Source organism: Mytilus edulis, chromosome 7, assembly GCF_963676685.1.
Source record: "Mytilus edulis chromosome 7, xbMytEdul2.2, whole genome shotgun sequence".
In the NCBI taxonomy this organism is placed as follows: domain Eukaryota; kingdom Metazoa; phylum Mollusca; class Bivalvia; order Mytilida; family Mytilidae; genus Mytilus; species Mytilus edulis.
The window spans coordinates 76,811,668-76,940,345 of NC_092350.1; the positions used below are offsets into that span (position 1 = coordinate 76,811,668).

At 32.8% G+C, this 128,678-nt stretch overlaps 4 protein-coding genes across 12 annotated transcripts in view; 2 read left to right on the top strand and 2 right to left on the bottom strand.

The window, feature by feature from the left end:
* The window catches only part of LOC139482254 (putative transmembrane protein 183BP), a 13,989-nt gene extending 13,325 nt beyond the window's left edge, over positions 1-664 (top strand). For both annotated transcript variants that reach the window (XM_071265989.1, XM_071265990.1), the window contains exon 5: positions 1-664. This exon is cut by the window's left edge and continues 1,821 nt beyond it. The gene's annotated coding sequence lies outside the window, so the exon portion shown is untranslated.
* Positions 665-17,649: 16,985 nt separating this feature from the next.
* Positions 17,650-69,551, bottom strand: LOC139482256 (sulfotransferase 1A1-like). 4 transcript variants are annotated; one of them, XM_071265995.1, is made up of 7 exons: positions 69,351-69,551; positions 42,280-42,307; positions 39,920-40,120; positions 38,311-38,622; positions 34,392-34,495; positions 27,267-27,417; positions 17,650-18,126 (listed from the first exon to the last, which is right to left on the bottom strand). In XM_071265995.1, exons 1-7 carry the CDS (start codon positions 69,420-69,422, stop codon positions 18,014-18,016), a joined length of 981 nt encoding a protein of 326 aa, XP_071122096.1. In that variant the 5' UTR covers positions 69,423-69,551; the 3' UTR covers positions 17,650-18,013. The 4 variants fall into 4 exon arrangements, with proteins under 4 accessions (XP_071122096.1, XP_071122098.1, XP_071122099.1 ...); XM_071265997.1 differs by lacking the exon at positions 69,351-69,551 and adding an exon at positions 46,889-47,000; XM_071265998.1 differs by lacking the exon at positions 69,351-69,551 and adding an exon at positions 46,889-46,990 and having other exon boundaries at positions 39,920-40,109.
* A 1,126-nt stretch (positions 69,552-70,677) lies between these two features.
* Positions 70,678-98,298, bottom strand: LOC139482259 (sulfotransferase 1A1-like). 2 transcript variants are annotated; one of them, XM_071266000.1, is made up of 7 exons: positions 98,204-98,298; positions 95,576-95,616; positions 93,427-93,627; positions 91,547-91,864; positions 89,879-89,988; positions 88,388-88,544; positions 70,678-70,811 (listed from the first exon to the last, which is right to left on the bottom strand). In XM_071266000.1, exons 2-7 carry the CDS (start codon positions 95,601-95,603, stop codon positions 70,693-70,695), a joined length of 933 nt encoding a protein of 310 aa, XP_071122101.1. In that variant the 5' UTR covers positions 95,604-95,616; positions 98,204-98,298; the 3' UTR covers positions 70,678-70,692. The 2 variants fall into 2 exon arrangements, with proteins under 2 accessions (XP_071122101.1, XP_071122100.1); XM_071265999.1 differs by having other exon boundaries at positions 98,200-98,290.
* A 4-nt stretch (positions 98,299-98,302) lies between these two features.
* LOC139482255 (uncharacterized) overlaps positions 98,303-128,678 on the top strand; it is a 51,185-nt gene continuing 20,809 nt past the window's right edge. Inside the window, exons 1-9 of one of the 4 annotated variants that reach the window (XM_071265993.1) lie at positions 98,303-98,408; positions 110,589-110,782; positions 111,058-111,218; positions 114,108-114,262; positions 114,669-114,742; positions 115,180-115,356; positions 115,787-115,904; positions 117,311-117,361; positions 119,568-119,591. In XM_071265993.1, the coding sequence (XP_071122094.1) occupies positions 110,612-110,782; positions 111,058-111,218; positions 114,108-114,262; positions 114,669-114,742; positions 115,180-115,356; positions 115,787-115,904; positions 117,311-117,361; positions 119,568-119,591 (931 nt within the window). In that variant the 5' untranslated portion in view covers positions 98,303-98,408; positions 110,589-110,611. Of the gene's footprint in view, positions 98,409-109,037; positions 109,451-110,588; positions 110,783-111,057; positions 111,219-114,107; positions 114,263-114,668; positions 114,743-115,179; positions 115,357-115,786; positions 115,905-117,310; positions 117,362-119,567; positions 119,592-128,678 lie in introns of those variants that run through there. The other 3 variants (XM_071265991.1, XM_071265994.1, XM_071265992.1) reach the window with 3 other exon arrangements.

Below are 128,678 nucleotides of genomic sequence, written 5' to 3' on the forward strand. Positions count from 1 at the left end.
GTCAAAAACTTGATCACAATCCAAATTCAGACAAAATCAAGCTTGAATATTGTGACCAAATTTGCCCCAACTGTTCAGGGTTCAACCACTGGGGTCGTATATAGCTGCGCCCTGCGTAGCACCTGGTTAATTGTTTATATCAACAGCAAAAGCTCCAAATTATCTCCCTTTGGTGAAAAAAATGCATTTTTTTTTGCATCAAATTTGAAATATCTTTTTAATTTATCAGTGACCTATATTTTTTTATATTTTTTTCATATAAGCTGTACGTAAACTAAACTAGTGTATGATTTAAGTGATTTCTGTAATTTAGTTCTTTTTTATTTCTATATTACTGTTTTCTTCCTACTAGTTCAACAGAAGACAAATACCTAAAAAAAAATTGCATGCTTCTTTTGAAGGGAGATTGTGAGCTTAAATGAACATTGACACCATATTTTTATTTTATTTTTCTATTAGGTATGGAAAAAAGTTTATTTATAGACAAAAGTAGTGAAATTGGATTATTCTATAAAAAATTGATTTATACCCGCGAGCCCCCTTAAGGATACATTAGAATCAGAATTTTAGTGTTCCAATTTATTTTCCTTCCACAGTTAACATGATTAAATGATCTTGTTATTACATGTATTACTTGTTTATTTTAAAGAAATTATCTTTTGTATACAGGTGTTGCATTCATTTATTTCAGTCTCAAGCTGAAGTAGTCTCATGATAAAAAATTGCAAGCACGCTTTTGAAGGATAAATGATGACAGAATATTTCTTATCATTTGAATATCTTATTCTTAAAGTCATATGAAACCTCAAATTAAAAAAAATGATGCATATGTATTTTTATAACAAAATGGATAGTTTTCATTATTTAACTTATGTACAAAACAAATCAAAACAAAAATAAGTCTCTGGTGAAGGTTTCCCTGGAATAAAAAATCTGTGACTAGAAAGAATACTCCTTCAAAAGTACTGGTGTTATAGACCTGAAAGACTTTTTTCTGAAGAAAATTCTTTAATATGTCCAATTTTAGAAGAAGTCTACGTTTTTTTTAATTGCATGCTTCCAGGAAGCAATTCACCAATATATTTTCTGTATGCAAAGTGACCTAAGCGTGAACCTTCTCGTAAAAATCTGGTGATCACAATACGCATGGATCTGTCACTAAAATAAACTATTATCTGATTGTACGTGCTCAATATCCATGCTTTATGTTGATTGTTTACTATAAGGTGACAATCGGTAAACTTCAGAGTCAAAACAAGGCATTTAATGAGCTACCATATTTGTTAAATCATAACAAACAGAGAGGAAAAAAAATTTGACGATTATACGATATATATTTGCGTAAAAAATGATAAAATCATGCACAGAAGACTAAGTTTATGATATATACATGCATTGGTTCAAGAAATGGATAAACATTATTTTTCACCAGTCACTCATTTCATATGACTTAAACAGGGGCAGATCCAGCCATTTTTAAAAGGGGTGTTCCCAACTAAGGATAAAGGGGGAATGGGGGTTCAAACCACATGTACCCATTCAAATGCATTGTTTTGTCCAAATTTTCCCAAGAAAATGAGGGTTCCGACCCCCAAAACTCTCCTGGATCATCCACTGCTTAAAGTGATTATGAGACATGTTTCTTAAGAAATGAGGTTGGATTGAATTTGCAGTGATTTTATTGCTAAGGAATATTTCAAATACTTTTGTGAACTAACTAAAAGCATGTTTGGTGTCGTATATTGGTATGACGTTGGTGTCGTCGTCGTTGTCCGAAAACACATTGGTTTTCGCACAATAACTTTAGTATAAGTAAATAGAAATCAATGAAATTTAAACACAAGGTTTATGACCACAAAAGGAAGGTTGGGATTGATTTTTGGAGTTTTGGTCCTAACAGTTTATGAATTAGTGGCCAAAAAGGGGCCCTTATAAGCATTATTCTTGGTTTTTGCACCATAACTTTAGTATAAGTAAATAGAAATCTATGAAATTTAAACACAAGGTTTATGACCATAAAAGGAAGGTTGGGTTTGATTTTGGGAGTTTTGGTCCCAACAGTTTAGGAATAAGGGGCCCAAAGGGTCCAAAATTGAACTTTGTGTGATTTCATCAAAATTTGAATAATTGGGGTTCTTTGATATGCAAATTCTAACTATGTATGTAGATTCCTAATTTTTGGTCCCGTTTTCAAATTGGTCTACATTAAGGTCCAAAGGGTCCAAAATTAAACTTAGTTTGATTTTAACAAAAATTGAATCCTTGGGGTTCTTTGATATGCTGAATTTAAAAATGTACTTAGATTTTTGATTATGGGCCCAGTTTTCAAGTTGGTCCAAATCAGGATTCCATATCAAGTATTGTGCAATAGCAAGAAATTTTCAATTGCACAGTATTGCACAATAGCAAGAAATATCTAATTGCACAATATTGTGCAATAACAATTAATTTTCAATTGGAGTAATCTTTCTTTGTATAAAATAGTAGTTGATAATATATGTTGGAAATTTGCCAGACATGACTATGATGTCATTTTCTATTTTTATTTGCCAATAACTTTATGTAAATAACTTCATTGGAAATTTGCCAATATAAAATGTTGCTGATGAAGCTTTTTTTCCTTATCTTATCTAAAATGTTTTTAGATAATGTATGTTGGACATTTGCCAGACATGACTATGATGTCATTTTCTATTTTTATTTGCCAATAACTTTATGTAAATAACTTCATTGGAAATTTGCCAATATAAAATGTTGCTGATGAAGTTTTTTTTATTGTTTTATACAATAAACAATGTATATTCACTTTTACTACCAACCAATCTTTACCATTCAGTGATAACAAGCACTTTATTTTACATTTTAATATTTTATGATGTATTTAAAAGAGTAGTTATTGTTGCAAACTCCATTAGAAATTTGAATTGATATCAGTTTTGGAAAAAGGGAAACGGGGATGTGAAAAAAAGGGGGGGGGGTTAAATTTTTCTCATTTCAGGTTTCATAAATAAAAAGAAAATTTCTTCAAACATTTTTTTGAGAGGATTAATATTCAAAAGCATAGTGAATTGCTCAAAGGCAAAAAAAAACTTTAAGTTCATTAGACCACATTCATTCTGTGTCAGAAACCTATGCTGTGTCAACTATTTAATTTTAGATTTAAAAAGTTTGAAGAAGAAATCTTTAATTGATTTGTAAAATCTTGACATTTGTTTTGTGTAAAAAAAAACCATGTAATGTCAAAAATTTGATCACAATCCAAATTCAGAGCTGTATCACGCTTGAATGTTTTGTCCATACTTGCCCCAACTGTTCAGGGTTCCACCTCTGCGGTCGTATAAAGCTGCGCCCTGCGGAGCACCTGGTTAATTATTGGCCTAGTTTTCAAGTTGGTCCAAAATTAAACTTTGTTTGATTTCATCAAAAATTGAATAAATGGGTTCTTTGATATGCCAAAATTAAACTAAGTTTGATTTTAACAAAAATTAAATTCTTGGGCTTATTTGATATGCTTTATCTAAACATGTACTTTGATTTTTGATTATGGGTCCAGTTTTCAAGTTGGTCCAAATCAGGATTCCATATCAAGTATTGTGCAATAGCAAGAAATTTTCAATTGCACAGTATTGCACAATAGCAAGAAATATCTAATTGCACAATATTGTGCAATAGCAATTAATTTTCAATTGGAGTTATCTTTCTTTGTATAGAATAGTAGTTGATAATATATGTTGGAAATTTGCCAGACATGACTATGATGTCATTTTCTATTTTTATTTGCCAATAACTTTATGTAAATAACTTCATTGGAAATTTGCCAATATAAAATGTTGCTGATGAAGCTTTTTTTCCTTTATATCTTATCTAAAATGTTTTTAGATAATATATGTCGGAAATTTGCCAGACATGACTATGATGTCATTTTCTATTTTTATTTGCCATTAACTTTATGAAAATAACTTCATTGGAAATTTGCCAATATAAAATGTTGCTGATGAAGCTTTTTTTCCTTATCTTTTCTAAAATGTTTTTAGATAATGTATGTTGGAAATTTGCCAGACATGACTATCATGTCATTTTCTTTTTTTATAATTTTCTGATGTATTTAAATGAGTGTTTATGGTTGCAAAGTCCATTTAAAATTTGAATTGAGATGATGATGATGATGGAGTGGCTTGACATTTGTTTTGTGTAAAAAACCCAAGAATGTCAAAAATTTGATCACAATCCAAATTCAGAGCTGTATCACGCTTAAATGTTTTGTCCATACCTGCCCCAACTGTTCAGGGATCGACCTCTGCAGTCGTATAAAGCTGTGCCCTGCGGAGCACCTGGTTTTGATTTCATAAAAAAATGAATTATTGGGTTTCTTTGATATGCCAAATCTAACTGTGTATGTAGATTCTTAATTTTTGGTTCGGTTTTCAAATAATGACAAATTGGTCTACATTAAGGTCCAAAAGGTCTAGAAAAGTTTGATTTTAACAAAAATTGAATTCTTGGGGTTCTTTGATATGCTGAATCTAAACATGTACTTAGATTTTTATATGACTGCAACAATTGAAAAAAAATTTGGTTGTATATTGCTATCACATAAAGGCGGTGGTGGCGGCGTCTGAAGACTTTTGGTTTTCGCACTATAACTTTAGTATAAGTGAATAGAAATCTATGAAATTTAAACACAAGGTTTATGACCATAACAGGAAGGTTGGGATTGATTTTGGGAGTTTTGATCCCAACAGTTTAGGAATAAGGGGCCCAAAGGGTCCAAAATTAAACTTTGTTTGAATTCATAAAAAAATGAATAATTGGGGTTCTTTGATTTGCTGAATCTAACTGTGTATGTAGATTCTTAATTCTTGGTCCCATTTTCATATTGGTCTACATTAAGGTCCAAAGGGTCCAATATTAAACTTTGTTTGATATCAACAAAAGTTGACCTCTTTGATATGCTGAATCTAAACCTGTATTTAGATTTTTGCTTAATTATAGGCCCAGTTTTCAAGTTGGTCCAAATTGCGGTCCAATATTAAACTTTGTTTGATTTCAACAAAAATTGTATATATGGGGTTCTTTGATATATGCTTAATCTAACCATGTATTTAGATTTTTGATGTTTGGGTCTGGTTATCAAATTGGTCCACATTGAGGTCTAAAGGGTCTAAAATTGAACTTTATTTGATTTCAACAAAAATTGAATTCTTGGGTTTCTATGATATGCTGAATCTAACCATGTATTTAGATTTTGAATATTGGACCATAGTTGGTAATGTCCAATTTAAAATTTAAAGTTTTTAAGTTTAAGTTCTTAGCCCACATTCATTCTGTGTCAGAAACCTATGTTGTGTCAACTATTTAATCACAATCCAAATTCAGAGCTGTATCAAGCTTGAATGTTGTGTCCATACTTGCCCCAACTGTTCAGGGTTCAAACTCTGCGTCGTATAAAGCTGTGCCCTGCTGATCAGCTGGTTGTCTTTCTTGAAGAAGTGACTAGGTGCTATTTCTGTGGGATTGTCAACAATGCATTAGTTTGTGATCAGGTCATTTTATGTGGAAACACTAGTGTTAGGTCAATGATATTTGATAAACGGTTCAATTGGAACTTCTCATTTCCTGGAAGATTAGTTGGCTATGCTACCTCAGTCATGGTCTGTTGACTTTTAAACCTTTACTTAGTTTTAATGGTTTAGTTTATGAAAAAGTCATTTTCAGGGCATATAATACAGTTTTGATCCCATTGACTTTTTGTTGAAAGTTGGCTTACATAGATATAGGAAGATGTGGTATGAGTGCCAATGAGACAACTCTTCATCCAACAATAACAATTTATAAAAGTAAACCATTATAGGTGACCCAGGGCGGATCTAGTCATTTTAAAAAGGAGGGTTCCCAATCCAGGACAAAGGGGGGTTCCAACTATATGTCCCAATTTACCTGCATTGATTTGCCAAAAATGGGGGGTTCCAACCCCGGAACCCCCTCCCCTCCTGGATCCGCCTATGAGTCGATGTACGGTCTTTCACACGGAGCCTTGGCTCACGCCGAACAACAAGATATAAAGGGCCCCAAAATTACTAGTGTAAAACCATTCAAACGGGAAAACCAACGGTCTAATCTATATAAAAAACAGAGAAAAAAGAAACACATATAAATTACATAAACAAACGACAACTACTGTACATCAGATTCCTGACTTAGGACAGGTGCAAACATTAAGCTGTTTTTATACGAATTTTTGTTTGTCTTTTATTGGTATCATATCGTCATCAGCGTTGTCCAAAGACGGATAATTTCTGGATAAAAACTTGAGTATAAGTAAATAGAAATCATTTTTTTTAACACAAGGTCTATAAGCACTTAATGAAGGTGGGAGGTTTTGGTACCAACAATTTAAGAATTAGGGGCCAAAAGGGTCAAAATTAAACTTTGTTAAATTTTTTCTTAAAAATTTAATTATTGGAGTTCTTTGATATGCCGAATCTAACAATGTATTGAGCCGGATTCTTAATTTTTATACGACCGCAAAAATTTTAATTTTTCGTCGTATATTGCTATCACGTTGGCGTCGTCGTCGTCGTCGTCGTCGTCCGAATACTTTTAGTTTTCGCACTCTAACTTTAGTAAAAGTGAATAGAAATCTATGAAATTTTAACACAAGGTTTATGACCACAAAAGGAAGGTTGGGATTGATTTTGGAAGTTTTGGTCCCAACAATTTAGGAATTAGGGGCCAAAAAGGGCCCAAATAAGCATTTTCTTGGTTTTCGCACTATAATTTAGTTTAAGTGAATAGAAATCTATGAAATTTTGACACAAGGTTTATAACCACAAAAGGACGGTTGGCATTGTCTTTGGGAGTTTTGGTCCCAACAGGTTAGGAATAAGGGGCCCAAAGGGTACAAAATTGAACTTTGTGTGATTTCATCAAAAATTGAATAATTGGGGTTCTTTGATATGCAAATTCTAACTATGTATGTAGATTCTTAATTTTTGGTCCCGTTTTCAAATTGGTCTACATTAAGGTCCAAAGGGTCCAAAATTAAAGTTAGTTTGATTTTATGAAAAATTGAATCCTTGGGGTTCTTTGATATGCTGAATTTAAAAATGTACTTAGATTTTTAATTATTGGCCTAGTTTTCAAGTTGGTCCAAAATTAAACTTTGTTTGATTTCATCAAAAATTGAATAAATGGGTTCTTTGATATGCCAAATCTAACTGTGTATGTAGATTCTTAATTTTTGGTCCAGTTTTCAAATTGGTCTACATTAAGGTCCAAAGGGTCCAAAATTAAACTAAGTTTGATTTTAACAAAAATTAAATTCTTGGGCTTATTTGATATGCTTTATCTAAACATGTACTTTGATTTTTGATTATGGGTCCAGTTGTCACGTTGGTCCAAATCAGGATTCCATATCAAGTATGTGCAATAGCAAGAAATTTTCAATTGCACAGTATTGCACAATAGCAAGAAATATCTAATTGCACAATATTGTGCAAAAGCAATTAATTTTCAATTGGAGTTATCTTTCTTTGTATAGAATAGTAGTTGATAATATATGTTGGAAAATTTGCCAGACATGACTTTGATGTCATTTTCTAATTTTATTTGCCAATAACTTTATGTAAATAACTTCATTGGAAATTTGCCAATATAAAATGTTGCTGATGAAGCTTTTTTTCCTTTATATCTTATCTAAAATGTTTTTAGATAATGTATGTTGGACATTTGCCAGACATGACTATGATCTCATTTTCTATTTTTATTTGCAATAACTTTATGTAAATGACTTCATTGGAAATTTGCCAATATAAAATATTGCTGATGAAGTTTTTTTTTCCTTATCTTATCTAAAATATTTTTAGATAATATATGTTGGAAATTTGCCAGACATGACTATGATGTCATTTTCTATTTTTATTTGCCAATAACTTTATGTAAATAACTTCATTGGAAATTTGCCAATATAAAATGTTGCTGATGAAGCTTTTTTCCTTATCTTTTCTAAAATGTTTTTAGATAATGTATGTTGGAAATTTGCCAGACATGACTATCATGTCATTTTCTATTTTTATAATTTTCTGATGTATTTAAATGAGTGTTTATGGTTGCAAAGTCCATTTAAAATTTGAATTGAGATGATGATGATGATGGAGTGGCTTGACATTTGTTTTGTGTAAAAAACCCATATAATGTCAAAAATTTGATCACAATCCAAATTCAGAGCTGTATCACGCTTAAATGTTTTGTCCATACCTGCCCCAACTGTTCAGGGATCGACCTCTGCGGTCGTATAAAGCTGCGCCCTGCGGAGCACCTGTTTTTGATTTCATAAAAAATTGAATTATTGGGTTTCTTTGATATGCCAAATCTAACTGTGTATGTAGATTCTTAATTTTTGGTTCGGTTTTCAAATAATGACAAATTGGTCTACATTAAGGTCCAAAGGGTCCAAAATTTAACTTAGTTTGATTTTAACAAAAATTGAATTCTTGGGGTTCTTTGATCTGCTGAATCTAAACATGCACTTAGATTTTTATATGACCGCAAAAATTGAAAAAAATTTGGTTGTATATTGCTATCACATAGAGGCGGTGGCGGCGGCGTCTGAAGACTTTTGGTTTTCGCACTATAACTTAAGTATAAGTGAATAGAAATCTATGAAATTTAAACACAAGGTTTATGACCATAACAGGAAGGTTGGGATTGATTTTGGGAGTTTTGATCCCAACAGTTTAGGAATAAGGGGCCCAAAGGGTCCAAAATTAAACTTTGTTTGAATTCATAAAAAATTGAATAATTGGGGTTCTTTGATTTGCTGAATCTAACTGTGTATGTAGATTCTTAATTCTTGGTCCCATTTTCATATTGGTCTACATTAAGGTCCAAAGGGTCCAATATTAAACTTTGTTTGATATCAACAAAAGTTGACCTCTTTGATATGCTGAATCTAAACCTGTATTTAGATTTTTGCTTAATTATAGGCCCAGTTTTCAAGTTGGTCCAAATTGCGGTCCAAAATTAAACTTTGTTTGATTTCAACAAAAATTGTATATATGGGGTTCTTTGATATATGCTTAATCTAACCATGTATTTAGATATTTGATGTTTGGGTCTGGTTATCAAATTGGTCCACATTGAGGTCTAAAGGGTCTAAAATTGAACTTTATTTGATTTCAACAAAAATTGAATTCTTGGGTTTCTATGATATGCTGAATCTAACCATGTATTTAGATTTTGAATATTGGACCATAGTTGGTAATGTCCAATTTAAAATTTAAAGTTTTTAAGGTTAAGTTCTTAGACCACATTCATTCTGTGTCAGAAACCTATGTTGTGTCAACTATTTAATCACAATCAAAATTCAGAGCTGTATCAAGCTTGAATGTTGTGTCCATACTTGCCCCAACTGTTCAGGGTTCAAACTCTGCGGTCGTATAAAGCTGTGCCCTGCTGATCAGCTGGTTGTCTTTCTTGAAGAAGTGAATAGGTGCTATTTCTGTGGGATTGTCAACAATGCATTAGTTTGTGATCAGGTCATTTTATGTGGAAACACTAGTGTTAGGTCAATGATATTTGATAAACGGTTCCATTGGAACTTCTCATTTCCTGGAAGATTAGTTGGCTATGCTACCTCAGTCATGGTCTGTTGACTTTTAAACCTTTACTTAGTTTAAATGGTTTAATTTATGAAAAAGTCATTTTCAGGGCATATAATACAGTTTTGATCCCAGTGACTTTTTGTTGAAAGTTGGCTTACATAGATATAGGAAGATGTGGTATGAGTGCCAATGAGACAACTCTCCATCCAACAATAAAAATTTATAAAAGTAAACCATTATAGGTGACCCAGGGCGGATCTAGTCATTTTAAAAACGGGGTTCCCAATCCAGGACAAAGGGGGGTTCCAACTATATGTCCCAATTCACCTGCATTGATTTGCCAAAAATGGGGGGTTCCAACCCCCGGAACCCCCTCCCCTCCTGGATCCGCCAATGAGGTCGATGTACGGTCTTCAACACGGAGCCTTGGCTCACGCCGAACAACAAGATATAAAGGGCCCCAAAATTACTAGTGTGAAACCGTTCAAACGGGAAAACCAACGGTCTAATCTATATAAAAAACAGAGAAAAAAGAAACACATGTAAATTACATAAACAAACGACAACTACTGTACATCAGATTCCTGACTTAGGACAGGTGCAAACATTAAGCTGTTTTTTTACGAATTTTTGTTTGTCTTTTATTGGTATCATATCGTCATCAGCGTTGTCAAAAGACGGATAATTTCTGGATAAAAACTTGAGTATAAGTAAATAGAAATCATTTTTTTTAACACAAGGTCTATAAGCACTTAATGAAGGTGGGAGGTTTTGGTACCAACAATTTAAGAATTAGGGGCCAAAAGGGTCAAAATTAAACTTTGTTAAATTTTTTCTTAAAAATTGAATTATTGGAGATCTTTGATATGCCGAATCGAACAATGTATTGAGCCGGATTCTTAATTTTTATACGACCGCAAAAATTTTAATTTTTCGTCGTATATTGCTATCACGTTGTCGTCGTCGTCATCGTCGTCGTCGTCGTCCGAATACTTTTAGTTTTAGCACTCTAACTTTAGTAAAAGTGAATAGAAATCTATGAAATTTTAAGACAAGGTTTATGACCACAAAAGGAAGGTTGGCATTGATTTTGGGAGTTTTGGTCCTAACATTTTAGGAATTAGGGGCCAAAAAGGGCACAAATAAGCATTTTCTTGGTTTTCGCACTATAACTTAAGTTTAAGTAAATAGAAATCTATGAAATTTTGACACAAGGTTTATGACCACAAAAGGACAGTTGGGATTGATTTTTGGAGTTTTGGTTTCAACAGTTTAGGAATTAAGGGCCAAAAAAGGGCCCAAATAAGCATTATTCTTGGTTTTCGCACACTAACTTTAGTACAAGTAAATAGAAATCAATGAAATTTAAACACAAGGTTTATGACCATAAAAGGAAGGTTGGGTTTGATTTTGGGAGTTTTGGTCCCAACAGTTTAGGAATAAGGGGCCCAAAGGGTCCAAAATTGAACTTTGTGTGATTTCATCAAAAATTGAATAAATGGGGTTCTTTGATATGCCGAATCTAACTATGTATGTAGATTCTGAATTTTTGGTCCCGTTTTCAAATTGATCTACATTAAGGTCCAAAAGGTCCAAAATTAAACTTAGTTTGATTTTAACAAAAATTGAATCCTTGGGGTTCTTTGATATGCTGAATTTTGAAATGGACTTAGATTTTTTATTATTGGCCTAGTTTTCAAGTTGGTCCGAATGGGGGTCCAAAATTAAACTTTGTTTGATTTCATCAAAAATTTAATAAACGGGTTCTTTGATATGCCAAATCTAACTGTGCATGTAGATTCTTAATATTTAGTCCAGTTTTCAAATTGGTCTACATTTAGGTCCAAAGGGTCCAAAATTAAACTAAGTTTGATTTTAACAAAAATTAAATGCTTGGGCTTATTTGATATGCTTTATCTAAACATGTACTTTGATTTTTGATTATGGGCCCAGTTTTCAAGTTGGTCCAAATCAGGATTCCATATCAAGTATTGTGCGATAGCAAGATATTTTCAATTGCACAGTATTGCACAATAGCAAGAAATATCTAATTGCACAATATTGTGCAATAGCAATTAATTTTCAATTGGAGTTATCTTTCTTTGTATAGAATAGTAGTTGATAATATATGTTGGAAATTTGCCAGACATGACTATGATGTCATTTTCTATTTTTATTTGCCAATAACTTTATGTAAATAACTTCATTGGAAATTTGCCAATATAAAATGTTGCCGATGAAGCTTTTTTCCTTATCTTATCTAAAATGTTTTTAGATAATGTATGTTGGACATTTGCCAGACATGACTATGATGTCATTTTCTTTTTTTATTTGCCAATAATTTTATGTAAATAACTTCATTGGAAATTTGCCAATATAAAATGTTGCTGATGAAGTTTTTTTTATTGTTTTATACAATAAACAATGTATATTCACTTTTACTACCAACCAATCTTTACCATTCAGTGATAACAAGCACTTTATTTTACATTTTTATATTTTATGATGTATTTAAAAGAGTAGTTATTGTTGCAAACTCCATTAGAAATTTGAATTGATATCAGTTTTGGAAAAAGGGAAACGGGGATGTGAAAAAAATGGGGGCCCCCGGGGGGTTAACTTTTTTCTCATTTTAGATTTCATAAATAAAAAGAAAATTTCTTCAAACATTTTTTTGAGAGGATTAATATTCAACAGCATAGTGAATTGCTCAAAGGCAAAAAAATTTTTTTTTAAGTTCATTAGACCACATTCATTCTGTGTCAGAAACCTATGCTGTGTCAACTATTTAATTTTAGATTTAAATAAGTTTGAAGAAGAAATCTTTAATTGATTTGTAAAATCTTGACACTTGTTTTGTGTAAAAAAAACATGTAATGTCAAAAATTTGATCACAATCCAAATTCAGAGCTGTATCACGCTTGAATGTTTTGTCCATACTTGCCCCAACTGTTCAGGGTTCGACCTCTGCGGTCGTATAAAGCTGCGCCCTGTGGAGCACCTGGTTGGTACTGTTTTCAAATTAGTCTACATTAAGTTCCAAAGGGTCCAAAATAAACTTAGTTTGATTTTTAACAATATTGAATTCTCGGAGTTCTTTTATATGCCGAATCTGAACATGTACTTAGATTTTGATTATATGCCCAGTTTTGAAGTTGGTCCAAATTATGGTCCAAATTAAACTTTGTTTGATTCAACAAAAATTGAATACATGTATATTGGGTTCTTTGATATGCTGAATCTTACCACGTATTTACTTTAGATTTTTGATATTTTGGCCCCGTTATCAAGTTGGTCCTCATTGAGGTCTAAACGGTCAAAAATTGAACTTTATTTGTTTTCATCAAAAATTGAATTCTTGGGATTCTTTGATATGCTTAATCTTAGATTTTGGTTATTGGAACATGCAAGGTAAATGTCCATTTCAATTTTTTTTTAAGTTCTTAGACCACATTCATTCTGTGCCAGAAACCTATGCTGTGTCAACTATTTAATCACAATCCAAATTCAGAGCTGTATCAAGCTTTAATGTTGTGTCCATACTTGCCCCAACAATTGCATAGTGTTGCGCAATAGCACCGTATTGCACAAAAACAAGAAATCTTCAATCGAATGGCCTTGATAACATGACTTCAACAACTGGTTCAATTTGTTTGCGGGGCACTATCAATTATGACTATTCGGTAAAAAAATCCGAAGTTTACCGAATAAACCACCACCATCACATACATCAATCATCACCATCACTGATCATCACCTTCATCATCAAAAAACGTATTATGTTGTGACCACTTCAAATAATGTTGTGACCACTGCATATAATGTCCCGACAATTCCATATAATGCTGGGACCACTGCGTATATTATATGTTGTGAGCACTTCATATAATGTTGGGAGCACTGCATATAATGTTGTGAGCACTGCATATATAATGTTGGGAGCACTGCATATAATGGTGTGACAACTGCATATAATGGTGTGAGCACTGCATATAATTTTGTGACCACTGCATATAAAGCTGATCATCAACATAAGGCAGTCATCTCCTTGAAATTAATAAATAAATGCCCAGCGAAAGTCATATTACTCATAGTGTAACGTGTAACCGGGCGGGGACGTTTAGATATTTTTATCCTCGGGTTCGTACCAGTTTCCTGGGATTTGAAAAGCAATTCAAAAGTTCTAAAATCAATAAAAAGTATACACTATCACTATCAAATATAAAACAAATAATGTACTACATAAAACGAATTTCAACACCTACCAACCTAACCCGAACCTGTTAAATTAAAACTGTTTAAAACCCTTTCAGTCCGATACTATTTTAACCAACTGTAGTCTGAAACCTAAATGTATGGAACTGGTTTGAAACCTAAATGTATGAAACTGGTCTTAAACCTTATGGAACGGGTCTGAAACATAAATGTATGAAACTGGTCTGACGGTTTGTAACTATTGTCTGACACCTAAATGTATGAAACAGACCTGAAACCTAAATGTATGGAACGGGTCTGAAATCTAAATGTATAAATCGGGGATAAACCTTAATGTATCAAACGGGCTGAAACCTAAATGTATAAAACGGACTGAACCTGAATGTATCAAACTAGGCTGAAACCTAAAAGGTATAAAACTAGTCTGAAACCTTATGTATGCAACCGGGCTGAAACCTATCAAAACGAATGTATGGAAACTAATCCAACTGTTGTAAACTTTCGACGTATGAAACTTTATTAGAATATATTTATAAAACTGTTGGAACAGGGTAGCACTAAGGTATGGTTTAACAGCAAACACTCACTGCAATAGTGAGAGACGTGGAACGCAAAACCTTAACACTAACCCTGTTTATACATCTTATACGGAACCAAAACTTTCTATATCTTCTCAGCAGGTTTCAAACACTCCAGTTTGTTTGACTAATCCTGCTACTCGTCTTTAAATATCAACGGTTCAACCTTTCTATACTTCTTCTTTCAACGTCTCCGATACAAATGACATATTTAACAAAAAATGGAAGTTTTTAACGACCTTGACTGGCTATACAGCCCTTGCACGGTCGGCTTTAACTGAATAGCTTCCCACTATTTATACTTCGAACGCGGACATCTAAGAGAGCACCCTTGCAACAACTGTACAGGTAAAGCGTCTAATAGCAACCAAGGATACAGGGATTATTTCGATGGGATTATCAACGACGTGTCAGCTCTGATGCTTGATTTCAAAACTGACAACATGGCTTCTAATGGTTATGAACCTCTGGAGCCACATATACAAAATCAGATATTTTAAATATTGAAAAATCTCTAGCAAAGAAATTGAATGCTGCAAAACGCAATCAAATATCATACAAATGCACAGGTGGGGGTTTTACAGCCGAACTAGATGCTGTCACGTTTGAGCTTTTTCTCAATGCTTGTGAGATATACTACTCTCAATCAACACAAACCTTCAGTGATGTTAAAAAAGATGTATCTGTTGATAAATTTGGAAATATAGTGCAAAAAACATACAAAATTCGTGAAAATGGGAATATATGCTTTACAATGCAATATTTATTTTACCAAATGCTCAATACTTGTCAATGGTATGAATGCTTGCAATTTCATAAATAGAGACCTTATCAAACTGCACGAAATCATAAGCCAGACCACTGTCAATGAAGAGGCTATTGATATCAACGAGACTAATAAAATACTAGCTTGTAGGTTAAGTGAAGTTCTTCAAAATTCCAAAGGCACCAAAAACAACTCTACTGTACACAACGACAGTGCAAATCTACAAATGCAAAAGAATCTGTAGAAGCAGAGCCGTTTGTTGTAAAAATAAACATTGAGTACACTTCAAATGCGAGAGACTTTCTGAATCTGAAATTGAACATCTTGAAAAACAAAGACGAAAATGCTGTATATGAATGTCAACAATGGGTTAATGATTTAAATGATGGGAAAGACAACTTATCAAAAATAGTAAACGCCCTGCTATTTTAAATGATACCAATACTTTAACTTCTAGATTTGATAACTCAATCCCTTCTACAGACAGCAAACAACCAACTTATTGTTATTATTAGAAAAATTATTAGATGAAACTATTGAGATATGTCCAGCTTATTCGGAAGTATATGCAGAGCTGAATGCACCTCCACTAAATGGAAAATCGCAGAAAAATAATTAGGAATTAAATGCATTAAAAAGCAACAGTTGGTTTATTGCTATCAAAGCTGTATTTTTGAAATATGAAATTGGTGATCCGTACATGAACCTATTTGATACGACTATGTTCAAAATCTAATGGAAGATTTGATGAAACAGAAAGTCAATATTTATTGGTCAAATCGACTTAAACAAGAAATTATATTGTTTACATCTATAAAACATCTTTGAGAAATTTTTACTATTGACAGTTATCAAAGGTACGGGATTATATTTTAGTACGCCAGACGCGCGTTTCGTCTACATAATTAAGACTCATCAGTGACGCTCATATCGAAATATTTATAAAGCCAAACAAGTACAAAGTTGAAGAGCATTGAGGATCCAAAATTTCAAAAAGTTGTGCCAAATACGGCTAAGGTAATCTATGCCTGGAATAAGGAAATCCTTAATTTTTCGAAAGAAATCAGTTTTGTAAACAGAAAATTTATAAAAATGACCACATTATTGATATTCATGTTAACACCGAAATGTTGAATACTGGGCTGGTGATACCCTCGGGGACGAAGCGTCCACCAGCAGTGGCATCGACCCAGTGGTTTAAATAGATATCAAAGGTACCAGGATTATAATTTAGTACACCAGACACGCGTTTCGTCTACATAAGACACATCAGTGACGCTCATATCGAAATGTTTATAAAGCCAAACAAGTACAAAGTTGAAGAGCATTGAGGATCCAAAATTCCAAAAAAATTGCGCCAAATATGGCTAAGGTATATGCCTGCAATAAGAAAATCCTTAGTTTTTCGATAAATCACAGTTTTGTAAACTGAAAATTTATAAAATTGACCACATTATTGATATTCATGTCAACACCGACATGTTGACTACTGGGCTGGTGACACCCTCGGGGACGAAGCGTCCATGTCACCCAATAGCAAGAACTATATCAGTTAATATAAGAGAAATATCTAGAATACCAGTCCGACATAAAATCTTAACTGGAACCTACATTCTTCAGAAAAAAAGGGCTGTGTTCAATAAAGCTATACCAGATGGTACCTGCATGATGTGCAAAAAGAACGAAGAAACTATGAATCATTTCCTGTTGATTTGTGAAGAACTAGAATGCATACGAAAACCACTTATGTTAGAAATAATAAACATTAGTAGTATGCTATTTGCCAAACATAAAGTAGATGCTGCAATTCATATTACAACAATAATAGTCAACCGATATTTTTATTGCACACGGATGAAATCTCAAGCTCTTATATCAGACATTGATGCTGAACTAAAACCATCATGCAGAAGCGTGTGCTATAAATTACATGCTAGTAGATATCAGTTACTGGACATTAGAAAGAAGTCAAAAACTGTTAAATAATTTTCCTTGTTGAGGACTGATAACATCTTGGTACTTCCCAGTTTCCCTTATTTTTTATACATAAATTATCTCATCTAGTTTTTTTTTAAATAAGTATAAATATCTTAACTTTTTTAAAATCCCCGCGATTCTCAGTTTATGTAAGAGACAGTCTGCTTATATGACATTTAGACTTTATAGCAGATGAAAACTCTTGGTTTTTTTGTGTGTAAATAAACCTTGAAAATTTGTTTTTTTTATATATCGGTGGATAGTTAACTTTTTACTTCTAACCAAGTTGTGGAGGTGTGCCTAGATTGGCAGAAGATATACAATACAGATACAGATGCTGTGTTCAATGATAAAAAGATCAAATTGGAAATTCATAGAGGTTTCGGAAAATATATAACTGTAGAAATATTATAACCTTCTTAAACTGTAAATTCGTAACAATAGCTATTCATTGTGATTGTCATGAGAAATTGTAGTGGAAAGTTCTTAAAAAAGGCAAGAAAGTTTCTGATTAATGGCAAATTTTTTATTTTAAATTTTAACCTTATGAATAATGACATTTTAATAACACTGTGGTTGTAACGTTCACTATCCTGTCTGATCGACTTTATAGATAGTGTTGGCTGTTTTAGTCCCTTTGTCAACATTTAAAGTATAGTCCAGCATATTACCCCCATTTCATTCTAAGTGGATGATATTTTATACTTATTTAAATAAATGCGTTTTACTCACTATTGAAGGCCGTACGTTGACCTTTCACAGCTTACTTTTAAGTAATTTGGTTCTTAAATGATAGTTCTCATTATATTTTTTTACTTTAGTACCTGAAATTCCTAACGTAAAAAGTGTAATTGTACTTGTTATAAACATTAAAATTATATACAGAATGTAAATTTCACAAAAGGATTCGGTATTTTTTCTTTCAAATAATTGTCAAATCTTTCGTTGTCTGTAACAGTAAACCAGTTCTTCCAGTCACCAACAGCTCCTGAAATACACAATTAAATCTTTTATATGTGCTGTGTTATCTACAACACATTGTACAGGGTCTGTCCAACGACTAAGCTCCATATCTTATCTACTACAATTTATGAAGTATTATTTAGTAAGGTAAATATAACAATATGCTGTAAATTGGCACAAAGGATTCCTCGGAAAAATAGTATTTGGCACAAATGGTAGATCTTGAAAAAAGTTCCTTTTCAATTCATCAGTTTGACCAGTTTGATGACAATTTGAAAAAATTCTGAAAATGAAATATTTGCTTTCTGTTCAAACTGACAAACTGAGAGGAAGTATTGAAAAAATACACTCATAATAATTGTTGCTGATTACATTTTTATAAATTTGTGAATTCTGGAGTTGACTGTATAACGGCGTGTTATAAAATTATTATCTAAAATTGAAGACATCGGAACATTAAGAAGCACTTCTTCATTTAATTGGACCATTTTTAGTGGTGCTCAAACGATCATAGCTGCTATAATTTGTAATGAGAACAAATCATCATCCATCATATCGCCCATATGTCTCTGAATGCATACAGAAGGGTCAATGATGAAGTAGCGACTGCTTACAGAAAATCGAAATCGTGTTGTAATACGGGATACCCAAGCTATTTCAAAGCAACAGTTGTAAAGTGGTCACGTTGTGGCGACAGTATTAAAAATTGGATCATTTTACTAACCTGGCAAAGAACAGGTAGAAAAAAGTTTTTCTAAAAACACGACAAATTAATATATTCAAACATAACCACGCCTGGTAAACCATCTAATCTCAACCAAATGTTGAGACGGAAAAAAGTATTCTGGCACTTCCTGTTGAGCCTTACTGGTTCAAAATATTCAAAATAAACACAGAGTAGGTCGACTTTTCGTAAATTTACTGAAAATCAATGATTTTTAGGTAAAATAGGAGAATGTCATACCATATATAATTGAATTGGGGTTTATCTCGTGTATAACACGGACCAATGTGATTTAAAATGACATCGGAATGACTTTTCTCCAGCAGGTAAATGTCGCCAGTACAGTCAGTTATTGACAAAATGACAGTGATATCATTGATAAACTAACGTATATATCAGTAAATTAGTATTTTTCTAAACCTTACAAACATAAAATTACAGTTTGTTCTTTTTCTTTACTTATATAATTTCATTAAGCTAAATATGTTACAAAGTATGTCATGTTGAGATTTTCTGGTATCGGTTGAGATATTCTGGAACAATGTTGAGATCTTCTGGTGAAAGAAATTTTCAACTTCTAGCTTAGTATATCAATTACATAAAACGGTCAAAATTCATAAACTTGTCGTATTTTGTAACTTTGACATTCGTTTTAATCTTGTCTGTAGTTATGACAGCATCTTCTAAAGAGACATTTGGTTCATAGTCTTATTAGTAAATAGCTGTGTTTTTTTTAAGTATTAAAGTTCTAGCGCTGGAGATAAATAGTCTAGAGCGTTTGAGATGCAGTTTTGCACAGAAGCTACAAAGTCAATAATGTTGTAAATAAACTCATCATAGATACCAGGACCAAGTTTAGTATACGTACTTGACATCTCAAGTGCTAGAATTTTTTCCTACATCGCTTAAATTGACATCTCAATAGCTAGCTTTTCGATATCTAAATTGCTATATACTTTACATTTGCAGTGCTGGTGTCAACACGTTTTCTAAAAATCGTTAGCACAGGACAATTTGCATCCCCTAGCTGTGCTATATTTCTATATTTCCATAATCAGTGCTTAACTTTGAATCTTCAACACTAGACCTTTATTCTGACAGCCCCATATCGTGGTAGGGGCTTCCTTCTTGATGAAGAATACGTAGACGTGCCGCAGGAATGGGTTGAGTCTTATAATAATAATAATAAATTCTTTATTTAAAGAGGGTAACTCAATTAGAAATAGTCTAATTTTCATTGAGGCCCTCAAACAAAATACATGCATGCAGTTAACATTCATACATTCATACTATAAATTACAATATATATTACTAGTATATACAAAATTCAATCATTGAAATATACAAAGGGTAATAAATGACAATATTTGATATAGTTTTGTTAGAGGAAAACAAATTAGTTGACTTGCATATAATTTTCAAGAAAATGATTATAACTATGTTTCTTGAATAATTCCACATTAGGACATTTCTTTATTTCGAGTGGTAAATTATTCCATACTTTGGTTGCAGAATAATGAAAAGATTTTTTATAAAAATTTGTATTTGGTCTTGGAACAAAAAGATCATTATTAGAGACAGATCGTAAGTTGTGGCGTTGCACATCATCAATATTTAGTATTGCTAAGTAATCAGGTGTTAGCCCATTTACAATTTTATACATTAGAATTGATTGTTGGTATTTTATTCTTTTGGTAAAAGATAGCCATTTTAAAGAAGAAAACATGAAATTAGATGGAATAGAAATATCGCATTCCAGTATAATTCTTGCTACTCTTTTTTGAAGTTTTATGATTCTATCTGAATCTTTTTGTAATAAATTTCCCCAAACTGAACTACAATAGTCTATATATGGTAGAATATATGCATTATAAAATAGTTGCCTTGTGTGTATTGGCAAATATACTTTAATTTTATATAAAAGTGATACTTTAGATGAGATAATTTTACATATACGATCAACATGATCTTCCCAGCTTAAATTTTCATCAATGTCTATTCCAAGTAATTTGAAAGAATGGACATTCTCAATACATGTTTCGTTGACGGTAATACATAATTCTGATAGTTGTTTAACTTTTTGTTTTGAACCCAATTTCATACACTTAGTTTTTTGTGCATTGATTTTCATACTGTTATTGTTACACCAAGATTGTATAGCATTTAAATCATTTTGCAATATGCTGTTTATTTTTTCAATGTTTTTATCATGAAAATGCAATGTTGAATCATCAGCATATAAATCAATATTGGATTGTTTAACATGAAGTGGTAAATCATTTATATATATTAAAAATAACAGCGGACCTAAAATAGAACCTTGAGGCACTCCATACTTTACAAACGATTTATCAGATTTAATGTTAGCGTATTGGACTTCTTGTTGTCTGTCAGACAGATATGATTTTATTATATGTTTTCCGATATGATAAAATTTTAACTTTTCTAGAAGTATGGCATGGTTAATAAGGTCAAAAGCCTTACTGAAATCTAAAAACACTGTACCAACTATTTCTCCATTATCTAAATATTTTAACCATTCGTCAATTAGTTTAGTTAGCGCTGTTTGGCAGGAATGACCTTGTCTGAAACCTGACTGGGCGATATGTAACAATTTTTTATTGTTAAGGAATTCATATAACTGTGTACATACATGTCTTTCGAAAATTTTAGATATGGTAGACGAAACGCGCGTATGGCGTATAAAATTATAATCCTGGTACTTTTGATAACTATTTACACCGCTGGGTCGATGCCAATGCTGGTGGACGTTTCGTCCCCGAGGGTATCACCAGCCCAGTAGTCAGCACTTCGATGTTGACATGAATATCAATTATATGGTCATTTTAATAAATTTTCTGTTTACAAAACTTTGAATTTTTCGATAAACTAAGGATTTTCTTACCCCAGGAGTAGATTACCTTAGCCGTATTTGGCACAACTTTTTGGAATTTTGGGTCCTCAATGCTCTTCAACTTTGTATTTGTTTGGCTTTTTAACTATTTTAATCTGAGCGTCACTGATGAGTCTTATGTAGACGAAACGCGCGTATGGCGTATAAAATTATAATCCTGGTACTTTTGATAACTATTTACACCACTGGGTCGATGCCACTGCTGGTGGACGTTTCGTCCCCGAGGGTATCACCAGCCCAGTAGTCAGCACTTCGGTGTTGACATGAATATCAATTATATGGTCATTTTAATAAATTTTCTGTTTACAAAACTTTGAATTTTTCGATAAACTAAGGATTTTCTTACCCCAGGAGTAGATTGCCTTAGCCGTATTTGGCACAACTTTTTGGAATTTTGGGTCCTCAATGCTCTTCAACTTTGTATTTGTTTGGCTTTTTAACTATTTTGATCTGAGCGTCACTGATGAGTCTTATGTAGACGAAAAGCGCGTATGGCGTATAAAATTATAATCCTGGTACTTTTGATAACTATTTACACCGCTGGGTCGATGCCACTGCTAGTGGACGTTTCGTCCCCGAGGGTATCACCAGCCCAGTAGTCAGCACTTCGATGTTGACATGAATATCAATTATATGGTCATTTTAATAAATTTTCTGTTTACAAAACTTTGAATTTTTCGATAAACTAAGGATTTTCTTACCCCAGGAGTAGATTACCTTAGCCGTATTTGGCACAACTTTTTGGAATTTTGGGTCCTCAATGCTCTTCAACTTTGTATTTGTTTGGCTTTTTAACTATTTTGATCTGAGCGTCACTGATGAGTCTTATGTAGACGAAACGCGCGTATGGCGTATAAAATTATAATCCTGGTACTTTTGATAACTAATTTCATAGTCAAATTATGTATCAACGGGTAGCAATTTCAACAAAGTAAATGTCAGTGGGTCAGTTATTTTTCTATTACGTTTTTTTTCTATGTTTATAGAGTAAAACTGCACAGATTGTACTATTGATGCGTCATTAACGTCCATTGTCTAACTAAATGCATATTCAGGACGAGTACATGCAAATGTTACATAAATATAAACGCTCCTTTGTATTATAGATTGGCACGCCATGTTGTTTTGGAAAAATTGAAATTGATATATACGTCCACTTGTATCTTTTTCCAACAGATGAGTTAATAGATATAGGAAGATGTGGTGTGAGTGCCAATGAGACAACTCTCCATCCAAATAACAATTTAAAAATTAAACCATTATAGGTTAAAGTACGGCCTTCAACACGGAGCCTTGGCTCACACCGAACAACAAGCTATAAAGGGCCCCAAAATTACTAGCGTAAAACCATTCAAACGGGAAAACTAACGGTCTAATCTATATAAACAAAACGAGAAACGAGAAACACGTATATATAACATAAACAAACGACAACTACTGTACATCAGATTCCTGACTTAGGACAGGTGCAAACATTTGCCTTTTTCAACTGATTTTTATAGTTTGTTCGTATGTTGTACTGTTATACCACTGTCCCAGGTTAGGGGGAGCTAGGGTTTGGATCTCGCTTACATGTTTAAACCCGGCACATTGTGTATGTATGTGCTTGTCTCAAGTTAAGACCCTGTAATTCAGTGTTTGTCGTTGGTTAATGTGTTACATATTTGTTTTTCGTTCACTTTTTATATAAATAAGGCCGCTAGTTTTCTCGTTACATTTTTTTTATATTGTCATTTCGGGTCTTTTTATAGCTGACTATGCAGTATAGGTTTGCTCATTGTTGAAGGCCGTACGTTGACCTATAGTTGTTTATTTCTTTGTCATTTTTGGTCTCTTTTGGAGAGTTGTCTCATTGGCAACCACATCTTCTTTATATATATGTTTATAGTACACACAAGGTATTATCCCGCAGTTAAGATTTGTGACTTTTAAGAACACATTATTCTTTATCTAAGCCTATAGAAGTGTTTAATCTTACACTTAACCTGCGATTACACCTTACCGGATAGCACGAACAGACGGCTAACGGCTACGATAAAAGAAAAAGGTTTCCGTTCACAAAATTGTTATCCGTTGGGAGTCCGTTGATGTACTGACCAAACTGAAACGGACCTCAAAAGGATGAATAATTGACAAGATACGGATTGAAAACGGAAACAGAACGGAAAAGTATCATAAAAAACGGACGTCTGACGGATGTGCAACGGACACTTCATCCGTTGAACGTTCGGTAATTCAAAGTTTTGAACATGCTCAAATTTTCCAACGGACAGAAAGGACATTGATGGATAAAACGGATGCTGAACGGACATGAAATAAAATTTATCGCAAGTCTAATGGACATAAACAGATTGAAAAAAACTCCGGTCACACCTTACCGGATAGCGCGAACGGATAACTTTTTTCACTCTATTCTTGTCCGTTAGACGCGTGTTTTATCCGTTAGACGTCCGTCCAAATCTGTTTCATTTCGTTTGAAGTGTCTGTATTATCAGTTGACGTCCGTTTGGTCCGGTGGAAAAATTGGAGCATGCTCAAAACTTTGAATGGACGTTCAACGGATGAAGTGTAGTGTCCGGTAGGCGTCCGTTTTGTACAGTACTTAGTTTCGTCCGTTATGTGTCTGTTTTGTATCCGTTACTTGTCCGTTATACATCCATTAGAGGTCCGGTAGACAGGTTCACTAACGGACTATACCGGATGTAAAACGAATAAAACGGATGTGAAACGGACATGAATTGAAGGATACCAGAAAGATAATTGATAATACAACGGACATATACCAATTGAAAAAAATCGCGTAAAAAAAACAATTATTGGTATGTTAGGTTTTTTTTAGTATCATGACCAAAACTCAAACTCAAGTTTGGCTCAACTTCTAAATCATGATCAGGCAAAGTTATTGGTTTTTTATTTTAACATTTTATTTCTTGTTCCTTTTCCACCCCTACCATTTCTCAGCATATACAACCTTTTTTTTAAATTTGGAATGACTTGTCCAGAGTTCAAACTCACCATCTCCCGCACTTCAGTTACGTCGGTACCAATTTTTAATTTAAAAAAAAAATTCGTACCGACGTAACTGAAGTGCGCATTTTCGGCATTAAATATTAAATGTCTGTTAGGAATCGAATTCATCCAAATCATATTAATAGATATTATAAAATAATCTTATTTATACATGTAACGCATGCATTTTTTCTATCGGCAATTTTTAAAATTGTATCTGTATTTAGATTTTAACTTACTACAGATAGAAAACAAAAATCAGGTTAATCGTACAAAGGTAAACTCGAATGGTACACTGATAGATAGTTTCTAGGTTCATTTTGGGAAATAACTTTATTTTTGTCGAGCCTGCTGCTTTTGTTGCAGAAAGCTCGACATAGGGATAGTGATCCTGCGGCGGCGGCGGCTACGGCCGCGGCGGCGTAAGCCAACTTTTTAAAAGCTTTATATTTTAGAAGGTGGAAGACCTGGATGCTTCATACTTTGTATATAGATGCCTCATGTTACGAAGTTTCCGTCAGTCAAATGTCCTTGACCTCATTTTCATGGTTCAGTGACCACTTGAAAAAAAAGTTCTGATTTTTTGTAATGTTGAATTCTCTCTTATTATAAGTTATATGATAATTATATTTTGTATGTGCGTACCTTACAAGGTCCTCATGCCCCTCAGACAGTTTTATTTGACCTCGACCTCATTTCATGGATCAGTGAACAAGGTTAAGTTTTGGTGGTCAAGTCCATATCTCAGATACTATAAGCAATAGGGCTAGTATAGTCGATGTATGGAAGGACTGTAAGGTGTACATGTCCAACTGGCAGCTAGGTGTCATCTGACCTTGACCTCATTTTCATGGTTCAGTGGTTATAGTTAAGTTTTTGTGTTTTTGGTCTGTTTTTCTCATACTTTATGCAATAGATCTACTATATTTGTTGTATGGAATGATTGTAAGGTGTACATGTCTAGCGGGTAGATGTCATCTGACCTTGATCTCATTTTCATGGTTGAGTGGTCAAAGTTTAAGTTTTTGAGTTTTGGTCTTTTTATCTAATACTATATGCCATAGGTCAACTATATTTGGTGTATGGAAATATTTAATGATCTATATGTCAGTCGCGCAGGTTTTATTTGACCTCGACCTCATTTTCACGGTTCGTTGCTCAGTGTTAAGTTTTTATGTTTTGGTCTATTTTTCTTAAACTATAAGTAATAGGTCAACTATATGTGTTGTATGGAAGCATTGTTATCTGTACATGTCTGCCTGGCATGGTCCATCTGACCTTGACCTCATTTTCATGGTTCATTAGTTATCTTGATTAATGTTAAGTTTATGTGACAGTTTTTAATAAAGCTTTATACTTAGGACTATCAACATAATATCAATGATTAGTAAAGAAGGCGAGACATTTCAGCGTGTGCACACTTGTTACAATAGAAACTACATTTTAATTAGTTGAAACTGAGACTACTATAATGATTATAGTAGTCTCAGGTTGAAATAACCTCTAGCATAGCTATTTTAACAGTTTTTATCTTTATATAGTAATAATGCACGCGTGTTGGATTGCTAGTCGTAGTTAATTTGAACTTTGAAACCTCAGCGCCCATGTTTTTATTTTTTTTTTAAATATATTTTATGGCACAAAAAGTAACCAGAAAGTCTCAACATTGTGACAGAAAGACTCAGCCAGTACCTTTATATTTCAACCATTTAGAATTTTTCATTTTTCTGCTAAGAGTAGGCTTGACAAACAAATATTTTTGCAATTTACAGAAGTGCATATCGTAAAGCATATAAAAAACACAAATAATTGACATATTTTCTTGCCTAAGTCATTAATATCATAGCAGTTCTATCGGATTCAAAGAATGTAAACATGATAATCCGTAGGAGAAAAGTGATTGTGACTTCAATTTCAGATATTTTGAACCATGAAGAGACATATATGTTACAATTATTATTTATCTATGGCATGACATTCTCCTATTTTAACTAAAAATCATTGATTTTCAGTAAATTGACGAAATCCCTGTGTTTATTTTGAATATTTTGAACCAGTAAAGCTCAACAGGAAGTGCCAGAATACTTTTTTCCGTCTCAACATTTTGGTTGAGATTAGATGGTTTACCAGGCGTGATAACATAATAAAAGTGTGGAAAACTTTTTATTAGAGTGACTTTTTTAAGTTCTAGAAACAGAAGTCGGCAACAAAATCGTCAGACCGGAACAAAATTGGATCTTGAAATTTAACTTGTACTGATTAAACAATACACTACAAATCAATATCTTGAAGGACGAAGAAAAAAGTCCGGAAAACTGATTTGCCGGATTGGCGGAATGACAGACCGGACGGAGTGCAAACATAGAGTTCCCTTCGACTTCGTCTAAAACAAACAAGACTAACAAATGCTAAATGGTTCCTGACTTTGGACAGGCGCAAAAAATGCGGCAGGTTAAAAATGTTTTTGAACAAACAAATACCCAGCTATATCGCTAGTACCTCATCACAATATGTTTACCTTTTCTAAACATAAATTCCATGTTGTTCCGTTTTTTATATGACTGTTTAAGTTCAGAAAAGGAACATTTTTTCGATATTTTACTGTAAAACTCTTCAGACTTTCGAACACCCAAAAAGGTAGCTATTCGATCAATTTCTCTCATTGGCTCCTGTAATAATAATTCTGAATTAAATGCATGTTCATAGCAGCTCTGAGATTAGTCAACACATCAACAATATGCCTTCATAATCGGGTCAGGCTCAAAATACATACATACGGGCCATTTTTCGTGCATTTGCTATAGTCATAGTGCTAGTCAGAGATCGATCTGACGTCTGACATCATTTGCAGGACTGGCTAGGGCTATCGAAAGTCAGACCGCACTTCACATAGAAAAAAATATAAGTTGTTTATTCAAACTACGGGTGGCAAGATTTTGTCTCGAAATCATAAAAGATACATAATACCATTTAGGCTTGAAGGAAATACAACTTCGCTTGTGCTACATGGGATAAGCAAGTGAATACATGTTACATTTTCGTGGAATAAAATAAATTAGAATTCGAATGATGTATGATTGTTAAAACAAAATATTATGCAGGGCTGTTGCTGTAAATTAACTCATCATAGATACAAAGATTGAAATTTATATTTACGCCAGACGCGCGTTTCGTCTACAAAAGACTCATCAGTGACGCTCGAATCAGAAAGTGTTAAAAAGGCCCCAAAAAGTATGAAGTTGAAGATCATTGAAAGCCAAAAATTCCTAAGCGTTTTGCCAAATACATCTAAGGTAATCTATTCCGGAGGTAGAAAAGCCTAAGTATTTCAAAAATGTAAAGTTTTGTTAACAGATAATTTGTAATGATCAACGATAACTCAAGTCAACACAGAAGTGCTGACTACTCGGCTGGTGATACCTTCTGGGAAATAAATCTCCTCCAGCAGTGGCATCGACCCAGTGGTTGTAAATAAACTCATCGTAGATACCATGATTGAAATTTTATTTTTACGCCAGATGCGTAATAAACATTTTAATGAAGAAACAAATTATGAGTGGCCGTTCGTGTCATTTGTGCGATATTCTAACGCGTTAGTAAAAACTAACGCGTTATTTTGTACAACTAACGCGTTATTTTGCTAAAATAACGCGTTATTTAGCTAAACTAACGCGTTATTTAGCTAAACTAACGCGTTATTTCTTCATTTTAACGCGTTATTATACAAAACTATCGCGATACTTGTGTATATTGTACAAATGTAATCTATCGCGATATTTTATTGGAATTAACGCGTTAATTTTTGATATTTGTACAATGATGTTAACCAATACAATCACAAGCGCGATTCTAGATTGAATCTGAACACGGCCGACACTCGGCTAACCGAGAGATTGGTCGGTTAATCTATATTGAGTATGTGGCTATATCGGCGGTGGGTCTGTTAATCGGGTTGGTTAAAGTCTGTTAATCAGGTGTTATCGAGGAAATCATTGAAAATTCTGCATGTTTCATTGTATAACTTTTTAAATATAATTATGTTTATCATAAAAATTATTCATGTCTAACAAAGCAATTCAGTGTACTGAATCCAGTGGTGTAGTTATTATTTTTCTAGCTTCGATGTACGATCTATAAAATGAAAAGGCGTGTTACTCATCAATAAATGTATACACATTTTACACACACAAAATGTACACAAAAAGACACGTTGGTTGAATTTACTTGCATGCGATATTTTGAACATCGAACAAAGACAGGCATTATGTTTGTCAACCAAATTGATATCATTGTGTGAAAAATCTACACAAAAATCTGTATTTTGGTGACATAAATCAATCTTTATTTAAAACCTGGTCTGTTAATGGGTCGGATGTATAAAACCCGGTCTGTTAATTGGTCCGTTAAGAGTTATGAATGGCAATAAAATTATAGCTGTATGGGGTGTTATCGGATCAAATGGGTAGGCTCAAGACGAGTGGCTAAAATATACGGGAACAACACATGAGCAATGAAGCATAATATATACGGAAACAACACATGAGCAATGAAACATAATATATACGGAAACACTGACATGAACAATGAATTTAGGCCATGAATATTGAAAACTGATATAAAAAAGTGTAATATTAAAGTATTATTATACATCATGTTAAAATGCCATATTTTGATTGCCTAATACGAAGGTGTTACTTTACTCTATCACATGGCTGAGCGGGTGACAATTTTTTGGAGTGTCACCCTCCCGGCTAGACCAATCAAAAATCAGCAGTTTAAACGACAATGAATTGAATCTACATCAAGTTATTTTATAGACAATGTAAAAAGTTCTAATTTTACTTCGCCGCGGTTGACAATGTTTTCTCGGGACTCAATCTGCTCTATCACCCTCTCAGCTATGTGTTATTTATATCTTATCACATATTTGTTACGGATACGGATAAATTTTTAAGATTTACCTGTTATGTTTCATTAAATTGTTATAATTGAACTTTTTTCCCTCTTTTCTGCAACACTAAAATATGTGATGAATAGCTTAAAGATTATAACATGTTTTTTCCATATTTGCCCTGGTATCATCCCTCGACCCATATCGGCCCTCGGCTAAAGCCTCGAGGCTGATATGTGAGTCTCGGGATGATACCAGGGCTAATATAGAAAAGGGCATGTTATAATCTATACAAATTGATTTTATCCAAGAATGGTCGCATATATATCATGTGGATTCTGTTTAGGTTGTCATGAATGACACTAATTTGTATCTAAATTGGTATTAACCAGTATATAAATCAGAGATAAACGTCGTAATGTGACTAAACATCAGTAAGTAAAATATATTGGGATGCTAGAATATTTAAAGAATAAAGAAATAATAATGAGTAAGATAAAATAAAATGTAGAGAAAAGTAACAGACAATTTAAAGAATATAGAAATAAACAACACCCCCAATCCGGACCCTCATTGTATACACGAGAATCTGGATGGAAACACAGAGTATATAGAATAATAGATAAGGACAGTAGGAAGTGATGCATTAATAAAAAAAAGATAGAAAAAAATAATAACTGTTTGAGAATAAAGACATGAAACACCCCTCCCTGGGTGCTGAAACAGTAACGGATTGCTATGTACTCATATTGGTAAAAAATGCTAAAAGTTTACATGCAGACAACTGCAGTTCTCCTCTGCACTTATGTAGAAAGGAACTAAACGGAATAAAATGAATTAAAACTTAAAATAACCAAATGTAGCTGCATTCGCTCCTTTCTATTTACTTCTTTAGACTGATTTGTAAGCAACAGATGATTCAGTAATAGAAGAAAAGAACCAATCGGATGATGTTGACGATTTAGAGTTTAACGTCCAGTGACAAATATCATGTGCATATGAGAACAACAACACGTTATATGTACCCTGTGTTGTATTAGAAAGACACTTTCGGACGGATTTGAGAACGTGTTACTTTGAACAGACACAAAAATTCTGAAGAAAACGTTAATAATAGATTCATGCATATTCCAGCAGGCAATCCATATCCATATATTGAAGTGACACACCCCTTAATAAAATGCAAAGGAAGTCAAAATGAAAATGTTCTTACTAGAAGGATACTGTTGCAGCGTATTGTCATTTTTTTTTACTCAAGAGCATCTCATTCTTAATTTTTTCAAAGGGAAAATATAAAGGTTGCACAACTATTGTCCTGGCTAAATAACTCTTAACTGACACAATTTCAATTGTCCAACCCATTAACAGACTTTATTCCCATAATGTTCACTAAAACGTGGTATTACTCACGTTATATTACAATTATGAAATATTTACTAAGTTCAATTTATATTTTAGAACCAAAGTACGATTTTGTGTCCTTTAAATGATATCTAAAATTGTTTTTTTCGCCTTTCATTACAAAAATCGCTATGCGTATAAGCATAAATACTACATACTTGCGCGACGCCTTTTAGTTTTACTGAAAACTGCGCAGACTATGAAATGTTTTTACAGTTGGAAAATGTTCTATGATATATATCATTTTGTCAGACACTTTTCTTTTTTTGATTTGATTCTTATAATGTACCTAAAATCTGTATATTAAATAGATTTTGATATTAAAATTGTGCGTTTTACTCTTAACAGACGTATAACCAACCCGATTAACAGACCAACCGCCGATATAGCCGCATACTCAATATAGATTAACCGACCTATCTCTCGGTTAGCCGAGTGTCGGTCGTGCTGAAGAGACAAGGGAGATAACATTAACAATAAAAAAATTATAAACAAGAGTTCCCTCAACCAACATACATAGCTAAACTCAAGACTTTATAAACAAGGGTTCCCTCAACCAACATACATATAGCTAAACTCAAGACATATACTACGTAGAACTTGAACAACCTAATACTGCATCTATTAGTAACAAGATAGAAGAGATAATTAGGAAATTGTTTTCTCAAAAAGAAATAGATATGAAAACATATAATTTTCTGACACAGAGTCATAACCCAAAACATGGGCACATGTATTTTCTACCTAAAATCCACAAAATTAACCCAGAGGTAGATAAAAATATCTTTAAACAAGGTTTTAACCATTCAGATATTGAGGTTGCATATAGACCCATTGTCAACAAAAGCAATTCCCCAACTTGTAGAAGTTGAAAAATTCTTAGATTTAATTTTTAAACCTTTATTGAGGAAAGATCCATACTCTAAAGATTTTATTGTAAAATTAGAGAAAGAAAAGATAGAAAACAAATGTTTTCTGATTCTGATTGCCTATGATGTTACTTCGATGTATACAAACATGCAAATAAAAGATTTGCAAGAAACATTAGTCAACAATTTAGAAAAAATTGACAAGCTATCATATAATTTTCAAATCCCCAATTTAGCAGATTTAGCTGAGCTAATTAAAATAGTAATAGAAAACAATGAATTTGAATTTAATGGACACATCTATAAACAGATAATAGGCGCCCCCATATCGCCTTCGTGCACAGATTTACATCTGGCCTCTATACTAAAGATGATATTAGATAAATTCCAGTACTGAACACACATTAAATTACACTGTCAATATAGAGATGACGGCTTTATGGTCTTCACTGGTAATATGTTACAAATAGAGGATTTTTTTTAGCATTGCTAATAAGATCGACAATCTGTTAAAATTTACTTATGAAGTATCTGAAGAGTTAATGACCTACCTAGATTAAGAGGTTAATAAAGGTAATAGATTTCATATAAATGGAATCTTGGATGTCAAATTTCACATTAAAAAGACAGAAACTTATCAATTTCAAAGTTGCCACCTAATAGCTCTCATCCACATAGTAATTTAATCATCCGTGGCGGATCCAGAACTTTTCCTAAGGGGGGCCCCGCTGACTGACCTAAGAGGGGGCCCTCTCCAGTCATGCTTCAATGATTCCCTATATAATCAACCAAATTTTTCCTACTGAACATAATGAATAATCTACTGAATATAAAGAAAGCGGGACTGCTGAAGGTATTACATGATGTACTGCAAATAATATTGAATCTACTGAACATAATGTCGAATTCATAGGCGGATCCAGGGGGAGGGGGGGCCTGGGGGATCCGCCTATGAATTCATGTAAAGGTGTTCATGAATTAAACGTCCGTCAAAAATATCCGCGTTCGTTTTTTTTCCGACAATTTCCGTTATTGACTTCCCGACTTTTACTACATCATCATAATGATACAACCACTTTTACTACATCATCATAATGATACAACCACTGAACATAAAGCTGAACGAACCGAATATAATACAGATGCTTTTACTGAACATAATGAATAATCTACTGAATATAAAGAAAGAGGGACTACTGAAGGTATTACATAATGTACTGCAAATAATATTGAATCTACTGAACATAATGTCGAAAGTACTGAACATAATGAAAAATGTACTGAATATAACGTCAGAAGTACCGAACATAATTTAAATACCACTGCATATAATAATGAAACTACTGAACATAATAACCAAAGCACCGAATATAATGTAAAAACTACTGAACATAATGTAATAACTACTGAACATAATAGGATATCTACTGAACATAATATACATACTACTGAACATAATGCATAAAGCACCGAACATATTAAACAATCAACATCAGAAGACAGTCATGGCGTTCCATATAGTACCTTTAAAAGTATCACTGTGGGAGAAACTATACGGCACATTAGAAACAATAATAATGAAATCGATTTAAACTAGCACCTAATTAACCTTGAACTAAAAGTAGTAGCCAGAGGATATAATAAACCAATTACTAGAGATCTGATTTCAGATACTTGCAACAAAGTTAAACGTTGCAATACATTAACTAGAAAGACCATTAAGAAAAATATACCTTTGACTCTCATAACTAAATATAACCCAGCAGTTAAAGGGCTGGGTAGAGCATTAAGAAAGTCCTGGAATATTTTACAGTCAGATGAAGTATGCAGACAAATTTTTAAAAAAAGTGCCTATCCTTGCGTATAAACACAGCAGAAATCTTAAAGAATATTTTGCCGAAACCCGGCATTAGTTGGGAGACTTTTGAAAAGGGACCCAAGGTAGGCCACTTATAGAATGAGCCAATCTAAAAAATCCCGAAACACCGTTATTTTAAAAGAATTAATACCTTAGGCAATCAGAAATAAAGAAAAACGGTGTAAAGTCTTGAGTTTAGCTATGTATGTTGGTTGAGGGAACTCTTGTTTATAACATTTTGCATTAATTCCAAAACATAGAAGTAACACAATCTCTCATTGGATGATGCTTATTTCCGTATTATCGCGATAGTTTTCATAAATATCGCGTTAATAGTGAAAACTAACGCGTTAGTTTGATAATATTTTAAAGTAAAAGCAAAAATGAAATATCGCGATAGTTTTGTATAATAAGGCGTTAAAATGAAGAAATAACGCGTTAGTTTTTTTTTACTAACGCGTTAGAATATCGCGCAAATGGCACGAACGGCCACTCATAACAAATAAGATGTATAGATTTTTTTTTAAGTGAACCTGGTGTGGAAATGGCATCTTTTTTAAACATTCATAATAGTAATAACAACAAGTAATTCGCTATATTTATATAATAATCAAATGTAGTTACTTTGTGTAAGTCTTCGTAGTTGACATACATTACTGGAAGCTCTGGGTGTTGTTTGAATACCCTTTCCCAGTCCAACATGTATTTGTACCAGGCGCAGTGATAAACTGAAAAAAGTCAGTCATTGCATATAGTTATATGAGGAAGATGGGGTATGAGTGCTAATGTTCTCTTTGACCTCTATTCAATTCTTTTATGCTATTTTCTAACGTATTAACATGAATGGTTTGAGTTTGCGCTTCACGATGCGCAGCTACACAAATTCATACATCCTTTTAGTCTTAACCTAACAAAAGTTAGAACTAGTTCTGATTGGTTTATTATGTATGTTTATGTTATAAGTAGCTTGGATTTTTATCATTGCATTCAATTTCAGTGTAAATTGTGACTAAATTGTGCGTCTTAGGGAGCTACCTTTTCATTTTTATGGGGGGGGGCTAGAATGACATTTGAAAAAAATAGTCAGGACAGGAGTTTTGAGTAAAAAAAAAAAGGCAGGATGAGACAATTGCCAAAAAAATAGTCAGGACGATAATTTAAGTAAAAAAAAGTCAGGATAAACTAAAAAAAAAAAAGCAGGACCAAACAGAGTGAAAAATAACAAGAGGCTCTAAAGAGCCTGTGTCGCTCACCTTGGTCTATGTGCATATTAAACAAAGGACACAGATGGATTCATGACAAAATTGTGTTTTGCTGATAGTGATGTGTTTGTAGATCTTACTTTACTGAACATTCTTGGTACTTAGAATTTTCTGTATCTATAATAAACTTGGACCTTTAGATACAGTGAAAAATATTTTGTAAAAATTTACAAAAATTTACCAAATTAGTGAAAATTGTTAAAAATTGAATAAAATGGGCAACAACTCCTTAAGGGGTCAACTGACGATTTTGGTCATGTTGACTTATTTCTAGATCTTACTTAGCTGAACATTATTGCTGTTTACAAGTTATCTCTATCTATAACAATATTCAAGATAATAACCAAAAACAGCAAAAAAAGAGTTATAAGCCCAAAACTGCATTTTACCCAAGGTTCTATTTTTAGCCATGGCGGCCATCTTGATTGGATGGCTGGGTCACTGGACACATTTTTCAAACTACATACCCCAATGATGATTTTGGCCAATTTTGGTGTAATTTGGCCAAGTAGTTTCAGAGGAGAAGATGTAAAAGATTACTAAGATTTACGAAAAATGGTTAAAAATTGACTATAAAGGGCAATAACTCCTAAAGGGGTCAACTGACCATTTCGGTCATGTTGACTTATTTGTAAATATTACTTTGCTGAACATTATTGCTGTTTACAGTTTATCTCTATCTATAATAATATTCAAGATAATAACCAAAAACAGCAAAATTTCCTTAAAATTACTAATTCAGGGGCAGCAACCCAACAACAGGTTATCCGATTTATCTGAAAATTTCAGGGCAGATAGATCTTGAACTGTTACACAATTTTACCCCTTGTCAGATTTGCTCTAAATGCTTTGGTTTTTCAGTTATAAGCCCAAAACTGCATTTTACCCCTATGTTCTATTTTTAGCCATGGCGGCCATCTTGGATGGTTGGCCGGGTCACCGGACACATTTTTAAACAAGATACCCCAATGATGATTTTGGCCAATTTTGGTGTAATTTGGCCAAGTAGTTTCAGAGGAGAAGATGTAAAAGATTACTAAGATTTACGAAAAATGGTTAAAAATTGACTATTAAGGGCAATAACTCCTAAAGGGGTCAACTGACCATTTCGGTCATGTTGACTTATTTGTAAATCTTTTTTTGCTGAACATTATTGCTGTTTACAGTTTATCTCTATCTATAATAATATTCAAGATAATAACCAAAAACAGCAAAATTTCATTAAAATTACTTATTCTGGGGCAGCAACCCAAAACCGGGTTGTCCAATTCATCTGAAAATTTCAGGGCAGGTAGATCTTGACCTGATAAACAAATTTACCTCATGTCAGATTTACTCTAAATGCTTTGGTTTTTGAGTTATAAGCCCAAAACTGCATTTTACCCAAGGTTCTATTTTTAGCCATGGCGGCCATCTTGATTGGATGGCTGGGTCACTGGATACATTTTTCAAACTACATACCCCAATGATGATTTTGGCCAATTTTGGTGTAATTTGGCCAAGTAGTTTCAGAGGAGAAGATGTAAAAGATTACTAAGATTTACGAAAAATGGTTAAAAATTGACTATAAAGGGCAATAACTCCTAAAGGGGTCAACTGACCATTTCGGTCATGTTGACTTATTTGTAAATATTACTTTGCTGAACATTATTGCTGTTTACAGTTTATCTCTATCTATAATAATATTCAAGATAATAACCAAAAACAGCAAAATTTCCTTAAAATTACTAATTCAGGGGCAGCAACCCAACAACAGGTTATCCGATTTATCTGAAAATTTCAGGGCAGATAGATCTTGACCTGTTATACAAGTTTACCCCATGTCAGATTTGCTCTAAATGCTTTGGTTTTTCAGTTATAAGCCAAAAACTGCATTTTACCCCTATGTTCTATTTTTAGCCATGGCGGCCATCTTGGATGGTTGGCCGGGTCACCGGACACATTTTTTAAACTAGATACCCCAATAATGATTTTGGCCAAGTTTGGTGTAATTTGGCCCAGTAGTTTCAGAGGAGAAGATTTTTGTAAAAGTTAACGACGCCGGACGACGACAGACGACGGACGCCAAGTGATGGGAAAAGCTCACTTGGCCCTATTGGGGCAGGTGAGCTAAAAAGGCAGGACAGAGATTACAGCTAAAAAAAATGCAGGACAAAATTTTTCATCCTAGCCCCCCCCCCATAAAAATCAAATGGTAGCTCCCTTAAACGCACACTTACTGGGGTGTAAGTACAACAAACCAACACACAATTCTATTTATTACAATGACAATGTCTACTAGGGACATATTGTAACTCACAAGGTCAGATAAACCAAAACCAGAAATACATACTAAAAGTATACAACATAAAATCATTCAATACACCAAAATATAGAGGATCTATTGCGTATAATTCTTAGAAACCAAAACATTGACTAATGAATCATGAAATACTGTCAAGGTCAGATGAACACTGAGCTTTGAACCTCGAAAATTATGTCAAGGAAAAATTAAACCTGCCAGACAGACATGTATAACTTAAAATATTTACAATACTAAATATAGTTAACTTATTGCATATATTTTTTTTAGAATAGAACACTAAAGCACTAATCCATATACTTAGGTCGAGATCAGATTAAAACTGTCTGACGCACATGAGGACTTGCAAGGTACGAACATACTAAATATAGTTTTCCTATAACTGTTAACATAATAAGAGAGAAATTAACTTTACAAAAATCGCTAACTTCTTTTGTTGTCACTGAGTCATGAAAATAAGGCCAAGGACAATGTAAATATGACAGACGGAAACTTCAAAACACCATGCATCTATACAAAGTATGAAGCATCCAGGTCTTCAGTCTTCTAAAATATAACGCTTTTACAACACACCGCCATCCCTATGTCGATCTTTCTGAGTCAAAAGTCGCAGACTCAGCAAAATTTGGATAGCAGAATATTATTCGCTCATCAGAATTCGCCAAAAAATACATGGTTGCCGTAAGCGATTGCGATACTCTCATGGTGACTATATATGCGTATTTTTAGATTTCAATATGAAAATCACATGATTTAAAATAATATATATGAACAACATTAATAACTAGCGACTTATTTTTAATGACTTGTCTTTTTATATTTACATGTGTAACCTGTAAGAGAATGCGCCAAACATAAGAAAAAAATTTAAACCCCAAATGAGCGCAAATGTGATGCGACCATTAGACTAGTGTCATAGACCTGCAAGTCTCAATTAGACATGGTTGAAGTATGTGCAACAACAAAAAACCAAGCTCACCTCTTTCTGACATGAAGAAATCTAAAAACTGGCTAAATGTCCCCTTATAATTCGCAACATGTTGGCAATGATGATAGAACGATACAGCCACATCTTTTGGATTACGGTTTACAAATATAATCTTGTTTTTCTTCTTCAGTATTTCTTGCGGTAAGTGTTTAAAATAACAATGGCTATTCATAAGTCTTGGTGACGGGAGCTCGTCAATTTTTTCTGGTGTTACAAATGGAAGCATTGCTACTTCTTTTGATAGATTTTGTTCTTTGCCGTCCTGCATCAACATAGAAGTAACTTCCCAGGTCCAGTGAGTACCTGGAAATAATCATGCCATATTTTAGTTTTCCTTTTGCATACACCATACACCATATTTTAGTTTACCTTTAGCATACGAACCCAAATTTCAGCAGCCAATAAGGTCATCTTCGTTATGTGATACTAGTATATTGGAATTGTACAAATATGATAGTTTATATGTTTTTAGCAGTTTAGGGACAAATAAAAAGTGCATTTATATAGGATACCAATGTCCAGCATTTAAAAAAATCATACGAACTAAATAATTGGGTGGCATTTTAAAAGTCGACAAAAATCTCCCTTTTATTAACTAATTCTTAATTAATGAATGTAAACCATTTTTAATTTGGTCGAAGAATCAGATGTTTTTCAAATGAATAAATGACATGGCTACACCACCTTATAAAAGAAATAATTTCTTTCACACATTTACCCACACAGAGTTGCCTGTGTTATATATATGTATATATATATAAAATGACTGAATAAATAGTCAACGATCAATCTTACAGGGCGATGGATCATGTAATATGATTCTGTACACTACAAAATATAATATATAACACGTCAAAAAGGGTACAACATCACCATTAAATAACTATAAAATATACAAATATTAGATATTTCGGACAACAGATATCCTTCTTCAATAATAGCACGATGTCAAATAAATCATGTCAATATATTCAAACTGAGATACTTTTTCTAAATCTTGAATTTATACAATTTGAGCGAACACCACAGACGCTGATACAATTTTAAAATTTCCAATCACGGCGCAAAGATTACAAAGATATGCCAAATGAAAATAGTTATTTTCGTTGTGAACTGGCACAACTCTAGATTTCCAAAGGTTGTGACAGTTGAGATGTTATAACTGCATATATATATATACAACTCGTCTTAACATCAACCCAACAATGTTAGATCTGTAAATTTGCAAATTATACATATACGTCTAATGGATAAACTGTTGTGTGTAGACCATTACTGTTATGATAACGGAGCTACACAATTATTCAACACCTTAGTTTACTAGAATTTACCAAAATTACAACTTCTAGAAAAGTCACGAGGCAGGTTTTTTTCAGAAAACACACACACACACACACACACACACATTTATCAATAAGTTAAAATGAAGTTATTCAAAGCTTTGCCAGCCACTCTTTTTTATTACGAAATAAACTATTTTCAATTTCTGAAGAATAAAAGGCTTCTAGTACCTGAAGTGATGGCACATCTTTTTAATATTTTTTTTAATAATTATGCGCGAGTTTTAGTGTGTTAATATAAAAACAATGTTACTACTTACCTGCTTTTGGGTAAGCTACTAAGAATACATCGTCTGGTCTGATTTCCATTTTGATTATATCTGGTATATTACTTCGAGGGTCTGGAATACGTCCCTTCTCTATTGCCTTTTTTGCCAGATAGTATCCATCATATTCAATGACATGTACGCTGTTGCCATTATTGTCGCTGAGTACAGTGACTTCTTCGTCCTTGAAATTAACTAAATTTGAAATATTGAATAAAAAAGTATACAATAAAAAAAAATGTTTAAAACAGTTGAGAATGACGCAAAACAAAAATGTCCATCTTAATCTTTTTTTATTATGGGCGTTACACATATTTTTTGTATAACCTGATTACAGACGACACAAGTTAAACAAACCGTAATTGCCATTGGTCTAATTGTTGAAATCGTACTTACATTTGCATAACTTTGTTCGATCATTCACTCTGTACTTTCCATTAGATTTCATAGTTTCGTCTTAAATAAAATATGTAGAGACCACTTTGAGCAGTGGTTTAACAGTTTTAATGTTTCCAACGGAATTTCATTACAAAGACGGGGGGAGTGAATACGCTGAGATGACTCAAGGTTAGTAAACCGTGAAATTTTGATCACAACCGTAATTTGTTATAATTTTCAAAAACAGTTTGTATCCTATTAAACTTGTGTACTAAGTTTCAACTTTATGTAAACACACCTTTATGAAAAACTACCGTAACCAAGCACTTGAACCTCGTACGAGACGGATGAACAGACGGACGAAACAACGAACGGACGGCAAAAAAACGAACGCACGCACACAAATCAGAAAACATAATAGCCCCTACTACCATGCGCGGTGTATAAAAAGGCAATCTAATTAAAAACCGATCTCTTATCGCTCCTGTTTCTGATATATATATGTCGTGTCGCGTGGGACATATCAGAAACAGGAGCGATGAGAGATCGGTTTTTAATTAGATTGATAAAAGGACAACGCTAGTGTAAGTTTTCCGTTGGATTTGTGTGAGTCATGGTCAGATTTATAAATTTCAGAAATATTTTGAGAAGCAAAGAAGTATGATGTGTGATCTTGGCAAGATTTAAAACAAAAACATGTTTTTACGATTGCCATAAGTCTGTTGAGTTGTTCGGAGGCTAACTTCCTAATTTGGTTCGTATTTTCTCGAACTGAGAGTGTGTATGTTTTGTTTGATGGTGCTTAATGCCATTTCAGCTGCATTGGCGACCACTGTTTATTGTATGAGGAGGCGGTGATAATCAAATAGTAAGGATTGGTCCAGTATTGTTTCATCAAAAATAAACATGATGAGGTCCAACATAGATACAAAAGTCTTGTTTTACATGTTTAAGGGAGCCATCGTACTTCCTCTCACCGAATGAATCGAAATTTGATGACGACGTGGAACGCATCTGACAAATATATCTCATCGAACTTGAAATAAAGGACATCACTAGGTTTGTACTTATATATGAGCAACAAGACTGGTGCCATTTGTGTAGTAGGATCTGTTTACCCTTCATAAGAACCTGATATTACCCTCGGATTTTGATGGGGTTTGTGTAGCTCAATCTTTTTGTTTGATTTTTAGCCGGTTTTTTTTTATGTCGTTGTCAGTTCGTTTTCGACTTATGTCCTTGACTATATCCCTATGGTATCTTTCGCCTCTCTTTTATAGATGAATGTAAAAATTCAGTTAGAAGTAAATCCATTTACTTTTCTATGAAATATATAGAAATTGTAGGAACAGAGGAAATTATTATTTGATAAAGTTATCACTTTTTGTACTAATTTTAAAGAACTACCTAATGATAAAAAATATTTCTGGCTGTTCACAAATGAGCATTTACCAACTCTCATGTGCCTAGGAAATTACATTATTAAAGGTTTAGAAATAAGATCCAAATGTAAACAAAATATATGAAATAATTTAATATTTTATTGTTATAAGATTTAATATAATACATTGTAGTTAAATAAAACACATGTTGTGTTAGGCTCTGATCCTGTCCATAACGTTATAGTATGGTATTAGTTTTCTGTTTTGTTTTTTTCCAATCATATTGTGTTGTAAAATGATGCCCTTTATGGGTTCTTGATTAGATGAATAAAATTCTTATCTTATCTTATCTTATCTTATAAACTGCAGTCGGACAATTTTTTTTGCATACACTGAGTAAATCATTACTTCGGTTATCGGCGCAGTCACATATTGTCATTTAACTTAGACTCTGTAGCTTGAGACACAATGATTTCGATAACAGAATTGTACATGTATTTACTTCCATTTTGAAAATCTATCATTTTTTTAAAGCTTAAATATTTGTACATTTATAATAAAAAAACTAATTGTAGTGTACATTTTCAGACTTACCAGGAGGAAATTCAGAGTCATTCATTATCTGAAAGACAAGACAAACATCATGGATCATCATGGATTAAAGTTTAATAGTATATCTTATAATGATCAAAAACAATAAAAATAATGAGATTAAAAATACAAAAAAAACCCACATTCTTATATAATAGTAGCCAAAAATTAAAAACAAGAAAACATATATGATATAAAAGTGAGACGCAAGGATTTTTCGATAAAATGCAGACGACTTTTAACGATTATCACCTGATACTAAGAGGTAATTTTGGGTTGTCATGAAATTAATAATATTACTATTGTCACCCTAAAATTTTAATTTCATTGCATAAATGTTTTAAAAAATTAAAAAGGATTTCCTGATTAGAGCCGGAGAGGTTTGATTCAACTGCAGGCAGACATATTATATGAGAATAGAGGGAATAATTTATTTCACTATATATCGTTTGTATAGGAACAAGGACACATTTACATAAAAAAAATAAATCGATTTTTAACGGCTGACAATTTTAATTTAAAGCATGGATGTAATTTGGGTACTCAGTGTATGTAAAGTGCGGATCCTAAAATATCATTTTCACTGTATATGCCAGAAATTTTTGATGTAGAATGATAAATAAACAGACGACTTTTTTTTTTTTTTTAAGAAAATGAAGAAAATTAGTTAAAAAGTATATGTTAAGAAACACATAATACTAATAGAACAAAGTAAGAGATGCGAACGGGGTGTTTTCGCGCCTAAATCCAAATAGCTGTGAAATATATACCAAAATAGGTGAATATTTAGGACATTTCACGAACAGATCTTGCAGGTGTTTTATAACTAACAGGTAAGATGTTGTTGCAGAAAAAATATTCAATTCAACACAATTATTAAAGTTGTATAACGTAGAATAGGTTTTGTCATTCAGTTTCTTCATACTGAACTGAATTCCACTATGATGCTTTCTTTATGCGAGTCATGTTTACTGTCGAATAATGATACTATTCTTTTATTTTCACTGTAGAGCGATTCATTAGTATTGTATATGCGGCGCATTTTCACTGTATGATATATTTATTTTTTTATCTATTACAGCGTATTTTTTTAAGCATGTAAAGCAAGACTTTAGTTAGCGTGCTTGCTTTTTTTTTTGTACAATCATTATGATAACACCCAATTTAATTCAAATATAATAATTATATAAATACAGGTTAAACTATGCCGATACATATTGTGTAAAGATGTCAATCTTATTTACAAATAGATATAGGAAGATGTGGTGTGAGTGCCAATGAGACAACTCTCCATACAAATAACAATTTAAAAAGTAAACCATTATAGGTTAAAGTACGGCCTTCAACACGGAGCCTTAGCTCACACCGAACAACAAGCTATAAAGGGCCCCAAAATCACTAGTGTAAAACCATTCAAACGGGAAAACCAACGGTCTAATCTATATAAACAAAACGAGAAACGAGAAACACGTATATATTACATAAACAAACGACAACTACTGTACATCAGATTCCTGACTTAGGACAGGTGCAAACATTTGCAGCGGGATTAAACGTTTTAATGGATCCAAACCTTCTCCCTTTTTCTGAAACAATAGCATAACATCACAACAAAGAAAAACATAAGATAAAATATCAATTGGCAGACTTAACTCAATCAAAAAACGTATGATTAAAGTTTGTATAAACAATTATACAAACTAAGCAATCAAGTCAACCAAAGTTTTGCTTTACATGCATTAGGAAATCAGCTGTAAAGCCTTAATTTAGCCGACTTGCTCAAACAATTAATATAAAGTAAGAGACGGATTTGATAAAATTTAACTTACAGAGGAAAGTTTGGTTTTAAAACACTCCCCCCAATGAGACCCCAGAATAAGATATTTTTTTTTATCTTCATCCTATTGTTACAGTCATGGCTTCAATAACAAATGTATCCCATGCATGCATTTTTATAGACAAAAGACCTTATGGATATTTGGGGTTCTTTGACATGCTGAATCTAACCTTGTATCCTGTTTGGGGATTTTTACCAAGTTACCGAAATAGCCCACATAGAGGTCCAAAGGGTCTAAGATCATCAAACATGAATTGTAGCATGCATGTTGTGTACAATTACCCAAATGTGCATTGTTTGACCTCTGTGGTAGTATCCACTCGCGGATCTAGAAATTTTTATAAGTAGGGGTCCAATGACTACCTAAGAGGGGGCCCGCTCCAGTGATTCCATATAAAAGTAACCAAATGTTTTCCCAAAAAGGGGGCAACCCCCTGTCCCCCTAAATCCCCCTCTGGTATCGAGCTGTTCATTACGGATAATTTTTTTTGTATCAAGGGTGCTCTACTTCACGTACCAATGCAAACAAAAAAGTTCGCCCACACCTTACATTTCATGTTTTAATGACTGTGGATAATTTATGTACGTCACATACCGTTTCACCTTATACAGTTAAAATCATGCAAGCAACAATCGAGTCAAGAACATTTGTTCTACCAAAACTGTCTTTTTCAGAATATGGAAATTGAAGCAGTTGAGGGTACAACTGGGGAAAGTTAATCTTTTATAAGCTTTTCTGTCACCATTGTGTTTCAAGATGCATATTTCTCTGTTCGCAAGTGTATTTATTGCGTGGAAGACAACGTCCTCAAATGTACTCGTCTCTATTTTACACAGACTGCACTTAAACTCCGCAATATCAATCTTTGACTTCAAAAAAATACAGAAATATCTTTTAATTTTTTTTTTTAAATCAAGGAAAAACGTAATTTGAAGAATACAATATGACATTTTGAGAAGCGTTTTTGTCGAGCCTGCAACTTTTGTTGCAGAAAGCTCGACATAGGGATAGTGATCCGGCGGCGGTGTTAGCTCACTTCTTAAAAGCTTTATATTTTAGAAGGTGGAAGACCTGGATGCTTCATACTTTGTATATAGATGCTTCATGTCACCTGTCCAATAACCTTGACCTCATTTTCATGGTTCAGTGACTACTTGAAAAAAAGTTCAAATTTTTTGTAATGTTGAATTCTCTCTTATTATAAGTAATAGGATAACTATATTTGATATGTGCGTACCTTGCAAGGTCCTCATGTCTGTCAGACAGTTTTCACTTGACCTCGACCTCATTTCATGGATCAGTGAACAAGGTTAAGTTTTGGTGGTCAAGTCCATATCTCAGATACTATAACCAATAGGGCTAGCATATTCAGTCTATGGAAGGACTGTAAGGTTTACATGTCCAACTGGCAGGTGTCATCTGACCTTGACCTCATTTTCATGGTTCAGTGGTTATAGTTAAATTTTTGTGTTTTGGTCTGTTTTTCTCATACTATATGCAATAGGTCTACTATATTTGTTGTATGGAATGATTGTAAGCTATACATGTCTAGCGGGCAGATGTCATGTGACCTTGACCTCATTTTCGTGGTTCAGTGGTCAAAGTTAAGTTTTTGAGTTTTGGTCTTTTTATCTAATACTATATGCCATAGGTCAACTATATTTGGTGTATGGAAATATTTTATGATCTTTATGTCAGTCGCCAGGTTTTATTTGACCATGACCTCATTTTCACGGTTCATTGCACAGTGTTAAGTTTTTGTGTTTTGATCTATTTTTCTTAAACTATCAGTAAAGGGTCAACTATATATGTTGTATAGAAGCATTGTTAGTTGTACTTGTCTGCCTGGCATGGTTCATCTGACCTTGACCTCATTTTCAAGGTTCATTGGTCTTTGTTTAGTTCTCTTGGTTAATGTTAAGTTTATGTGACAGTTGTAATAAAGCTTAGCTTTATACTTAGGACTATCGACATAATATCAATGATTAGTATAAAGGCGAGACATTTCAGCGTGTGCACTCTTGTTGTTACAAGTTTGAAAAGCTATATATTTGATAAAGAATGAATGAGGAATTTGTATTTCAATTTGAAAATACATTTATCATAAATTCTAAAGTTTTTTCATTTGTTTCAAGTGCATTTATCACATAATTCTACAATAAAAATTCCTCGCATCTTCGAAAATTCCACATCAGAAATGACTGCACTAACAGTGATAATTCATCGTATCTATAGTTAAAATGGATCGCTTTCAAAAATCGATATGCTATATTATGTTGCTTTTATAACACTTATTTGAACTTTAATGCTATGTTTGTACATAATAAAGACATATCACAATGAAAATATGTAAAAACTTTCCTTCAAATCAATTAATTTGGTATTTTTAAAACGTAAATAAATACAGTTTTCCCATAATCCTTTATTCTACAATAGACATACCCGCATATGACAGTGAAAATGAACTAGCTGGATTCGCACTTTATATACGTACACTGGTACTCCTTATTTCAGAATCATGATCAATCATCTATCCAAACCCATTTTTTATGATTCAGTATAAATTCAATTTAAAATTGGTGGAATCATATATATAGTGAATAATGATAGGCCTACATCTACAAAATAAACACAGAATGGGCACTTTCGTCTGGATCAAAACTATAAATAAACTGTCAAAATAGGTACCCTCACGTTACAATTCAATTCAATTCAAATATGTTACAATAGGCTATTTGCCAATTCCCGTAATTGACCCAAATAAATGTACTTACATTTCTTATGATTATTCGACAAACAAATAGACTATTTGAATCAAACTACGAGTTCTTATCACAAGATAAAATTGTTCGAAGGTCATTAAATAGAACAAAATATTGAAGAAAATTATGGCAAGCCGTTCTCGTCAAAACTATGTTTAAACTATTTTTCGAAAAATTTACACACTGAGAATTACAACAAAGGACACTGAGATTTAAAAACTTCAAAACGCACACTGAGAATTGAAAATTACACACTGAGAATTGAAAATTACACACTGAGAATTAAAAATTACACACTGAGATTTCATAAAGACGCACTGAGATTACAAAAATGAAAAACGCACACTGAGAATTGAAAATTACACACTGAGAATTGAAAATTACACACTGAGAAGTAAAAATTACACACTGAGATTTCATAAAGACGCACTGAGATTACAAAAATGAAAAACGCACACTGAGAATTGAAAATTACACACTGAGAATTGAAAATTACACACTGAGAATTGAAAATTACACACTGAGATTTCAAAAAGACACACTGAGAATAAATAAACTGAAAACACACACTGAGAATTTGAAATTACACATTGAGAATTTAAAATTACACACTGAGAATTTAAAATTACACTGAGATTTGTGGGAAGTGCTATTTTGCAGGTTGCGGGTTGCGGGTTGCGGGTTGAAGTTTGCAGGTTGCAGGTCACACATAAATATTATATGTATGAAAATTCATGTATAAAATCTACCCCATGACTAATAAATTTAAAAGCATTTCTAACAGAACACATCCTGTAGTAATAAAGCTTAAATGTAGGGTAGAAGTTTTTGGTCAGTTTTCAGTCAGTTTTCAGTTGTCAGTTTTTGATTTTGTCATTTCATTATAATTCAATTCAATAATCATAAGTTTAATACACATACATGTATCTTTTGATGCTTCTCATACTGCTCAATTGCTATTATTAGTTCTAAACATTGATTCTAATTAAAGTGAAAGCAATGAAAACTTATTTACATAGGCTGAACAGGTTCTATAGAACACATTAATCTGTCTTAGTCTAGTTACATGAACAATTAAATTCTTTTCAGTGGACATTTAACATCTTTGAGGCTAATATTAAGAAATTATTAGGTTTAAAAAATTGTATATACCCTTTCTTGCATGAACATAATTTAGTGCAAGAAGCAAACAAAATAACTTGCTTCCTTTGGCAGTCAGTTTTATTATGTAAAGACGCAAAATAAAAATTTAGACATTACAGAGACGTTTGAGAGTCAACATTAGTTTCCAGACCCAGCGAAAAGTAAAAATAGTATTTATTATTTTCAAAAGGAGAATCCTTTGAGAATAAAAAGGTGTACATGTATGTATGGTTAAGGCTGATTTTGGCGTAACATTTCATGTGAAAGATTTGAACTGATTGAGTCAATTAAGACCCTCAAATTCAAGCTGCAATCGAAAAAATCAATAAAATATGCCATACTATGTCACTTTTCAGATGTTTTTTGTCAAAAATAAAAGTGGCCACATCCGTGTTCACTCTCAACCTTTTTAATATGTTATGAACTATCATAAAATACAACTTACATTTAAATATTAAGAAATATAGATTCCACAAATGCAACAAGTGTGTTACGATATTTCTCCACTCCAGACAGTTATTTTTTTTTTAATATTTAAATACTTAAAATTTAATTGTTGAGAGTGGGCAAGATATTGTAATACACGAGTTATAGTGGTGGAATCTGTTTCTCTAATGATTTTTATCCTTCCTTTTTAAAGATTTGAAGAAAGTTTTGTACCTTTTAAGTGACGTCATCAGCCACGGTCCCTATTTAAAGACATCACCATAGGAAAATTCAGAAAAAAACCCAAGAAAAGTTAACGTCACAATTAAATTTCGACCAATCATTTGCTGTACATGTCTGTCTGTCTGGCGTGGTTCATTGGTCAATGTTTAGTTTTCTTGGTAAATGTTAAATTTATGTGACAGTTGTAACAAAGCTATATATTTAGGACTATCAACATAATATCAATGACTAGCAAAGAAGGGGATACATTTTAGCGTGTGCACTCTTGGGCTTTAAATTGGCAGAATACACTTACTGAAAACTAGAGGTTAGTAGAACATATAGTCCTGATACAAAAACAAAATGAGTACAACACTAGTACACAAATAAGAAGATGTGGTACGAGTGCCAATGAGACAACTCTCCATCCAAGACAATGAAGTTAAAGTAAGCAGTATTATTTTACAATACAGCCTCCAACACAGAACCTTCAAGTTGGCTCATTTTTGCGTCCTGATGAAAATTGTGGAAGTGCAATTCTTATATATATACATGTAAATTAATATTTTGATAATACATGAAAGACAGGACCGAATAGAGAAATTTTCAAATGGGAAGACATGTCAAAGTAATCCTGGAGGCTCTACAGAGTATTTCAAATGTTTTCCGAAAAAATGAGATTTGTTTTGGCAGAAGGGGCAGCTCTTTTTGATGGTCTATATTCAGTGATTCAGAATTTTTGCTTGTCTTTTGCAATTATCATAGTTTCTCAACTCTCAAGTCAAACTGAAACTTTGTTTCTTTGAAACTTTACTCAAGGACAGCAACAACAAAAAACAGAGATACATGTATATGTTCAGCTCACAGGACATTTTCTAATAAACAGCTGCGCCATGAGCGCGTGATACGCCGGACGTCTTGTGTGAAAGTTTTATGCAATAATCATAAATAGTTTCTGAGAAAGTTTTAAGCAATAACCATATATTGTTTTTGAGACACGGCGGGACATGTGAAACCCCCACCCTGTTCTTTTTTTTTTTATCAAAAACTAAATATCACTAAAATAATATTTTGAATCAAAACCAAAAAGTATAAAGATCTTAAGATTAATATAATAAAAAACTGTGTAAAGTTTTAAGCAATAATCATAAATTGTTTTTGAGATACGGCACAACATGTAAAAAACCCTCCCCTTTTTTTACAAACTACTCAATAACTCAAAAATGAAATTTTGAATCATCACCAAAAAGTATACAGAACTTTAGATTAATATAACAAAGACATGTGTAAAGTTTTAAGCAATAATCATCAATCGATTTTGAGATATGGCGTGACATGTAAAAAAAACCCTCCCCCTTTTTTACAAAATACTCAATTACTCAAAAATGAAATTTTGAATCATCACCAAAAAGTATACAGATATCAAGATTAATATAACTAAGAAGTGTTTAAAGTTTTAAGCCATAATCAAGAATTATTTTGAGATACGGTGCGCATGTGAAAAAAAACACACCCCTGTTTTAGTTACAAAGTGCTGTAACTCAAAAAGTTTAAATCTTATTTTCACCAAAAAGTATACAGATCATTTGACCATCATAAGAAACAACTATATTAAGCTTCATGAAATTTGGATAAGTCGTTCTCAAGTTACGGTGCGACATGTTTACGCATGACAGACAGACGGACACCGGACATGTGTATACCATAATACGGCCCGTCAAAATTTACGTCCCGTCAAAATTTTGACGGGCGTATAAAAAAAATTAATACTTCTTAGGGGCATAACTCTTTTAAATACGTCAACCTTTTTAGAACTTGTCATAGATGTTGCTGATATTAACCTATTATAACCTATTTATAGAATAGTTTTATAAAAAAAAAAATGGCAAGAGTTGTACACGTGGGAGTGATAACAAAAGCCTGATAGACCGGCGAAGAAAGGACTAACAGACGCTCGGTATTTCTATTTCCCCTGCAACACGTTACTAAAAAAAATGCCTTTCATAGCGTATTTATAAGCCAGTAAAAATTTAAAGGAGCATCAAGCGAAAACAAGACTTTTGAGAAGGACCCTTGCTAAGAATGCAATAGAACTAAGCTAAAGAATTCAGAAACACTGTTAATCAAAAATATATACAATGATGTACATATATATCTAGTTTAAAGGCAAAAAGTCTTTAATTTACCACTTAAAATTAAATCCGTGTCAAGTCTTGATGCTTAATATGTATTAGTTGGTGGTGAGAATCTACGCGTTTGTTGAAGGTTTTACCCAAATGTTTGTTATAAAGCTTTCTTTTTTCATATGAAAATGTGTGTATAATATTACATAAACCCATCAAGATATTGTAATAAATGTAAATTGATAGATTTCTATTTTTAGGTGTAAGTTTATTTACACCAGAATAATGTGTATTGTAATTAAATACCATGCCTTTAACATTGATCATAAAATTGTTATAACAAGTGAAACAAGTAAAATTATGTAGATTACACCATCCCATGCTTATCCCCTTGTGGCAACCCGCAACCCGCAAACCGCAACCTGCAACCCGCCACCTGCAACCTGCATTTTAGACAATTTCGAGATTTGTGCGCACTTTTTATGTGCTCGAATACAGATTATAAATGTTAATTTTCAATGGACTAGCTGTCAAATTCATGTTCACCGATTTCGTTTAGTAATATACTGACTAGACTGCGTAGTCAAAAAAAAAATCCTTGTTCTGACTCACAGCAGCCGTATAGATTGTTCGCTGATTTTGTTTCGTTCTGACTAACTAAGAAATATTTGTATTTCAAACGACAACCTTTTTTCCTTTTTACTAATTGTAGTTAGTGTTGGTAAGCTTCTGTATGTAGATATAAAAAAAAAAAGAAGATGTGGCAGTGAGACAACTCTCCACAAGATATCAAAGGATACGGAAATTAACAACTATTATAGGTCACCGTACGGCCTTCAACAGAGAGCAAATCCCATTAAGCATAGTCAGCTATAAAAGGCCCCGAAATGACAAATATAAAACAATTCAAACGAGAAAACCAACGGCCTAATTTATGTACAAAAAAATAAACGAAAAACAAATATGTAATACATCATACATCAACAAACGACAACCACTGATTTACAGGTTCCTGGACTGGGACAGGCACATACATACAGAACGTGGCGGGGTTAAACATATTAGTGGGATCCTAACCCTCCTCCTAACTTGGGACAGTGGTGTAATAATACAACATAAGAACGAACTAAAAAAATCTGTTGAAAAAGTCTTAACTCATCAGATAGATACAAATAGAAATGCATCTAACAAAAACACAGAGTGAATGAATGAATGTATTTTATTGCAGAAGCAAACATAATGCTATAGCAAAATAACATAATATACAATTACAATAATGACAGTAAACAAACAGAGAACAACACAATATAGTCATAATAACCACATAATTACAACTGCTATGCAATGATTATTTGTGATCTTAACTTCCATGCCGCATTAAGAAATTTACACAATTGTTTAGTTAGACCCTTTGAGCTAGCCTGTAAAAGAAATAACAGCTTTCTATTAGTTGGCAATGAACAATAATATTTTGGTAAAAACTGTAGTCTCAATGATCTAAAGGCAGGACATACAAGCACAAAATGGTACTCGTTTTCAATACAATTCATATGACAGCATATATACATATACGATTTTCTCTTACAATATTGTCAAAACGACCAACTTCAATATTTAGTTTTAATGTTCCACTACGCAGTCTAGTCAGTATATTACTATTAAAATCATACTTTAAGTAATCTTCTAAACAAAACTCATTTTTCAATTTTCTATATAAACACAATTTTTCACAACCGTTCAAAGTAGTAAACCAGTTCTGGTAGTATTGATCATTAATGCGACATTTTATATATTCAAATGCAACACTAGTGTTCTCTTGATCATTCCATACATAATTCATACCTAGACTGAATAATAAATTACGAACATGTGATACCCAGTTTCTCTTGCCATTTGAGGCATCAATGCGCAAGAGGTTATAAATATCATATACCATATTAGGTTTATCATATATTATATGCAACCAATACTTTATAATTCTATCTTTCCTTAAAATGAACATAGGTAGATGACCAAGTTCACCACACAAAAAGGCGATTGGTACATTTTTACCAAGCTTTAATATAAAACGACAAAAACGATTATGAACGAGTTAAATTTCATTGGCTCGATGAAATCTCCAAATTTCAGACGCATAGTTAAGTATAGAGGCCACCATACTGTTAAACAAGAAACAAGCTTGACTATGTTCAATATAAACTCGTTGAGAGTGTCGAATAATGAAGAAAGTGCCCTAGCTCCTTGCTGAAAAATCCTCTTCTGAGATTGCAAGAACTTTCCATTGAAATGAAGTAACATGCCTAAGTATACATAAGAGTTTACAATTTCCAGCTCCTGATTGTCAAAGAAAAAGCGGTTATTAACAGGTTGCCAACCATTTCTAAAAACGACTACTTTTGTCTTGTCGGTATTAACAGATATATTCCACTTTTTACAATAAAATGAAAGTTTTTCTAGTAAGACTTGTAATGTTTCGGCGGATTTTCCAAACGGGACGGTATCGTCAGCAAACAAAATTAAATATAAGAGATATCCATTGATATTGATATGGACATCGTTATTATTGTCCATAGGAATATCTTGAATAATGTCATTCACGAAGAATAGAAATAACAGAGGTGATAATGGTTCACTTTGTTTCACTCCCAAGAAATTGTCAAAGGCCGCTGAAAATTCACCCTCAGTGCGAATTCTCACTTCATAAACTGTCTTTATGATTGAAACAAATTTCGTACTTATTCCACTCTTTAGTAGCTTGTACCATAGAATTCTTCTGATAACCTTGTCGAACGCTTTCCGAAAATCGACGAATGCGCAATATAATTTCGATTTATGTTGTAGAACATGTACGTGTTATTATACCATGGAGTACAAATATAGCATCTACAGTAGAGCGGCCAGGTCGAAAACCAAACTGATTATCTATAAGTTTTTCCTCATCCTCAGCCCAGCCAAGTAATCGTTCGGTTAATATCGATGTAAACAGTTTTGATAAAATACTCACTAAAATGATAGGTCGATAATTATTCGGGTCTGTTAAGTCACCACTTTTCGGAACCGCTATTACTATGTCTTCAGACCACGTATCAGGAAAAAGGCCATTTTCAAACATATAATTGAAAAGAGTTTTAAAAATAGGAGCGAAGAAAACTGGATCCGACGACAACATTTCGGTAATAACGGAATCATTCCCAGCAGACTTTTCAGATTTAAGTTTATTTATAGCACGTATAATGTCATCTTCCAAGATTTCGTTATCTAAAGAGTCTATTGTAATAGTGTCCAAAAACGAGTTTTAAATTAGACCAATAACTTCTTCACATAATTCTGGAGGGTCTTCCCCCAGCAATTGTTCAAAGTGACGCAACAAAAAATCACTATCAGTCAAACATTTTGATTTCTTTCGCGTCTTAATAACTGTTGACCAAAATTTTCGTGGGTTTGTTTTAGCTATTTTGCAATGTTCAAGTACTTTAGCACGTTTGAAACTGGCTCGAGCTACACGTTTAGCCTTATTGTAACTATTGCGGGTTAAGATATATAGATGTCGATGCGAGATAAATTAAATTTTCGACGTTCAAGTGCACAGTTTGCATTAAACCATTCATTAGTATGTCTGTTCACATTTGTCGAATTGTTCACGAATATGGTTTTTCCAAATACTTTAAATGCATTGTCATACAAAACAGAACTTATCTGCCTGACAGCATCGTTCACATCGTCGTCGCTGGATAAGTTATTTACGATCGTCAAAAGTTATTCACTGTGTTCTAAAAGAAGTTGATTATATTCGGGATTTTTACTTGAGTCCCGCTTTATAATGTTATGTGTATTTGTAAAGTTGTTTGTAAGCAAACGGGGGGATAGACGAAGATCATAAAAAATCGGTGCATGGTCGGAAAATGCTTTAAATTGCAAAACGTTGAAGTCCACTATACTATTGTAATTTTCTGGAAACTCTAGAACATAGTCATTAACACTTTGACCGTTAGATGAACAACAAGTCACCTAGTCGACCATTACCAATCGTGAGGCCCGTATTGTAACACATCTGGTCCGAGACCACAATTGTCGACCCTTGATTTTCGTTATATAGTCCCTAGTGTTGACAGTGGGTTACTTGTCATTAATTTGTATACCCCTTCCAAATTTATTTCTCCATGTTTAATACCTCAAATTGCAAGTAGGGGGGTGAAATTACACTGTAAAAAAATTTGGGTCCAGAATTTTAAAGGAAAGTAGTGATTTGGTCCAGCTGAAAAAGGTTGAAAATTAGCACTTCGGAAGCTGTCAAAAGATTTCAAGACGCCCTAAACATAAAATTGTCCATATTTTGAGTTAGAGCCGATGAAGTTTTCTATAATTTTGATATAATTTGTCCCAAAAGTAGTACAACACACTGTAAAAGTTTCTTTGAGAAAGCGCAGGTGGGATTTTTTTTATTTTCATTTATCTTCTAAAAGAAATGCACTACGAAATAATTGTGTTCTCGGACCATCTGTAGCAACTTTCGTCCAAATACGTTTGTAACTTTGTCCATAGAGCGCCTTTTAGAAATACTGGGGATATCATCGGACTCAACGCCATATATTAACCGGTCTAAATTATCAGTTTCTAACATATCATATAATTCGCCTGTACGGCTGTTAAGATCACCACATACAATAACTGTACCTTTGCTTTTATACTCAAGGACAATATTTTCAATAATTTCATGGAAATCATGTTCACAAATTTGGTAAAAATTTGATTTCTCAAGTGGAATATAAGCAAAACAAATAAAAATATCATCAAATGAATTGAAAAATAATTTATCAAGTTTAATAATAACTATACCATATTCAAACTTTTTTCTACAAAAATACCATTAGCTATATATTTTTTACAAAAAACAGCTATACCTCCTTCTGATCTAATACCAATATTTTGTTTACAATTAACACATGATACTTTGGCAAACCCATCAATTTCTATTAAGTTATTGTCTTTTAACCAACTTTCACAAAGAAAAAGCATATCATATTTACAAACAATATCTAAAAATTCATTGTCATCATAACATGACTCTAGACCATTTACATTCCACGACAGACATTTCAAGCTTTGAGTTTGTTCTCTGGGTAACCTCTATGCATGAGCGTATTCGTTTCCACCAACATAAATTTTGTCTTTCACAAAATAGGCTTTAGTACCTTTAGCGCGCAATTCTTTCATAAGGGGAAGCAACTCTTTCCTGCGGTTCTGTATTCAGGGGGTAGTTGTTCCGAAATGCCAAAATCGGTACCTTTCAGGATTTTTGCGTTTCTACGTACAACTTCGCGCTGATCGTAACATATACATGTCTAATTTTCAGACTTTTTTCCCCCAAGACGATGTGCATCAATAACATGCGTTCTGGATTTTCAATTTTCATGGTATCCGCACAAAATCGTTGTATAACCTCTGAACAAATTTCAGTTTCAGTTTCAGCTTCGGGTATATTATAGAAAATTAAATTGTTACTCGTGGACTTCATTTTGATATCCAAAATACTTTCCTTCAATTTACCACACTCGTTTTGTAAGTCAGAAACAGACGAAGTAAGCTTTTTATCTATTTTATTAACTTCAAAAGTACTAGATTTCATAGCTTTAGAAATATTGGTAAGTTCAGTTTTCATATCCGTGAACTTCACTTTCTGCCCGTCGTAATCATCGCTAATGAGTTGGGTGCATTTTTCTACATGCTCTTAACGTTCATCCAAAGAATTTGTGCCTTGTTCGAGACGAAGAACTTTAGAGTTTATTGTGGTAACTTTTTTATCGATTTGTTCAAGTTTATCCAATTTGGACTCAAAACTGTCCATACGTTTGAACATCTCGTCTACCCAAGGTGGTCGTTGTTGTGAAAATGTAATTGGTGAAAACTGCTGCATCGGCGGAGGGTACACTCCAGTCGTCGGACTAGAACAAAACTGCTGTTGTTGTGGAAATGGAAACATTGGGCCTTGTTGGTACATTAATTGTGTATCAGTCTGATTGAACTGTGACTGGCTCATTTTGTTGTTATTGTTATTGTTTATATTTACACCCGTGTTTACTCTACCGGCACAATGTGGAACTGTTGATTTGTTTTCACCTGAATTAACGTCACCTGTATTGATAGTATTATTGTTATTTTCAGTTGAATTTATATATTTATATATTTATTCTTCTTAGACTTCTTTTTTGTTGTTTTTTTTGCTTCCAGAATCTTAAGTAAACTAATGTCCTTACGTTTAGCACTTTTCCCAGGCATTATACCTCATTTTTCCAAAGAAATCACATAAGAAATCGGACACTAAAAAAAAATACGTCTGTCACCTGCCATATTGTTTTATAAAAAAAAAATTTAAAAAAAAATTAAAAAAAAGAGTGGACGTGGCCGGGTACTTATATATCCCAACAAAAAAAAAAACACTAATTACTGATCTGAGAGTTCTCTCAGTTACCGACAGCTAGTTTAAAGCCACTAACAAATAATTTAAAAAAAATCATGCATCTAAGACTAAATTATCAATCAGTACATATCCAACATCCAATGGATTTAGTTAAAGACATTTTAAATAGAAACTTTTTACACATGTTCTCTTTGATATGATCTTTCTAATTTTAATGCCAAATTAAAGTATTGACCACAATTTCATGGTCCACTGAACAAAGAAAAAGATAGTGCGAAGCTCAGGTTAAAGTTTTGGTTAAAGTTTTTGGTCACTCGCCCTGCAAGGTAGATTTTGATGAAGTTGAAGTCCAATCAACTTGAAACTTTATTATGGATTATGTCCCCTTGAAAATGGATGTGTGAGTTTTTTGTTTCATCGGAAAAGTGTTATAAATTTCTTATATCTAAACTTTCTGGTGCCAATTTTCAAGATATTCTTATGGTATATACCAAATGATGGATATGTGAGTAAATTTCGCAAACTTAATTTCAAAACAATCTAGTATTTGTGATATTTGTGATATATATACATGTCCATTTGTTGACATCTTGAACGGAACTCACAAAAATGTCGAAGATAAACAGACAGTTATCTATACATTTTTTCACCAAGGGACTCAAAGGGATATCCCATGATGATGTATTGTCAGAAATTGCTAAGGTAATTGATATTGAGGATGTATTATCAATTCAAATCACTGAAAAAGACTGCATAGTAACCCTAAAAAACCCTGAAAGTAAAGACAGACTAGCGGCTCAAGGCATCGCACTAAGAGACAGATCTGTTAAATTTTACGAAGTAGAGAGTTTAATTACTCATGTAACGATAAAAGACGCACCTTACGAACTAGACAACTTATATATTGTTGCTCAGATGCTTAGATTTGGTAAGGTGGTTCCAGGCTCTTTAAAACGAGGCGTTATCAAAGGCACAAACATCGAAAATGGGTCTCGGTATATTGATATTTTGGAATGTGATACAGTGCTTCCGAATAGAACATCTTTTGGTCGTTTTGAAGTAAGACTTTTTGCTGATAACAATCGCACTCCATGTATTTATTGTCATATCACAGGTCATCCTTCATACAGATGTAAGGACAAACCAAGTCTCATTAATCAAAAGAGATGTTACAATTGTTGTGGTATAGGTCACGTAGCTAGCGCCTGTACAAGTGAAGCCTACTGCTCTTACTGTAACGCCAATGGTCACGCCAGACGAGACTGTGAACAGTACAAACAGGAAACAGAAAAAAAGGAATTGGGCAGTTATGGTCCTGAAATATTAGAGGGTAGACAAGACAATACAAAAAACATTCACACTGACGAAGACGACAAGGAATCCATCGCATCAGACAACACAAATTGTGAACGAGAGACGGTGTCTGTTCTCCTTGGAGCATCTAATTGCATTAGGCTGGGTCATATCGACGATTCGATAGTGAACGCTTCAATATCTGGAGGATCCTTTGACAAAATTGAACAAAACATTGATCTAGCTTTTCAAAAAACTGAAAACAAAGATATTGAAAAGGTTGTTATCTGTCTAGGCACAAACGACATAAGTAGAAATAAAAGTGACTCTGATCAAATAAACCTTCTTGTTACAAGCGCTGTCAATCGTGTAAAGTCTAGCTTTCCAGAGGCACAGATAGGCCTTTGCAATATCATACCGCGAAAAGGCAACGGCGCTCAGTTTCAGAAAATAAATGAAACAACCAAAAACGTAAATAGTTTCATGAAAAAACTTTGTGTTCGAGAACAATTTGTAGCATTTGTTGATATAAATGATCAATTTTATAAACACGGAGCTGTAATCAGAACGTTGTTTGATAAAAATGACAGTAGTGGGGTACACGTCAGCACAGAGGGCGCACAAAGAATTAACAGTAAACTGTGTGAGTTTCTAAATAGCCCAAACACAAACGTCGTCGTATCAAACACTCCGATTGATCGAAAACGCAACAGAAGTGACAAAACTACTCCAACATCTGCAGACCGGACATCCAAAGTATCAAGAAAAGAGACAGGAATAGATCATGATTAAACCCATGTGAATAAACACTCTGACTACTTAATCTGATTTTAATGTTAAAAAACAAATATTTAAAAAAAACAAAACAAACAAAAACAAACAAAAAACACAAATGTATCACTGTAAATATTATGTCCACTTTTTTAAACATATTTTTCGTATGTATATGTTATTTAAAAATAATTCGTTTATATGCCTATATGTATATATTGCAAAAAGTGCAAACATTGCTAAGCTATACCAAACTGTATTGTTAAATATTGAGAAGATGAATAAGTATCTGTTTATTATACCTTTTACGGTTTTTAAACGACGCTTAGTATTGTTATATGATGAGAACATGAATGAGTATCTGTTTATTACACCTTATACGGTTTTTAAACGACGCTTTATGATTAAAGTTTTACCTGATTTGTTTACACAAAGGTATACACATAACCGATCCGTTAAGTTTATTGTTCCAAATAGATATAATCAGGTTCAAAGCATTCAAGTGAAACATTTAAATGACGAAAGAAAGAAACAAAAAACTATTCGATCTTAATATGTCTTTGTCAATTGCTTCTATAAACGTAAATGGTTTACGAAACAATAAAAAACGAGATATGATTTTTAATTGGTTAGTTTTAAAAAAGTTCGATATTATTTGTCTTCAAGAAACACATTGTTCAAAATCTGATATTGATAACTGGGGTAATGACTGGAAAAAATTTGGGGGAGGGGAATCAGTTTGGAATTGCGGAACTTCTGATTCAAGGGGAGTGGGATTCCTTTTGCAAAAGAATTTTTCCGAAAATGTAACTTTTATAAATCACGATGAAAACGGAAGATGTCAAATGTGTGACATAAAAAAAGATAATGCTGTATATCATATTATTAATGTATATACACCGAACAACGGTTCCGATAGAAAGACTTTTTACGAAAATTTGCGCAACTTAAATAAAGTGTATGACGATGATAGCGTTGAACACTACACCGTATTATTAGGAGACTTTAATTGTACTTTAGACAAAAAAATAGACAGAATGCCATCACATCAAAATAATGACGTCGGTACAATTGAATTAAAAAATCTTTTATTGAGATATGAATTAGATGATATATGGAGATCTCGATTTCCAGATACAAAACGTTATACGTTTCAGAGAGGAAACTCTAAGTCTCGTATAGATTTTATTTTCTGCAGCAAATCTTTGAATAGTAAAATATTTAACACTCGTATATCTCATTTCCCATTTAGTGATCACGAAATAGTTACATCAAAAATTAAGTTAGATGATATAGAAAGAGGGCCGGGTATGTGGATTATTTATAGGTTAGACAATACTTGGTCATGTTTTATGAAGATTTAAGCCCAAGGCGAAGCCGAGGGCTTAAATCTTCATAAAACATGATCAAGTATTGTCTGACCAATTTAGAACATATTCACACTTTCGAGTGACCTTACAAAATTAGCCTTTCCCATTGTAATATTCAAACCTTAAAAAGAGTTCACATTTTATAATGAACCAAAACATAGGTAATCATCATTTCAATGGATGGAATGAAATAGGACTGACATAGTTTGTGAGGACCGAACGGATAGATTGTTTTTCTTTTGGTTCAGGTAAAATTTAATACTAATATATCTTGAGATTTTTTTATTTTAAAAAGCAACAGAATGTTATATTAATCCCCTTTTTGAAATTTGATTTTTTTTTATAAATATAAAACTCTGTATAAGCATTTAAATCCAGACCATTCAACGTTAAATGCTTACTTTTTTATTGATAACTTTATATGTATTGTGTGTTTCTCCGCAAAAAAATCCTTTGCTTTATATATCAGCAGCCTGAAATTGTTTTCTTGAAAGAAAAAAAAATCCCTCAAATGCCCGGTTTATAATAAATAAATATTATTTTACTTACATCCTTACCCCCATTGTTTTTGTTTATTCTATATATGTGTACCATTAGAACATTAATGAAAATTTGCAAAATTCAAAATAATTTGTTTTAATCTTTGCTCTTTTCCAAGGGAAAATGCCTCAGGTGATTGTACACTTCATTAGTGCAGTTATTAAGAGTTCACTTTCATAATTAACTGACAATGAAAAGTCATTCATGTATAGCATTTCATAGTGCATGGAAAACCATGTACTATGAAAATTAGAGGGTGAAAAACTGACTTTTCATTGGACGAGAAGGGGTGAGTATGTTCTAAGAACTTAAATACAATTAAATCTGAGCAGTTTTCAAATGCTTTTAAAATCTTTTGGGAAGGATGGAAAAATAGTAAAGACAAATATAATGATATACAAGAATGGTGGGATATTACCAAAAGTAAAATAAAATTTCTAACAATTGATGTAAGTAAAACACTAAATCGAGTATATAATAACAATCACATTAAAAAACTTGAAAAACAACTCGAAGGATTAAAATTAGTAGAGGAAAAAAACAAGTATCACCAATTCTAGAATAACCGAAATTGAAAGCGAAATTAAGGATATTTATACAAATTTTACAGAATCTGCGAAAATTAGGGCAAAAATTAAATGGTCAGAAGAAGGTGAAAAATCAACGAAATATTTTTTTAGTTTAGAAAAGAAAAATGGCCAAAACAAGTTATGGAATCGTATAAAAACAAAAACGGGTGAGTATAAATATGATATTGATTCGATATTAAAAGAACAAGTAAATTTCTATTCCACACTTTTTACGGCTGAAGGGTGGGACAAAAATAGCGGTGAAAAGCTTTGCCAATTTATTGAAAATAAGGTAAGTTCGGACGATAAGGAGATGCTTGATAGTAATATAAATATGGAAGAATTAGAAAAAGTGCTCAAAGATCTCAAGACTAACAAATCACCAGGTGAGGATGGCATTATATCTGAATTTTACATACTGTATTGGGATATAATAAAAAATGATTTTTTCACACTCCTTCAAGAAATATTTGATAAAAATGTCTTAAGTAAATCACAACATAAAGGGGTTCTTACGTTATTACATAAGGGTGGTGAAAGGGAAAATATTAAAAATTGGAGACCTCTTACATTACTTAACACCGATTACAAAATCATAGCAAAACTTCTTGCAATGAGACTGAAAAAAGTCTTACCAAAAATAATACATTCAGATCAAAAAGGGTTTGTAAAAGGAAGAAACATTAGTGATGCTAACACATTAGTGGACACTCCTGTTGGAAATTCAATCGAAAGTGCACGCCAAGTTTTATATGGACAGCATCTTAACTATGTACCTTTCAACACACCAGCAAATCTGCATGGCAACCCACAACAGAAATTGGTTTTCTCCGATCAACCCTCCCCCCAAATTTCGAACGCACAAAATACACAAATCTGTCTAGAATCTATATTAAATGACATTTATACAAAACTGTCACATCTAGATGCTTTACCGTCGATTGATAAACGTCTAGGGGGGATCGAAAGCAGATTCTCATCATTAGACACAGAACTTGCCGAAGTCAAGCAAGATATGAAGCAAATAGAAGGCAGAGTAACTGGATCTGAACACGTAGTTAAAAAGATTGAAAACAGATTTTGCTTTATAACGGAGGAATTCGATAATATGAGACAAGAAAATATGGAACTAAAAGAAAAGCTTCTCGAAGTTCAGTCAAGGTCGATGAGGGAAAATCTTCTTTTTGGTGGTATACTCGAAGATCCGAGGGAAAAAGATGACTATGATAATATTGAAACGGAAACAGTCCTTCAGAAATTTATCAAAGAAAAACTTAAGATAAACGAAGAAATCAAATTTCATATTGTTCACCGCCTCCGACCACGCAAGGACGCCAAACCAAGAACCATAGTAGCTAAATTTGAAAGTCGAAAGGATAGAAACAAAGTTCTTAGAGCTGCCCCTGCTAAACTGAAAGAAACATCTTTCAGCGTCTTTGAGCAATATCCATACGAAATGGTAGAAAGAAGAAATGTTCTATGGCCTATTTTCAAACGAGAACAACGTCTAGGAAATCATGCACGTCTTAAAGAAGACAAGCTATACGTCAATGGTCACAGAATATATCCTGAAGATGTAATTGAAGCTCAGAAAAATGCTTCCAATGTACCCAACAACCCTTCGCAAGACAACATGTATCCATCTCAACAAGGCAGTCAATTTCTAAGGGAGCACTTTGGCTCACGAGACGAATCAAGAGCAGGTTTTGGCCGTCCCCGCCACATATAGGACAGGCAAACAAGAGGACAGTTGAACTTTAAACCCAGTATATGTAACAATTCTCACTCATTAAATATTTCATGCTTAAATGTATGTGGCCTAAAAAATCGATTAATATTTAAAGAATTTACTGATTTGATTGAACTAAATGACATTTTTGTATGTATTGAGTCAAAACTAGATGATTTAGACCAGCTTAACTTGCCTAAGGGATATGATTATTTTACCAAAAATAGAAAAAAATTTGAACGAAAATCTGGAGGTATAACAGTTATTTTTAAAAAATGTTTAAAAAATTTTCTTACATTTATAAACACAGACTCTGAGTTTGTACTTTGGGTTAAAGTAGATATTCCAATGCAATTAACTAAAATTATGTTTGGTTGTATTTATGTACCTCCCGAAAATTCAAGGTACTCCTCCAAGGATGCCTTTGATGAAATTGAAACAGAATTAATTACGTTAAAAGATCAAAGCACTGCAACTGCACTACTTGGCGGTTTTAATGCCAGAACAGGGTCTCTTTGTGATTATATTATACCAGACGATGAACTTTCAAAAATTTTGAATTATGATGGAATAGATGAGATAGATAGATGTTTATATGACTATTACAATTTATGTTTATATAATGTATCCTTACAAAGATCGTCTGAGGACAAAGGTCGCATCAACGTATATGGTAACAAACTTTTGCAATTATGTAAAAACAATTGTTTATATATTGCCAATGGCAGAATTGGTAACGACAAAAATATGGGCAAAGTAACTAGCAAAGAAACTAGTCTAGTTGATTACTTAATAGTATCAGGAGATTTGTTCCCCTATATTACGGAATTTGAAGTTATTGATTTTGATTCGTTATTTTCTGATATTCATTGTAGATTGCAATTCAATCTTTCAGCGATGTTACCTGATGATTTGCTTGATAAAAACAATTCACCGAATGTGCCTAGTAAGCATATTCGTTGGATTGGTGACAAAAGAGATCAATTTGTTGACAGCGTTGAAAGTAAATTGACCATTGATAACTTGTCGAACCAGTTAGACACGCTTGATATAACTAATGAAAATTTTCAAACTGACCTTAACGAATTAGTCGAAAGTTTAAATAAAGTGTTTCTTGATTCAGCCATCGAAAATTTCGGAAATAAACCCGCCAAAATTAATCGAAATTCAAAACAACACCAACCGTGGTTTAATGCGCAATGTCGTTTAAAACGAGATAATTTTCATCAAGCAAAGAAAACACATAATTTATTTAAAACAGAGGAAAGTAGATACGATTTGAAAAAAGCTAGTAAGGCATATAAAACAGTAATGAACAAAAGTTACGAGGAGTTTCAATTTAAAGCTGAAAACGAGCTGCGTAGTATGGATCAACATGATCCAAAAAAATTATGGAATGTTTTGAATAATTTTGAAAGACCACAGGATAAAAACACACCAATCGATCTTGATGAACTTCACGCTTATTTTAAAAATTTGAACACAGACGGAGAACGAGATGATGTAGATTTTGAAATACCAGATTGCAATGACGAACGTGTAAATGCAATCTTAAATGGTAAAATTACAGAAAATGAAATTTTTAAAGCCGTTAAAGATTTAAAAAACGGAAAAGCGCCAAGTTACGATATGGTCATCAATGAATATGTGAAATCTACCATTCAATTTATGATGCCCCTTTATCTTAAGTTATTTAATAAAATATTAGACTCTGGAGCCATTCCAGAAGCTTGGACATTAGGTATTATTTTGCCATTTTTCAAAAATAAGGGGGACCCCCTTAATCCTGACTCATACAGAGGAATTACTCTAGTATCTTCTCTGGGAAAATTATTTACTGCCATACTGAATGGGAGACTTTCAAAATATGCAGACTTATTTGAAATAATTCCAAAAGCACAAGCTGGCTTCAGGAAAGGCTATTCAACTCTGGATAACATATTTTGTTTACATGTGCTGATAGAATTATATTTATAATTTGGTAAAAAACTTTATTGTACGTTTATCGACTTTAAGAAAGCGTTTGATACTGTTTGGAGATTGGGGTTGTGGCAAAAGTTGGTAAAAAATCAAGTTACCGGAAAAATTTTAAGAGTGATTTTTAATATGTATGATAACATTAAATCTTGTGTCAAAAAGGGAAATGATATTTCTGGCTTCTTTTCTAGTGATCTCGGGGTACGCCAAGGAGAAAATTTATCACCTTTTTTGTTTTCTATTTTTCTTTCGGATCTAGAAGAATTTTTGTGTGAAAATAACATAAATGGACTTGAAACAGTATCAACGCATTGTCAAGAACATATTGGACTATATTTACAAATTTTTATCTTATTTTATGCAGATGACACTATCATACTTGCCGAAACAGCAAGTGATATGCAAAATACATTAGATATGTTTGAATTATATTGTACTCAATGGAAACTTTCTGTGAACACAGATAAGATAAAGATTATGATATTTTCAAAAAGAAAAAGCAAAAGAAACCACTTACATGATTTTAAATTATATGGTTCTGATATTGAAATAGTAGATTTTTATCCTTATCTAGGCTTGCTGTTTAATTGTAACGGTAGATTTACAAATGCCAGAAAAAAATTGATAGAACAAGCAGAAAAGGCACTCTATGCTCTCTACAGAAAAATAAGGAATTTAAATATTCCTATTGATTTGCAACTAAAATTGTTTGATTCTTTGGTTGAACCCATACTGATTTACTCTTGTGAAATATGGGGTTTCGAAAACATAGATGCTTTAGAAAGAGTTCATTTAAAATTTTTGAAAAGAATTCTTTCATTAAGAAGCAGTACTCCTAATTATATGGTGTACGGTGAAACTGGCACGTATCCCTTGGAAATTAAAGTACGATTACGAATTTTATCATTCTGGTCAAAATTATTGTTAAACAGCACGAAATTATCAGGATTATTATACCAATTTTTGTATAAGATGCATAATTCTGGAAATATTGTTTCTAAGTGGATTAATTGTATTAGATCTACATTAGACAACACAGGTTTAAGCTATGTATGGAACAATCAATGTATTTTAAGAAATGTTGACATCAAAATATATGTTAAGCAAATTTTACAAGATCAGTTTATTCAAAAGTGGTTTAGTGATGCTGAAAACTCTTCTAGAGGTGGATATTATTTACTGTTTAAACACGCTTTTTGTTTAGAAAATTATTTGGTAAGATTAAAAAAAGAAAATAGAATATATATTACCAAACTTAGATGCTCAAATATCAAAATTCCACTAGAAACTGGTCGATGGCATAATATTCCAAAAGAGGAACGACTATGTACTTTGTGTAAAAATAATTGTATTGGAAATCAGTTTCATTACTTATTTGTATGTCAAAATGACGAGGTTAAAAAATTAAGACGTGCATATATTCCAAATTACTATATTGTTAACCCCTCAGAATATAAAATGAAAGGTTTGATGTCTTTATGTAATGTAAAAGTCTTACATAACTTGTCTATTTTTATCAAAAAACTTATGAAATATCTATAATTCTAATATATTATCACTTACATGTAATCGACTGGCGATCTCAGATCCCATTATTATAGCTTTGAATAATTATCACGTGTTATGTATGTGTATACTTGTGTACAGAGAATTAGGTATAATGAACTATGTATGTATATTTCTTTCTATCTTGTTCACCATTGTAAATTATTACTTGTATTACTTGTCTGCCTCTTGTTACAGTGTAAACTGTCTAGAGTGTTAATAAAAGTTGAAGTTGAACAGATTAATTCAAGATATAATAGACTATATTGACAACGAAGATGAAGATGGAATAATAATATTTCTTGATCAACAAAAAGCTTTTGATAGAGTTGAATGGGAATGGGTGGATTTTGTATTAGAAAAGTTTAATTTTGGGGGGAAATTTAGACAATGGATAAAAATGTTACTCTATGATGCTATTACTTGTATAAAAACAAATGGACATGTTTCAAAATATTTTTCGATAACACGTTCGGCCAGACAGGGCTGTCCAATAGCACCCCTTATATATATTTTGCAAGCGGAACCAATGGCATGTGCAATACGAGGTAACAAGGAAATTGAAGGGATTCAAATACCTGGTGAGGGGGGTAAAAGTATAGAAACTAAATTATGCATGTTTGCTGATGACACTCAGCTTTTTAACAAAAATGAGAAATCAGTAGAAAAATCTTTTGATGTCCTAACGCTATACGAAAAAGCTTCGGGATCTAAAATTAATTTTGATAAAACCAAAGGTTTACTTATAGGATCTCTTAAAAGGAAAAAACTAAAATTTAATAAAATTAAATGGATCACAGGTAGTGTAAAAACCCTCGGAGTAAATCACGGATATGAAATTGATAATGATGCTATATGGCAAAGTATAATAGAAAAGATTAAAAACTGTGTCCACGTTTGGAAAAGCAGGAAACTTTCATTTAGTGGTAAAACCTTAATTGTAAAAAATTTCATATTGCCCATGTGTAGTTATGAAATTGAAATGCGGGGAATTCTTGAAAAATATTCAAAAGAAAAAGAAATAAACAATATTATTTGGAATTTTATATGGGATGGGAAAGTTAACCAAATAGAAAGACAGGTTTGTTGTCTTGATATAACAAAGGGCGGAATGGGCATGATTAGTATAGACTTATTCATTAGAAGTAAACAAATAAAGTCTCTTTATCGCATTCTCCATGAACCATTAGAAAGCTGGAATGCGATTGGCAAGTATTGGCTTCGACACTTTGACAACAAGTATAATGATCAGTATTTTTTATGTAAATGTTCAAATATTAAAGGACTAAATATTAAAAATATTCCTTTATTTTATCAGAAAATGATTTTTACATGGTCTAATTTTCTAAAAATTGGAGATAATCCCAAAACTAAGAACGAGGTACTTAATATGAGACTATTTGGTAATTCAAAAATTTCATTTCAAAATAAGCCATTGTTTTTTTCTTCCTTTCTAAATAGTAACATGAAATATATCAAAGACATATGGAATGTAGAAACCAACAAATTTAACAGTTGTTGTTCTATATTTATAAAAATTGTAGATAAAATAAACTGCATATCGGAATTTTCAAGAATTAAAAGTGCAATACCAATTGACTTCTTACAAATATTAGAAATTGATAATGAAATTAATAAGAAACCAAACATAGAAATGAAACTTTCTAATGAAATGGTTATATTAGACAGATCTGGGAAAACAATCAAACCAAAAGAATTAAAACTAAAAATATTCGAGACATGATTAATAAGAATATATATCCAAAATGTCAACTTAAATGGCAAGAATTTTATGGCCACGAAATTAATTGGAAAATAGTATGGGGCAATTTGAAAAAAGTTAAAATCACCAATAAAATAAAAGAATTTCAATGGAAATGCATTCACAATATCATATATACGGAAAGTAGACTTAAAAAAATGCAATTGTCAAACGGAAAATGTCATATTTGCCAAACTGTAAATAATACTGAAAATCTGCAACATTTATTTTTCGATTGCAATACAACAAAATTAATCATTAGTAAAATCAAAGATATTTTTACATTATGGAATATTCAATTAGATGATGATAATTTAAAACAGTTTATGCTTTTGGGAGATAGCAGTGGTCACTCGAACCAAAATTTACTTGTAAATCTATTTTTTATTTTGACAAAATGGTCCGTGTGGAAAATAAGAAACAAAATTAAATATGATGGGATAAAAATGTCCTCGACATATATTTTAAATCTTTGGAAATCATACATGGTAACACATCTGAAATCTGTACCCTGTTACTTATCAATTAATACATTAGACAAAGAGAAAATAAACACATTAATTAATTTCATACTATAAGTACATACCTTGCAGGAGATAGCAGTCATGTTGTCTGTTTTTTTATATCTCTTTAATTTATATTGATTACGGTAATCCATGGTTTAAAGATGCACTCGATTATGTTAAAATATTATGTGAATCTGGTTTATAGGTGCACTCGTTTATGTTTTTATAATGTTATATTATTTACCACTAGTAGTACATTCTATAAAGATATTCCTTTTTCACTCATTGTCATATAAAAGAATATAAGTATTATTACATGTATACTATTTTTTTCGGATAATACAGTGCACATTTTTCAACCTCCTGCTTCCCGGACAGTTGGCTTAAATGTAAACGGGAATCCACAGTTTGCATCCTGGGCAACTGAGGAAATTGTAAACAGGAAATATTTGGAATAAACAAGTATCAATTTAAAAAAAAAAAAAAAAACAAACTTGAAACTTAGTACACATGTTCCCTATGATATGATCTTTCTCATTTTAATGCCAAATTTAAGGAACTGACCCTAATTTCACGATCCACGGAACATGTAAAATGATAGTGCGAGTGGGGCATCCGTGTACTTCGGACACATTCTTGTTTTTGACGCACGATAAGTTTTGTTAACTAGTATTTGTTGAAAAGTCTGATAGGCTCTTTTACATCTAGCAAGAATTTGTTTGTGTCTCTTCAAAGAAAGAGAGACGAAAGATACCAAATAGATATACAAGCTCATATGTAGGTCGATGACAAACTGACAACTTCATGGCAACAAACGAAAAACAAACATTTATTGTATACAAAACACTACATAGAAAACTAAATATAAAAAAGAAGATGTGGTATGATTGGCAATGAGACAACTGTCCACAAGAGACCGGAATGACACAGACATTAACAACTATAGGTCACCGTACGGCCTTCAACAATGAGCAAAGCCCATACCGCATAGTCAGCTATAAAAGGCCCCGATAAGACCATGTAAAACAATTCAAACGAGAAAACTAACGGCCTTATTTAAATTAAAAAATAAACGAAAAAGCAAATATGTAACACATAACCAAACGACAACCACTGAATTACAGGCTCCTGACTTGGGACAGACACATACATAAATAATGTTGCGGGGTTAAACATGTAAAGACTGCGAAACACAAACCCCATTAGAACCCGGTGGTGATCTCAGGTTCTTCGGAAAAATAAGGAGATCCTGCTCTACATGTGGCATTCGTCAAATAAGATTTGCAGGTAACTCAATGAAATGACATAGATAACTACTGACGTCAGACAACTATATTTGTTTGCACATTTGCATCTGTCATACCTACTTAATTTATTGTAAGAAAGTACAAGAAAAAACAAACCTAGTTAAATAACTAAATTTTATTCTTTGACACAGTACCTAAATGTCCATGACGACTTTGTTAATTTTTCAGTAAGGTGTTTATCAAATTCTTGATTTTGTGCCACTGTAAACCAATTCTTCCAATCTCCAACATCACCTGAAGTGAAAGTTTGATACCAATAAACATGTTATAAGCAAACACTTCACCTAAATATATGATACTACTATATAGACTACACTATGATTATTATTTATTATTATTATTACAATTTTTCTATAGCGCTAAATCTAAAACAATATTACTCAAAGCGCTTTACATCACATGTTAAACGAAATATACACACAGACAGGGATAAAAATATAAAACATGAACACACAAAATAAATATTCAAGTGTTAAAACTTTCCTAGATAAAAGGATTAATAATGTGGAAATTTTTACAAAAAAGTGGAATATATATATCAATGAATCAAAATAAAATTATACTGAATAAAGTTGGTAAAATAAAATAGCCAAAAAAGTCTAAAATAAGATTGCTATTAAAAATTATCAAATATAAGTTAAAAATTTGAAAACGTATTCAAAAGATGAAAAAGGAATATTACCATGTAAAAATATAATTACTGAAATGAAAAAAAAAAAATATGTGTGCTACTAAAAACATACAATGTACATATTATAAATGAAACATATCTCCAGTTAAAAGAAAGGTTCGATAAATCAAAAGCAGGCTAACGTCTATGGCACAATGTATCACAGAAACGAATTTAAGGGATTAAAAATGCTTGTCGAAAAAAGTGAGTTTTTAAGTTCTTTTTGAATACAGGCACTGACTTTGCATTTTGAAGTTTTTAGCTCACCTGGCCCGAAGGGCCAAGTGAGCTTTTCCCATCACTTTGCGTCCGGCGTCCGTCGTCCTGCGTCCGTCGTCGTCCGTCGTCCTGCGTCCGTCGTCGTCCGTCGTCGTCCTGCGTCCGTCGTCGTTAACTTTTACAAAAATCTTCTCCTCTGAAACTACTGGGCCAAATCAAACCAAACTTGGCCACAATCATCATTGGGGTATCTAGTTTAAAAAATGTGTGGCGTGACCCGGTCAACCAACCAAGATGGCCACCACGGCTAAAAATAGAACATAGGGGTAAAATGCAGTTTTTGGCTTATAACTCAAAAACCAAAGCATTTAGAGCAAATCTGACATGGGGTAAAAATGTTTATCAGGTCAAGATCTATCTGCCCTGAAATTTTCAGATGAATCGGTCAATCGGTTGTTGGGTTGCTGCCCCTGAATTGGTAATTTTGAAGAAATTTTGCTGTTTTTGGTTATTATCTTGAATATTATTATAGTTAAAGATAAACTGTAAACAGCAATAATGTTCAGCAAAGTAAGATCTACAAATAAGTCAACATGACCAAAATGGTCAGTTGACCCGTTTAGGAGTTATTGCCCTTTATAGTCAATTTTTAACCATTTTTCGTTAATTAAAGTAATCTTTTACAAAAATCTTCTCCTCTGAAACTACTTGGCCAAATTAATCCAAACTTGGCCACAATCATCTTTGGGGTATCTAGTTTAAAAAATGTGTGGCGTGACCTGGTCAACCAACCAAGATGGCCGCCACGGCTAAAAATAGAACAAAGGGGTAAAATGCAGTTTTTGGCTTATAACTCAAAAACCAAAGCATTTTGAGGAAATCTGACAGGGGATAAAAATGTTTATCAGGTCAAGATCTATCTGCCCTAAAATTTGCAGATGAATCGGTCAATCGGTTGTTGGGTTGCTGCCCCTGAATTGGTAATTTTGAGGAAATGTTGCTGTTTTTGGTTATTATCTTGAATATTATTATAGATAGAGATAAACTGTAAACAGCAATAATGTTCAGCAAAGTAAGATCTACAAATAAGTCAACATGACCAAAATGGTCAGTTGACCCGTTTAGGAGTTATTGCCCTTTATAGTCAATTTTTAACCATTTTTCGTAAATTAAAGTAATCTTTTACAAAAATCTTCTCCTCTGAAACTACTTGGCCAAATTAATCCAAACTTGGCCACAATCATCTTTGGGGTATCTAGTTTAAAAAATGTGTGGCGTGACCTGGTCAACCAACCAAGATGGCCGCCACCGCTAAAAATAGAACATAGGGGTAAAATGCAGTTTTTGGCTTATAACTCAAAAACCAAAGCATTTTGAGGAAATCTGACTGGGAATAAAAATGTTTATCAGGCCAAGAACTATCTGCCCTGAAATTTTCAGATGAATCGGTCAATCGGTTGTTGGGTTGCTGCCCCTGATTTGGTAATTTTGAAGAAATTTTGCTGTTTTTGGTTATTATCTTGAATATTATTATAGTTAGAGATAAACTGTAAACAGCAATAATGTTCAGCAAAGTAAGATCTACAAATAAGTCATCATGACCTAAATGGTCAATTGACCCCTTAAGGAGTTATTGCCCTTTATAGTCAATTTTTAACAATTTTCATTAATTTGGTAAATTTATGTAAATTTTTACCAAATATAGTTCTCTGTTACTAATGGGCAAAGTTCATGATAGATATAATTGTAAGAAGCAAAATCGTTCAGTAAAGTAAGAACTTCAAACACATCACCATCACCAAAATACAATTTTGTCATGAATCCATTTGTGTCCTTTGTTTAATATGCACATAGACCAAGGTGAGCGACACAGGCTCTTTAGAGCCTCTAGTTTTGGTAATGCATTCCAAAGGATGGCCGCTGCTTGATCAAATCTTCTATTGCCGTAGGTTTTGGTTCGCACAATAGGAGTTACGAGTGTTAAGTTGTTTTCAGACCTTAATGATCTTGATGGCCTGTATAAATTTACAAGTTCACTAAGATATAATGGCGCTTCATGTTTCACGGACTTGAATACATATAATAATATTTTGTATTGCACCCTGTATTGCACAGGCAGCCAGTGAAGAGACTCAAGTGTCGAAGTAAAGTGTTCGTATTTCTTTTTTCTTGTAACCACTCGTGCAGCAGTGTTCTGAACCCTTTGTAGTCTCTGAATCATGTAAGCTGGTAGTCCATAAAGTAAAGCGTTGCCATAATCCAATCTAGAAATAATTAACGAATTGACCAGAGTTTTACATGCATCCTCGTTGATGTACGGACGTATGCGGCCTATATTTCGTATTTGATAAAAACATGATCTCGAAACTGAACTGACTTGTTGGTGCATTGACAGAGTCTTATCAAAATGAACACCCAGATTTTTAATACACTCAGAACTTGTAATGATGTTTCCTTTAAAGGTGAGATTGCAATCCTTCAAATCTTTCACGCGGTTTTTCGGAGCAAATAGCATCAGTTCTGTTTTGTCCTCGTTCAGTTTAAGCATGTTTTCACACATCCAGGAACTTATATCGGCCAAACAGTCTTCAATTCGATTCGATGTGTTTTTCCAGTTATCAAGAGGTTCGAAAACTAAATAGATCTGCGTATCATCGGCGTAGCATTGATAAGACATGTTGTGACGTCTACAGATTTCGCCGATCGGCTTCGAAAATATAGTATGTAGCTTTGGGCCAAGGACGGAGCCCTGCGGCACACCGCAATTAAGACGAAATTCGTTGGAGTGGGCCGAGCCTACTGCTATACGCTGTGTCCTATCTCGGAGGTAAGAGAGTAACCATTTCAGAGCAGAACCTGAGATTCCAAAAGCATATTCTAATCTAGCTTCGATAATGTTATGGTCAATCACATCAAACGCAAAAATGATGATAAATATTTGATATCGGCTACTTTAGAATCTGTTCCATTTCGTTCAAGACAGTGATTTCTAAGCAGCTAAGTTCGATTTTGACCCCATTCATTCTTCTGACTTACGAAACCCATGATATATGAAAACAATATGCGGAAAAAAACGCGTGGACTTATTCATATTGCCGATCGCCTTTTAAACCAACAGGACTTTAACATTATTAACGATTTTATAACTAAATGCATGTAATCAGAAGTAAATTGTTAATTATGATAAGACTGAAATAATTAAAAAAATTGAATTCATTTTTAATACAATTGACAAGGAATTAAAATAAACATTAATAATTACATTACAAATGAGTTTTATCCGAATCTGTACTTTTGATAGGTGGTTGACATCCTGAGGAATCTCAAAATTTTGTGTATTTGTATCTCAATAAAATACATTTATTCTTGACTGCTTATGGTTCCCATGACAACATCGCGACAAAGTTCAGAAAAAAAAACCAGACGACAAGCTTGATATATGTCGTAATTTTCTAGTTGTAGCAAATAAATGTAATTATATAGAACAAAATACTTGGTATTTTAAATTTTATAGAGTTGTTAAAGGGTTGTTCGTGTACACATTGTGAGGATGAATCGCTTCCGCAAGTAGTATGAAATGGGGTCAGTCCGCCACCAACCCGCCACCGGAAGTCACGTCACAGCTAATCCTCTTAACTATGACGTTAAATCCGGTCTATAATCTCTTAATCCTCTTAACTGGTACTTAACATCCTGGTTATAATCCTCTTAACTGAAGTAGATTAATCTCTTAATCCTCTTAACTGCTACTTAACTTCCGGGTTATAATCCTCTTAACTGAAGTGGATTAATCTCCTAATCCTCTTAACTGCTACTTAACATCCTGGTTATAATCCTCTTAACTGAAGTGGATTAATCTCTTAATCTTCTTAACTTGTACTTAACATCCTGGTTATAATCCTCTTAACTGAAGTGGATTAATCTCTTAATCTTCTTAACTTGTACTTAACATCCTGGTTAAAATCCGGTGGGGAAAAAAATTAACGGACATGTTTTTTAATCCCCCCTACCCTCCTACGTATTATCTTGTAAACGTGGCATACACGTTGACCTATCCAAGTTTACATCCCTTAGTATATAATGCAATGTGAACTAGTTTCAATCATTCATTCAAGATGGAAAATTTTAACCAACATATGATTGACCAACTGGTAAAAGTTATTCCACATGATGTGTTACAGAAGTTACAACAGCTGTCAGCGCAGGACTTTAATGCAGTTCTACAATCAGTTAAACAGCAAAATCCAACTGAAAAACAACTTGATCAAACTCCTACGGGAAAAGATGACAATGTAACAGATGAAGATAATGTATCAAATTTTCAGTGCCGAACATGCGGTATGAAGTATGCAAGAAAAGATAATTTAATTCGACATCAACAGAACCATTCGAATATAAACTATGAATGTGAACATTGTGGTTTCACCACGAAAAGAAAAGATGTTTTAACTAAACATATGAAGAGAAAACATAATGTAAAGAAAAGCGTACAGAAGGAAGATGACGTACAACCCCCACGTAAACGCCAGAGGATAGAAAATGTTGACCAACTTCCCGAGGAACGAGTACGCAATGCAAGAGAGAAAAGATCGTTAACAACAACAGCTCTGAACGATGGTGTGGAAAATATTCAATTACAACCCAGCAACAACGAAGAAAGATATGACTTGATGTTATTTTTCAAAGAAAAACAAGTGGATATTGTGCAAATATTAGAGGACAGGCTTCTTAGAAATAATATAAAGTTTTATATAAGTGTACATGTAAGAATGATTAAATATTCACCAGATGGAAAATACGACGAAGCTGAACCGCATTTCAATAGTAAAGTGAGTACCATTTTACAATCTGGTGTTAGTGAAATACCTCATGAGTTGAATAAAGGATTTCAAAAAGTATTCATTTCTTTCGAAGAATTCATCAAGAATGGGAGTGGATGGCAACTTGAAGAGGTTTTACAACTCGATCTGTGCGTTACAAAGTACAAACCGTTAAAAGGAGGTAGTTATTTGGAACTACCAACATCACTCAAAAGATCGAACTGTATACTCAACATTCAGAACTTGGACAACAAATGTTTTTTTATGGACTGTTCTTTCCAGTATGCATAACTTTCAACGAAATCCAGAAAACGTAGAGAATTATGTTCCATTTGTTAACTCGGTTAACATGACTGGTATCGAGTATCCAACTCCGTTATCTCAAATATCGCAATTCGAAAAACAGAATAACACTATCTCAGTTAACATTTTTGGATACGAAGAAGGAGAAATCTACCCGTTATAAATCACAAAGAAAACCTTTTGTCATCATGTGAACATGTTATATTTTAAAGAAAACAACAAAAGTCACTATATGCTGATAAACAACTTTAACAGGTTTTTATCGAGAACAAAGAAACATCGCGAAGAACATTTTTTTTGTTATCTTTGTTTGCAAGGATTTACTGATAAATGCAAACTAGAGAGGCATAAAGCAGACTGTGGAAAATTTGATTTTCAGAAAATTACACTTCACAAGGAGGGAGAAGTTCTGGAATTCAAAGAATATGCGAAAACCGCCCGAATTCCGTTTGTAATCTATGCTGATTTTGAGTGTTTAACAAGGAAAGTCGATACTTGTCATCCGAATCCAAACATGTCAAGTACAACTACATACCAACAAATGGAACCGTACAGTTTTGGATATCAAAGAGTGTCAATTGATAAGCGATACGACAAACCACCCGTCATATACCGTGGACCTGATGTTGTGGAGAACTTTATCCGTCGTCTTCTTGAAGAGGAGAAAGAAATTAGAGACATACTTAACCGCATCGAACCAATGATAATAACTGAGTATGATAAACTAGACTACAAATATGCCAAAAAATGTTATGTATGTAAAAAAGCTTTCAGCAGCAAAAATTACAAAGTCAAAGAACACGATCACGTGACTGGGTCCATTCGGGGCATTTCTTGTAATAACTGTAATTTACAGATCAAAATACCGAAATTTATACCTATTGTTATTCATAATTTGAAAGGATTTGATGCAAATCTCATCATGAGTAAATTAGGAAAGTTTAAGGAACAAGACATCACTGTTATTCCACACAACAAAGAAAAATATATGTCATTTTCTATAGGAAATCTTCGTTTTATCGATTCTTTGCAATTTTTAAACAGTTCACTAGCAACTTTAACAAAAAATCTAGCTGACGAAGGACAAAAACATTTCAATTACTTATCTAAAACTTTTCCGGATCCAGATGTATTTTCTCTATTGCTACGAAAAGGAGTATTCCCCTATGATTATGTCGATACCGAGCAGAAATTGGAAAAACCTTGTTTACCATCCAAAGAAGATTTTTTTAACAAATTAGGAGACACTCACATACCTGATGAAGATTATCAATTTGCGCAAACAGTGTGGGACAAACTGAAAGTAAAAACATTAGGGGAATACTCCGATGTGTATCTTAAAATGGATGTAGCTCTATTGGCAGATGTTTTTGAAAAATTTAGAGACATTTCTTTACACGACTATGATTTGGATCCGTGTCATTATTTCACCACCCCCGGATTTAGTTGGAGTGCCATGTTGAAGAAAACTGGAATTGTACTCGATTTAATCACTGATATAGATATGATGTTGTTTGTAGAGAAGGGAATACGAGGCGGTGTATCTAGTATTTTTCATCGATATGCTAAAGCAAACAATCCATACTTATTCGATACGTATGAACCAACTGAACCTACTTCCTATTTATCTTATTTAGACGCAAACAATTTATACGGTTGGAGCATGTCTCAATGTCTCCCGTATGGTCACTTCAACTGGCTTACCGAGAAGGAGAAAATAAAATTAGATATCACAAAATTAAAAGCTGACGGTTCAGACGGATACATTTTCGAAGTTGACCTTGAATATCCTACGTCACTTCATTCTTCTCATTCGGATTTTCCCTTAGCTCCAGAAAGAAAGCATATTCAAGTAGAACATTTATCTCCGTATTCAAAGGAATTATTGCAAAATTTAACTGGAAAACAATGTTTAACAAAGATTGAAAAACTCGTTCCTAACCTATACGACAAGGAAAAGTACATAGTGCATTATAGAAACTTACAACTATACGTAGAGTTAGGATTGAAGATCAAAAAGATACATAGAGTACTCAAGTTTAAACAATGTCCCTGGTTGAAGAAGTATATAGACTTTAACACAGAAAAAAGGAAAAATGCAAAGAATGAATTTGAAAAATGTTTATATAAGCTGATGAATAATTCAATTTTTGGTCGAACTCTCCTCAATACACGCAAGCATAAAGATGTAAAACTTTGTCACACGGAAGAGAAACTTAATAAAGAAACAGCGAAACCATCCTACGCATCTTGCAAAATATTTAACGAAAATTTGGTGGCAGTAGAGAAAAAACGTGTGAATGTTTTAATGAAACAACCAATATATGTAGGTTTTTGCATTTTAGACTTATCCAAGTTTTTGATGTACGATTTTCATTATAACCATATGAAATCTCTGTATGGTGATAAAATTCGTGTGTGTTTTTCTGATACTGATAGCTTTTTATATCACGTTGAAACGGAAGATGTGTATGAAGATATGCATCAATATCAAGATATGTACGATACGAGTGATTATCCACCAGAACATTTTTTACATGATATCGAAAATAAAAAAGTAATAGGTAAATTCAAGGATGAAACAAGTGGAACCCCAATAAGTGAATTTGTTGGACTGAGATCGAAGATGTATTCATTTTCTTTTGAAGGTGGAGAAAAGCATACTGCAAAAGGAGTAACAAAAACTGCATCCAGAAAACTTAAACATGAAATGTATAAAAATTGTCTTTTCGATAAAACTGTTACACGTTCTGAAATGAATATTATAAGAAGCGAAAGCCATGTTTTATATTCCAAAACTATTAATAAAAAATCAATAATTCCTTTTGATGATAAAAGATGGATTTTAAATGATGGTGTGACAACGAGAGCCTTTGGACATAAAGATAACATATAAACATTCATCATGTCAAACGTTTAAAGATATTTCAAATCTTATTTGTTATTTTCTATTTGTTATAACTATTTCGTATTTGTGATATTATTTTGTTGAATTTTTTTTTTCTAAATCAAGATTTGTGGTGATTTAACATATATTGAGGGATGTTATTATTTGTTCATTTGAGGGTTATTGTTTATATGTATTTAATTATAAATTTAAATATTCATTAATTTTTTTTGGGGGGGTTTTGTTTGTTTTGTTTTGTTTTGTTTTTTCTTTTTGTATTTATAACAAGAGAACGAAGTGGGGATTTTTTTGTATATCAAAATTTGTGGTGATTTAAATATGATTTTTACATATAGTGAGGGAGATTGTAGATGCATCATATTTTTTATCAAAACTTCGTGTATATAGTTTTCAATAGTATGTTTGAGGGTAATTGGGTTACTTTTTTCATGTATTGTATTTTTACATATATATTTTCTTTCTTCCTGTTTTTTTTTTTTTTTTTTTTTTTTGCATCCTGTCTGATTGAAATAAAACATAATGTATCAATGAACGCAGTTGTTTGTTTTCGTTTATTTGAATATATTTATTAGTAAAACACACATTACAAAAAAGATAGATGTACACAATAAAAACAAACAGTTATAGTCATGATAAGTTCAATTTACATGGAAATGTTAGTGTTCAATCTTTATTTGTCGATTCTCAGTTATTTCAAAATATCCATAGTTTTCAGCTAAAATCAGTAAGGCAGCTGTTTCTGGTAATGGAGTACCGAACTGACATTCCAATCGTATTTTTCCCTGCTTCAGTAGTGAAAGATATTTGGTATCCGAAAAGAATGGTTCTAAGTTGAAGCATAGAAGTGTATATCCATTGTTGAATTCAGCCCGTGTTATTTCATTCCCCGTATCCAACATCCACTTTCCTCGTGTTTCGAACATTTTTACATAAGGAGAAACGTTCGTTGCACCACTATTCTCGTTGAAATCAAGTTTGAGTGGTATGCCATCAACTGGTATTCCATCACAAAACAAAGTCACCTGTTTTAAATCATAATTCATAAAGTTGAATGGGTTTTTTGTATATGCTCCAGACATAGCAGTTGAAGAAACCAATCCGAGCACAATACTTTTCGGTTTCACATCTTGGAAAACATTTTCTACGATTAACGAGGTGCTTCCTTGCATGATTGTAAAATTTTTCATCATAGTTTTTGTGAAAGGATGCTTAGCATTTGTTGTCTTTAAAGCTTCTGAATGAGCGACAATTATAGCTGGGTTAGGTCTGATCTTGCAAAGCTTGATCACGACATCTTCCAAAGAAATATGGTAGTTGGTGTCAATTTCTCCAGACATCAAACAAAAACTTGGATCGTTGCGGTATAGTTTTAGTTTAAGGGATAACATATTTAACAGGTATCTATCCATCTCAAAGATATCGGAAAAAATTGGTCCCTCCATTTCTAATGTTTTTGAATTAGAAATAAATTTTCTGCGTTCATACAGTCCAGTGTTTGTCGATATTTCATCCATGTGACCATATCTATCTTTTAAGTATAAACTAGAAGATAATTGTGTACTCTTTGCGTCCTGGCCATACTGCAGTAACGTTTTCATCATACATTTATACGGGTAATACGTATTACTAGACGTTACCATTTGTCCCTGTATATAAACATCCAATTGCGACCAAAGCGACTGTAAAAATAAGTTCACAGGTCCTACCGTATCGCCATCTTGTAAATCCTCACCATTTGCTTTTTTCACTTTTAATTTCACGTATAGTTTTGATCTTTTAAGATCAATATAGTCCATACCATTGTTTGCACATAGATCGAATTCTATAGGATTGTAAGCGGTTATTTGACTAACAGGTCTGCATTCCTCGTATGTTATACTTTCAACACCTACTTGGTATGGGGGTATCTCAAAAATCTGTAACTCTGACGGTTGTGCTTCAATAAAATTCTCTTTTGTTAACAAGGACATTATGTTGAAAATATATCCCCTTTATGTTTTTTAACAGTTTTATCTTTTTTTCGATTTCTTCGGCTTCTTTTCACCTCCTCTGCTTTGTGGCGAATGATGATATTTTCTCTTTCTGTCCGTTTTATTTATACTCTCATCGTCAATTTTTATCTCTTCTTTTGCTTGATTTACAATTTGTTCACTAGGTGACACTAAACGCACAACAAAATTGTTTTCTTTTTCTGCACGAATTGGATAAGATTTATTCGAAATTGGTATCATAAATGATCCCGATTGCGATCCTTTGTTATATCCAGATTTCATATGATTTACGTAAGCATTTGATTGACCACTAACTACATTCTGATAATATCTTGTCCATTGATTAACATTAGGAATGTACATTTTATCAGTATTTGTCATATCTGCGCTAAAATAAGCTTGGTATAAATTGTAGTGTAAACGACAAATTATTCTTCAAAAATGAAGCGTTTTCTCCGTGTTCGTCTTTTATAAGAAATTCTAAGACTTGAATTTCGTTTTTCTTTACTGGTAAATATATTGGAAAAGAAAAAATATAATTCCATGTACTCATATCCGTGGGAAATATTCTTCTCAAAAGTGAATATTGTATATTAGGGAAAACATTTACTCCACTGCATACATCACAAAACAAGTATAATTGATGATTGTTCTTTTTTGTAACTTTTTGATCAATGTAAAAATCTAATATCCCCAGTTTCCATTCACCTTGTAATTGTAAAACTTCATTTAAACACACTTTGAACTTGAACGGTGAATTATTAGGGTAATATGCATCTGATTGATCACTTCGAATGAAAATTATATGTTCCATTATGATAAAGATTGAATTTGTTCTGCTGGTATGTATTCGTCATACGAAGGAGGTCACCCTTGAAAACGAACCATGTACTCAGTTTTTCCTCGTCTTTTTCTTTTCTTTATAATTTTTTCAATTATCCAAAGACTATTTTCATCTTTGTCTACTCTTTGGAGCTCACTATCATAAAAGGTCCCCCTTATAAATTCATCTCCTTTTATATTTGAAAGCCTGTAAAGATCAATATTTTGTTGTCTGAATCTTTGCACCACTTTGAATATCTCTTCCGTCCATCTTTGGCTATAGGATCGATCAAAAATATGAGCAATATTTGACAGTCGAACTAAAGACCCGATTTTGTATTTGAATTGTTTTTTCCTCCGTTTCTTTTTGTTTGTTTGTACTTTTATTTCTTTTGGTTTCTTCTCTGTTTTACTTAAATACATTTTCCCCCAGATATCACTTTCGTTGACAGAATTAACATCTTTAGGTGCAATGTTTTGTAAACATCTATGTGGAGTACCATTATAGCTTTTTGCAAAATTTTGCAAGTTGTTAATATATCTGTGAGTTCTATTCTTTGTGAAAAAGCGAAAAATTTTATTCTTTATAGTTTGTAGGACCCTTTCAGCATAATTTGCATGAAGTTCATTTTGAGCCGAAAAATGACGGACACCGTTACTTTTAAATAACGATTGTGTCTTTTTTGCTAGAAATTCTTGTCCCTTATCTGTTCGAATTTTTTCTGGTTTTACCTCAGTGAAAATCTTTTTAAATGCAGAGGTGACTTCGTCTCCCGTTTTATTTTTCAATGGTTGTAACCAAAGATAGCGTGAAAAACAATCAACAACAACTAATATGTATTTGAAATTTTCATTTTCTTTTGAAAATTGTTTTAGGTCCATTAAATCAGCATCCCACAAATTATTCATCCCCGTAGTGTAAACTCTTATTCTTTTAAAAGAACGACGAGGTGTTTTTTGTAAACTGTAATTATCTTGTGAATTTAACCACCGTCTTATTTTATATCTTCCAACTTTTTTGCCCTCTGCATTTACAATGTGATATAGTTTTTCGGCAGAAGCATATGAAGCTGGTCCTCCAACGTCATAATAGTATTTACTCAGGAGAGAATCTAGTTCCTCATTCATACTCAGGTTATTTTGATAAGATGTTACTTCTAACAACTACAAGAGTCTTATTAAAAGTAATCATAAGAATAGTTTTTATAGGTTTTTTTTATCAAATCAAAGTGTATAATATTGGGGTTGTACCTGAAAATGAAAAAAATATATATATTATGGGTTTTTTTTGTACATTGAAAGTATTTTTGTTGTTGTTTTTTTTTATTGTTTTTTTCTGCTGTTTTTTTAATGATTTATTTTTTACATTAAAGTATATGGAACAACTCAAGTTAGTTTTTAGATTGTAACATGGAAATAAAATTAAAAGAAAAACCAAAAAACACTTTTTTATCCATCTTTATTTTGACATAGAAAATAACATATTTTATCAATTGTTCATTAGTAATGATGCTATAGTTTGAATCTTTTCCATTTTAGTTTAGGTTTTTCTTCAAACAGTCTCGAGAGTTCCCTCCTAACAAAAAGTTTATTAATCTTCCTCTTCTTATTTTTCTCTGGTTCACTTTCAGCTAATTGTTCATTTTCCTCTGTTGTTTGTATATCAGATTGAACCAGTTGTTTTCTCATTCTATTTGAAATTAGTCCCATAGGTATGTGAATATTTTTAAGAAAATCATAAAATATTTCATTTCCACTTGGTAGTTGTTTGCATCCATAAGGAATGACAACATCCCGCAATAAGTCAACAATATGAGAGTTTGGTACAGTTTCGTTGTTGATCTTAACTTTTCCATGTTTGTTCCAACTTATTGTAGACTGACTCTGAAGAAATTGCAATAGTGTTTTTGCCTTTTCTCTGTATTTCACTGGTATGGTTAACTCGATCAAAGTGTTCAAATCATCTGAACTATCTTTTTCTGTTTTAATATCCTCCTGGGGTGAAATTTCTTCCTTAGCACTAGTTTGTTTATCGCTTTCAGTGTTTTCTGTTCGTATTATACTTTCATATCTATGTTTTGGCAGAAGAATCATTTCTTTCGTCATTTTGAAATTGTATCAAGTATTGGTTTAACAATGATAGAAATAATGTTACGATATTTAAGTAACAATTTTTTTCTTTGAATACGTGTTGTCTCTCTATCTGTTATTTTCCGAATAATGTTTTTATATCTCATGAGTTTCTTTTTATCTGATTGACTAAGCGGAAATACCCCACATAACACATTTAAAAAACATTCAACTAAAAGTTGAAATTGTTTATCGTTCATGGTCTTCAACAATGCAATTTTCTGTTCTTCCTCACATGAAATTAAAAGTGATAAAAAATGTACATGGGCTAAAACTTGTTTACTCATTTCGGAACGAAAATTACTGGATCTTCTCCTTTGAAAATTTTTGTTCTCAATAAATATTTTTTATCTGTGTGTGTTGACAAATCAATAATAATATATCCATATATTAAAGAAACTGCCTTTTCATAAGCTGACATGAAATAGTCTAATTGACCTGGGAGAATCTGCCTTCCCAATACTGATAACTGGTGTTTGTCACGTTGGTTTTTAAGACAGATTATGTATGTCGCATTTAACGAAATAGTACGAATGCATTTTCCAGGAGGGAAAAGATTTTGCATCAAAAACAAAACTGATATGTTACAATGATGAGATTTAACGGTAAAAAGATTTAAAACATCACTAGAGTTTGCAGCTTGACACAATAAATCATCAAGACAAAGAATCATATGTTCTTTATTTTCTGACCATTTATCAATTTCCTCACTAGTTGGTAAACCTTCGTGAAAAGTTATGTTTTCAATTTTCCTCTCCATCTCTGAAAACAAATCCTGATATGCAGAGTAGCAATAAATGGTTTTCTTTGGTGTTTTTGTAAATAGGTATTCAGATTGAGCTAGTATTTTATATGTAAGCATGGTTTTTCCTGACTGAGTAGGTCCAACTATTTGTATACAACACGGTGACTGAAATGGTAAAAGCACTTTCTCCTGGTCTTCACACATTGTTTTTTTGTTTGTTTGTTTGTTGTCTACACCTTAATTGTCTTATGTCGTTGTGTTTATTTTTCGAGATATGTGTTTGTTTTATACACTGATGTTTCTAATTATTTTGGTTTATTTTATTTGACAAATAAATATACCACCAGAGAGTAAAACAAGAATCAAAATACATCACCATCAAGAAAAAAAAAAAGAAACAAAATACATAACCAGAAAAAAGAAATGAAGTACACAATAAAATGCAACCAATGAAGTAAAATACGGAATCAACCCAATAATTCCGGAATGAAAAAGCAGATATCAACGAACGATTCCGGAAATGATCGGAAATTACTTTACATTCGGAAATAAACGAATGTTTCCGAATACTACCGGAAATATATATACATACGGAAATATACGAATGAATACGAAAACTAATGAAATGATATAACATTTTGTATCTTTACCAGAAAATAAATACACAACGAAAAATTCCACATCAATATAAATTTATTCAATGAAATATACATATATTTACACAAAATACAATATTACTGTGTGAAACGTCCTTCAAGTTTTAATTTCCTTTCCATTAAATTATATACACTCACTTTCATTTTTTCTGATCGAAGCGTGTCCATGAACAAAACATGAAGAATGAAAAAGTTTAAAACGACACTATTTTCCAAGGTCAATGTTCTCACATTCTCTCTGTATTTTCCTAGTATGTGACTGTATTTAAACTCACAGAACGCCTGATCAAAATGTTTTTCGAGTTTATCTAGTTCACTATCCATCAAACATTCGTGTCTATGTTGTGATCCATGTTCCACTTTGCATCCCTGACAAAACTTCTTTGATAATTGTTGCACCATTTCATCCAATAATTCAGCAAAAGAAAACAGTAATATAGTTGAAAGCAGTCTTTTTTCCATACCAACTTTAATTGCCACCATTGTACTATCAGTGTTCGTCTATAAATGAATGAAGAAATAAGATGCTGTCCTTTAGATAACACAGTTTCGTCCAATTTTCTTTAGTGATCAGAATCTTTTTCCCTTTAACAACAAGCTGTATTCGAGTATGTTTTCCTCTTTTCTTCACCACCACTTTTGTTGTTTCATCAATTAAACACTCGATCTGTTTCTTGAATAAATCAGTATGCAAGTGATCAAAGTCACAACCGTACACCTCCTTGGATAAATCAACCTGTGCCTGTGCCATTGATATAACTGTGTGCTTTTATAGTTGTGGTAGCGGCTTAAATTGTTCATGATGATTCATTAAGAGATAAAAGAAACGTATGGTGAACGTTTCGGTCACGTGGTTAGAAGGAGGGTTACTCGAATACTTTTTTTCCTCCCTTCTTTTTATGTGAATCTCATTTATATTTTATTTATAGAAGGGTTTGGTAAAATGTAACCAGTACAACCACTTAATAAACTAATCCATAGTTCTATACTCCCATTTTGTGTTGATAAATTAACAACTGCCGCAATAACAATTATGAAAACTATTATCATCTGACAAAAATACACGATCTCTGCTTTTGGTACATTCTGTCCGAAAAAACACCACTTTGTTTGAAGGTTTTCTGTGCTCATCCTCTCTGACATCTTAACTCGAAATATATTTTTTTAAATACACAAAATATATATATATGTCTATATTTTATAGTAGAATTTCATTAAGAAGATGTAATTTCCCATGTTCAATATGAAAACTTTTGTTATCATATTGTTGTTTTAGTTGAAATAATGTATGTTTATCAATTGAAAGTAATAAAATATATAATCTAGTTTTCTTTTCTTCGAAAATAAACAAGTTGTGAACCTTTTGTAGATATTTCATATTCGTTGGAGAAGAAAAACGAACTGATCATGTACAACAATAATAGACTCTTTTTGAATGATTTGTTGGTCCTTAAAAGGACCGTTGTACACATTTAAATGATATACATGGATTTTTTTCTTATTGGTAGTTGACAGGATCCATAAACTTGTAGTCTGCTAACACTGCATCAAAGTAACATCCACAAAAATATAGATCTTCAATAAACTCTGGGTGGTGTTCAAAGTTGTATAGAATACAAACAATGTAACCGTTTTTCAGAAGCCATGTTTCTACTGGACACCGAGATAGTTCTTCATGATGAAGTTTATCAACCCTGTTCCTTATCAAATTTGCAGTCTTTTTGGGACCTCTTCGTGATCGTCGGATCTTCCCTGTTAGTTCTCTTTCTCTTAAAAGTGTATACATATTAAAATTTTGGAGATTCATAGTGTTTGTTCTTATGAAATTACTAATGATGTATGCTATATAGTAAACGTTTTTCTTAGTTTATAAACTTTTTACATTTAGATTATACGTTTACAAGATTAAACTTTAGGATGTTAACGTGCATGTCTCAACGTGTATGCCACGTTTACAAGATAATACGTAGGAGGGTAGGGGGGATTAAAAAACATGTCCGTTAATTTTTTTCCCCACCGGATTTTAACCAGGATGTTAAGTACAAGTTAAGAAGATTAAGAGATTAATCCACTTCAGTTAAGAGGATTATAACCAGGATGTTAAGTAGCAGTTAAGAGGATTAGGAGATTAATCCACTTCAGTTAAGAGGATTATAACCCGGATGTTAAATAGCAGTTAAGAGGATTAAGAGATTAACCCACTTCAGTTAAGAGGATTATAACCCGGATGTTAAGTAGCAGTTAAGAGGATTAAGAGATTATAGACCGGATTTAACGTCATAGTTAAGAGGATTAGCTGTGACGTGACTTCCGGTGGCGGGTTGGTGGCGGACTGACCCCATTTCATACTACTTCCGCACTAGATGTAGTGTTAATAATCATTTTTTGAACAACTACGTCTAAATTTATCTTAAACTCGGTCGCTCTCTCCCCATATGGAATTTATTGACTCATATTTATTGAATTGGTGTTATGTTATTAGAGTTACAGAGTTACCTTTCCTAAATATAACTTCTCGTAAAGGATAATTTCTGTTTTAGAGTTACCTTTCCTAAATATAACCTCTCGTAAAGGATGATTTCTGTTCTTGTAATCGTCTTTCAATTGATTGAACCTACATCTTTCTGAAACTTGACTGTAGAAATCAGGACTACTTTTAACATCTAAATATTCTGCAAGCCTTTCAATTTCCTTCAGTGGATTCTGCAATACAAAATTCGAGAAAGGAGTAATGAATGAATCGACATTAATCTAAATGACAAAGACGCTGTTTCTCTTTCTCAAGTTTGTTACATCTCTTTGTAAATTTTTTTTTGTTCAAGGTAGAAAAGAGAGAAATAGATCGAAAAAAGTAAAAAGGCAAAAGACTAACAACTGAATACGTTATTCCCATCTATAAACGGATATTCAGTTCCTGTCTCACTGAAGATAACCGACAGCAGGATAGTGTTCCACGTAAGGCCATACTGTTTCTTACTGGTGTAGACTCAAATTGTAACCAAGCCCCTTTATTTTAGAAAGATCAGAGAAGAACGCCATTTTAAGCGAGGGAAGTCGGTATAAAAAAAATCAAAACTACTTTAATCCAAATGTTCTTTGAATCAAGTCTATTGTTCAATCACTACCATCATATACAATATGCAACTATTATCATACAATATCATGACATCATTACTACATACTATAGAATATGCACAATATGATATAAATTGAAATGTTATACTCCCAAGGAATTAATATCTCGAATTGATTAGAACAACGAAAATTTACGACAGTTAGAAGCGGTCGGTCATGCAACGATTTCCTATGTATCTTATCAGTCTTCTTAACCATGAAAATCATGCTTTTAATGTTATTAAGTATTTCTTTTTTTATGATTTTTATGAAAATCATATTTGATCATAAGTAGAAAAAAAACAATACTTGCAATATGGTGACCTATATTTGTTAATTCTGTGTCATTTGGTCTTTTGCAGAGAGTTGTCTCATTGGCAATCAGACCTTATGATGGCTTATCTTCTTTTTGTTGATTGCATTTAACTAAACTTTTATTTTTAACTTAAAACAAAGCAAACAGAATACAAATCCAATGAGTGTAAAGGCCTATCAGATGGTGCCTCATGATTAGAGTCTGATGAGACTAGCATTGATGGAAACTAGAACCTAATTCCTGTGATATGACTAGTTTCGCAGTTTTACTTGACTCATATTTTTGAAAAGTATTTAAAAAAATAATACATCAAATTCTGTTAAAATATTGTTTAAATTCGTTTTGCTCCTTTAATCAACTAAAAATGGAAATAGGTTATTTTTTTGGACAAGTAAATTTTTGTATGTACTTGTCCTACAGGACAAGTTGAAGAAAAAGTTATTGTAGAGGCCTGATTGAAACTAAATCCTGAACCGAGGGTAATTAGATAAGGCTATCTGATTTATATGACGTCGTTCAAGATATACCCAAGTCAGACGCTTTCAATATTGAAAACTGTACGTGATAGGTTAAAAGGGACACGCAACATATTGATAATTTATCTTACCATTTTGAGATCTTCATAGTTGACAACTAATACATCTAGTTTTGAATTATTCCTTATGACATTATCCCAGTCCATCATGTATTTGTGCCACGGGCCTGCATAAACCATGCCTACAATAAAAGAACGGTTTTTAAAAAATGTGGATTAAACATAGTTTTCAGTGGCAGATCCAGAAATTTTCATAAGTGGGGGCCCATTGACTGACCTAATAGGGGGCCCGTTCCAGTCACGTTTCAGTGATTCCCTATATAAGCAACCAAATTTTTTCCCAAAAAGGGGGGGGACAGGGCCCCTGCCCCCACCTAAATCCCTCTCTGGTTTTATATAATTTTTTCCAAACTTCATCTTATTTTGTGCATTTTTCCTTTGATTTTTTTAGTGATAATTATAGATTATCGTTGATCATCTCAACGACATTAGTTATCTCGCTTGAGCCGGTAGGTAAGGTGTCAATTTCATGTCAATTTTATTAGCAATGTCGTCACATGGTTTCTACGGATACTTTTTCATCTCAAGCGAGTAGCATGGTATGAAAAATTATCACAAAAAAAGATCAAACGAAAAATGCACAAAATAGCGATAATTTTTCATATCATGCTACTCGCTTGAGATGGAAAATTATCGCTTAAAACTAAGGAGGCACGTGGCGTTGCAAATGAAATTGACATGAAATTCACAACGTCGTCATAGGTTAAATAGCGATAAACAGATTATCATTGGTCATCTCAACTCAATCGAGTTCCTTTCGCCGTACCGGTTCAAGCGAGAAAATCAATCTCGTTGACATGATCAACGATAATTATCTATAACTACAGATGCTAAGTCTGCCTCATATCTTGACTTACATCTAGAAATTGACAATGAGGGTCGGTTGAAAACAAAACTTTACAACAAAAGAGATGATTTTAGCGTCCCAATTGTAAACTTTCCATTTCTATGTAGCAACATTCCAGCAGCGCCTGCATACGGAGTATATATCTCCCAATTGATACGATATTCCCTGGCTTGTATTTCCTATCATTATTTCCTTGATAAAGGTAGATAAGATAGAGTTCCAAATGGTGAAGTTGAAATCATCCCTTCGTAAATTTTACGGATGCCATTACGAGTTGGTTGACCGTTATGAAATAACCGTTTCACAGATGATATCGAATGTTCCTTATGTCGTAACTACAATATCCTTTCCCTTTTCACGAATATGACCTACCGAATTAGACTATTTATCGGATTTGTAGTAACATAAGCAACGCGACGGAGGCCACATGTGGAGCAAGATCTGCTTACCCTTCCGGAGCACCTGAGATTACACCCAGTTTTTTTTATGGGGTTTGTGTTGCTTAGTCTTTAGTTTTCTATGTTGTGTCTTCTGTACTATTATTTGTCTGTTTGTCTTTTTATTTTTAGCCATGGCGTTGTCATTTTGTTATCTATCTGTGAGTTTGACTCTCCCTCTGGTGTCTTTCGTTCCTCTTTTATAGCTAGCTAAACATTTTACTTGTATGACATTCGCATTAATAATTTATAACGTTTTTTCTTAAGATATGTGTTGATATTGTAATTGAGCATTCCATAGACATGTATGACACTATTTAAGATTGCAGAATGTGTATGCTATCATATATCACAGATGGAAGATATTCAAATAAATTCTAACAGATTTTTAAATACCTTTTTCCGACATAAATAGCTGCAGAAAATCGTTCCATGAACCTTCGTAGTTTATTGTATGCTTGCAGAAATGGTATAAGGATACAGCAACATCTTTTGGGTTGCGATTCACAAATACAACTTTGTTCTTTTGGGTCAATATATCACGTGGTAAGGAACTTAATAGCAAATGGCTGTTTAATATACGCGGGGATGGCAGTTTATCTACCATTTCCGGTGTTTGAAGTGGCAGCATGGCACTGACTTTACCATACTCTTTGTTGTAGTCTAGTCTTTTGTTAAGTAACATATATAGGATTTCAGTCAACCAATGGGTTCCTACAACGATGTAAAAAATGTGCTCAAAATTTATTTATTTTCTTATAATACTTTTTTTAACACGAAAAGTCGAATATTGTATTGTTCATAGCGAAAAGAAAAAAACAAGTATTACTAGTATATTGATGAACAAAAGAAAATAAATTGCTGTTCCGTTGAAATATATCAAATTGATAACCAATCATACCCTTTTATGGCATTTACACAAATGTAATCTCTTCACGTGGAAAAACCGAAACAAAGGTACACTTGTCAATTTAATTATGTATACAGGATAAAGATGATATTTTTTGGCTGTTGCTTTTTTTAGGACTATTATACTGTTTATGGTTTGTTTATCAATGAAGATTAACGCAGCTTACTTTAATATAACTGCTATATAAAAGGATAGTCAAAACGAATCTTTAAATTGAGAATTTGCATGTACCAACGGCTAATTGACAATTTGCGCATTAAGACTTTTGACCTCGTTGGCTTTCAATAGCAAAACAGCTGTCAATAATGAGAACAATTAATATTTTCAGATGTTTCATTAAAGCAATGTTCAAGATAACAACTCTTTTATTCCTTGAAATACTTGATAATAACTAAATATCACAAGACTATCATACTAGGTGTAAGGTGCTTGTGAATCATTAAAATAAATCTCAAAAGGTATGTATTTTCACAATCGTATTTGTTATGAACACTTGAACAAAAATGATATATGTTTGGCATTTGAGATATTAAAGAGCAATACAGTGACTTAAGTACTAATAAGTCTTAAAAAACCAAGAAGAACACATACGCTTCTATGTCTTACATTCACCTGTTTTTTGGTAGATAAGTTTGGAATAATCTTCGTTATGTGTAAGACGCAGTAATTTGGAAGGACTAATAATCGAAGTGGAAGAATCGGCAAGAAAAATATGTAATTGCAATCTTTTTATTTTCAAAATATCTTGGAATTCCAAATGTGAATAACCAGAGGTTTAAAATAATCTGCAAAATATGAAGGATTCGATAGTCCAGACTGAACACCTGATTTTTTTTAATGTCCAGCTATTATGTTACAATCTAAAGAATTGACGTTTTAACGCTATATTCTGAAAAGGGTCCACGACATAGTCGCTAATTATTTCCATTTCACTGCTCTTAGTATATATTTATTTATATTTCCAGAATGTGCATTTGCTGCACTTTTTTGTTCGAAAGAAAAAAGAAATATGTTGAACGTAAATATTTAAAGTTATGTGATAAACTAGGTGTCCAGTGTTTTTGTGACGCGCTTGTTTTCTGGGGGGAAATGGCGACGTCGTAAATGGTTTTAGTAATTTGAAGACGTTACGTTTGTGGACTCAGCTTTGTGCACGCCGTCACACGCTTCTAAGTCTTACATTCACCTGTTTTTGGATAAGCCGTAAGGAAAGCAGAACACATACGCTTCTAAGTCTTACATTCACCTGTTTTGGATAAGCCGTTAGGAAAGAAGAACACATACGCTTCTAAGTCTTACATTCACCTGTTTTGGATAAGCCGTTAGGAAAGAAGAACACTGTATCGCTTCTAAGTCTTACATTCACCTGTTTTTGGATAAGCCGTTAGGAAGACATCATCATGTCTGGTCTTCATTTTAATAATGCTAGGGATATTATCCCGAGGGTCTGGATATCGTCGCTTTTCAATGGAAGATCTCGGGAAATAATACCCGTAACAAGGGAACAGTTCAATGATGTTCCCACTTGGGTCTTTAATAGTCATAATATCGTTACTGGCTAACTCAACTGTAATAAAAACAATACAAAGACAGACTTTTAATCTATCATTGCTATTATACAAAAATGTTGTTGCCCGATTATGTCACTCTGTTACTTTCAATTTACAATAAGTTTGGAACCATTTACTAATATCCAAGCAAGCTGTATATTGTGCTGTAATATTCAAATAACTTAAGCCCTTTTTAACCGATTTTTATAGTTAGTTCTTATGTTGTACTGTCCCTGGTTAGGTAGAGAATTGGACTCCCACTAATATGTTTAACCCCGCTACATTCTGTATGTGCCTGTCCCAAGTCATGAGTCTGTATTTAAGTGATTGTCGTTTGATGCTGTGTTTCATATTTGTTTTTTCGTTCATTATTTTGTACATAAATTAGGCCGTAAATTTTCTCGTTTTAATTGTTTTACGTTTGTCATTTCGGGGCCTTGTATAGCTAGCTGACTGTGCGGTATAAGCTTTGTATATTGATGAAGGTCATATAATGACCTATAGGTGTTAGTTTCTCTGTCATCTGATCTCTTGTGAAGAGTTGTTTCATTGGCAATTACACCCCATCTTCTTTTTATATTAACTATTTATTTTGAATCCCACTACATTCTATGAATACCAGGAAGACGAATTTATATAAGTTCTTCTATGTTTCCGAATCCCTGTATTTTTAAGGTATATAATTGTTATTTGTGCACTTTTGAAAAATAAAATATTGTTCAAACTAACCTTGCTAATACCAGATACTAGTTGTCTATTCGCCACTTTGATACATATTATATTGACTACTTGATTACTTCTCGTTGCCTGAATACTTTCTTTTACGATAATAATGGAGTGTATTGTTTTACTGCCGATTTCATTGAGTATGTAGATAACGGTAGAACCCTTGGTTTGCTTGCTTGTTACCTGAACCGTGAAGTTATTATTAGGTGAAGTATACTACCCTCCTTTCGAAGTAATCTAGTCTTACAGACAGATATATTAGTTATCTGTCGGACTAGTCTACTCTCAAAGGAGGATAGTTTACCTAACCTAATAATGACTTCACGGTTCAGCTAATAAGCCAGCTAACCAAGGATTTTACATTTGTCTACACATTCAATGAAATCGGCTGTAAAAGAAGTTTCACCTTCTACCAGTTTATGAAATAAAGTCCACCAAAGTGCATAACACTGCCCTAACATGGCGAATGTTTGAGTTATTCAAATGTATGAAGCATTAAGTTTCTTTAAAAACACTTTTGACTCGTGTAATTTCTAGCATTGCTAACGGCGACCACACAGGCCAGGCAATCGTCTCAGAATTTTTTTCTATATACCTTTATAAAACACAAGGTACTTAACTTGTGATATAGAAAAATGTCAACCGGTGGCGAAATTCCGTTATATGCTGTCAATACAACTAAAACTTGTTATGTCGTAAAGACGAGTGCCTGTGGGCGACCAATACTATATTTAAACTTTTTTCCAATTATTTGCAATACTAGTAAGTGTCCACTCTTGAAATGAAAGAGGGATAATGGGGGTTTTCATTCCGAAATCCCGAGAAAAAAATGCTAAATCCTGAATTCTAGGGAAAATAACATTGAACGTTTCCGCAGTTTACAAACCATAGGTCGTAGGTTTAACATATAATAAGTCTGAAGCTTTCACTGCAATTTATACGAATTTTCTGTTAATCTTACTCTCAGTTATTTTTAGTTCTTCCCAACTTGTCAGTGTTATAGCGTCTCGACTGCGGGACTATCGTTTGTCAAGGGATGCATTGCTGAACATTATCATATCGGCCAAATTCCGCCCCTGATAACTAAAAATGGTTTTAGATGGTTTATTTATCCAATTGCGAGCAAACTTTGATACGTATTTTCAACTTGAATAAAGATTGCAGTCTGTAAAAACTACGTGAACCGAAAAGTCTATAACCTGTATAAAAGGTCTTCCAACACTTTTAAGCATTACCAACCTTTAGGCCACTGTGAGTATTGTGCCATATTTGATGTTTACCTACAATGAAAGTGATACATATAGTTAAACTAAAAAATAGCTATTTCATAATTGTTTTTTGCAAAAATTCTTATTTCTTAATATAGAAAAAAAAATGACAAACCGTTTTCAAATGGTTGGAATTACCCAACACTTGATAGTTATTCGCATTTGCCGTGAAGTTATGCGCATTATTCTGGCTAACTGCAATAAAATGCAAACGTACATGTTTCGAACTCAACCAAATGTTAACACGACAGATATACAAGTACAAAACATGCACATGCATTGATATTTTCAAAGGAGTACTAGGTCCAGTAAGACCCCTTTTTGGCCCCAAAATATAGCAGTTTTACAAAATTGTTAAAATGTAAACCTTTAGTTATTTATTGGACAGTATAATGCTTTTGCTACATAAATGTGGGCTGTTTTTTTACAATACAATGCACATATATCGGGTACTAGCACCATTAAGTAATGCTAAATTACTGAAATCTTCACAATTCAAGCATTTTTGTTAAATTTTAGACGGTTTTCGTGTAAAACGAAAGTGGCCGCATTCGTGTTCATCCTTAATATTGTAATGTAAGTTGTATTTTATGACAACACATAACATATATAAAGGTTGATGATGAACAAGGAACGCGGCCACTTTCATTTTTGACAAAAACTGAAAAGTGACATTTTTCGGCATATTTGGTAGATTTTTCATATTTCAGCTTGAATCGGTGCGATTTTATGATTTAATCAGTTAAAACTTTTTACATAAACTAATTGATTCAAATAAAAAAGACACTTAAGTTTTTAAAAAGTGGTCAAATCTTTCTTCAGATGAACCTGAAATTTGAGGCCAAAATCGGTCCTTACCGGACCTACTCCAAAGTTTGGACATTTTTATTTGCTCTATGTTTTGAATATTGCCTAAAAACTTTTTGTCTTCGCACAAATACTTACATATGAGCCGCAACATTATCCCAAGCAATGTTTTTATTAAACTATATCAATCAAAGTCATATGAAACTTGAAATGAAAGAAAAATGGTGTATATGTTTTGTTATAACTAAATGGCTTTTGTAATAACACTATTTTATAATACTTTTTTCTGAAGATTTTAAAAAAAATTGTCCAAATTGAGAAGGAAGTTTCTTTTTTTTATTATCGGCTTCCCAGACAATAAATAATTTGCCGACATGCTAAAAGGAGTAGGTCCGGTTATGGCCGATTTTGGCCTCAAATTTCAGGTTCATCTAAAGATGCTAAAATTTTGAAGATTTCAGTAATTTAGCATGACTTAATGATGCTAGAACGCAATATTTGTGCATTGTATTGTCAAAAACAGCTCATATTTATGTAGCAGAAGCATTTTACTGCTCATATTTATGTAGCAGAAGCATTTTACTTTCCAAAATATAGCTTAAACATTACATTTTCACAATTTTCTAAAACTGCTATATTTTTGAGCCAAAAAAGGGTCTTACTGAACCTACTCCTTTCATATGCAGACACCTCAGCGTGACCTTTCACGTAAAAACCCAATGATCGCAATACACAGGTGCCGAAGGAGATGTACAAATTGGCAGAGAGAGCATCGATCCGTCATCGAAATAAACTATATCGTATTGTACATGCTATACACGTGCTAACCTCATTATTTGTGTTTTTATGCCCCATTAATGGACATTATGTTTACCGGTCTGTGCGTCCGTTCGTTCATCCGTTCGTCCATCTGTCCTGATTCAGGTTAAAGTTTTTGGTCTTTCATGTAAAAGTTTTTGGTCAAGGTAGTTTTTAATGAATTTGAAGTCAAACCAACTTGAAGTTTAGTACAATATGATCTTTATAATTTTAACATGTTTAATGCAAATTAGAGTTTTGACCCAAATTTCACGGTTCACTGAACATTGAAAATGACAGTGCGAGTGGGGCATCCGTGTTCTAAGGACAACTTATTTGTGTTTGTTAATTAATAAGGTGACCAGAGGCGGATTTAGGGGGGGGGGGCAGGGGGCCCGGGCCCCGCCCCCTTTTTGGGAAAAAAATTGGTTGCTTATATAGGGAATCATTGAAGCATTACTGGACCGGGAACCCTCTTAGGTCAGTCAGTGGGCCCCCACTTATGAAAATTTCTGGATCCGCCACTGGTGACCATCTGTATATATACTATATATGCTTTTAAAAACTTAAGGAGCTCACTATTATGATTTAGAGATGATCGATATTAACACGTGTTTAAAACATGTATAAAGAAAGCCGAGATTGATTATAGATGTACGTGGATAAAAATCGTTTTGTATAATATTGTGTCTCATATTCACTTTCGTACACACACACAAACACGCGTCAACTGTCGACTTTATATCAAATATCTCTGTCAGATATTCGTTACAGCACATTTAAAGTTTTTACTCTGAAATTGAAGAAAAATAAAAGATCAAAGCATTTTACTGTCAATGTATTTGCCATAACCAAGATTGGTTTTTGTATGTTTTGCAAATAAAGAATTATTATATTAATTTTAGCAACAATGTATATATACACAGAGAGGGCATTATACAATAGTAAGACAAAACAATAAAAAAAAATCGTAAAACAGTAAATACATACACACCGGGCTTCAAAAGAGCTTCAGACCAAACTGGTCATACTGTACTACTGTACATGTAAAATGATGTACATGTGTATTTAGCTAAATATAGATTATCATTACAGTAGACTTTAAATGTGTATTTCATCTTGAATAATAGGTAAACTGGTGTTAAACTGATAATCGTAACTGGAATTACGACGATCCAAATATGCGACGGCAGAAATAGGTAAAAATGACACAGAAACTACAATTATAGGTCACCGTACGACCTTCAACAAAAGACTGTTGAATGGAAAATTTTGTTCATTTCGCACAAAACCATAAACGCGCACACACCATTAAAACTTTGAGAGAAATAAAAATATTTCTATTTTCCAGGGGCGGATTTAGGCGGGGGCGTGGCGGGCGTGCGCCCCCCCCCCCTAAAATTTGCAAAGCATGGGTTGTCTCTAGCTCAATAAAGTATCTGAACAGACGACGAAACATAATGTCGTCGCATTGCAATCTGTTTTATCATTCAAAGAAGTATATAAAACAGTAAGTTTAACAGAACCAATGTGATTACTAATATACTGACCTACGGTTTATCTATAAGTTCTATCATAAATATGGTATACTTCAAAGAAAGGTGTCAAACGCGGTACTGCGTTTGATGACACATATCATAGGCTTTAATTGGCAGTTAAAGTAAAACAATTTATAAATTATAAACAATTTCTTTGATAATCGAAACTCCAAAACATCACTAACTCACTTTCCAACGAAGTAGGTGAAAGTTCCCTACCCGCGGTTGGGTTGGGTATTTCATCATTGCACAGCGAAGAAAACAGTCAAGGTAACTGGTTAAATTCTTTCTTAATGAAAGATAGAAATACTGGTTCAAGCGAAAGGTTAGTTTTTATTAATTTGTATCAATATTTAATATATCTGTATCAATATATGTTTCTCACTTAATTGCAACCTGTAAAGTTTGCCGAAGCATGCATAAACGATCAAGGTTCCAACTCGTATTTCCGTATTCCATATAAGATCCCATGAAAATAAAGATCTCATTTTGAATTTAGTGGTTTGCTGTAAAAAAAAAATGTACATAAAAAGTTTGGCACGACCTCCACAATGAAAAATCTATGGCAAAAGTAGACCGTTTTTTTTTAAATCTAATATTGGTCAGTTGAGCTATTGTTGAGTCAATGAATTGAAACTCGCACATTTCTTGTTAATTATGGTGATTGTAGATTGACAGGGGTGGATTTATGCGGTTTTAGCTTGAAACTTTAATTTCTCGCTTATTTTAACACAAAATATTCGCCACGTTTTGCTTGCAATGCAAGATATCTACATTGCACTCTCTTTAGAAGAATATTCCAATAATTTCGATAATTATACCTCAAAAAATTTTTCGCCTCGATCCGCTCGGCAAAATTTTAACATTGCGCCCCCCCTAATCTGAAATCCTGGATCCGCCCCTGTTTTCCACAATAACTGACTCGACAGCTGCTTCGTTGTTCATATCTTTAACAGGTATATATTAACAGGTGATGCATATTGTTGTCAGTTATAAATCGAAAAATATAAGTATCCTAGATATTAACCTGTAAATTGCTTCATATAGTTTTGTTTTGTATAAATGTCATCGTTTAACTAAACATGGCGGTTTTACACCAAAAAAAATACCATTGAAAAGCTGGAAGTAGATATAAGAAGATGTGGTATGAGTGCAAATGAGACACTCTCCATCCAAGTCACAATTTATAAAAGTAAAGGTGTCATACCACCATACACCAATTAAAAGTCCCTATCTGTTCAACCAAATTTTGCAATTTTCACAGCTTTCTAAATATTTTACCTTAAGTTTAACTTCATAGAAACTAGGTATATCCTGAATTGTACAGGTGTCACCTTTCTGCATGCCAATTTTCAACATACATTCAAAATCATATAAGAAAGCAGAGAGCTTCCGAAAGGAGGTACCACTAAAAATAACCCCTGGTTTTCTGGAAATCTTAAATTAGTATACTATGGAGCGCATTAATCCTCAATTTTTAATGCAAACTCATAGACAGGTAAATTTTGGCTCAAAATGGTCTTAATATATTTCTCTTTCAACAAAACTTTCATTTCTGCAAATTTGTTGGTTAGTTTAGGTGAACAATGACATCCAATGCACTATTTTTTGTCCGAGTAGGCCTACTTTCACATACGTTCTAAATTTGAGGGAGTAATTGGTGGTATGACACCTAAACCATTATAGGTCAAAGAACAACTCGGAACCTTGGATCACACCGAACAGTAAGCTATAAAGGGCCACAAAAATTAAAGGGCCACAAAAATTACAATTGCAAAACCATGCAAACGGGAAAACCAACGGTGTAATATATATGTTGTGTACAAGTTATCATTTTGTACAAAAAAATTGTACAAATTATAATTTGTATTTAATTTTACTTTGGACAAATTGTAATTTGTACAAAAAGTGCCTGTAAAAATTACAATTTGTACAATATTTGATGAAAATTCACTTATAACTTGTACAATATTTTATAATATATATTTTGGGGAAAAAGGCATTGATACACACAACAGAATTGCGGTATTGCTCATTAATGACCGCACCGTTCACCATATTTATCAAATACTCTATTAATTCTGTATCTTTCGTTTGAGATGGCATCGGGAATGCAGCACAATATCTTTTGACTTTCACATTTTTACATTTAAAAGTACTGTACCCGCCTATGCATTTACATTAAAGAAACTCCTGACAACCTGATTTTTAAAGGCTGTTTAAATGCGAAAGTTGAAGCCCAAGAACAGTTACTGTGAATAAAATGTGTCTTTCATAGCTTCAATTTAACGACATAAATATCCTGTTCAAATTTATACAGTTTTTCTGATTTGGTAATCAAAATCTCCAGATTCAACAATTACGCCTTAAATATATTGAGGACAGGTTTGGACACGATCATATATTATACTTAGGAATATGTATAATGACATTAACCCCAAACAACAAGTTATGATAGTCACTTGTTGTTTTTTCGGTGAGATATTAGTCTTGGATCTATTGTCCACACAGTGCACACTTCCTTGCAAGAATGATCGGTGTTATAATATCAGTATCGTTCCCAATTTAACTATGAGCCGATTATGCTTGTCCTTGGGGTACACAGACTTGTTCTTTTGTCTATCATTCTGTGTTAGATTTAGAACGTTTTGCACAAATTTCTCCTTGTGATCAACAATGCAATCCATGTTTACACTATTACATCAATTGAGTAAATGACTGAACATGTAAAAGAATGTAAATAATTAGCAACTTATTAAAACAAATGACTCCAAAGTAGTTAGCCGTGGCAGAGTTTAGGAAGAGATAAATGTGAAAGTCAAATGATGCAATTTCTGATGCCAGAATTCAATCAATTGTCCAAACGAATCATAAAGGACAATTTTATATTTTGTAGATAAGATGTACTGTATGGTCATTTAATACCAATTGTGTGTATCAATGCTTTTTTCATCAAAATTCATATTATTTTTGTACAAGTTATAAGCAAGGAGGTTATATTAGAAGGAGAGAGGACGAAAGACGATAATTACACATAAAATGTTACCGACTTTTATGTAAGTGGGTGTTAATTAGTTGAGATCAACTCTGCCACAGAGGGAGATTTTGTCCTAATTACATTCCCGAGTAAGAACGGAAATAAACTGACCGGATATACAATTATTGAAATGTTAATCAGATTTTTTGTGATATTTTTTATTTAAGTAATTAAAAATTAAAATTTTATGTTAAAAGTAAACTTATTACCAATAGAAATAAAACGAATATCCGTCTCATTGCCGTCAATGTTAATATCAACAGTCATAACAGAAAGTCACTTTTACGTTGTTCCCGATAAATTTCTCTATGTTTCAATTGCAAATATTCCTTCCGGTCGTTACCGGTCACAGTAACTAAAGTACTTTGCATATTTGTATATTTTCTATGATTATTACCTTCATATTCTCATAAGCAGAAATTGACAGGTGAAGCGAAAATCTTTGTGTAAAGCAATGTATACGTAGTGTTGAATAAAAATCGGATGAAAATCGCTCACTAACTTTCCTTTAAACCCGGGCCCTCATAACTTTGTCATTTCTTTATCTTTTTTCACCGTAGACAGACGGTTGATTTTGAAATTGCGCGTCAAATCTTTTTCCAAATCATAAACATCATAAACTAAAAATACACCTGAACTTTAATGACCCAGTCACTGATAACAATCACGTGACATATGCCATTTATCCAATAGCCCGAACTACTCGCGGTAACAGCCCGATACATGAGAGGGCCTAGCCTGGGGTCCTGGCTACTGATTAGCTCCGCTACATGTTATCGACGCAGTATGATTGGGCCAGGTTTCCAGGTTACAGAGGGCCATGTCAAGAGCATGGGTGATAGACATGTCGGTTTCTTTATAATTTTATCATTTTTTTCTGAGCGAACTGCTATCCTGGGGATGCTAATTTTGTATCAAGCAGAGTGTTCACTCTCCTTTTAATATAACCTCCTTGTTATAAGCATGGAAGTAATATTTAAAAGGAATAACATCGACTAATTATCATGTATTAACGGCCTGCAGAGCCCTGTACTAAAGTCATATGATTTTATCCAATTATTGTCTCAGCGGTAAGACCCCTTTGGTTACTATCTGTGATACCGCGGTTGTAAAATGGCATCTGGAATTTCTTATCAGTCACGTGATTTTATCGAGTCCGGTAATTATAAAGTACCTGTGTGAAATCCGATGTTTATTAATAAGAAGGTGGCGCTGTATCATATAAAACCTGCACCTTCAGAAAGAAGTCGTATGATGTAAAAAAACTTGAAAAACGGCCGAGAATTGTTCAAACTACAGCAGTTTAGCATGGAAAATTGTATATAATTTAGCATATTTTTGCTTTTTACCGTTTGTTTTAAACTGTTTTAAAAGTATTTTCCGGTTAAAAGCGGATCCCGAGTTAAACAGTTAAATACCGATGAATCGATCAGGTTTCACATGATGTTTAACAAAATAATGTAGGCAAATCTAGACACAATTTTTTTTACTGTTGAAATGTGCAAAGTTTATCGAGATTGAAAAAAGGATAGTTACTTTCAAGTATTAAATTCAAGTTATGTATATGTAATAAATGTCATTACATTATTGAAACTGGACAACTAAAAAGCTTGTTTCTGAATCCTTAATATTATTTCATTGTATAATATGTTTAATGTTGATTTATCTGAATAAATATTGTTTAAACTAACTAAAAAGTGGATAAAATTTTCGTAAATATATATATTTTTTTTACAAATATTTATTGTGGAATGCACATTAATATATAAAATTATAACAAACCGACGAAATAGGCTCTGTCTTGCGGCAAATTCACTTTTACACAAATTAGTTTATGTATCAAGAACTTAAATTGAAGGATAGAACCGTTTAGAATTGTGAATATTTTAATTGACTAATACACGAAAGACTTAGATTTTTCGTATTTTTTCATCATCTTCTTAACTTACGGAAATGGTTTTTTTTAACTGTCTGTAAATATTAAAATTGAAAATGACCCAGCCTTGTTCTCCAATTTCGTATGTGATAGCTGTCGGTTTAAACTATTAAGATCAAACTAACCAAAAATAGGAAAAAAATGGACTAAAATAAAAATTTAACGAATGACTCTATTCGGCAGGGTACATCAATGGAATGTAACGAATGGACTATTCGGGTTACTTCGCACGTATATACGACAAAATCTTGTCTGTTCGTAATTCTCCGTGAACACGAAAATGACCTCTAAGTGTCAGTGATTTGATCGATCAGATGCGGAGAATCAACTTCCATGCCAGATATTGAACCAATTAACGAGTTATCGAAAGATGGGCGGTAACGCAGATGAAACCTTTGAAGTGACGACGATGTTATTCCTTTCAATATTACTTCCATGTTATAAGTGAATTTTCGTCAAAAATTGTACAACTTGTAATTTGTACAGGCACTTTTTGTACAAATTTTTACAAAATGATAACTTGTACACAACATATATATATATATATATATATATAACTCGTCTAAACATCAACCCAACAATGTTAGATCTGTAAATTTGCTTTTGCAAATTTTTGGTTCTTCCCTCGCCGGGATTCGAACCCATGCTACTGTGATATCATGACACCAAATCGCCTGCACTGCAGCCGTCCCGCTAGACCACACGACCACCTGGGCTCTCAAAAAAAGAGCTTTCGGTGGGCATGTGTTACCTTTCCACGTCAGTTTTAATCTAGCGGCGTACTACAGTACATGATATATAAGGCATGAAGATGTTATTGTTACAGATCAGCTAAATTATCTATAGTAAAGGATCCTACAAATTAATGTAAGATACAGTCACAGAAAATAATTATATTCATAAGTACGTCTGAGTCAGTGACAACCCTACAACAGATATATCCATCGGATCGCCATCAATGATGGTGATACATGGCTGTGTACATAATGTATATACAACTCGTCTAAACATCAACCCAACAATGTTAGATCTGTAAATTTGCTTTCGCAAATTTTTGGTTCTTCCCTCGCCGGGATTCGAACCCATGCTACTGTGATATCATGACACCAAATCGCCTGCACTGCAGCCGTCCCGCTAGACCACACGACCACCTGGGCTCTCAAAAAAAGAGCTTTCGGTGGGCATGTGTTACCTTTCCACGTCAGTTTTAATCTAGCGGCGTACTACAGTACATGATATATAAGGCATGAAGATGTTATTGTTACAGATCAGCAAAATTATCTATAGTAAAGGATCCTACAAATTAATGTAAGATACAGTCACAGAAAATAATTATATTCATAAGTACGTCTGAGTCAGTGACAACCCTACAACAGATGTATCCATCGGATCGCCATCAATGATGGTGATACGTGGCTGTGTACATAATGTATATACAACTCGTCTAAACATCAACCCAACAATGTTAGATCTGTAAATTATATATATATATATATATATAAAAAGATAAACGAGAAACACTTATTGACCACATCAACAAACGACAGCTACTGAACATCAGATTCCTGACTTAGGACAGGTGCAAACAATTGCAGCTGGTTTAAGACACATTTATTATTTCTCAGTTACTATTATCCGATAATGAAATTACGATTATCAAACGAGAAAAATGCCATCGAGTTACGATTATCATCCCGATTTTTTCGACGAAAATTTTCTGAGCGCTTAAGCAATTGTAGAGTAACTCTTGACAACATCGAACTTCATTGTAGAAAAGTGACCGATAAGGTTTTACCTATTTCTGCCGTCGCCATATTGGGATCGTCGTAATTCCAGTTACGATTATCAGTTTAACACCAGCGAATATGTCATTCTATGTATTCTTTATATTTATCGACTTACATAATTGAACTTGAAATTTTCAATACTAACAGTCTGCACCTACTGTTTCAATAACACAGACAGGTAAAATGTAAGCGGTTGTTTAAATTAACTTTCTGTATTATATGTTTGTATTTTGTTTTGCTTGACCCATGCATATGGGTGTATTTTGCACTCAGATTTTTGCAATTAAAGTTATTATTTAAAGTATAAATCCAAAGCTATAAAGTAATGAGTTTATTTGATATAAGGAGACAACTAAAATTAAAAGATCTTAAATTCATGATAACGATTAAAAAAACAATTGAGAATGGAAACCGAGCATGTGTCGAAGAGATCACAACCTGAACAAGGAGCAAAAAAAAACCAGCCGCAGCTTCAACACAGCGAGACCATATACAAAATGTGAACTAGTTCAATGAAAATGGACACCAAACTCTAAAACTTATGAATGAACTAAAATCTAAAAACATACAACACTAACAAAGGCAAGAGGCTCCTGACGTGGGACTGGCACAAACATGCGTGGGGTTAAACATGTTTTGTGAGATCTCAACACTTCTCTTATACATCTAGCCAATGAAGCATAAACAAACACACAGCAAATCGCACAGTTAAACTCAGTATAAAAGAAGCCCGAGTCCGATGTCAGAAAAGGTAGCAAAAGAAACAAAATGACAATGATACTGTTACATAACTTCACAAGGGACTATAATAGCAGTTACTGACATACCAGATCCACACCTCAAATAAACTGATTGAAAGATTGTGCCTTTATCTATCCCTTTATTTTTCACTCAAAAATAGTAAAAAGCAAATGCAATTTATACTAATTACATGAGAATGTAATTTATGATAATTACATGAGAATGTAATTTATGATAATTACATGAGATGAATGTTTCATTATAATACGTTCGTTATTCTGATAATTGGCTAACTGCAATCTCGCGTTATTCCTTAATCAATCTTTCGCCTGGTAAAATTCGACCGAGTCTGTCACGACTGCGTTCCGATTCTACCGAATGTAATCCGACAGAGATCAGACAGTGATCAGACAGCTAGCAGTGACCGGACGCTGACGGAAGTTACCCGTTCGAAAACTGTCTGCATACTCGGGATGATCAGGTACTATCGAAACGTAATACTAGTACTATCACGGTCCGCTCTATCGCGTTTCAAACGGCTTTGTCTGGTCTCAGTCGTATTGTATTCTGTAATTGTCGGGACTCTGACGTGGGTATCATTGACGAATTTTGTATTAATAACGGGACTGTTCCGGAACTGTTTCGGAAAAAAACGGTTCGCAATCGACAAGATCTGGATGCAATCTTGACTCAATCGGTAGAAAAACAGCAATGAAAAATTTCTCCAGATCATTCCCGTTCCACAGGACACCGTCCAGAATACACAGAACATTGTTAAGATTTTGATCCGATACAGCAGAATCTGTCACGACATAGGCACGAGTGTAATCCGACTAGACAAAATCGGCTGAGTTTCCCCGAATGTTACGTGACGCAACTAACTGTCGGGGTGCTTCGCCGAACTATTCAGACCCTTCCCGACCCGTATGATTCTATTACGAACTTAAACCACTGCGTTCAGACAATGATAGGACATTCCAGATAATTGAGGATAGTAATCCGACTTTTTCACTTTTCGTGTCGTATCGCTGTCTGATCTCAAACGGGATCAATAATCGGCAATGTGTGAACCCCGCATTACACAATAAAATTTATCATTCATGATAACACGATTTCCCACAATAAAGTGCACAGGTAAATCAAATAAAAACTTAATAAAAATCATTTTTTCATGATCCTAGCTAAAAAATGTAATCATAAGTGTATTGAATGCTTTTTTTTGTAACTTCATAGAGTCGTAAAAGCGTTGACCGTGCGCACATTTTTAGAATGAAGCGCGTAAAATGTACTTCGGTCAACGCTTTTACGCCCCAATGAACGGTTGCAAAAAGAAGCATTCAATTCTTAAATGCTCTGCAACAACAAAAAATAAAAATCGTTGTAGTGAGTGTATATCAGACATATCAGACAATTTCAGTTAAACAACTAAGAATGTTTAAACCCATTTTTACCATGTTTTCATGATGTTGGATATGTTTGAGACCAATTACACGGGAAAAGTAACTCAAACTGTATTTAAATACATTCATTTTATTCGTTCCGTTTGCTTATACAGTCTGACGTTTGATTTTGTCAGTTTTTAATGGACTTCTTCTTTTTGAATTTACTTTAGAGTTACGTATTGTTTTTAATATCTTTTGTGCGGAGTGTACTGAAGTGTGCTTTTCTCCAATCGGTCCTGGACATCCGGTGACTATGTTGAACGCATCTATCCCATAGAGATACAGGATAGATACAGTTAAGTCGGCCTCATATCTTGACTTACATCTAGAAATTGACAATGATAGTCGGTTGAAAACAAAACTTTACGACAAACGAGATGATTTCAGCATCCCAGTTGTGAACTTTCCAATGCAGCAATATTCCAGCAGCGCCTGCATACGGAGTTTATATCTCCCAATTGATTCCATATTCCCTCGCTTGTATTTCTTATCATGATTTCCTTAATAGAGGGTTGCACTTCACAAGGAAGCTATTAAACCATGAGTTCCAAATGGTGAAGTTGAAATCATCCCTTCGTAAATTTTACGGACGCCATCACGAGTTGTTTGACCGTTATGGAGTAACCGTTTCGCAGATGATATCAGGGGGTCTCATTGGGGGGGGGGGGGGTTCCGATCCCGGATCCGGCTTACTGTTTTGTCGGATTCCCGTATCCCGCTTACACTATTTACGCAAGCAATTCTCATTTTTTTGTCATTTCCCGGGTCCCGCTAGACCTCATTCCCCGTTTTCATGACACAATAACTTGACTTTCAGTCTTTAGTTTTCTATGTTGCTTCTTGTAAACTATTATTTGTCTGTTTGCCTTTTTCATTTTTAGCCATGGTTTTGTCAGTTTATTTTCGATTTATGAGTTTGACTGTTCCTCTGGTATCTTCGCCCCTCTTTTTTCTAATCCTTTTCAATACTGCAATTGCCAGTTCTTGTTCTTATTTATAATTTTCTCATCAGTAGTCAACACTGCTGAAGTTTTGTTTTAATTTATATTTCCCTTCTAAATGTGCATATGATGCATCAAATTAATACCATATAATTGGTATTACAACTGTGTTGGTCAATGTTACTGATGGTGGAGTGCAAGTTCACGAGGATCATTATTTTGACCAGTACCAAATACTGTGTGAGCACCAATAATGATTGTTTTACTGATGTCCATATCGTGCATCAAATCATGTATAATTCGTTTATCTAAATGTAACGAAATTCCTACTGCAGTTTAATCATCAAACACTGTAACACTATTGCATAAGTGAGTTTTTGTCAAGCATTACTATCTCGTATATCTTGAATTCCCGTATGATATGTTTTTGAAACCGAAACGTAATTTAACATTTCTATCTAATGTTTTATTCGACTGAAATCTGTTTAAAATGTGATTCTCATGTTGCAACATCGATTGTTATTATAGCACTGAATAATTTCTAGATTTGATAGATTTTATTCAAGAGATCAATTGCAGTTTTACTGCTACAGTTACAGACTTGGAAAATGAAAATAACTGTTCAAAATAAATTTACAAATAACGTGAAATATAAAGCGACGGGAAATCACAAAATTATTATAAAAAGAGCTTGAATTGTGGATAATGAAATTGTAATATATATTTTTTCTGCATACAGAAAATATTGTTACACTCTCGGAATGAAAAGGAAAATTATATTATTGTGTTTATTGTGGAAATATTCGGACGTTGTGTCAGGTAATTTTTTTTATGCTCAAATTATGCTTTAATAGTATTTTGTTTTATAATTTCGACCTTTGATAAGAGCCAATTAGTAAAGGAAATGTTCTAAATGCGTGTTAGGGGACGATTTTTCAATCATTTTGAGTATTTATTTGCTATAAAAAGGACGAATATTAAAATTATTTAAATGTAAAACATTTGAACTACCTAAGTTTTTGTCCTGTTAATTTTTCATTTAAAAAAAAACATAAATAAAGGGCGTATGAAAGGCTTTAAAAAACCAATATTCATAAAACTTTATTTTAGGGAAGAATAAATTAGGAAATTTGAAATATTTTAATGACACCTAAAAATATTCTAAACATTTTACTTTATAACTCGAAAGCGAGAAACAAAAAAAAAGTTTAAAAACTGAGGCCTTTGTTAGTCTTGTATCTTAAAGAAAAATCTTAGTTCATTTATATGTTAAGAAGATTATGACGTCTATTTTCACTGAACTGGTAAACACCTTTGAATAGGGGCCATCTAAAACTCCGGATATGAGACTTGTTGTGTAAAAAAGACCCACTGGTGGCTTCTGCTCTTTAGTCGGGCTGTTGTCTCTTTCCCTACATTCACCATATTTCCATTCTCTATTTTATAACTGAAGTTTATTTCTATGCCGTATGAAGTTTCATTATAACTTTCAATAAGACAGCTATCTATGAACATGGTTGCGTTCGATGGTTCACAAAAAGCAATTATCAACTTTATCAAAAGCTCTTACTATTGTCTAAATTGGATAAACTTGCAGTTTATATCCTCAGCAATATTGCTCATCATTCTAGAAAATAATCTTGATAGATGATAGAACCTATATTTTTTGTCATTCATATTTTGATAGCTTTGCAAACATTTCGTTTTCCTCATATAAATTATTCCATGTGAAATCAAAAGATATATTTTTCTCGTCAATGTTAAAATGTTTCAAATACTTGTGTCTTATAATAACCCACCAAGCTATCTTTTATTACATGATTTTTAATGAAGTGTGCAATATTCATTGATCTTAAAAGATGTTATTAATGAAAATATTGTTTTTTTTGGCAGCAGACACACTCAATTTCGTTATGCATGTTATGACGGAAGAAATTGTTTTTAATTTTTATTTCAGAAGTCAATAAAATTTATAACTTGATGGTGCTGAATGAAGAAACAAATACAAATATGGAAGACTACTGGGAGTCTGGTTATAGTGACAATGATCCGAATGGCGATAAACATTTGAGCTCAGTATATGATGTTATAGCTCATGGGAATTTCAGAAGTGCTCTGGTTGATGACTGGTTTCTGGAGCCACCACATGAGGTAATTGATACCCGAACAATGACGACTTTGCTTCAAAAAATTTCATTGTACAAATTAAGTCATTTCTTTATTCTATCAAGCATGACTTCTACTAAGAACGATTTTTTTATCATGTAACGTAAGAGTAATGTTAATTTCAATTATGATTACAATTCCTGACAGGGTTTGGGATTCAACTCTAACGGAGCATTTCAACTTAAGTCATATGAATATTTCATGGTGCGGAAATTATTGTTGTTAATTCGAAGAACCTTGATTTTATTGTTTTTTATTAGGTTGCCCTGTTACTGTTTAATGGTGTTGGCGATTTACATTTTTGGATGATTTTTAATACAGTAAATTCATCAGACGTGTTTCAGTCATGGATGATACCGGAGAGACTTCTTGCTACTTCTTCTCCTGTCATTTCATCCAGTCACACCAGTATAAAATGGAAGTAAGTATTATTAAATATAATCTCCGATCTCAGCTTATTTTCGTAAGAATTAAATAAACTCATTATAAATACCAGGATTGAAATTTTATATTTACACCAGACGCGCGTTTCGTCTACAAAAGACTCACCAGTGACTCTCGAATCAAAAAGTGTTAAAAAGACCAAATAAAGTACTAAGTTGAAGATCATTGAGGGTAAAAAAATCCTAAAAGTGTTGCCAAATACAGCTAAGGTAATCTATTCCTGAGGTAGAACAGCCTTAGTATTTTTTAAAATTCAAAGTTCAACAAACAGTTAATTTATGATTATGAACATATCAACGTTTATGATTTCAGCTTTCCAATTGGGAACTTTCCATTTCTAAGTAGCAACATTCCAGCAGCACCTGCATACGGGGTATATATCTCCCAATTGATACGATATTCCCGTGCTTGTATTTCCTATCATGATTTTCTTGATAGAGGGTTGCTGCTCACAAGGAAGCTATTAAACCAAGAGTTCCAAATGGTGAAGTTGAAATCATCCCTTCGTAAATTTTACGGACGCCATCACGAGTTGGTTGACCGTTATGGAATAACCGCATCACAAATGATATCGGATATGTTCCTTACGTCGTAACTACAATCCCCTTCCCTTTCCTGAATGTGACCTACCGAATTAGACTATTTACCGGATTTGTTATCACATAAGCAACACGACGGGTGCCGCATGTGGAGCAGGATCTGCTTACCCTTCCGGAGCACCTGAGATCACCCCTAATTTTTTGTGGGGTTCGTGTTGTTTATTCTTTAGTTTTCTATGTTGTGTCATGTGTACTATTGTTTTTCTGTTTGTCTTTTTCATTTTTAGCCATGGCCTTGTCAGTTTGTTTTAGATTTATGAGTTTGACTGTCCCTTTGGTATCTTTCGTCCCTCTTTTATTCAAGTCAACACAAAAGTGCTGGTGATACCCTCTGGGAATTACAGCAGTGGCATCGACCCAGTGGTTGTAAATAAACTTATCATAGATACCATGATTGAAATTTTATATTTACGCCAGAAGGACTTGACTTTTGTGAAATGGACCTAGCAAGTTATGAAGAAAAAATGTCAACTGGACAATAATTTGTATTCAAAATAAGATAATAAATTACCATCATTGTGGGTCTCATTGGGGTCTAAGCGTGATGCGGGATTGCCGAGTTTTCGTAAGCGTGAAACGTGAAAGTCAAATTATTGTGTCGTAAAAAACGGGAAATGAGGTCTTGCGGGACCAGGGAAATGACAAAAAAATGAGAATTGCTTACGTACATAGTGTAAGCGGGATACGGGAATCTGACAAAACAGTAAGCGGGATCCGGGATCGGATCCCCCCAATGAGACCCCATCATTGTTTGGTATTGTCTGAAGATCTCAACACTGGATGCAGAGGTTTGATGCCTAATTGAATAATATATAAGCAAAACGAGCGTAGGTAGAGACGACACCGAATACAGAAATCATATATTTAATGGCATGACTAATGAGTTATTTTTTGCCAAAAATTTAAACAAAGAAACGTTTATTTTTAAAGTTAACTGGTTAAAAAATTTTGATTTTTTTTTTAAATACTAAGGCTTTTCTACCTCAGGCATAGACTACCCTAGCTGTATTTGGCAAAACTTTTAGAAATTTTGGTCCTCAATGCTCTTCAACTTCATACTTTATTTGGCCCTTTTAAACTTTTTTGGATTCGAGCGTCACTGATGAGCCTTTTGTAGACGAAACGCGCGTCTGGCGTATATACGAAATTTAGTCCTGGTATTTATGATGAGTTTATGTCCATGCATACTTCTTATTCTTTGTCCGGGTTTTGCTTGACTTGTTGTCAACCAGCGCTTTAATGTTTGTACCAGAGACAAAAATTGAATAGTAAAAATACCGAACTACAAGGAAAATTCAAAATCAAAGTGTAAAAATCAAATGGATGAAGGTTTTTAAAAAATGAACATGACGCATCACTGAAGAGATAGCAATCATCAATCGTCGAAATTCACATCATGTGTTGTAAAAACATTTCCGTGTAAGTTATAACTGACAGAAATAGTTATCAATGATATATACCAGGCTTATAACTTAATACGCCAAAACGCGCGTTTCATCTACATAAGACTCATCAGTGACGCTCAGTTTACAAAAAGTTAGAAAGCCAAACAAGTATAAAGTTGAAGAGCATTGAGGACCCAAAATTCCAAAAAGTTGTGCCAAATACGTCTTAGGTAATATATGCCTGGGATAAAAAAAATCCTCCGTATTTTGAATAATTCATACTTTTGCATACAGTAAATTTATAAAAATGACCATATACAAACAGCGATTTCAATTTGGAGTAAAGTTATTTTGAAATACTTTCTAATTTTTTTCCCATCTGGTTTGCACACAAAAACCGCCAACAGTGTATTTTGCTTAAATAAACAAAAAATTATGTAGTCCCCAGTATAATATGATTAGATACAGAAAGTTACTAAAATATTGACGATTGTTTTATAAAAAGATAAAAGTGCACTGACAAATATGGAATATTCTAATTGTTTTGGATAAAAATATCACTTCATGACTTTCGAACGTCCCGAAGCACTTTTTGGGTTTTATCTTTATCAGAAATGCTGAAACCAAAACTTAAACAAATAAAGCCAAAACATGTTAACAAAGATAGCAACGTTAGAAGTTATATGACAAAGAGTTGCATAGAAAGAATAGCCAAATTCAGCTAAGGTCAACTCTACCTGAGGAAGTCAGAACATTAGCCTTTTACTTATCAATATCGTAATTTATCAACTTAATTTTTTTTAAATATATGTTTACATTTTATGTCAGTAAGGATACAGTTTGAACGAAACACGTAGCTTCGTAACTAAATGTTATTTTCAGTATTCCTGGTTACCAGTTTGTCATGTGTCCTTTGTTACCGACGCCTACAGGCTGGTTTGCGGTCACTGATAGAAATATAAGAAACAATAGCAACAGTTTACGTCCCTACTTTGTTATTCCAATGAATGCGTCAGATTCGTTCACTGCTTTATCAGGTATGACATTGATTCTGTTTCGTATTAGATCAGTTTTACTGTAGAATGAATTGTAGTAAGAACTTTTAAAATAGTTCATTCGAACATCTCAACATCTAAACGAAAACGCAGCTTTAGCTCGCTCTTTATAAGGATTTTTATAATGGTAGATATCTTGTATAAAGACAGGAGATTGTCATGGTTGTTTTCTTATTTGTTCTAAATGAACGAGGAACGGATTTATAATTTTCTTCGACGTCTTTGTTCTACTCCGAGGCAAAAGACCAGTAAGCCAATAAATATTGCTTTTAATGGTCTTTACCATCTGAAATGATTTTGATTTTAGTTGTCTAACTTGTTTTGATACGAGCACAAATGATATGTTTTGAAGATTGTTTTCCAATACTGTGTGAACATCTTGTTTTAGAAAACCAAAATGCTGGACCATATCAAACTGTTTTGATTAAATCATTTCAATATTCCGGAGTGAAGACGGTTGAGGTAAGTTTGGTCTTATGAAATATAATAAACGTTCATATTGAATTTTGTATTGACATATACTTTCAAATTGGTATCAAACACCATTGTTCTACAGTATACACATCATCTATATAAAAAAATATCTTTTACAATCAAATAAGTACCGGCTTATACTCATGATACTATTACACATGCTTAAAACTTTGTCATTGAAGTTTATCCAATACCTTTTTTTATTCACAACATAAAACTAAAGGCGTTTAAAAGTACTGAACGCCAAACATGATCTGTTAAAATTGATCATAATTTGTACTGAAATTTGTATGACTTGAGAGTTTTTTACTCTTTTTTATGAAAAGATCGCCGGATTTCGCTAATTGTTTAAATTATACAAGTAAACCATACATTTCAAAATTCTAGTCGGTATCTATTTATCCACATTTACCATTTATTTACAGATTGATTTGGTTTTACATTTTGGTCCCGGTCCTGTCTATATCAGCGAAATCGAAGTAACAAACATAGCAACCACAATTTATTCAGCAAGAGAAGACTTTACATTAGAATACAGTATTGACGATTGTTCACTACAGAAGAGAGTTGAATATAGTAACTTAACAGATAGGAACGTAACGGTAAGGACTCTTAAATTTTATTTTATAGTATGTAAGATAGTTTTTTGTTGACAAATATGATTCAATAGTAGCATTATATTAAAAACTAAAAAATATGAACGGACTAGATTTTAAAACTAGAAAAAAACAATTATGCTTGTGGCTAGGTTTGGTACCAATTGGTCCAGCAGTTTTAGTGGATACGTTACTTGTTACTAAATATGGACGACGGACGACGGACGCCAAACAATGAGATAAGTTTTCTTGACTCTTTGGGTAAGTTGACATAAGCATAGATCAGACCCATACGTGTTTATAACTGGATAACAATGCATGATAGTTATGTATTGAACTACTAAAACGAGATTAAATTATAACCAATAAAGACATTATTCAAATTTATAGAACTAACTGTTTATCGGTTAAATAAATAAGCTTTAATGTTTTGCAGATTTTTAAAACAAGTGTTATAAATAGGATAGAAACGGTACTCGTTAGATGTCTTTGGATAACGTTCGAAAGAAAAATGTGGAGTTTAACTGTAAACATATACGCTCCGAGTCCAGAAGGTAAGTCTCTCTCTCTCTCTCTCTCTCTCTCTCTCTCTCTCTCTCTCTCTCTCTCTCTCTCTCTCTCTCTCTCTCTCTCTCTCTCTCTCTCTCATAGTTAACACTCTGATTCTGACTGTTCATGCATTGTTTTTGGGTTGTTTTGTTTTGTGTGTGTGTGTGGTGGTGGGGGTTAGGGGTAAAGTAATATAATCACTTTTCTGTTTGAGATATACATAGCAATGTATATATATTACTGAACCAAGCATAATTCAACCGATTGCGGCAGGCTAATCTCTTTATTAATGAAGAGTAGCAATCCACACAGTAGCAGGTATCATACCTCAATGAGTCTTCAGATCAGCACGCTAGATGGCATCTGTAAACAACGTTGTGTTTTTGAGTAGTGTGCCAAATGTAGCCGGTGGTCTTTGTTCTTACTAGAAAATTACATGATCACCTCTGGAACTCAAAGCCGAAATCTCTGTGTTCGTAGTAAGCGCACTAATGGACAGAGCCAAAAAGCTCCAATAGTTTAACCAAAAGCAATCGGGTATACATCTACTAATTATGAGTAGTTTAGAGAGTTAAGGTAACCCGGATTTTTCCAAACCATCATTGTAAAGTAAAATTACAAAAAATATCGACCTCCAAGAAAAATTCAAAACGAAAAGAGTGGCAATGATCTGACTCTGCAGGGTTTAATATAATGCATCAAAATTCAGATATAAAATCATTAACTCATGATGAAGTACAATGTTAACGGGCACGATTGATGCTTTTTTGGGGGGAGGCGGGGATGTATTGATTCTAGCAAGACAAACGTTCCGCAGCTATCATATTATTGCAAGAAAGAAATTCAACCTGAAATTAATACTCTTGCTACATAAATTGTCAAAAGACCCAAATTTCAACCAAAGTTTTAGAACTGGATTTTCCCCCTGTGCTGGATGCCAAAGTTACAAAAGTGTCCTTGAAGACATATTATATTGCAGGGCTTTACACATTTTTGACGAAGCCTCTATTTCATCAGCAATAAAAATTGGCTTCCAGAGTTTTGGGGCTACTTCCTTTAGATATGATTCCAAAGTTATGAAAGAACATACATCAAAATGAGTCTTACGTAGACGAAAGGCGCGGCTGTCGCAAATATAAAAATTCGATCCTGGTATCTATGATGAGTCAAAATACAACAAAAGGGATAATTTTAGTTGTCATATTTTTAACTTTCCTTTGGTTATATCTACAATCCAGCACACCAATAATCTGTTTTGGCCATAGTTATCAAAGAACAATTAATTTAATGTGCTGAATTATTTAGCTAAAATGTTGTACATATAAAATTATCTATCACTGTTAAACATGTTAAATGTAGACTTGTCGTGAAAAAGGTTTTTAATAAAGTAATTGATGTAACTTAATTTCAGACGATTTTCTGACCTTTCCTATTGTATTAATCCGAGGATTTTGGTACACAGGTAAGTAATTGTTATATTTGGTTTTTGGGGTCATCTTACGTATATTATTGCCATTTGATATTTTAAAATAAATATTGTATTGACAGAATTACGCAACACTATTTCTTGGTTCCTGTGAAAAACCGAAATAATGAAATTACTCACAATACAAGTAAGTAATCATTCGGAAATGTTTGAAATTTGACCAATTTGTTGTGGGGGAAATCCTCGGGTTTTTGTTTTAAGATTTAAAATGTTTTGTCAATTCTCTAGTGTAAACAATGAGTTTCCATCAGAGAATATATATGGTTTTAGATCCAGTAATCTAATAAACACCAGACAAAACCAAATTGATGAACACAATGTTTGTGTTGGTTAAATTAGAGAGTAGTTATTCTTCAAGGTTATGATAATGATAGTTGGTAGTTCCGTTCGTCAATGCAAATTTTGACATATCAATGTAGTATACAAACTTCTCATCAATATGATGCCACTTCTATCTACTTTTCTTTAAACATAAACTAAAGGTGTTTTGTGTTTGAAATGCTATAAATAAGGATAACCGATCACAAAAGTGTAGTCATTTGTTAGGATGCTATAAATAAGGATAACCGATCACAAAAGTTTAGGCATTTGTTAGGATGTTTAAATAAGGATAACCGATCATAAAAGTGTAGGCATTTGTTAGGATGTTTAAATACGGATAACCGATCACAAAAGTGTAGGCATTTTAAATAAGGATAACCGATCACAAAAGTGTAGGCATTTGTTAGGATGTTTAAACGTTTTATGCCTAAACTAGGTCACAATGAGATGTTTATCGTTTCTAGTGATTGGATAATGCTTATCATTTAAGATCAGTTCTAAAATCATATACTTATCTATAATACTAAAATAACGAGGTCCAATTTGTCAGCCGTCATCGGGTAAAAACGACAAATCAAAGAATTCAACTTTGATGAGACTGTCATTAAAGTGAGAGGGTTAGCGCTATAGAACCAGGTTTAATCCACCATTTTCTACATTTGAAAATGCCTGTACCAAGTCAGGAATATGACAGTTTTTGTCCATTCGTTTTTTATGCGTTTTGTTATTTGATTTTGCCATGTGATTATGGATTTTCCAAATTGATCTTCCTCTAAGTTCAGTATGTTTGTGATTTTACTTTTTTTATATATAGCTTATATAGGATAATGGTGTAGATTAAAAATTACACCACTCCAGACCCTTTTGTTTTCCACATAATTAATATTGCCAATAATTAACAAGTTCCGGGTCGAATCCGAATCCGATACCGATATCAATAGTATATTCATCTGTTACCTATTATCTTATCTGTACGTTCCGCATCTGACAGGCACACCACCAAAGTTTAACTGGGTATTTAGGATTTTGCTATCACAGGGTTGACACTACTAAATTCAATCATTGTCAAATTATTCCCTATTGTAATATTTTAATCAGTAAGACTTTCGTATATAACAATACGAATGCTAAATATCTGGACTTAAAATAAGGCGTATAAGTACAGTTTTCAATTTGTTAGCGAGCATGAGGTAAAACAGCAAATCAAAGATTTCAACTTTATTTATAACTAATCAGGAACATATATTGTTAGATATACTGTTCCCATAGTACAATGCTGCTTTTAAATAAAATAAAAAAATACTCTATTCCAATACCTTTTGATTTCCAACTAATAAATATTACCAATAATTGATAAGTTCCAGGTCGACAGGTACAGAGGCGGATTTAGGGGGGGGGGGGGGCGGGGGGGATCGGTCCCGCTCCTTTTTGGGAAAAAATGTGGTTGCTTATATAGGGATATTGAAGCGTGACTGGAGCGGGCCCCCTCTTAGGCAGTCAGTGGGCCTCCACTTATGGAAATTTCTGGATCCGCCACTGGGGTTCACACAGAAAGAGTTTGAAAGCAGAGAAAACGGTGTATCTTATAATCGACATGACTTTATCAGATGACAATACCAATACTAAATAAGGCTTACGCATAGTTATATACTTTAATTTAGTCACGGACCCGCGATATCACGGGTATGTTCTAGTATAACCTATTTTGTTCATTTGGCATTCACAATTGTGCTTTTACACAGTTCAAAGATTTATTATCAATCTAATTATTGTTTTAATGACTTGTGCTTGAATATATAATTTATTAAAAGGTTAGGTCTTTTAGACTTTTAGATAACGCTCACTTCTTTACATTCTGTAGGTAAAGTTATGTTGCTTTATTATAGTAAGTATTATATAAAGTAATCATATATGACCATAGTAAAAGGTAGTACGTAGAACTCACTGAACACAAGATAAAAACTACTTGACTTTCTCGCACTTATTGCAATCATAATTCTTACAAATCATATACAATTGACATATGATTAATCCGAACCTTCTTACATCTCTTTTTCATGTTATGGTATTTGTACCGACTTGTTTTCTTTAATTATATGTATTATATTGGAGTAAGTCTATCTTACACAATCATCAGTCATGTAAAAGCTGTACTAGAAAACATGAGAAATTAATTAAATAGTAAATAACGGCTTTGAAAATTGATATGAAAGCTTTCAAATTCTTGGTGGATTCTTATTTCTTGAATGCCTAATAACTTTATATTTTATTAATTCTTTATCTTTTCAAAACTATAATTTGATATTTCTTGAGTTTTTTGCTCCATCTTGATTATAAATCTCGATTTACTAATATTAGAAAGAATCAAAACAAAAAATGGATTTGTTTGTTTATTTCTACATAACCAACTTAACAATGATAAAGTGTAATGACACTTGACTTGTATATTGTTGATTGAGTCGTTGAGGTAACTGCTGTGTATTATATACACAGTCTATATGACGTATGAAGATGATGATGTTGATGATGACGATGATAATGATTTTTTTGTTATAATAACTGCACATCTGTAGATTTCTAACTAGCCATTATGCGTTAAATGGCCATCGCATATCAGCGAACGGACCATCACACTTCGGCATTGACCATCGCACTTCAGCATGATTTCGCACATAAGCATCCCAATCGCACCTCCGAGTCCTTCATGTATATATAGTATATTCAAAATGATAATTTATGTTCACATGTTATATTTCTTTATGTATTTGATTGACAGCTCATTCATTCAAAATAAGTGAAATACTTCTATGATAAACTGGAATCCGCTTGTATTTAATGATTTGCTCAAACAAATTGTAGTAGTCCGTCGAGATCCAGCAAATATCTATGAATGAATAAAAATAACTTTTAGAAATAATTTAAACATCGTAAATTCGAATTTTAACCCACTACAAAATTAGGATTCTAGTAAACCTGTCATTCTACTTTTGTTATTGCTACTAGTAATAAACATATGAATACGGTGTCCCTATGTTAACCTATTAATCTTTTAATTAGAAATCAGTTCAATTTTACTGTAATTTCACATGAAATCATTGAAGGTTTATTGAATCTGTAAAACTTGATAACAGCTTTTCAATGATCGATTTGCGCTACTTTACATGGATTGAATTATGTTTTGTCATGTACGGTGCGTTATGAATTGTTTTCGATTGTTACAATTAAATTCAACAGGGAAATAAAATGTTTTAGCAACTTTACCTGACCATATAGGAAAATAGGTATTAGTCGGATCTTAACACGTACTTGTGATTTGGTTAAAACCGGTTTTGTTCAAAATATACGAAGAAATGTCGAAATGTTCATGACTTAATTAAATCCGTATTTCGGTAGGATGGTGCAAGCATACGATTTTTATTGCGTCTTACACTTTGAGAAGCGAATAATCTTCAACTACTTTATTCAAATACTGTGTAAAAACGTTAATTTTGAGCTATGAAAGTCAAGTGGCTCGAGTATTTTTCTGAGGAAGTTTAAAAAAATTGCAAAGAAATATATTTACATTGGGTTAGCTTTCATTAGTCTTAACTATCTATAGATTAACAACTTTTGGTTATATTTATAATTTATAATCATCATTGAAGGTGGGGGACGATTTCGCAGATAATTAATTAAATTGATGTGCCATTTGTATGCAAGAGTGACATTTCGTTGTATTATGTGCCAATTCGAAAAAGTTATGCGAGTATTCTCTCCCCTTAACAGGTTCATTATTTTATAATTAAGTTTAGGTTTCTGATATAATTTTGAATAATTACAAAATGTATCAATTCAATATATTTCAGTTTGTGTTATTGGGGTATCAAAAACATTGATGTACGAATATAATTTCATAAATTTGAAACGTTTAAAATGATTACATACCAATATAAAGAACCGTTCATCATTTTTGAAAAAGACTATGAACGAAAGTCGATTTATTTATCTTCCCTTGGTGACAGATTGATTGGAAATGAACCAGCGTAATATAATGGTAATCACAGAGAGGGACCAGCAAGCAATTTTTAATTGTAGCTTATTCAACGTTAAAACAGTTTTCCACTATAAACGAATGCTACTTTATACAAATATAAGGACTTTGTTAGCTAAATCTACAAATTTTATTAGATGTTATGATTTTTTATTGCAATAGATTAATATGCTAAATGTTTCTATTGTTGTTATCAAATTTAATCAATGTATATGAACGTATCAAAATCTGCTACAGATCGCACTATATGTTTATATCATTCGTATAATTGTTTAAAAGTTTATCGAGCTGAAGTAGCAATGTATCGGTTAAAACATGTTGCTAATTGTTTAAATAAAACAGTTTGCATTTTTATACACAATCATTAAATTCGGAAAAAAGGTCAAAAGTAGAAAGTTTGTATTAAACATCACTATATACGACTGATAATTACGGAAGCGTATTAGCGCCACACAATTGTTTCTTCTTCCTATTTTTGCGTTATAAAGCAAACCTTTGTTTTTATCTTATTTCTTATTTAAAATTCAAAGAAAATAGCAGTTATTAATGGAGGAGGCTGTATATATTAAAATTTATCACCTTTGTAGTCATTGCAAAGTAAAATGCTTGAATAATTAGAACATATCATTGACTAATAATGAGCAGAATAATATAAGATGTGGTATGAGCGCTGGAGGAGGCTGTATATATTAAAATTTATCACCTTTGTAGTCATTGCAAAGTAAAATGCTTGAATAGTTAGAACATATCATTGACTAATAATGAGCAGAATAATATAAGAAGATGTGATATGAGCGCTGGAGGAGGCTGTATATATTAAAATTTATCACATTTGTAGTCATTGCAAAGTAAAATGCTTGAATAATTAGAACATATCATTGACTAATAATGAGCAGAATAATATAAGAAGATGTGGTATGAGCGCTGGAGGAGACCGTATATATAAAAATTTATCACCTTTGTAGTCATTGCAAAGTAAAATGCTTGAATAGTTAGAACATATCATTGACTAATAATGAGCAGAATAATATAAGAAGATGTGATATGAGCGCTGGAGGAGGCTGTATATATTAAAATTTATCACATGTGTAGTCATTGCAAAGTAAAATGCTTGAATAATTAGAACATATCATTGACTAATAATGAGCAGAATAATATAAGATGTGATATGAGCGCTGGAGGAGGCTGTATATATTAAAATTTATCACATTTGTAGTCATTGCAAAGTAAAATGCTTGAATAATTAGAACATATCACTGACTAATAATGAGCAGAATAATATAAGAAGATGTGATATGAGCGCTGGAGGAGGCTGTATATATTAAAATTTATCACATTTGTAGTCATTGCAAAGTAAAATGCTTGAATAATTAGAACATATCATTGACTAATAATGAGCAGAATAATATAAGAAGATGTGATATGAGCGCTGGAGGAGACCGTATATATTAAAATTTATCACATTTGTAGTCATTGCAAAGTAAAATGCTTGAATAATTAGAACATATCATTGACTAATAATGAGCAGAATAATATAAGAAGATGTGATATGAGCGCTGGAGGAGGCTGTATATATTAAAATTTATCACATTTGTAGTCATTGCAAAGTAAAATGCTTGAATAATTAGAACATATCATTGACTAATAATGACAGAATAATATAAGAAGATGTGATATGAGCGCTGGAGGAGGCTGTATATATTAAAATTTATCACCTTTGTAGTCATTGCAAAGTAAAATGCTTGAATAATTAGAACATATCATTGACTAATAATGAGCAGAATAATATAAGAAGATGTGATATGAGCGCTGGAGGAGACCGTATATATTAAAATTTATTACATTTGTAGTCATTGCAAAGTAAAATGCTTGAATAATTAGAACATATCATTGACTAATAATGAGCAGAATAATATAAGATGTGATATGAGCGCTGGAGGAGGCTGTATATATTAAAATTTATCATCTTTGTAGTCATTGCAAAGTAAAATGCTTGAATAATTAAAACATGTCATTGACTAATAATGAGCAGAATAATATAAGAAGATGTGATATGAGCGCTGGAGGAGACCGTATATATTAAAATTTATTACATTTGTAGTCATTGCAAAGTAAAATGCTTGAATAATTAGAACATATCATTGACTAATAATGAGCAGAATAATATAAGATGTGATATGAGCGCTGGAGGAGGCTGTATATATTAAAATTTATCATCTTTGTAGTCATTGCAAAGTAAAATGCTTGAATAATTAAAACATGTCATTGACTAATAATGAGCAGAATAATATAAGAAGATGTGGTATGAGCGCTGGAGGAGGCTGTATATATTAATATTTATCACATTTGTAGTCATTGCAAAGTAAAATGCTTGAATAATTAGAACATATCATTGACTAATAATGAGCAGAATAATATAAGAAGATGTGGTATGAGCGCTGGAGGAGGCTGTATATATTAAAATTTATCACCTTTGTAGTCATTGCAAAGTAAAATGCTTGAATAATTAGAACATATCATTGACTAATAATGAGCAGAATAATATAAGAAGATGTGGTATGAGCGCTGGAGGAGGCTGTTTATATTAAAATTTATCACATTTGTAGTCATTGCAAAGTAAAATGCTTGAATAATTAGAACATATCATTGACTAATAATGAGCAGAATAATATAAGAAGATGTGGTATGAGCGCTGGAGGAGGCTGTATATATTAAAATTTATCACCTTTGTAGTCATTGCAAAGTAAAATGCTTGAATAATTAGAACATATCATTGACTAATAATGAGCAGAATAATATAAGAAGATGTGATATGAGCGCTGGAGGAGGCTGTATATATTAAAATTTATCATATTTGTAGTCATTGCAAAGTAAAATGCTTGAATAATTAGAACATATCATTGACTAATAATGAGCAGAATAATATAAGAAGATGTGGTATGAACGCTGGAGGAGACCGTATATATTAAAATTTATTACATTTGTAGTCATTGCAAAGTAAAATGCTTGAATAATTAGAACATATCATTGACTAATAATGAGCAGAATAATATAAGAAGATGTGATATGAGCGCTGGAGGAGACCGTATATATTAAAATTTATTACATTTGTAGTCATTGCAAAGTAAAATGCTTGAATAATTAGAACATATCATTGACTAATAATGAGCAGAATAATATAAGATGTGGTATGAGCGCTGGAGGAGGCTGTATATATTAAAATTTATCATATTTGTAGTCATTGCAAAGTAAAATGCTTGAATAATTAGAACATATCATTGACTAATAATGAGCAGAATAATATAAGAAGATGTGGTATGAACGCTGGAGGAGACCGTATATATTAAAATTTATTACATTTGTAGTCATTGCAAAGTAAAATGCTTGAATAATTAGAACATATCATTGACTAATAATGAGCAGAATAATATAAGAAGATGTGATATGAGCGCTGGAGGAGACCGTATATATTAAAATTTATTACATTTGTAGTCATTGCAAAGTAAAATGCTTGAATAATTAGAACATATCATTGACTAATAATGAGCAGAATAATATAAGATGTGGTATGAGCGCTGGAGGAGGCTGTATATATTAAAATTTATCACCTTTGTAGTCATTGCAAAGTAAAATGCTTGAATAGTTAGAACATATCATTGACTAATAATGAGCAGAATAATATAAGAAGATGTGATATGAGCGCTGGAGGAGGCTGTATATATTAAAATTTATCACATTTGTAGTCATTGCAAAGTAAAATGCTTGAATAATTAGAACATATCATTGACTAATAATGAGCAGAATAATATAAGAAGATGTGGTATGAGCGCTGGAGGAGACCGTATATATAAAAATTTATCACCTTTGTAGTCATTGCAAAGTAAAATGCTTGAATAGTTAGAACATATCATTGACTAATAATGAGCAGAATAATATAAGAAGATGTGATATGAGCGCTGGAGGAGGCTGTATATATTAAAATTTATCACATGTGTAGTCATTGCAAAGTAAAATGCTTGAATAATTAGAACATATCATTGACTAATAATGAGCAGAATAATATAAGATGTGATATGAGCGCTGGAGGAGGCTGTATATATTAAAATTTATCACATTTGTAGTCATTGCAAAGTAAAATGCTTGAATAATTAGAACATATCACTGACTAATAATGAGCAGAATAATATAAGAAGATGTGATATGAGCGCTGGAGGAGGCTGTATATATTAAAATTTATCACATTTGTAGTCATTGCAAAGTAAAATGCTTGAATAATTAGAACATATCATTGACTAATAATGAGCAGAATAATATAAGAAGATGTGATATGAGCGCTGGAGGAGGCTGTATATATTAAAATTTATCACATGTGTAGTCATTGCAAAGTAAAATGCTTGAATAATTAGAACATATCATTGACTAATAATGAGCAGAATAATATAAGATGTGATATGAGCGCTGGAGGAGGCTGTATATATTAAAATTTATCACATTTGTAGTCATTGCAAAGTAAAATGCTTGAATAATTAGAACATATCACTGACTAATAATGAGCAGAATAATATAAGAAGATGTGATATGAGCGCTGGAGGAGGCTGTATATATTAAAATTTATCACATTTGTAGTCATTGCAAAGTAAAATGCTTGAATAATTAGAACATATCATTGACTAATAATGAGCAGAATAATATAAGAAGATGTGATATGAGCGCTGGAGGAGACCGTATATATTAAAATTTATCACATTTGTAGTCATTGCAAAGTAAAATGCTTGAATAATTAGAACATATCATTGACTAATAATGAGCAGAATAATATAAGAAGATGTGATATGAGCGCTGGAGGAGGCTGTATATATTAAAATTTATCACATTTGTAGTCATTGCAAAGTAAAATGCTTGAATAATTAGAACATATCATTGACTAATAATGACAGAATAATATAAGAAGATGTGATATGAGCGCTGGAGGAGGCTGTATATATTAAAATTTATCACCTTTGTAGTCATTGCAAAGTAAAATGCTTGAATAATTAGAACATATCATTGACTAATAATGAGCAGAATAATATAAGAAGATGTGATATGAGCGCTGGAGGAGACCGTATATATTAAAATTTATTACATTTGTAGTCATTGCAAAGTAAAATGCTTGAATAATTAGAACATATCATTGACTAATAATGAGCAGAATAATATAAGATGTGATATGAGCGCTGGAGGAGGCTGTATATATTAAAATTTATCATCTTTGTAGTCATTGCAAAGTAAAATGCTTGAATAATTAAAACATGTCATTGACTAATAATGAGCAGAATAATATAAGAAGATGTGATATGAGCGCTGGAGGAGACCGTATATATTAAAATTTATTACATTTGTAGTCATTGCAAAGTAAAATGCTTGAATAATTAGAACATATCATTGACTAATAATGAGCAGAATAATATAAGATGTGATATGAGCGCTGGAGGAGGCTGTATATATTAAAATTTATCATCTTTGTAGTCATTGCAAAGTAAAATGCTTGAATAATTAAAACATGTCATTGACTAATAATGAGCAGAATAATATAAGAAGATGTGGTATGAGCGCTGGAGGAGGCTGTATATATTAATATTTATCACATTTGTAGTCATTGCAAAGTAAAATGCTTGAATAATTAGAACATATCATTGACTAATAATGAGCAGAATAATATAAGAAGATGTGGTATGAGCGCTGGAGGAGGCTGTATATATTAAAATTTATCACCTTTGTAGTCATTGCAAAGTAAAATGCTTGAATAATTAGAACATATCATTGACTAATAATGAGCAGAATAATATAAGAAGATGTGGTATGAGCGCTGGAGGAGGCTGTTTATATTAAAATTTATCACATTTGTAGTCATTGCAAAGTAAAATGCTTGAATAATTAGAACATATCATTGACTAATAATGAGCAGAATAATATAAGAAGATGTGGTATGAGCGCTGGAGGAGGCTGTATATATTAAAATTTATCACCTTTGTAGTCATTGCAAAGTAAAATGCTTGAATAATTAGAACATATCATTGACTAATAATGAGCAGAATAATATAAGAAGATGTGATATGAGCGCTGGAGGAGGCTGTATATATTAAAATTTATCATATTTGTAGTCATTGCAAAGTAAAATGCTTGAATAATTAGAACATATCATTGACTAATAATGAGCAGAATAATATAAGAAGATGTGGTATGAACGCTGGAGGAGACCGTATATATTAAAATTTATTACATTTGTAGTCATTGCAAAGTAAAATGCTTGAATAATTAGAACATATCATTGACTAATAATGAGCAGAATAATATAAGAAGATGTGATATGAGCGCTGGAGGAGACCGTATATATTAAAATTTATTACATTTGTAGTCATTGCAAAGTAAAATGCTTGAATAATTAGAACATATCATTGACTAATAATGAGCAGAATAATATAAGAAGATGTGATATGAGCGCTGGAGGAGACCGTATATATTAAAATTTATTACATTTGTAGTCATTGCAAAGTAAAATGCTTGAATAATTAGAACATATCATTGACTAATAATGAGCAGAATAATATAAGAAGATGTGATATGAGCGCTGGAGGAGGCTGTATATATTAAAATTTATCACATTTGTAGTCATTGCAAAGTAAAATGCTTGAATAATTAGAACATATCATTGACTAATAATGAGCAGAATAATATAAGAAGATGTGATATGAGAGCTGGAGGAGGCTGTATATATTAAAATTTATCACATTTGTAGTCATTGCAAAGTAAAATGCTTGAATAATTAGAACATATCATTGACTAATAATGAGCAGAATAATATAAGAAGATGTGGTATGAGCGCTGGAGGAGACTGTATATATTAAAATTTATCATCTTTGTAGTCATTGCAAAACAATGGAGAAAAATTACAGATTCATA

Bases quoted from the DNA above. Each gene is read 5' to 3' on its own strand.
- LOC139482259 (XM_071266000.1), bottom strand. From the start codon at position 95,603: ATGGCACAATACTCACAGTGGCCTAAAG. The intron at 93,628-95,575 runs GTTGGTAATGCT...TTTTTATTACAG, and splicing joins ATACTCACAGTGGCCTAAAG to TTGAGTTAGCCAGTAACGAT. The intron at 88,545-89,878 runs GTAAGATAAATT...TTTGTATTGCAG, and splicing joins ACTATGAAGATCTCAAAATG to AATCCACTGAAGGAAATTGA.
- LOC139482256 (XM_071265995.1), bottom strand. From the start codon at position 69,422: ATGGATTACCGTAATCAATATAAATTAAAGAGATATAAAAAAACAGAC. The intron at 38,623-39,919 runs GTAAGTAGTAAC...GATTATTTCCAG, and splicing joins AGTAGCTTACCCAAAAGCAG to GTACTCACTGGACCTGGGAA. The intron at 27,418-34,391 runs GTAACTACATTT...TTATTATTACAG, and splicing joins ACTACGAAGACTTACACAAA to GAGCCAATGAGAGAAATTGA.